Source organism: Perca fluviatilis, chromosome 5 (genome assembly GCF_010015445.1).
Source record: "Perca fluviatilis chromosome 5, GENO_Pfluv_1.0, whole genome shotgun sequence".
Lineage (NCBI taxonomy): Eukaryota > Metazoa > Chordata > Actinopteri > Perciformes > Percidae > Perca > Perca fluviatilis.
In genome coordinates, this window is record NC_053116.1 from 17,893,280 (window position 1) to 18,037,458 (window position 144,179).

General features: G+C 40.7%; 4 protein-coding genes across 14 annotated transcripts in view; all 4 read right to left on the reverse strand.

The window, feature by feature from the left end:
• Window positions 1–1,803, reverse strand: part of zbtb46 (zinc finger and BTB domain containing 46) — a 60,003-nt gene extending 58,200 nt beyond the window's left edge. For 2 of the 6 annotated variants that reach the window (XM_039800019.1, XM_039800020.1), the window contains exon 1: window positions 1,489–1,803. Coding sequence is in view for 1 of the 6 variants with exons in the window: in XM_039800017.1 (XP_039655951.1) it covers window positions 267–279 (13 nt within the window). In the remaining 5 variants the exon portion in view is untranslated. Of the gene's footprint in view, window positions 233–266; window positions 295–1,488 lie in introns of those variants that run through there. The other 4 variants (XM_039800022.1, XM_039800021.1, XM_039800018.1 and 1 more) reach the window with 3 other exon arrangements.
• A 20,173-nt stretch (window positions 1,804–21,976) lies between these two features.
• On the reverse strand, window positions 21,977–42,392 carry uckl1b (uridine-cytidine kinase 1-like 1b). 6 transcript variants are annotated; one of them, XM_039800321.1, is made up of 15 exons: window positions 42,285–42,392; window positions 34,074–34,267; window positions 33,383–33,489; window positions 30,354–30,524; window positions 29,715–29,786; window positions 28,199–28,388; window positions 27,945–28,006; window positions 25,956–25,975; window positions 25,108–25,206; window positions 24,886–24,979; window positions 24,330–24,392; window positions 24,086–24,208; window positions 22,987–23,094; window positions 22,735–22,891; window positions 21,977–22,112 (listed from the first exon to the last, which is right to left on the reverse strand). In XM_039800321.1, the coding sequence occupies exons 1-15, from the start codon at window positions 42,320–42,322 to the stop codon at window positions 22,033–22,035; spliced, it is 1,578 nt and encodes a 525-aa protein (XP_039656255.1). In that variant the 5' UTR covers window positions 42,323–42,392; the 3' UTR covers window positions 21,977–22,032. The 6 variants fall into 6 exon arrangements, with proteins under 6 accessions (XP_039656255.1, XP_039656252.1, XP_039656253.1 ...); XM_039800318.1 differs by lacking the exon at window positions 42,285–42,392 and adding an exon at window positions 39,375–39,823; XM_039800319.1 differs by lacking the exons at window positions 25,956–25,975; window positions 42,285–42,392 and adding exons at window positions 27,140–27,156; window positions 39,375–39,822.
• Window positions 42,393–43,214: 822 nt separating this feature from the next.
• On the reverse strand, window positions 43,215–77,634 carry znf512b (zinc finger protein 512B). The gene is given in 18 exon segments (XM_039800357.1): window positions 43,215–47,153; window positions 49,052–49,150; window positions 49,585–49,647; window positions 49,843–49,944; window positions 50,694–50,752; window positions 50,755–51,034; window positions 51,186–51,452; window positions 52,012–52,110; window positions 59,009–59,101; window positions 60,033–60,154; window positions 62,963–63,097; window positions 63,919–63,990; window positions 64,096–64,373; window positions 64,485–64,660; window positions 66,113–66,241; window positions 66,399–66,478; window positions 75,254–75,388; window positions 76,842–77,634. Coding segments are annotated over 17 exon segments (2,406 nt in total). The 5' UTR covers window positions 75,387–75,388; window positions 76,842–77,634; the 3' UTR covers window positions 43,215–46,934.
• Window positions 77,635–81,013: 3,379 nt separating this feature from the next.
• On the reverse strand, window positions 81,014–117,263 carry samd10b (sterile alpha motif domain containing 10b). Its single transcript, XM_039800428.1, has 6 exons — window positions 117,132–117,263; window positions 110,403–110,480; window positions 108,469–108,590; window positions 97,851–98,019; window positions 91,732–91,872; window positions 81,014–83,073 (listed from the first exon to the last, which is right to left on the reverse strand). The coding sequence occupies exons 1-6, from the start codon at window positions 117,190–117,192 to the stop codon at window positions 83,051–83,053; spliced, it is 594 nt and encodes a 197-aa protein (XP_039656362.1). The 5' UTR covers window positions 117,193–117,263; the 3' UTR covers window positions 81,014–83,050.
• Between the last annotated feature and the right edge of the window lie 26,916 nt (window positions 117,264–144,179).

A 144,179-nucleotide genomic window follows, 5' to 3' on the forward strand; every position in this document is an offset into this window, starting at 1 on the left:
TACATACAGAGCGTGAATGAAGTGGGGTTGTTCCCCTCTCTCACATGGTAAGCATGGTAGAAAATGGAGGAAGACGGAACTGACCGGTTTGAGAGGGCATACACAGACAGCAGACATATACACACACAGCACAGGAGACAGACAGGGAAGCAGCGAGACGCTTTCAGCTTCAGCCGCCAATAAACACTTGACGCCACACTTTTCAACTCTCAAAACGGATCAGATGATCAGCGGTAACTCAACAATTAGAAAGAAAAAAAAAATACCCAAGAGCACCATCTGCAAACACCCCCCACCGCCGCCTTGTCTTGTCTGGTACTCTAGGGTTGGGTGTTGACGCAGCAGAAATTTCCAGCTGGAGAAATCCCCCGTTTGGAGGTTATTCGAGGGGAGAAGGAGGAGGGTTTAAGCCCTTGTCTTCCAGGCTCTGAGCGCTTTCATTTTGAATCCCCTACAGACGGCTGCACGGAGCATCACCCTGTATTTTGTGTGGCACGATATCTGTGCACGACCATATATCATCCCATAGCCGATGTAGGCGATTAGGTTGTAATGCTGTTCAAAACTTTGCAAATTTCACCAGGTTCCGCTGGTTTCATCAAACTCGATCAGCTGGGATGAAACCCAACAGAGGATGATTTACAGTATTTGTCTGCAAGTGTCACACAGGCTCATATACCTGACCATATGTGGGATATTTCTTAAAAGTACAACCTGCAGAGAATTAATGTGTGCAGGTTGATGGCATTCATTCAAAATAATATTCTGCTAACTGGGGTTTCTTCCTGCGCGCTGTTAACGACACAGCTTATACAAGTATTTAGCCTACATTTAGTCCACTAAATGTCTTAACGTATTTCTATTTTATTGCATTTCAGTTATCCTATTAAAACACACATCCAGACACATTAAAAAGTAGCCCAGGTATCAATTGCATGTTTTCCATTGTAAAACAACTGTTTGTGTTCCATAATCGGCTACATAATGTGTCAAATGCACAATGTGCGAATCCCGTCAACGACTGACAGCTTCTCCAAATATCAACAAGCGCAATAGACAGCTGGCTGTCACGTATGGAACAGGTAGGCGTACTTTCAGACTGTCGCCTGCTCACTCGGCCGGGGTGTTTAGCTGTCAAAAAGCACTAACATGATGCCAATGGACTGGAATAAAAAAAAAAGCAACGGTAAAAACAGACATACAGGCCTCCATACAGTCGCTTTTCCGACGGCCAACTATAACAGTGCCACGATTGCGAAGAGTTGCATTGTGTCATGTCTCCAACCTGTGCGCCCACCAACTATACCAGCTGTAGAGACGCGATGGCTCCGTGAGGCAGAAAACTAATTGTTGACATGATTTAAAGGCATGGAAATCTTGCGATATCCTCCGCCGTCTGAATGAAACCTATAACCTGTTAGCAGGGGAGCGGAGCTCAGTGCTGGCAAAAGGGCTACTACTAATATAAGGAAGTCAGACATAGCCTACCTGTTACCCCATGGGGTCTGGAGTGGACGCGGTGTCGGTCCTTCGGAGTCCAATCTGGTGTGACAACCTGAGAGAAGAAAGGAGGGGATGTCCAAAGCACTAGGTACTGTCCTTGCTCTCTTCTGTATGCTTTCTTTAGGTGTTATTCCCCCTGTTTTCTCCCACTCCCCGCTCTTCTTCCTCCACCAGCCCCTTTTCTCTTTCTCTCTTCCCTCCCCTGCTTTTCCGTGTCTTGGTATCAGGAGCCTCCCCCTCCTCCTCTGTCTATGTCTTTCTCTATCTCACTCTCCCCTACACTCACTCTCTCACTATCTCTCCCTCCGTGTCCCTGTGTCTCCTCTCTATCTCCCTCTCTCTCTCTCTCGCTCTTTCTATTTCTCTCTCTCTCTCTCTCTCTCTCTCTCTTTCTCTCTGGGCAGATTCAGGAAATGAGACAACGTGAACGCACACACCGCGCGGATCCCTCTGATCTAAGACAAGTCCACTCTTATCAGATTCCCTCAGGCAAATGCTGTCATGTAATAATACATGACAAATTATTATTATTATTATTATTATTATTATTATTATTATTATTATTATTATTATTATTACTGTTGTTGTTGTTAATATTATCATGAGTCCTGTGTGGTTCATGGGGCTTTTGGCTTGTGTGTCTGTTGCCATAGGGCTCAGTGTAAGTACCAGGGGCTTACTGTAACTTACCCCCTCTTGTGGCACAAACAAGAAAACACCAGTCAGTCACATAAAAAAAACAAGAGTGACATTTACAGTTTGACACAGTTTGGCTGGAAAACACCTCTCAGAACCATGTGATGTGCAGCATGCATGGCCAATTTTTGGCAAAATGTCTGGGGTAATTCCACCACAGCCTGATCTCTCCTTTGGATTTTTATTACACTTTGTTTTCAATTCAAGGGGGAAATTATGAGTTGACAAACTGTGAGAAAGAGAAAGATGTGGAATGTAGTTACAAACAGCTACAAATAGTTTATGTATTGCAATAGACTTCCTGGTATTAGGCTATATGTAAATAGCCTGGTCCTACCAGACTCTTGTACATGAAAATTGAGCGTAAGTGGTGGAGCCAGGCTAATATGTAAAGGACTCTAGATGTAGAATCAGAATCAACTTAATTGGCCAAATACTCAAAGGTGGAAGTAGTACTCAGACCCTTTGCATATGTAAAAGTATCAATATAACAATTTAAAGATACTCTGTTACAAGTAAACGTCCCACAGACAAAACTTAAAAATACTCATTCTGCAGAAAATGGCCTGGTATATTATTATTTATGACATTATTAGATTGTTAATACGGATTGATCAATTTGTAAGCTGCATTTCACTGTTGTTGATTCCCAAGGGGTGTCTCGTTTTAAATACTTTACAGTTTGGTAGTTTAGTCCTGTGGTTCCCCAAGTAGGGCTAGGGCCCTAGTTTAATCTTTAACGATTTGTTGGATTTTTCATTATCATAAATTTTTTATGTACGTAATCTGAAAAGTAACAAGTAACCATAGCTGTCAAATATATGCAGTGGAGTAAAAAGTGCAATATGTACTTAATTACTTTCCACCACTGCAAGTACTGTATGTTAACATATACAAGGAATTTGACTCTGGTATATACTCAAATGTACAGTAATTCCTGAAGGTGAATGACAATGGTTCACAGTACAGAACCTGTCCATTTTTTTAAAGTGTGAAAAAAAAGTGAGAAGCAATGGTAATGAAAGTTATTTTGTGTGTGTGTGCATGTATCTCACTGTCCATATAGTCTACCATTGTGTGTGTGAATGTCTGTAGTAAAGAGGAACTGTGGAGGGGCTTGTTTCTTAGGAAATAAGAGTATACGTACATGCTGTCACCAGGAATCGTTATAGGTTTGAGGAAGTGGGAAAAGTTTATGGGGAAGAGAGCGGGTGACACAACAAAAACATGTAGTATATTTGTGTGTGTGTTGTGTGTGTGTGAAGAAAGGGATGCGTGGCATGACACAGCAGAGGGTAGAGCCGTGCCTCCATCAGTCTGGTTGGTTGACTGCCGAGGGCTGGATAAGGGAGAATGTCAGGCCATGTGGATTAAGGCTGTAGGTCTGTAATGCCCAGGCACAGCTATCTCTCTCTCTCTCTCTCTCTCTCTCTCTCTCCCTGAGTAGGGTCCACAAACACAATCCCTGCCTGAAACAAGCTGCTTTACTCAAAGCCGGGCTCCCTCACGCCAACATGGCCTTCCAATCCGCCTGACATGACAAGCATGACTCCGGCCTCCCCCTACACCACCTCCTCAACATCACCTCTCTCTCGCTCTCTCTCTCTCTCTCTCTCTCTCTCTCTCTCTCTCTCTCTCTCTGCTTATGGATGGGTTTAGGCATCATTAGGCCACTTACACATGTATTCAGTCAGGAACACTCATCAAGGCAATCCACTCAGGAGGGAGAGTAGTGGTGTGAGGGGGAAGCAAGAATTGTGGTTTTGTGCCTCCATGTGTGTGCACGTGTGGTACTTACAGTATGTTCACAAAGAGTCCTCGAAACACAAGTTGATGTATGTGTTGTGGCCTAGTGTGTGTCTGTTTGCATTTTGGACGAGAGGTTAGCGTGGCAGGCTAATCTGCTGCTTACCCAGTTAAGGGACAGTCACTCTTCTAATGTTTTCTTCCTTTCCCAACTCGAGTTTGACTTTAAAAAAAAAAGAAAAAGAAAAAGGAAAGCATGTTGTTTACACTGTAAAAGTTTGTCACTGAGGCCGGGGAGACAGCATTAAACAGCAGAACCATAGAAGAGAAGACACACACATCTTGAACAGCAACAAAGGTATGAGGTATGTAAACCAACTTTAGGAAAAGTTTTTGAAGTCAAGCATTAATTTACTCAACCAGCTTTCCCCCCTGCTGAGGAACGCAGCGGCGTAATTGGTCACATCAAATTAAACAGCAAAAACATCTACAACCGTCATAAAAATAGCACAAGACGCTTTCAAAGCCCCATCCACTACCCTTCACTATCAATTTACCAAGGGGAACAGCTGTGTGCTGCTTGTGCCATCCTAGCCCTGCTTGTATAGAAAGCAGAGCCTGCAGCTGAAAGAACACTATCTCTACCAGGTGCAGGCAGGGGATGGGGGAAGGCTTTACAAAGGAATATTTGGCACAAGGTGTGAGACAACAATATGTGTGAAGGTGCAGCTTAGTGATACTCACATCAGTATTGGGAAAGGACAAGGCTTTTATAAAGAGTCCTCCCACAGAGGGAAAGAGAAAATTAAAAGTATGGGAATCAAGTGCAATGATTGTAGGAAGGTAGAGGGGATGGAAAGGATTGAGGGGCAATAGGAAAAGAAGGAAGGAAGGAAGGAAGGAAAGATGGCATCAATTAAAGGTGTAAAGAAAGCCAAAGAATGAGCTGATTTCTCAAAGAAAGTGTAAATGAATGAATTGCAATGACGAATGACACCAGGAGAAGCAGAATGAATTGAGGTTATTGGATTTACAGGATATATAATCACCTGGAGGATACAGAGAATGTGTTTGTGCCCGCTGCCCACACATTTTGTTCCTGTGTGAAGGCAACATGCAGGGGGAAGGGGAGAGGGGGGGGGGGGGGTTGTTCTGTTCACACCACTGACGCTATTGCTGTCCTTGTGTCACCCATAGGACTTCCTGTCCTCCCTACAGCGGCCAGCCTTTGTGTCTATTGTATGTATATGATGGAAAGGTGCCTCTGGACAAGGATGCATATAGAGCGTTCGTCATCCCTCTAGTCTTGGTGTTCTTTGATAAGGACAACTCCTGGCTGACCTTACTGTGTCCATCTGCATGTGTGGAGAAACACATTTATTTCCCCCAGTTCAGAGCAGGAATAATCTTCCTCCCAAATGAAAAATAGGCTCGTATTCAGGCTTTTCATGCCCTGGATTTCTGAGGTTTCAGCCCCTGTCTTCATGCTAACCCTGCTAGCCACTTTACTGGCGGAATTCAGATCTTTTCCTGTTTATTATATCCTACCTCTCTGTGTAATGAATCCTACATTAAACTGCCCTCTCTCCCTTTGCATCGTGCTATCTCCGTCTCTCTTTCTGCATGTCTACCCTCTTGATCCCTTCCTCTATTATCCAACCCCCTCCAAATCTCATTTACTCCATTGGAAGTAGTAAGAGAGAGAGAGAGAGAGAGAGAGAGAGAGAGAGAGAGAGAGAGAGAGAGAGAAAAAGTGAGAGGAGTACAAAACGACCTTCTCTTCCCCGAAGCAAGAACATCTTATTGTGGAGGTCACCGTCTCAGTGCAGCCCCACTACTCTGCTTGTTTTAATGATGCACAGAGCGGAGGGAGGGAAAGAAATAAATAAAGAGGAGACTAACAGAGAAGGAGAGAGAGAGAAAGACAGAGAGAAAGAAGGGGGAGTGGATGGAGATGGGAAGATTAGGCTATTTTCTTTCTCTGTTCACCCCCACCCCCCTCTCCTACCTTCCCTCCCCCTATTCTGTGCAGAAAGTGCACCTCTCTTTCCACATCCATCTTGAAAGGTTCTTCTAAGCTGTGTAACCTCTCAGCAATATAATATATTATTGCTTGCCTCAACCCACACTGAAACCTGGGTTGCTATGCTACAATAACATGACCTCTCATCTCTTCTCCTCCACTACATTTCCTTTCTCATTGCTTCCTCTCATTTGTGCTGGGAGGCAGGAGAAAGGGTTAACAGCTCCCCCCTCCCACCCCTGTAACAGCTCCCCCCCCATCTGGCCTCTCTGTCTCTTTTATGACCTTCTTGGGCTCAGTGCCGCTGTTTAAATTGACCCCACTGATTGTGTGGGGTCACGACCCCATTCCACACCACAACAAATTATCTTTGACCCTTATGGAAGGGTTAGAATCATTTTTGTGCTAGTCAACATCTATCTATGTATTTATGTACAGTATGCGGCAGCTATCTATCTATCTATCTATCTATCTATCTATCTATCTATCTATCTATCTATCTATCTATCTATCTACCTGCGGGAAAGAAGTAGCCAAATAATTTTGTATGGCATCCACAAATTATTTTTTATAATATAATGTATCAAATGACAAGTTGAAAACAATATGGCAATCTAAAAAGGTGTTACTCATAGTGATGGACCTACAGGGAATTGTCACCTAAATTTGCAGCTCCTCTCGCCTTTACAGAATTTTATAGCGACTTTCAGCTCATTGTTTAGATGTCCGGAAAACAACTTTACTTTTTTACCGCGTATTTAGCAGCTACAGAGATTTCCCTCAGGAGTTGGTAGAGAATAAAAACAGAGCTAAGAGAGAGTGAATATTGGACATTAACAATTGGCCAGAAAGACGACTCCAAATGAGTGCTAGGGTTGCTCTATAACTTCTTTAGTAGTAAATAAGCAACTATCACTACTGCTAATACAGTAATTTTGCTGTGTCAACTTACTGTAAAATGTGATGATATGTCAATGTGGTGTTCACAAGTTGCCTCCAAGTGGCCAAAAAAATCTGTTACTGTAGGTTTAAGTAGCTTACACACAAGAAAAATGTCCACCACTGCTACCTACCTACCATGTCTGGCCTCTTTCTTTCTGCAAAAGATAATTGAAAAATGTTGTCTAGATAGAGCTATAGATAGATGTGGGCTGATATGAACTGCTGGTTCTGAGGCTCTCAACCCAAATCATAATGCACAGCCCGAATTCCTTGTTACATCATCCATCTCCAATCCCTTCCTCATCCTCCTCCTCCTCCTCCTCCTCGTTCTCTCCCTCTGCCATCCTCCTCTTTCTCTCTTATCTCTGCTGGCCCCTTCTCTTGGGGGTCGTTCGTTTTTGTCATAATCACCTTGGAGATTGGGGACCGGTGCCCATGGCAGAGCTGAGCTGAGCGGAGGAGTGGAGGAAAGAGGATGAGAGAGAGAGAGAGTGGAGGGGGGTTTCTTGAGATGCAGTGGAGGACAGTCTTGCGGGGGGGATGACGACTTGTCTGGCTCAGCCCCGGCTAATGTGAGGGGACAGCCTTGGCTTTGCCTTAACCACTCTTGCGCCATTGATGCCAGGCAGAGAGGGGAGGAGAGAATAGACGGATGAAACGCTCTCCTTTTCAGCGCTGCCTTCTCCCGCCCGCACTGACTGCATTTGGAGGCGCGTGGGGCCCCAATGTCACACCCTGTAGGTGTTTAAGCTGCTTACTTACACCAACAAGAGAAGGAGATGAGGCAATATAAGACAGGGAGACAGAAAGGGAGAAAGAGCTGCAGAAAGGATGAGAGAGGGAGAATGGGAGAGAGTTCGAAGACGATGGGGGCGGAGGTCACGGTTGTAGGAGGTTGTAATGTATGTATCCCAGTTTGACTATCTTCGCACCAAGTAAGAGTTGTTTTATGTGGAGGGATATTCATCACTCATTATGTCTCATCATCATTGCAGTTTGAGTGTCTGTCATACATCTGAGCGTGACGATGATATTGCATCAGACAAACCGAAAGAGCCAGAGTCTTCAGGAGGATAATGTGATAAAGTGTTTTCCTCCAGCCCCACCCTGCTGACTCCTCTCTGAGTTAAACATTTCCCAGACTTGTACACTCTTTCAGAAGGACAGGCTGACTGGGAAGGCGTGGGACGCACCAGTCAGTCACCGGAAGGGGGAGATGTGGTGGGATGGGGGCATGGGGGTTGTGTTCCTATCTTGCTCTCAGGCATATGTGTGTTCAGGCCTGTGTTTGTCTCACTGAGGTGTGAGGGGGTGATGATGACGCATGTTGGGGGTTCAGCATGGGGGCAGGGAGTGATAAGAGTGGACACAAGAAGGGCTTTTGTTGGGATCATTTGGGGCTACTATGTAAGAATAGACACTCATACAAGGGAGGGGTCAGAAGGTGACGACTCGACAAAGACGACTCACACCGACACACGAGTTCGACATTGTGCTCTCGCTCGTTTTCACTGTGAGCTGCTCTCACTGTTTTAACTCACATTTCTGTCCTCTCAGCAGCCTCCTTGTTGATGCATGCTGGGTAGGTTCTCAGACACTCCCTCCTCAGGTCACTGGCTGTGTTTGTCCTAGCCCTCCTTTCCTTCAACCCTCCGCTGTCCTCCCTCCCCTCCGACTCCTCTCTGCCTCTCCTCCTCGCCTGACCAGTTCCTCTAATTTGGTTTCAATTTTTTTTTTCTGTACCTCATCTCCTCTCTTCAGCTATGTGGGGGTAAAGTACAGCCCCTCCCCTGGCTGTGTTTGCTCTGCGTTTGTGTGTGTGTGTGTGTGTGTGTGTGTAACGCAGATCCCCTCAAGTTCGCAATGTTTGTAGCTGTGAGGTCTTTCTTCAAAATGATGATTTAACACCAGTTGCCTTTGGGAAAACAAGCCCCACATCCAAATCATTGTACACATGCGGAAAAACGTGTGAAACATGTCCTGTGCGTACACACACACACACACACACACACACACACACACACACACACACACACACACACAACACAAGAAAAAAGACAGATCGGACAAATGTGTTAAATGTGAGCCGCAAGTCAGACAGCAGTCCTATTTTGTTATACATCTGAGGCCTGAAGCATCAACCTGACAGTGTGTGTGTGAGTGAGTGAGCGTGTGTGTGTGTGTGTGTGTGTGTGTGTGTGTGTGTATGTGTGCGCTGCAGGGAGAGATAGAAATTGAGCGCAGCATGTTGGTAGAGCTTACAGTAAATGGAGACATTTAGGAGTAGATAGACAGACAAACACACAGATCAAAGAGGTTTGAGTATTACAGTACACGGGGAGAGAGAGAGAGAGAGAGAGAGAGAGAGAGAGAGAGAGAGAGAGAGAGAGAGAGAGAGGATGTGAGTGAAGGTGAATAGAAACCCCAATCAATACGCCATCCAAGAACAGCTTGAGCCAGCGAAGGAGCAGAGAAACTGAAAGAGGGAGATGGAGAAAAAGAGAGAGAGAGAGAGAGACAGAGACAGAGAACAAAAGTGTGTCCAATAATGAGATGAAAGGATGAGTGTTTGCACAGAGGAGATGGAGAGAAAGTGATAGAAGAAGAGCGGGGTCAGGAGAGAGAGGAAAGAGCATGAACAAGGGAGTCAAAAGCTCCCGACCCCTGCTGACCCCTCAGCCAGGAGAGCCTGAGCAGGGGAGGGGATGAGAAGGGGGAAGGTATTGGGGGAGGTTTGAAAAGGAAGGAGATAATATTGATGTGGCAAAGCGATGGGGGGGCTGGGACATGATGTGTTGAAGAGAAGTGAGGGTGAGGGTCAAAGGGACTGGGGGGTCAGCCGACCATCCAAGGATATTAAGCATTATCTCTTCTCTCCACGACCGAACTGAGCACATGTGGTACGGCACTGTTAACCATCAAATTTAATTCACCTTAATACTCACATCTGTCTCGTGCACTTGTTCATCTCTTTACACAAACCAATCTGATACCTGACTTAGCATCTTGTGTACATCACACATTTGGCTGGATAATGTGTCATTTTCCATTGAGAGCACTTTACACCAAACTCCATTTGAAGAGAAATCATTCACAAAGTGTTTGCCACTTTATAGTGTTGTCTGATTGTCCAGAGAGACTTAAATTACCCCACAATGCAACATAATATGTGGTGAGTAATTAGAAGGTTAGTCGTAATTAATCAAGTGCCAACAATCATTATCCACTGTTAAGGCTGCATTATCAACTATAGCAAAGCAGGCATCTGCCCTCGGTCCCCATAAATAACTGCAAGGCCCCTGAAGGCTCCTGTCTTGCTGTGTCAACTAGAGGACTAATTTTTGAAGTTTTAATATCTAATCACGTTGCCCTGCCTTGAAGAGGGTATTTGGCACAGTGACCACACAGTAAATATGGTTACACAGCTTTACACACACACACACACACACACACACACACACACACACACACACACACACACACACACACACACATGCACGCACGCACGCGTACACACACACAATGGAACAGAGGGTTGATAGGTGCCCCCCTCGCAGATTAAGTGGTCCTGTCCATAGGCACATGTCACAGTAGGAAAAGCACTGGTGTAAACAATATAAGTAGCCTAATGATGGGTAATTCCATTTAGCAGCTTCGGTTTCAGGGTCCTTGCATGGCTTACTGGCCACTTACTTGGCTACTGAGACACAGTAAATAAAAGTCATTGTCAGTGTTATTATTAACACCTGTGCTTTTTCTTTATGACGATTCAAAATGTCAGTGTGGCAGTGTGTGTTATTGTTTGTTTGTTGTTTTGCTGGAAATTGGAACGGAGTCACCTTGTAGTATGGTGCTGCACCCACAGGGCCCATTTCTTGCATCATTTAGCAACTACCATAGTTTTGGTGGAGAGTTTTGGGTTAATTTGTCGCCAAAACATCTGCCATGTTTTTTTCAGTCTGAGAGGCAAAGATCAACCAGCTGCCGCCACAGCTGAACAGAACAGATTTTTAAAATCAGGAAATCCATCTGAATATAGCCAACATGTTTAAAAAGAAATCCATTGTTGGTGTGGATCTGGGTCTACAACAAGATCCAGATCCAGGAAGGATTCTTTGTGAAGAGAAGTCAACAAGAGTTGTCTGGTGAATGCAAGACTGGGAACTGGTCAGGACAGTGAAATATATTAAAAAGAAGATGACTGATAGGCCTACTTATGGGTTTTGTAAATATGTGCATGGAGTCTTATGGACTTGTCTTTTTCCCTATTGATGATATTATGTTTTAATGTTGTTTGTACTACATCTTATCATCCTACATTATTCAAATGTTTAGCAAACTATAAATTTTATTGTAAAAGCTTATTGAATACAGGCCTACAGTATGTGTCCATTTCTTAGTAGCTCTTACCTTTAAATTGTCCTCTTTAAGCTGGGCCGTTGAGACATCTGAACATGTTTGGGACATATAGTCTTTATGATGTGTCTCTATTGAGAAAGACCAATTGTATTCGAAATATTGGAGCTTAGTTTGCGGTCATCTTCTCTTTAATAAGTGAAGAGACCTATCATTATCTATTGCATAAAAATTGCTTAAAATAAAGAATGTGTGAAGTTAATTAGTTACTTAATTAGTTAGTTTATTGACTTAAATATCACAATGCACTATACTTAACATAATGTCCAAACAGTTATCCGTGTGCAATACAATTCTGTCAGAAGAACATAAATAAAATGACTAAACAACACATGTTCCTTCAGGCAAGTATGCAACATAACCAAGACTCTCCTGTCTGTGCCTGTAAATAATTAATTATTTTAGTCAAGCTTAAATTTTACGTGTTTCTTTTGCTTCATGCTACACTACAGTGAACAGAGTAAAAGTCGTAGGATGGCTTTGGGCAGGCTGATGCTTTACAGAATATTCTTTAGCATAGAATTCCTCTTATACTGTACTGAGAATACTAAAGTGTGTTTTACAGTAACCGCAGCCGAGCTGGCGCATGCATATGTGACGTCATGAAATCGCCGTCATGAAAATACCTGCGCTGGTGGTCGCGACACTAGTTGCAGTCTTCTCCTGAACAGCGGTGGCGCTAATGAGCAAAGGCTACTGACGAAATGCAAAAGGTAAACAACGGCAGAACTGGCAGCAGCATTGCCGTCAATGCTTCGATTTGATTCAATGACCTACTTCATCGGATCGAGCCTTTCATTCACCATAAAATAACTCATCTTAACCCGGTAAGTTTACCAGACAGACTTGCTGTCACTCTGAGAGTCCTGGCATCCGGTTGTCGGCGAACTCATTCAGGCCTCCTGTTTCCGCTTTGTCGCGCGCCTCTGAAAAAAAAAAAGCCGTGCGCGACCTCGGCTCGCGCGCCATAAATCGGATGCGCCGGCCAGATATTACATAATTTTGACGTCACGATGTCGCGCGCCACCTTGGATGCGTCTAATATATAACGGTTTTAACTGAGTGAATGTGGAGGCTTTAAAGGAATACGCCACCGTTTGTTGAAATAGCGCTTAACACGGTCTCCCCTGGCTGTAGATAGGTGGGCCAACGCATTTTTTGTCTCAGTGCAAGTAATTAAGTTGTTTTTTTGTCTTTTGTTGGCTCACTTTTACTCACAACATGCTAACCGGCAACATAGGATTCCATTCACTACGCTAAGCTAGCTAGCGGCGGCGCTGCCGGTGTTGCACCGGACTAAAACAATGCATGCACAAAAAATGCATTGGCCCACCTATCTACAGCTAGGGGAGACCGTGATAAGCCCTATTTCAACAAACGGTGGCGTATCCCTTTAAAACACAAATGTATTTTCCTTATCCTATGCTCGCATCATACAGTCTATGGCTAGCATGCGCATTCACACATATTGTGTGTCTATCAAGTAAAATCAATTCATATTGCAGGATGTTAACTATGTTAAAATGTTTAGCGTAATGACCACAAGCAACATTCCTCCCGCTGTTGCTCTTCATGTACCTCCATCCTCTCTCCCACACCCTTAATTTCGGCTCTCTCTCCCTCCCTCTTTTTGTCTCTCCTCTCATTCCTACTCCCTCCTTCTTGCATTTTTTCTCTCTCTCTCTCTCTCTCTCACACACACACACACACACACACACACACACACACACACACACACACACACACACACACACACACACACACACACACACTCTCCCTTTCTTCAGCCTCCTCGCAGTCCAGATGGCCTAGCTGCCCCCACACTCACTCCCCCACATACACTCACTCGATACACTCCACCCCACTCCTCCTCTTCCCTACGGGAACAACTCTTCCTTTAAAGGAATAGCCCTTATCTCCCCCACCCCAAACACTACTATGCTCATATTCACAATGTATGCAACCCGCCCCCCCCCCAACCAAACACACAGACACACACACACACACACACTCTTCAATACATCTCTACTGTCCATCCACAGACCACAGGCTTATATACGCCCACTCAAATAAACGCTGATGCAAAATAATTCGTTCACAATTCTCCTTTTCTGCAGTACAGTGTCTGATGAGAGTATAGTAGGAGTGCTGGTATTGTAGGTGTGATATATGGCACAGTGAGCTGTGGCCAGAGCATGGCTGTTCTTCCCATGTTTGTGCTTTGTTTTTATTGTTTTATTCTTCTCATTCCATCACACAAAAAAATCATTTCATCTCCTCTGATAATCTGTTCACCGACACCTTTCCATGGTGACTCAGCTGTTGCTAAGCAAAGCCAGGATCTTCAGAATGTCTTTCAATGAGATGCACGTAGTTGATGGCATGGCGAGAAACTGGCATTGGGAGGACTGCCGAGAAACCTATCACAAGTGCAATCCTACCTGCGATCAGGCACGGAGCACCAGAGAGAAACTAAGGGATGGTTGTCAGAGCAGAGAGAGGTGGGACTACTACAGGACGAGGGAAGAGGACTATTGTTGTAGTGTGTACTTGTGTTGATTGGCCAGGGAATAAAGGAGAAAGAGGGGATAGTTGGTGTATGAACAGAGTGTTTTCTAGGGCTTGGTGTGTGGTGGTGGTGTAGGCCAGGGGAGGAGGGTGTGGTTAACGGTTATAGCATTCACAGGAAGTCGTGAGGCAGGGAAACGGGAAGTGAACCACCCCCACACTGTTCCAAGGCCGTGGCGGCGCTGTCCTCGGGGCTGGAACTAACTGACCTCAGCTCACAGCTCCCACCACACCTTGTAACCCCCCCCCCCCCACACACACACACACACACAGAAGATGATGCATGGTCACTTGCTCACATAAACAGAGATTGCCGAAGTAGACGTCAACCATGTGTGGTCATATACCCATATCATAGGTTACACACACACACTCGCACACACACAATCTGTCACCACACAACAATAACATATCGGTGACATACATTTAAAGATGAATAAGTATTTATTGTTATAGATTAACTATCGCAAGCTATTTTTATGTTTCTAGATATTGATTTCCATACAGCCACAGTTCCCGGCTGGTTGAAAATCAGTTAAAAAAATAAATGTAAAATTGAAATATGTGAGATTTGTAGAGAATAGGCTAAATATAGCATGTTTCTTTAAGTTATAAAAATCCTCCAAAACAAGACAGCTCCATAATAAGTGCTCTTAAAGCAACGACAAATGATCTGACAATGTGTTTAGCTTATAAACCGGCAATACTTTGAAAGAGATGTGATGAAATTGAAGTCTTTTACATCAAGCACCTTTCCTTTTCTTCCGTGACATAAGCTAACCTGAACTTCCTCACAGAGCCTCAGACTACGCGGTATGCCAGCCGCCTTCGCTCACACTTGGCCACCGTGATCTGGCTTTTCAGTCGACGCACATGTTTATTCAGTTCATTCATTACGAGCCATCTGACCCCAGGCAACGTGGCTCAAACCCTTCAACCTGGTCAGCTGACTTAACAAAGAGAATGCTGTGGGGCAACAAAGGTTAAAGCTAGGAGAGCTAGTGTGAAAAGACAAACACACACACACACACACACACACACACACACACATTGCAATAATTCAAACATTTATTATTAACTGAGTCAAACAGAGTAAAACATGAAGACAGATGATGAAAATAAACATGTTCCCATCTCCAGCAATAAGATAACAGTCAGTGTATGTAGTCAGTGACCAATGTGACCCTGGTCATCGTGGTTGCACATTATGTTACCTTGGTGACCGGGTTTAATCTCTCCACAGAGAGCTGCATCCCAATCTGACCCTTAACCCCGATGAAAGAAAGGTCACCAGGGTCACACACTCCTATGGTTCATTTTCTACACGACCATTTTCCTGGTGAAGGGTGTTTGTAATATCAGCTTTCATGGGCAACAGCAAAAAAGCTAAAGCCCCTGGTAATTTGTTAAATTGTAATGAAGTTGTCGTGATAGGACTACTGCAAACCAGACTAAAGATACTGCGAGTTTGTCTGTCTGTTTTATGTTTGAAACATAAATAGCAAAGATTGCAACACTCCGTTGTCCTTTGAGTTTTGGTAGTGGTGTAAGGGTGCACCTGTTTTTCATAAAGACCTAAAGCTAAAACAATGAAAACCAATATAGGCACAATAAAACCAGAAGCACATGTCATACAACGCTGTTATAGTTTACATCCAGTTAGTTTTTAAGGCCACATAAATATTTACATTTATTTACATTCTCTCTAAGAATCATGTGACCTTCATTTTCTAGTTTTTAATACAATCTTTGCAGAAAAAATTTATTAAGGTCTGTTAGACAAAAAAAAAGGCAAAATTGTCAGAAACGCCTCTAGTTTAACTCTAAGTCTTTTTTCTGTATGATTTTCTTGTGTCTGAATATGGGCCATACATACTCTCGGAGGAGTAGCATAATCTGGAAATAGGAAAGGGCTTTCTTATCTGTTGCAGGGAGAGTTAGTGAAAAATATATTGTACTAAATTTAAAAGCAACTTTGGAAAGATTTGTTTGAATACATCAAGGTCCCTCCATCTAATTTTGCACTTCATTTTATACATGTCATTTTTAGATTTCTATTATATATTAAGTGAGAGGTCAGAATGTAAAAAGATTTTGCATTATATTCTCCTGAAAGGGTGTGCACATGCCACTGTACAGATCTCACCAGAAATAAGTTTTTTAAAGCATTCTTTAAAAAAAAAAAAAAAAGTCCAGGGGTTGAATGCCATTTTGTTCAATTTTTGATTTTAATAAACAATTCAAAAGGCAAGGAGACAAAAAACATGAAATGTATCAAACGTTGAATCTTCCAGGCTGACAAAGCTGAGCGACCAGAAAAGTCTAGAAGGCGTCTTTCAGAGAACAAAAAAAGGAAACTGAAGTGCTACATCTGCTGCATCTGACGGTATTATCTCTGGATCGTTTTACAAATAAGAAGAATGTCTAAACAATTCTGTCCTTGAGCGGATCCGAATGCAATTATAATTATTTTATTTGATCTTCATTTAATTTTTTTTCTAAATAGTGTTTTTATACCCTTCCTGCTAAATTCTGTTTTATGCAAGATGCATCAGTAAATGTTGAATTACATTTGTGTTACAAACTGACAAAAAAAAGTAATTGAAAACTTGGACTTTAATTTCAAGATGTTTAGGATTTTGGGCACTTACCGTCTGCATAAGTAAATGATGATGTATGCCGTGATTTCTGTTACACACACAAAAATATAGAAACAAGTGAACAGTAAAATGTGTTTACCGAAACCATCTCAATTATAAAGATTATGTAGGTGCCCATTCAAAATACTAGTTTTGATTTATTTAAAAAGTTCCACAGAATTTGAAATACTTTAAAGTAACAAATTATAACGTGCATTCTGCCGTTGTATTGACCTACACGTCCCATATACAGTTTGCAAGTATGAATTTACATTATGTATAATATGTAAGTATATGAATACACTTTCGTATCCTGCACCTTGTAAATTTATTGGGCATATGAATAATGTGATTAATAAGAGAAATGGCTTCTACAGACATCAAATAAGAACAGCAGAACTGATTGAACGGCTTTACACTAAGATGGGATCAAACAACACTCTCAGTGTCTTAGGGTAAATACATCATCACAAATAGTACTTTGTCTCAGTATTTTAAAATAATATCACGTGAAAGCAGCATGTGAGGTGACGTTCAACAAGTCTGTTTTCTATCATTTTCAGTAAGGAAGTAGCCATTCTTGAAGACATTTAAACAAAATCATTGAATGGGTGATTTAGCTTTGAGATAAAAATAATAATAATAATAAAAAAAAAATCTAAATTATCAAAGTAATTTCCACAAGCGGCAACAGCCTCTGCTCCCTGGTTAGTGTGTACACTGCTCCCTCTACTGGTAAATAGGCAGCGTTATGTTGCTCTCTGTTTTAAAGCAAAACTGCAGAGCTCTGTGTGAGGACAAGAGACTGCCATATGTCATTTATTTTGAATATTGCCTTTTATAATAAGTGAAATAAGTTTATTTTACTCCGTTGTGCTGATTTTTAATATTCAACTTGATTAAATATATCACAGAGAAACCGGAAATGTATATTTTGACAATAAAGTCTGGCAAATCTTAGCCATGAAATGAAATATTCCTTATTTACACATTAAATATGAAAAAGGAGAGTTGTCTATCTGGTGAGCAGATAATTCAAAACCTTGCTTTCTGAATATCCAAACATATTCCAGCACAGTCCAGGCAGGATTTTTTGTTTTGTTTTTGGTGTTCCTCCTTATAATCTGCTGAGGTGAGTTAGCTTTTCATGGGCTGACGAACCTGAGATTGAGCCTGAAATCACCATTCTCAGGTTGGACAGTCCTAGAAAGAACCACTCAAGAGTTAAAGCAGGACTTGGCGTGCTGCTTCAGGCTGCTCCGCGAGCCTCAGCACGCAACAGTGTCCACACTGAGTGCAAGTCCTTTGACAAAAACAAAATCACTTGATTAGAAAGATGCAATAAATGTCTATTTGTATGTATCTATAAAACATTTATTTTTTTTACTATTTGAGGATAATTCTGGTCCGTTCACACATCTGAAAATGTGCACATTCTGGGTGATACGCTGGTGGGTGTTACTGTTTTCTGCATACTATAAATGTTCAGATGCACAACTGTCCACTTTATGGAAAAGAATAATACTGAATGAATACTGTTGGTCACCAGCATTGCTAATCACCATCATCCAAAGGCTGTGCTTTTTTAACTCATTACACAAAATGTAATAACAGTGTCTGCTCAAATAACCTGTACTATAGGGTTTTGATTTTTGTGACCAAAGGAGGCTATTTTGTTGTTGCTGTGTTGTAAAGTCATTAAACAAATAAAACTATAAATTAAGATAATTCAGCATCCATAACGTGACACAATGTAGATTGACAGTTTGAATTTTGGCGCCAGAAACAACCTTCATTGAGAATAAAAAATGAGAAAATACACCTAAAAAAGCCATCGATTAAAGTAACTTTTGTTCATTCTGGTTATATATATATATGTCACTCAGTCTTTACGTTTATAGGAGGATACAGATGCTGTCCTCATTGTAAAATTTCATAGCTCATTTCAATAACATGTAGCTTTTACAATGACAAACTCCAAATAGCCACAATTAAATGCATTTACACAACATATCTGGCTCATATTCGTGCAAATGTTCTCATTCAGAAAACTCAGAGCACAATATAAGAAGTTTAACACCACAACTGGCTCTCTGTTGTTAGCTAACCTGCGCTGAAATCACTCAGAGAGCAATTAAACACTCCAACAACAGAGCCTAATGCACAAACTGCATCTCATACTAAAAACATCTAAATCACCCTGGCCTGACTTTATGAGGATAGTCCAATCTCTTACAAATGTTACTCTTGTGATTAACTATGCAGATGGAGAGCATGTACGCACGCACACGCGCGCGCACACACACACACACACACACACACACACACTGAAAGAGTGAAAGGAGAAAGAGGGAGAGAAAGGGAAAGACAATACTTTACCCTCTTCAACAGACTAATCCAAACCCTCTTCTCATGATTCAGAAAATACTTCACCATCTGAATAATTCATCCTCAACTATTTGCATTAAGCCACTGTGCTGTGTTGGCCTACTCATACCATCACTTCAACATTTACAGACACACTCACTGCCAGATAGCACATTAACCAAACAAAAAACAGCCATAAATACATAGCTAATTTCCATGTTTCCTCCCTTTCATCTCGCAACAATCATTACAATAATGGAGGATTGTGGAAAGTTTGTGTTGAGTCTCCTTCTCTCTAAGAGCTTTCAAAGTCTCCTCTGCGTACTTCTTACCCACATGGCAGACCCTCTGACTCCTCAGACCCAGTCAAGGCAGACAGGGAAACAGTCTTCGTCATTGTAAAGTCAAGACCAAAAGAAGGCACACAGGAAGAGAGCAGAGCAACCTGGAGCCAAGCAAGTGACATGAGGATGAAAAAGAAACACAGGTCGCTTAGTTAGAAAAGGCCACTCCTGCTGTCTCTACTGAGCTGTGACCTCATCATGCTCTGTACTACCAATGGGGATGCAACAGACACACACACACATGCACACACTCTCTCTCTCACACACACACACACACACACACACACACACACACACACACACACACACACACACACACACACACACACACACACACACACTACCTTCCTGTTTGTCAGTGCTGGTGGTAAACTTTCCACTGACATCTCCATTCAAAGGACGAATATGAAGTTTTAATGCATTTTGACATTCAAAATAATAATGAAAAAAACATCTGCATTAAATTAAAATACTTTTCAGGAAAATGTCATCATGCAATGGAAGATATAACTCATTTGTGTGTGTGTGTGTGTGTGTGTAGAGGGGCAATATTGCAAAATGTTGTGACTTAAAAAAGGAATAGCAGGTAAACACGTCTTTACATTTATGGGAATTTAACAAATGAACTCATAACATTTTAATTACAAGTCAGCAGTTTTAAATGTCTTAGAATACAAAAAAAGCTTTCAAATGTATGACAGTATTTTGCGTATTTAACTCTAGATAAACTAGAGCAGTAAAGGAAGAAAAATGCTGCTGCTTAGCTTCGTGATATTCTTAGCTCTTGCACGTCTTTTGACTTGTCCTCACACCCCCTCCCTCTGGAAAGAGATGCCTCTCGTGGGTCAATATCTAACAGGCTGCCAGTTTGTAATTGTCCATCAGCCTCATCAAATGTGTGTCAATCATACTTTACCATGGCTGCCGTCTTGACAGCTGTCGAGGGTGATAATTATGGAAAGTGATGGAGAGTATCACGGTTCCTTTCCATGAGAAGAGGACAACCACAATATCCTTCCTGTTCATTTTATGTGTAAGTAATGTCTTTCTGTCTTAAAATGTTTGATAAAGGAAAAAAAGATATGCAGGTAATGGTGACAGGTTTACGTTATGCGCTGAGAGGTGTGTTTCACTATAATAACCCTTGACAATATATACAAATAAGACTAAGATATGACCTCTGTTTAACTGGTGTGAGCTTGCGGAACACTAGAAAGCAATTCACATTTGACATGAATGAAATTATACACTGTGAGCCATTTAAAAGCTCTACAGCACTTTTATTAATCAGCAGCAGCAGTGGTAAACACAAAACAGCACACAGTCAAACACAGAGGCTGAAAACACAATCAATGAATTTTCAGTACAGAGTGACTAACATTTGTATTCAGCAGAAAGCACATACCGCACACAGTACAGGCGAGTAAATGGAAAATCAATGGTGTGCCAACAGTAGTAACAGTGCTTGTAGCTAATGTGGCTACAAGTTGTATTCAGTTCTTGTTTTTCCCACATGTGAAAAAAATGCAAGACAAAAAATAAATTACTTTTTTCTTTTTTTTACAAATGATCCATTTATTATAGTTATTTTGAACTTGTTAAAGCGAAAATCCTATTAATGAATATGCAACACTTCTCCCCTTTAGATATGGATGAACACTTTGTAGTATGACCAAACGTCTGGCAAGCTTTCAACATTCTTTTAAAAACAAGGCAATATTAAAAAGGCAACCTTAACAGTCAGATCTCATTCATTTCAATACTAATACCAAGTATAAAAATAATTTACTAGCAGGGCTTTGCGAACACCGCACTTTTTGAAATATAGATGTTCTGAGTCTATATGCATCCTTAACTCAGCAGCCCTTTTATTTTATTATATATATTTTTTTATTAAAACCAACAAAACCATCTAGTGCATGAAAAATGGAGGCATAAAGCAGTAAGCGTGAGACTAAAATAAACGTTTAATCCGTGTTTGTTAAATGCAGATGACCCATTTTAAGAGCACCAAAAACATGCATGCCTAGCCTGCTGACTGGTCAGGTCTATCCATAGGAAAGACTATGTAATTGAAGGACATGCTGAATAAATATACACCACAAGTGCATACTTTTGGCTGTATAATGAAAAAACGTTTTTAACACCCGTTTCCACTGGTTAGGTCAGCATCCACGAAAAGAAAAAGGGTGAACCAGAGAGCTAAAAAAAACAAAACCGATACACCCACACATTTTCCGATTGCAAGGTCCTTCAGAAAGTGCTCATGGCGATGGAAGTTGAGAAACACAAGTTCATGTTCCGATTTTACATATGTGAAAGTTGTGAGAAAAGTATGTGGTAAAAAATAAACTTAAAAGCTTGAGGTCTTCTTTTTTTTTTAACGGAAATCCACATTCAGTTGTGTCGTCCACAGTACACGGCTTAAGGCTAGATCTTTTTAAAGCAACATGCCTGCAAATTTCAGAGATTGTCACAATTTAAACACTAAAATGAAATATTTGTACTTAATAACATACTGTACATATAAAAACATTTCATACTTCATTACCCAACTTTTCACAACAGCATTTACATAAGATAAAATTATATACTTTACAATTCCAACAAGGTTTACTGTACACTTGCAGTGTTTTGTCCTGTTTTCAGATGATTTCTCAGGGCACCTTGTTTGGCCCTTGAAGGATGCACGTTATGGCCCAACAGAGGCAAAGAATATGTCCTCACAATGTCCTCTGTCGGGCACAGCCCTGAATCACACGATAAGTTGTATAAAATAATAATTCAATCAGTAACTGGGCTCATCCATTTCTTCGTCGCTCCAGTCGGGGGGTGCATCTGTTCCAAAGTACCGATCCCCAAAGTTTCCTGCAAAGACGAAAAACTAAAAGTAAATACAATGCAATAAACCACGGTTGTTGCTGGGTTTTTGGAGCACTTAGGTGCAAATGACGTCATACGCACCTAAGAGCATTTGCATATTGGTGAGGTAATCGCACAATTTATTTGCATTAAGCTTAGTGGTTGTTGGCTGCAGCGAGGGAGAGATCAATACAGCAAAACTTGGAGTAGCATGAGCCTGTGCTGAAGTTGTCGCTAGCTCTGTGGCTATCCCCCTTCACTTTCTTTAACCAGCAGGTAGCAAGCAAGAGACTGGAACTTGGCTTGGGTCTTAAGGAGTCACCGACAGATCAACTGTACACACTCTGCACTGCTACGTTCATAGCTATAATGTTACTGCTAACTTCATACTCACTGACACACACCTCCCTCTCTCTTTTCCCCTCTCAGCTATGTGCTGGGCGGACGCCCGTCCTGTGTGTCGGATCGTCATCCAGATGCTCTTCACATGGTTTTTACGTTCAAAGCATTATATACAGTCTATGGTACATGCGCTTAGGCGGTGTGCAAAAACGCTTAGCAATGCGCCTAAGCCGTATAATGGCAGGGTAACCCATAAATAGAATATCTTCTTTTTACCAATACTCACCTATGCCAGGTATGATGTGGAAGAGATCATTGACTTTCTTGTCAACAGCTGTGGTGATGATTTTGACCTGTGGGAACGCGTAAGCCACTGAATGGACTCCCATTTCTGCCATTAGCAAAGACACCAGCAGGATCTTGTCCTCCTGAACATCATGGTCCTAAAAATGAAAACACACACACGTGAATACAGGCTACATGAGGGATGCAATTTATTGCAGGCAACGTGGACTTGTGAACAATCAGGCGCACCCACCAGTAGGACTCGAACAGCCATCATGGCAGCAGCTCCAGTGGACACAGTACAGTCCATCAGGATCACATGATCTTCACTGATGTCTTTCGGTAGACGCAGGTAATGAAGCTGTAAAGGTTTACAGACAGCATGTGGGTTAATACCAATCCCAATAAACAAGACCAGTACCATCCCGTAGCTACATCATGGGTGGCATTATGCAGAAATTGCCCAACCTGACAATATCCTAGAAAGGACACGTAGATAAGCAAAAAGTATGATGAAACCACAAGTCCAAGCTGCAGCAAACTCAATGTCAGATATTACTAAAGAATGTGTTCATATGTGAATAAGCTCATGTTTATTTGAAAGTTTCCATATTTAAAAAAGGACAATAAAAATATTTATAGGACAATAATCGCAAAACGTTTTACACAACTGTGGGTTTAGATCAAATGTTGATAAAATGCATGAAAGCCTCTCATGGTTTAAAGTTAAAAATAGATTTGTGTAGTCACTAATGTTTTTTTTACATAATGTTACAACAAACAAAACACCTTTTACTTTACATACAAAACTATCTTTTAGTACTGATACACATCATTATCCAACGAGGCATGCAGTAGAAGGTAGTTTTATTTTACCTACAGTGAAAACCAAATCAATTCAACGTTCAGTTAGGTACAGAGCAATGTGTGAATGGAACTCTCTCCCAAATACTATCAAACAACAAAATACTCAGTATGGTTTTAAAAAATCACTTAAGAAATATTACCTTCAAAGATATTTCAATATTTAATATAAATTTAGAGAGATTCTGTTATAGGGCTTTTCGTTATATTTTATTTTTTTAAATAGATCTAATCGGAGTAGTTTGTTTTTTTGGTGTGCGATTAATTGCGTTAACTGTAAAATATGATTTGTATTTTCAAATGTGTAATGTGAAGTAATGTCTTTGTGCGTATGGTGTGTAATGTGATGTTGTAAATTGTATTGTCACATGATAGATTGTAGGACCCCAGGAAGAATAGCTTTTAGCTTATGCTGAAGCTAATGGGGATCAAAATAAAACAAACAAAAACAACTTCTATAACCTATAAGCCACATTTTAAATCTGTACCTCTGGTTCTCCCGTGTCCTGGTTGGTCTGGATGAGGATCTTGCCGATGCGGACGTCTTTGCAGACGGCCCTCAAAGCCGGCTCCATGGTCTCCCCGGCTCGCAGTATAGACACGCCTGTGATCTAAAAAAAAAAGAATGAAATGAAAAAGAGGTTAGTTGCATCAGTTTAGGTAGAGACAAAACTCTTTTGAATGGTCTTTAAAATAAAATAAAATAAAAGGAAGTAAAAGGAGTTCAGTCACCATCTTCCCGTGGAAAGTCCTGCCTTCATAATCCTCTCCCTGCGGGGTCTGGACTACGCGGACCTGAGATAATATCAAAAATCATAACAGTGTCAGTACAGTGCTGAACCCAGCGCTATAGTGTACTATAGGAGTCAATACTTTCATTTTCAAATTTCAGTTGTGTGTATGTCTGTGTCATGCAAACCTGTATCTTCTGATTAAGGTATTGAAACTTTCCATTGTGGTGACTCGATAAGTTTCCATGCTCATGCTGCAGCCAATTATGTGTATGTCTACCTGATTCTCCTTTTAGCAAAAACAGGCACTTACTCTTTTTCCATTCACCTTTATCTTTCCCCATTTCAAGGCCACCAAATGTATTCTATCTCACTTCTGTTGCTGTGTCTTGTCAGCTTCTATCCATTGGTTAGCTCATGCTTTCGTTCTCCTACACGTGTCTCCCATCTATGCCCAGGTATCAGGTTCAGAGTCAATGCCCTACTTAATACAAAGAATTCCAGAACAGTGATGCAGTGCTAGGAATTAATTAACACTGTATCTCAGTGTTTGGCACCTGCGAGGGGAGGAAGGAAAGCGCTCGCTCGATCAACAGACGCATCAACCTCTTGGAGTAGAAGATGAACTCGTCGCGGCTGGTTTCCTTGTTTCTAAAAGTGGTGATTAGGAAAAGAAAGATGCCAGATTTATAATGAGGGTAGCTGCTGTATACTGTATTTTTTTTTTCTTCCTACATGGATAGAGATGTACATGTTAATGTGGGTTTCTTGGCTCATACCTGATGATGGTGTGCATGCCCCTGACCTGGGGTGTGCTCTCAAGAACACTGAGGGTCTGGGGGAGGGGTTGGGCCTGGTGTGCAGAAGCTAGGGCTGCCCTGTAACCATGGCAACAAATAGTAGCGCGTGGGTGGTGTGGGGTGAGAAGAGTGGAAAGAGGGAAGATGGACAGACACATGAATACAACACACATTTATACGAGTACAATTGACACCTTTCTGCACGGGTATATACCTGTATATGCAGGTTTACACACAAGCGTGCACACACAAACTGTATGCACATTCAGAAAACAAACGCACACAAGACACACAAGACAAAACACACCCACCCACACATACGTGTAAGTACATGCAAAAAACTAATTACATCACAAATAATTTTTCAGTAGCAGTTTGAGCAAAGTTGATAATGGTAGTGTGCAACCACTGTAGTAGGATTGCTTGGGAAAAAGCAGACACAAAATTGCAAAGCACACAGTACCAGTGTTGAGTATTTTAGTGGAAAATTACAACAGCACGGAGACCATGATAATGGAAAATACATTCAAAATGATCAGTTTTAAGATTAACATAATACTATTAAATTTCACTATGACATATAAATAGATGCATGATGGTTATTTTCCATGATAGGTCTCTACTACTTGCAATAATTCCCTAGGACTCCACACATACACATTAGGATATCTTGTTAGCTTAGGTCTACCCTGGGCTCTAGAGGAAAAGACACACTGTTACACATCACACAGTGATGCAGTCATGTTGACACTACAGTATCCACGATGTCACCGAGAGACACATTAGCCAGATGCAAATAAAAGAGAAATCATAGCAAGTCTGCTCACATATCCCAGCGAAGTTTCCTCTATAGGGAGAGTTTTTCGACAAAACAACAATCACAACAGAGGGGACACAGAAAGACGAAAAACAACAGATAAGAGGAGGAAAAAAAAATGAGAAGAGACAACATCAGGTGGATGAATAGATGAAGGGATTAACACACACACATACACACATACACACAGTGAAAAGTGTGACAGCCGAGACTTGAAAATGTCAAATATCTTGGAAATGAGCTTACCACCGAGGTAGACTGCCATTTTCAGCTAAATAATATCTCTTTGTTATTATTCATGAGTCAGGGAAGAAATTAGTAACAGGCCATGCTTTAAAAGATCTTTACAGACACTAGGGTAAAAGAGAGACGTCTTTTGGATCAGATTTTTTATATCTATACACGTGCATCTATTGTGTGTACGCGTGGGAGGTGCACAAGCTGTTGTGCGGCTGTCACTCTTTCACCCTGTAGAACAGTAGAGGTTGGTATTTCAGCTCACAGGCCACAGCACATCCTGTGTCTAAAGACAGGCACCACGCTCACTTCCTCTCTCTCTGTCTCAGATACTGTGGCCGACATTCAATGGAAAAACTCAGCGCTTTGTAGTAGGGTATTGGAAACTTTCTCTGTGGCTGAGGTATGCGATAGTCAACAATAGCTGTAGCAAGAGCTTCCTCTCTCTCTCTTTCTGTTGTAGTCACTCTCTCTCCTATTCTTGCTGATGCTGAAAGGAGGGGTCAGTGACTTGACTCATTGGTGTATTTTTAGACACAGAAGGCAGGAAGAGTGTAAGATGTCATTTCTCTACAAGATATAGAGAAGGAAAACCAACGTCTCTACATTAAATGCTGGCTGCACTACACCGCATTCATACTTTTGATCTTAGTTTGACTTTTAAATGTTGACAGAGGCATTCATGCATTTTTTATATTTATATAAAACCATGCTGGTTTCTTTACAATATTTTAGCACAGTCTCATAATCTTATGATTGATCACTAATTAGCCATATTTTCTCTACAGATACAACAGTGCTGCCTAATGATGTGCCATGGCAGCCAGCAGATCAGTGGAAGGTAAATGTTGGTTTTGCTGGCCTCTTTTCATCTCTCTCCCAGTAAGAAGCTGAAGCAGTCGGGGAACTGGACAGATGGTGAGAAGAGAATGATAGACAGGATAAAGGCCACTCTACCTGACGCTGAGCTCGCGCTGTGAGCCATGGAGGGATTTGGGGTGAAGGGGAAGTGGGGAGAGAGAGGGTGAGAAAGCAGTCCATCAGCAGCGTGTGTGTTAATGTGTGTGTATGGTGGGGAGAAAACAAGGCAAACTGCATTGTGGCACAAAGTGCTCCCCACGAGCAAAAATTTGCCTTTGGTGACAATTAGTGCATGTTGCACAACAAATCCAAAAGTCAAAACAGCACACTGGTTCAGTATTGAAAGGCTTATTCTGAAGAGGAAGCAGAATGTATTCCTAAATGTGTAATGTCCTTAGGGCTGTAACTCAGCAGTAGTAAAGTACTAACTTACAAATGTCAGACCTCAATAAGACAGACAGTAAGAGTGAAGACTTAATAGTTGTTAGTTTGCACCAAATAAGTGACTACAATTAATAACGGCTTTCACAATACTTATCTAATTATTCTGTTCACACTCACTGAACAAGCCTGAAACAATCATGCACATTCATCCTCCCCAATAATCTGTGTAGTGCATTTTGTTTCTATCCACCAGAGGGAGTGATCGAGCTTGTAATTACTGTCAAAAAAAATTTGAGGGCTGGTTGCAGCTACACCCTTTCTGAGTGCCAATCATCCCAACAGTATAGTAAAAATTGCTTTCAGCTTTAACACCAACCAACAATAATAATACCACCACCAGGAAGGATGAATAAAGGGACATAATGCTCCACTAATACGTCATATACACTGGCATGGCACATTCTCTGTGTGAAGAGTGTATGTATTTAGGTCTGTATATAGGTGAGACCTCTCCTACCTCCTCCAGCTGACTGTGGACATGCTGCACGATCAAATCGATGGCCACCATGTTGCCCCCACCTGATGGGATGACAAACAGAAACACAAAGTGGCATTGGGGTTTACTTCAAAATTATAGGAGGGAATAAACAGTGACTTATCTCATTTCACACCAGTTAATGAGTTTATTCCTTTTTATATCACTGGTATCATAGTAGTAGTTAAGTACGGTAATGTTGAACCTATTAACATATATGTGGAGAATGCACGCACCACGTGGGACCACAATATCAGCCAGGCGCATGGTGGGTTCAATGTACTGCTCAAACGCTGGCTTGACAAATTTGTTGTACTGTTTGATGACACCCTCAATGTCTCGGCCCCTCTCTGTAATGTCCCTCCGCAACCGACGCACCAGCCGGATGTCAGAGTCTGTGTCGACAAAAATCTTCATGTCCAGCAACTGACAGGAGAACATGAAACATTAAAAATGTTAAAATGAACATGAAGCTTTGTATCACTTTCACACAAAGATTATGTGGGGAAAAAAATGGCAAGATGGAAATACCTTCTTACTATGTATTTTTTTTAGCTTCTTTGTGGTTTTTTAGGTCAAACCATAGGAGCATAATTTGGCCTACAGTTGTGTCATGATATATCAATTATGTCAAGACATTTGCTTAAAAGTTGAAGGTTACTGCACTTAAAATTAATATTTCTTTTCTCTTGACAACCACTGTGTTCAGAAACAAATGGGTCTTGAAATAAGTCTGATATTGGTGAACAGGGTTTTTCCTGCATAGAGGCATTTTTGGCGCCCCTCAAATAGGTTTTAGCCATCCCCAAAGGAAAATCACCAGCACAAAATGATAAGAATTGAGAATAAAAATAGCAATTTAAATCCTCTCTAAATGTTTTTAGCAGCAATTGACCAAACAACGTTGAACAAGCAAACATCATCGTCCCCCAAAAGCCCATTCTGAGCCAGGAAAAACCCTGGTGAATACAAAAATGAACCCTGATAAGGACAATTTAGCGGTTGAAACATTGCTTTTTAAATAAATTATCAAATTGGAGCTGCAAGTGTGCAGTGACTCTTGAATAATCTTTATAATTTAATCTGTTTACTTTTGTCAGCCAGCACCCACCAGGTATGTGTTAAACCTACTTCTGTACAATTAAGTACGATTGAAGGGCCAATGTGTTTGAATTACATAAAATGCAGCTATATTCCCGTTGTTAAAGTACAGTACTGTATTTTATTGAACAGATTTGATTTCTAGACTAGAAATAACAGCATTTTGTTTTCCAACTCATTATAGTTTAATGCTTTATAATCACATCCCATATAATAAATCTTTAACACCTGAAAACATTGACTTGTATTAATCTGTGTATGAAAATACCTGTCAATCAATTTGGAACTAATAGGTAAGGATAAAGGATAATTCTGTTAAATAAGTGACATCTTACAGCTGAATAATAAACTTGTCATTGCTCTCTGGTAGACAAAGTATCTTTCTTCACTTCAAACATATCTGACATTTCTGTGCTGCAATGTCTTGGCACTTATCAGCCAACATAAATGCAGATGCATACAAATATATCTGTGATATCGGCTGATATACTAGTTCCAATCCAGTGCTTTAAAAATACAATTGAAAATCGTTCCCTCCCATATTATGCACAGAAAAACAAGTTTGACGACATGCACAGATAAAAATAAATTTGACACCAGCACATTCAACTGACAAGCTGAACAAGTTAGAGGACAATAACCTTGCCCTACCTGCAAGAGCTTTTTATCTGCAAAGGACATGATTCCCTCAAAGATGATAACACTGGCTCCATATACGGTTTTCTGTGGTGGACACACGTGCATGTATTATTACAGTACAAAGTTTATACACAGTACATGGACATACAGACAGCATAAGTTATTGCAACAATCATCATGCTCAATCCTAATTTGACAGGTGCTACTGATGAGAGAATATCTAACTGTAGTTAAAGAGATATTTTGCTGATTTAAATCCAGCTCTGTGTCATGCCCCGCGGAACAGAGAAGCGGAGGTCTGCCGAGATATGCCGTTGTTTCACGTCATCTGGCGGATCTCAGCAAACCTCCGCTGCTCCGCTCCTCCGTGTGCTGACACCACGGAAGGAAGCCAAACATCGTTCATTTGCACACACTTCCCACACAAAGATGACACAGAGCTGGTTTAAAATGGGCAAAGTATCCTTTTAATGGATATGAAAGTATAAACACAAGAAATCACAATAATGTAAGCCAGTAACCACCTGGAGTAGCAGATTTGCAATGTGAATCTGAACCTCTGGCGAGGGAGATTCAAAACCTCTTAGGTGGCATGCCAATAAACTCACAAAGTGCATTGCAATGTGTTTGGGTGTGTGCTTTCATCCTTACCCACTCCTTCTGTCTCCCATGAGTTGTAAAGTCATAGACAGGGATTTTTACACTCTTGCCCTGTTTGAGTTTGTGCAGGGTGTGTGTCAACAAATCAAAGTCAAAGGCATCAGGGTGGTCAAAGTTATAGTCATTACTGGCAGCCCGAGTCTGCTGTTCCGGGGACAGGACCTGAGGATTGCAACAATGCTAGAATTACTTTACAGCAAACTTGCCAAAACAATAATGCTTTCAAAAATGAAAAAAATATTATTTCCTGATCAAAATACTTTCTCTGTCTCACAGTTTCTGGCTTTTGCTAAGACACAAAAAAGTGTTTGCAAATCAACAATAGAAATGCATTCCAATAAAACAGGCACACTTGCTCAAATAATGGATTGCCACATAATTTACATAAGCTTATGCAAAAACACTTAGACACGGATCAAGTTAGGGGACCTAAATTTAGGAGAACATCATGCGACACTGTGACGTCTGTACCAGGTGGTGTGTGTGTGTGTGTGCGCCCTCAGGGTGGTTGAGCATTGAAAGCCCAGACCTGGTATTTGGCAGTTTTAGAACAGCAACACTCCCATCTCAAGTTAACTCAAGTCAGTACCACTGGCTAGTGGTAAATCCCTCCTACTCTGCACAGCCTGAACCGCTGCTGTCAGATTGTGACAGGATTACATAACCAGAGAGTGGGTGGAGGTATTGAGGGGCAAGAATGATGGCTCTTGCTTGATTGCTCTCCAACACTCTTTTTCTCTCCCCAATTCGCTCACCAGTGTAGGGCTGAAACGATTCCTCGAATAACTCAAATAATTCGATTACAAAAAATCCTCGATGCAAAATGACTGCCTCGAAGCTTCATTAAATCAATGTTACCAACGTTGTATCGCCGACGGACAGTGTTTCCACACAGAGCATTACTACTGTCGCACAGACGCGGCTCTAGTATGCTGCTGGCGACACATGCTAGAGCGTAAATAGGGAGGGGCTAATAGAAGAGACAGAAAACGACAGAAAGTGTCCAAAGTTTGGAATCAGTTCAAACGTAATTAAAACTAAAACTCTGTACTGTATGTCTACTGTAGGGCTTTGACTTTTGCCCAAAAATCATATTCGAAGTTCGTTTGTATATTAATATTCGAATATATTCAAATATTTATTAATAATATTTTGACCATTAAATGCCTTCAGTTTAAAAAAAAAATTAAGTCAGACCCCGGATTAAACACAAACGGTGTGCTTTCGACAGGAAGTTCGGAGCTTTCACCGTAGCCTACGTAAGTGGTCTGATGTTTATATTCGTGTGCTGGTGTGTGCGGTGTTGCCAATTTAGCGACTTTTTTTCACAAAAGCGACTAGCGACAAATCTGGCGACTTTCTGTAAAATAAAAAAGAGTCGCCAGTATTGTCCAGCGAGCACGCAATGTATTTCTCTCCTGTGGCCGCCGAAACAGTCACCTTTCTCTTCTGTTGAGTGACTGAGGAGCAGCCCCGCCCTCCCCTCTGTGCTCTCTCCTCATGTGCAGCAGCACTGAGCAGGCAGGTAGGAAGGGGAGAAGGGACAGGGTGCGGCGCCGGTGTAGGTAGGAGAGACAGCGGAACGCGACGGGAGAAAGACGCCACTAAGCTGGCCTGGCCCTGGGCAAGCCTGCCTTCTTTGAGAATTAGGGGGGAATGCAACGCTACCGAGCCACGGCCGAGAGACGTGCGTCGCCGCGACGAGTAGTCACATTTTGAAATGCGTGAAAAAGCCTTGGAATCTGAACTGAAAACAACGTTTACAAACAAAAGCATTTACAAAAAACAATGCCCATAACAGGTTCGAATATTAAGGGCTGGCTAATATTCGTTCGAATATCATTATTTTTTTTTATATTCGAATGATATTCGAATAACGAAGTTCGAAGTCAAAGCCCTAGTCTACTGCAAAATCAAACTAGCTTACCACGATAATAGCACGACGTCTAACTTAATCATCCATTCCACGAAGAGGACCGACTAAAGTAAATCAGAGTCGTATGGATGATGAAACTACACCAAACACAACAACTACCAAAATCAAAGACAAGAAAATACGTAGTGGTGACCACGATCTGATGAGCTGACGCGTTGACTATCCCTTCGGAAAAACAGCTGATTGTTGCGCATCTCTCTCTCTCTCTCTCTCTCTGGAGAAACAGCTGATCAACGATCTAATAGCATAAGTGTAACAGAGCTGTGTGACATTATAATCAAATATATAAATGAAAATAGGTTGAGTATGACTAATACTTACATATAGGCCTACTGTATATACAGATCAGTCTCAGGTTGAAACTTGTAGTTCTGAAAGTTAAGTTGCACAACTTAATGTAATGTTTGTGTATGTTTAGCCGAATGTATGCCTTAGTTTGAGGTTGATATCATTTGAAAAAAAAATCTTTAAAAACAATGTAATATGGCACTTAAATGCACTTAATGTGTATTTTTTTTAGAGATTATATTGTAAGCAATGTAGGCAATACAAATGTTGCTTTTTCTGAAAATATTGCTTTTTTCCCTAGTTTGGGTTGTTTAAAAAACGAAAAAAAAAAATTATCCCATTAATTGATTAATCGATCGATAAAGTGCTAGATTAATCGATTACAAAAAGAATCGATAGCTGCAGCCCTACACCAGTGTGCTTCTCTTTTAACTCATCCCCCCTTTAATATTGTATCCTTTCTGTCTGTCTTACTCTCATTTCCCCTCTGGGATCCAAAGGCAATCCTATTCTGTCTTTCACGCAGTCTCATTCTTTCCTTCCTTCTGGCTGCTGAAGGGTTAGAGGCCATTCAAGATTAGTGATTTATTGGACTTATCTGATGATCTCAAGAATCTGAAAGCATTTGAATTGATGTCAAAACATGAACAAACATGTCAAAATTCAGGTAAGCTACATTTTAAGTAATAGGCATCCAGGATCTTAATCTCACATGACAACATTCATAAACTGGTGCGTGGCTGCATGCAAATAGACACACACTATACAAACTACACATACTGCACCACATGCACACCTTGTAAAACGAGTCCATTGAAAGTAGTACAACCCATGGAACATCTAGATCTTCAATAATTTTCCTGGCTACGGTTGTCTTTCCTGAAGCGCTGCCGCCACACAGACCTGTGACAGAATATCGACACAGACATTAGGTAATATTTGCATACACATAATTGCAAAAGTAATTTTAAAATACCTTTGCCTGGTGGGAATGTAGTGTACTAGTGCTAGCTTGACAGGGCACCCCATTACTTGCACATTGAGATTGCTTTATGCTATTACTTGCATGTAGACAGGCAGGCAGAAACAGTGCTTCAAATGAAATACCCCCAATAATTGCTATTGCCAATTGCCAATAATGACTCTGAAAGAGCTTGTCAATACACATTAGCAGTAAATATAGTGACCGTTTATTTCTGCAAAGGGCACTTCTTATCAGGGTATCAGTTAACTTACTTTCTAACACATATATATTCCTGTGTCAAATATGTAATAGTAAGGTACCCAAATCTTTAGATTTAGACTCTGGACTCAATTCGTGATCTAGTCTAGGGCTGCTTTTTCTTCTTTTGAGAACTCACTCTTAAAAATATGTACAGTATGTGTTTAGATGTATGATATTGCAAATGTATGGTAGAATATACTTGAAATGAAACAAAGATTTGAAAGAAAGAAAACACCAGTGTTTTTACATTGCGGTGTCCTACCAATGACGAAGGCATCTTTGGACTGTGCTCCATGTTCGTTGTACCAGGGTGGGCGGCCAGCGGTGTAGATGGTTCGTTTGGAGGTGCGTAGGAGAGGAGGCTCAGACTTGCACTGACTGGTAGTCCTTTTCCTGGGTGAAAGTCCTGTGCTTACCGAGGGGAGAAGCCGGTCCAGTGATCCCTCCCCACCTCCACTGTAAAGCAACAAACACACAACAAAGCATGCTATCAGCTTTTTTTTTGGCATTTTATATTTGTAGTAGTAGTGCTATATACTGCAATAAAATGGCTTGTGGTCACAGTATGAAATGGATTTTTATTTAACTTACTGTAATAAACTACACACTAAAACATACGATAGTACAACCACTGTTCACCAGTGCCATACGTTGCATTTGAACAGTGGTAAAAGCTGGCAATAAGGCTGTCGAAAACAAGAAAGCCATGATGACACAAATGTAATTAGCTCCTTCCTGTTCCTCTCCAGTGATAAAACACACACACACTGACAGACAGAGACAGTTTGAGTGTGCAACTGTGGGATAGAAATGCAGATGGACTTCAAAAAGTGACCCAGTTAACTAAAAATAAACAAGACTGAGCTGGTGTTGTGCTGTCTCCTGTCGTGGGTTAATGTTTAGTAGTATCTCTTCAACGGGTGAGCTTTGTCCAACTTGTACTGTATAACTGCTGCAAGTACGCTACAGGCCTCGGATTAGTCGTGCAACTGAATGGTGTGTTCATGCAATACACTAACAGTGGTGGTAAGAGACTAGGATCTTCTGCAATAATATGTTTTGACAGATACCAAGATAAAAAAGGTCCTCATAAACAAATGACAAGAAGCTCATTCAAAACAGGTATGAGACTCTAATGGGAGCCAGGTAGAGTGAATTTGTATGGACAATTCAAACCGCACACGTTGGCCAAACACATCTTCTATGCAACACAATAACAATACTGATGATCAAATTCCCACTAAGAGAACTTTATGTAATAGCTAGTTAAAGTGTCTTGCATTTCAACACCAAAACAATGCATCTGCTGACCTTTGTAACAGTATCTGGCCAAAAAGGTTACTAATTGTTCCACCCAGTAAACAAGAGTTTTCACAAAAGGAAATTAAAGAAGAATAAGCATTAGCATTCAGTTGAGGGTTGTGACTAATACAAAGAACTGGCCCAACCCTTTGTTGAGTAACCGGCTTCTCAAACTCAACTTCCCTTGGAAAAACTTGCTTCACCTGTCTTACAAATGTTTAGTCTGTCAAAGTCTGCGGCATCTGTGGTGCATTATCTTTCCAAAAAACTACTTGTACATCGTAAGTGAAGCTATCACTTTTAATTCACTAAAGTCATAAATAATAAATAGCACAAGAAATATCACCAAGAAGCATCACCAAAAACAAGTGCGGACTACCTTAGTTGTTTTACAAACACAAGTTTCTTAGAGCGCTAAGTCTCACCAGGTAACAGTTGCTAACAACACTTACTGTAGTATTCGAGACATCCACACTCCACCTAATGAGGATTGTAAAAAGCCAGATGCCATAACTTGAGTAAGCTGTGCAAGAGAGCAATCCTGGGTATCCCTCTGTCTATTTCTCTGTTATTCAGTCAACTCTCAGCTTCCACTTATTTATAGACCATACACCTACCCAGGTGGAGTGTCAAGAGGTCAGATGTGAGCTTGGATGGAGCCAGGAAGCAAGCTTTGACTGAGATAACACTTAGACTATGAGGCATAGCACACTCGTCCACTATCAGTTAAAGCCAAACCAGGGTGCAATAAAAGATTAGTCTAGTTGACTGCTGAATCATACCCTTCTGGAGTGGGTACAGTCACAGTACTCATAAACACACACACACACACACACACACACACACACACACACACACACACACACACACACACACACACACACACACACACACACACACACACACACACACACACACACACACACACACACACACACACACACAAACCTTTGAATGCAATATTGTTAAACGAAAAGGTTGTCAAGAGGTCTAAGTGCAGGGGACCTGTGAGAAAAGCAGACGTGGACAATTTAAGGCCCAATGTTCAGCAGTGGTCAATGATAATAGTAGCAGTAAAAAGGGCAGAGGGTCATGGGCCAGGCTAGGGTTGCAAAATTCCAGGAATATTTAAGGTTGAATATTTCAATGGGAATTAATAGGAATTGATGGGAATACATGGAAATAATCAAAATCAATTTATTTGTATAGCACTTTAAAAAACGGTTTACAAAGTCCTTTGAAAGACCAAGCCAGGCAAAAACAGGATATCCAGAGGTCAATATAACAACAGAGAGCTAAACAGTGTGGCCAAAAAATAACTAGACAGAATTTAGGTAAATAAAAACAAACAGACAAAAAAGCAAAACATAGAAGACAAAATAAAAAAATACAAAATATGTTTTAAGCCTTCCCCAATATTTCTTTCCTAAACCCAACTGTTTATTGTTTTCCTAAGCGTGTGATGTTGGTCACAGTCGTGTTTATGTCGTTTTTTTGTATGTTACTAAAGCCTTTCCCAATGTTCTTTTCCTAAACCCAACCTTTTTTACATGCGTGTGACGTTGTTTAGGGCTGGGCGATATGGTTGAAAACTGTATCACGATATAAGTTTTTCATATGGGTCGATATCGATAATTATTGATATTTTTTATGACCTATTTAAAATAAGGACCAGGAGAAAAATATATTAAATTTAAACATTTTTATTTTAAACTTAACCCTGCTCTGATTATAATCCCCTCAGTTATAAAAGCAGAAATGTCAACACAACCATGGAAAACACTCAAATAATTAAAATGTAAACCGGTCTAAAATCACAATGAACACTTAACAATTATCTCTTAACATTAAGGTGCAAAATTAAAGAATAAGTAAGAAATGCTTAATAAAGTGTCATAAAAGTGTTAGCTAAATATAAGAAACCTGAGAAGGAACTATTTTCTGCAGGTTTAGTGCTAGGTTGGTAACCTGGCTTCTGGACAGTGCTCAGCATGTCCGTTATTTCTTTGTAGCGTTTAGTAAGGCGCTGATGCAGAGTACCTCTCCATGGCGGTCTGCTGCTTGTGCCGTGTTGCAGCTGCAGATGCTGTTGGACGTTGATGGCGAATACGGCTGTGCTCCAAAGTGTGAGCGCGGCTAAGGTGGTAAAACAAGTTTATGGTGTTACCAGTGTTGGTGGGGACGACGGTCTGACGACATTGGTCTGACTACGGTCCTCAAAACTGCCATACTGACTTTTCCTGTTTTATCAACAATTTCCTCGCTCGCTGCGGCACTCACTTTCCACTCAACGCCGGTTCTGTTATTGAAGAACACGAGACAGCGATGTGGCGCAACCAAACATGATACTGTTACATGATTGGCTGTTAGAGTGTCACTCCCCACGTTGCTAGGTTGCCAGAGAGTGAGGGCCTTTGTTCATGCAACCAAACTTGATTCACAACCTCTGGTTTATTCTGATGAAGAAAAACAAGTTATCGAACGTTTTATCGGCCGCATTTTCTATTGATATTGATTATGTGTCTATCGCGATACATATCGTTATCGTTTTATCGCCCAGCCCTAACGTTGTTCTCGCGATAGCACGGCACGTTTTCGCGATGTGATGTGTGTGGTGTGTATGTTTACATCCGCTGTATACAGCATAAACATAGACGTGGCTAGCTGAAAATGAGTACAGATACCATGCCATTTGGCTTTAGGAAAGTGGCGTGTATGTTTACGCAAAGTCATGATGCCCTGTTGGGCAGGTCCTTCCAAAGTTGAGGGGCCCTGGCAAAAGCACGGTCACCTTTAGATTTGAGCCTCAACTTTGAAGGGCCCCACCTGAGGATCTAAGGCTGGGACCTAGCTCATTCTGGGTCAATATCCCCACTATATAGCTTGGAGCCAGACCCAGACAAGCTTTAAAAGTGATCAGTAAAAACTTTAAATCAAATTCAAAGTGAACAGGGAGCCAATGGAGAGAAGCCAGGATTATGGTGATGTGACGTTGTCGGTTAAAACCATGTATGTGGGTTAAAACCAGTGAGACGCCTAGCTGCTGCATTCTGAACGAGTTGGTGGCGAGAAACATAGGAATTATCTGCTCAGGCTGTATTTACCATGTCATATGCCGATAGAAATAAACCTTTTACCATATCATAATCAAGCGTAATCCAATAATTGGCCAAAAAATCCATTAATGTGGTGAGTTAGCTAGCTACCAAGTTTATTTTAGTAAGTTTAGTTATAAAAATAAATGTTTTACAATAAAGAATAAATGGAGATAGATGAATAATCAGAACTTTCCTGAAAGCATTTAGATGCACATGTGACGGGAGAATGCATTGTGCATGCAGAGGGCTGTAATTTGACTGAATTCCTTTTTTATGGAATGCTGGGAAATGATGTGCTGGAAGAGCTGTTGAATGTAGTGCATGGCTACAATTAAATTAAACGGGCACGCTTTTAACCCAAAAATGCATTTCATGTGCATTTCCCCCCCAATAAGTTAACTGTTAAAAGCTACACTATTCAAATTGTGCAAATATTTCAAAATTCCCATGCTTAACTTCCTTTGGAAATGTTTTGACTCTGCAAGCCTAGTCATGGCTTACAATACACGTTTTTTCCTTTTTCCCTCCAACCCAGGACTCTTGGCTTTGTGGAAGGTCTTCATTCAAGATTCCTTTTATTGTCATTTAGCAAAATACAGAAATATGTAAAGCATTAACGAAATTACGAGCATGGCTCCATTAAAAACACAGATAAAAAACGGGGTGACAAAATAGAGCTCTACAACAAACAACAAAGATGGATTAAAGGCAACACATGGCATTCATTTGACAAAACACAACCTTAAATCTATGGAGACTACAACTTCCTAGTTCAGTTGCGGTTTCTGAAAAACGAAACGTAACATCATTTGGTTCATGTAAATGAACTGTATACTACTGTTTGCATCTGACAAAACTCCTCACACACCCAACATAAAACTTAACCAACTCTTTACTTTTTTCATGACAATGTCAGCACAAAAGCACTGTTACAGTCACTCGCACAGAATTTGTGTTACCACGTATGTAAACTTTCCCAAAGCATGTCAACAAAAACCTGAGGGCTATATCAAAGATAGCTATAGACTGCAATTGTTTCTCCTGTTTATCCACTTCTTGAAGAGAGAAGCTAGGGAGATGTAAGTAAACCTCTCTCAGGGTGGAAGAGCAAAAACACCTGAGGACACTAAAGTCCAAAAAATAAATAAATAAAATGCACTTACCTGCCATCAGATCTTAGAGTCCAACAGCCAGATATTCGAGCTCCTGAATAAGATGGTAGAGAGTTCATAACTGGAGAACAATTAATGGAGGCTCCCACTGTGTGTACTCCGTAAGTTGTGTTTTAATCCTATATTACTGCCAACAGGTATACTCAGTATATATACACACACTCGCGCACAATAAAGCACTTAACAGCACTGCCCTCTGGTACAACACATCCAGAGAGAGAGAGAGAGAGAGAGCGAGAGAGAGAGAGAGGGTGGGCAATATAGAGGGGAATCAAATTGGATGATAAACGAAACTTTACACATCTGTTTAGCTTTCTGTTTCTTCCATTCAGTGGAGCAATATAGGGAGAGAGAAGGCACTGCAGCTTGGTAGAAAGAACACACTCAGTGTGGAACTACAGCACAACTTTTCCCTCCTCTCTCACTTACTCTCTACTCCTCCCCTCAGTCGTCCAACCAACAAATGTAAGAGGATAACCTACCCTACAGATTATGCTCATTAGGTGGTATTAATAGCACCAGGTTAGAGCCAGACCTTCCCACTCTTGGCACACACACACACACAAACACACACGAACACACACACACACACACGAACACACACGAACACACACGAACACACACGAACACACACACACACACACACACACACACACACACACACACACACACACACACACACACACACACACACACACACACACACACACACACACACACACGCCAAGCTTTGGTCATCTGTTTTTGACAGTCAGTTTCACAATATGTGGCTAGAAGAAAGCGACAGAGACACTGATAAACAACTAGGAAAAACTGAAAAACAACCGTCCTCCTCTGTTTCAGGCTGCTGGGGAGGTGAAGAGAGGGAGGAATGGAGAGACAGAACATGACCGAAGGGAAGGGCAGAAAGGAGGCAACGTGCATTTTCCCCTGCAGGGACTTGCCGTCTCCATGAGCCTTACACCAGAGTCTGGAGACGTCAGCCCTAACTTTACTCACAGTGAAGGGTTGGGAATAAAAAGCATGATGAAACCCAACACTACCTGACTGCTCTATCAGCTGACAAAGGAACAGCCCATAGGCAATGCACACATAAACACACACATGCACGCACTTACACTCCTCCTACAACTTGCACAGACAAACAAATCATTATTCTCAGAGATCAGAGGTGACGGACTAATTGTTTCCCAGTACAGCAAAAACAAACCAAAGAACTGAGCAAGCCACAGCTCAATAACCACATCGCTCAGAAAACCTACTAGATTAGATTTGAACCAACATTTAAAGTGTTTCCAAATATTTGGATTTTGGACTTCTGACAAGACCACATTCCGGTTTACTTGCTTGTTAAGACCACAGGGGAGACAGACACACAGGAATTCAGTGTTTTTATCGATTCTTCACTGTAGTTTTGGGACTGTTGCGGTTACTTTAAACTGCAGTCAGATGACAGCTGCAAAGGAAACAAGAAGCCTAAAGTGGTTGCCATGCCAAACATTCAGCTGTCTCTCTATGACTACAGACATTCAGAAGGGTCACAGGCCCGAGCTTAAGTGAAATTCACTGTGTAATATTATAAGTGCAGTGATATAAATGTTAGACTATTGATTACAAGCAGTATCCAATGTGGAATAAATCCATCTGCCTCTTATAGCTCATTTTAACATTCATAATTTAATCATTAAAGAAACTGAACGTCTTAAATGAAAAATGGAAGTCACATTTTAAGAGGTCAAAAAGGTACAAGATATTTCAACATGATACAAATTCCAAATGCTTATTCTTATCTATTTTAGTAAAGACGTATGTAGATGTATATAGGGTGGACAAAATAATTAACCATAGCCATGCAGCTAAATAAAGACTTTGCAAAGCGTTGGATTTCATTATATTGACCCACTTAAAGCCCTATATGTAAGTTGTGTGCACATTTTTGCCAATTTCACATCATCAAAATATACACTAGCTTGTGTGTAAAGTCACAGCTCCACCTTATCTCTTTGAGTTTGCAGCTATACTAATGTCAACAAATGTACATGTTTAATGTAATCATTTTAGTATAACTTTAATGCTTGTGAAACCGGTTTAGTGAATTTACCAAAACAGGAAATTACCCTCATTGGCTAGGATTGGCTAGACCAATGCAGCAACACCCTCTTGTGGCCCAGTAGTAGGGTGGTACCAAGTTTAAGGCTAGTTTTTACTGTAGGTTGTTACAGAGAGCGGACTAACTGGGTCAATATTACAGTATGACATCCTGTTTACTCAGCTACAGTATTAGTCACCTGAATCAAATGTTATCCTTTTCTGTAGCCTTGTATTTTCCCAGATAGGGGGCATTTGTTTGTCACAAATGAGCATTTTACTCATGCTGCGCTGCCTGCAGAAAAGACCATGTCATGCTTTCCCCCCTCTGCTCAATCACTGGTGTCTTTTACGGCTTTATTCAGCTCTCTCTAGCTACACCCGCTACTTACGTTAGCATGTTTGAGGGGACGTAGTGTTTTTAAATACGCTTGTGATTTCCTGGTTTGAGAAGATGAAAGTGAAGTTATGTCAGGAGGGCACCACGTGCAAAATATGACAATTGTTATAACCAAGTGAAAGAGTGGACACAACGACGGACTAAAAGTACTCTGCGTTAATATGACATCTGTAATAAACTAACAATTACACTGTAACTTCCTGGCTGCCATTACAGCGACATGTTGCTTTTCTATAAAGTAGCATAGCTGTTCCAGTGAATGTAGGACTGTACCCATGCAGGCACACAGGGTGACTGCTCGTGTTTCCGTAAAGATGCTTAAACCAACTGACAGTGGACATTTTTAGAAAAGGTAGGCCGAAAATCGAAAGTCAATGGTTTCCAAAAAACACCAAACATTTTAACCGTTTTACCTGTTCGACACAGAGGAAGTTCTCTCTTCGTTCTCCATCTTTGAGAGCCTTTCTTCCCTGCTAACGGCGCTACTCTGTTGACAATCACACGTTGAGAGTAGAGTTAGCATCGAGGCATCATGGGGCTTGTAGGCGTATCGTATTTGATTTCACCATTGCGTCCCAGGCATTACAAGCATTGGTCCTCCAGATGGACTCCAAGACCCAGAATGCACCTTTTCTGTTCTTTCGATCTACAGCGAATAGCATTTCCAGAATCATATCACACAGCAACAGCAGGGCCTTTCCCAAAACTGAAACGGGTGAGGTGAAACAGGCCACGTGTGGGATTTTAGATCTGAATAGTGACTTTAATCATTTTATTGGTATTTTATTACAAACATAAACATGTTATTACATTTTTTTGTGTGGCATTTCATAAAAAAAAACATGTCTATGACTTTATGATACAGTTACAACTAAAGTAGGCCAATACATAGATGCAAAAACTACTGCTGTTAGACACTGCATCTGTAGAATGCAATGTCTGCAATATTGCAATAAATCTTACATTAGAATGATAAAAGCCAACATGAAATTGTGAAATACCTCACACACTCTTAACACTGGGAAACCCTTGTGTAACTATGAAAGCCAGGTTATTAATTTATGTAACTACATTTGAGTAAAAAACATTTTTCACATTTGGCAGTGGGGCATGTCATAGAAGAAATGTCATGTGTTATTTAGTCAATGATGGCTCCCTTCCATTTAGGTGTGGGAGGGAGCCAGCATGCACAAAACAGTTTTCCTAAAACTGGCCCAAAGGAGTTCTGCCTTTAATAATCTTGCACACCTGTGTTTGACAAGTCAAAATGTCCACTTTGAGAAATTACATTACCATTGTAACAGTTATCAAAACTTTGTTAAACGTTGACACAGTTGACACAATTTTAGTCAACAAACTTTTATTAATTAGTTGAGGGATACTAATGCACAGGTAATACAACAAGTTTGGGAGAAAAATTGTAACAGTTCTCTAAGGATATGTTGATGTCTCCTAGGTTCTATACAGCTTAATTTCAGATATGGAAATCTTTAATACATTATTAGTCTCATTTCACCTGTTACCTATATATCATAACCAGTTATGAGCTACAACATTATCTCTTAAAACTCTCCACAGTTTCATCACAATGGCCCAGACGACAGAGGTGGATGCCATTTCCTGCTTTTGAAGCAGGTAGCATACAAAACGAACCACTGTTGTCCAAATAAAAGGGTAAAAGTCTCAGGCTGGATTTCTAAGGATTAACCTTGGTTTTGGAAATAACATTGCTGACAAAGGGAAGACGCTTGAGCCTGCTGTTTCCCCAGGTACAAAAGTCACACCACACACAGTCAGGGTAACTAGAAAGCTCCAATAACACGCCTATTTCAAGCCTATTTCATGGTATAGTAAGTGCACTAAATACTGAAACAAACACACATACATTATGCCTTGTTGTCCCTTATTGAATAGATAATAATAAAGGACTCTCTCAATGTGTTTGCCATTGTGTACTGAAAAAGCTCAATTTATGTGCATCATCAAAATGGATAAAATAACAGTGTATGCCGACACACAGGCTTACAATGTTCTTTGTGGTCTACAAATTTTTTCAACCTTTTTTTTTTAATTCATTTTTTTTTAGATTTCATAATATGTAAAAAGCATTTTCAAAGCAAACTAATAAAAGTAGGGGAGTGAAAAAAGCCATACAATTTTGAGAAGACACATCAATATCAAAATATCAGCAAGCCAACAAAACCAGCTAATTATGGTGTATTGCTGTACTCTAAAGATGTTGCAGTTAGCTCACACTGCGGGATAGATATGTGTTTTCCACATCATAGGAAGACAGATAGTAAAGGGTGTGATAAAATATAAAATACCCACTGTCAAAAGCAGTGCCTAACCATCATATTGCAACACCAAAGCTTGTCAGGTAAACACAGTCAATGTGACGTTATTAATGAAACGTGTAACAAGCAGCTGATGAACTGATTCTGTGCCACAGCATAACACTCAACGAAAAGTGTTACCATTTTTGACATCCAGTCATTACAAAGGTGCTAACTGTTTTGTACACACACACACACACACACACACACACACACACACACACACACACACACACACACACACACACACACACACACACACACACACACACACACACACATACACATACACACATAAAGGTCTGGACAACTCATATTGAAAAGGTCCAAGGACCAATCAGTGCTTGTCTAACTCTTATCCTCTCCATCGGTTGAACCTGGATAGAAGATAAAGGTCCATCCCACTAATAGGGATAGACACATGCATAATCATTCCCACTTGAATAACCACCATCAGTTGATTAAAAATGGAGGAATTCAGATCAAATCTTTGCTTCACAATATTAAAGGTCACAGCGTAGGGATGACACCACCTGGGACACATATTTCTTGAACATGTTCTGCTGACATCAGTCCTTGATTTGAATAATGACAACGATTTGTTGGTGCAAAAAATTCAGAGGACTTGCCAGTAAGGAGAAAGTGGCAGGATGGATTAGTGGACTTAACTGAGTTCAGGTCCTTAAGGTAGAGTGACAAGTAAAGCACTCTTATTACCTCACCAGAATATCCCCACATCACAACTGTATTCAAAGCTATCAGATTGCTATATGGGTAATACACACAAGAGAATATAAAATAGATTTATGATCTGTCGTTTTCTTTTTAAGCAAGGAAGTCATTATTTTTATGGACATAGACTCCAAATATAAATCAAATATTTATGGAGTTTTCATTTGCTCAAATCTTTAATATAACTGTGAATTCAAGTATCTACTTTAAACATGTTAAAGTGAAAATATTCTCTAAATTGCACACATTTCAGACTTGAAAAGTAATTTAATAATAATGGATTATTATTATTTTTAATCTGCAGCTAAACTAACTTCAAGTGGGATAGAGCAGCCTTAAAATTCAACAAGACCTGTTATGGCTTTGTGTGGTGAGTCATAATCATACGGTCATGTTTGATTACAGATACTATTTAGAAAGAGTTAACCAGGCTGCTCATTACCCATGTAAAGACAAATTTAGTTTTTCTCTAGTTAAAATTTTTCATCAGAGTAAAATATTCCTACTTCTGTGCCTGACAGCCACTAGGTTAGGTTGAATACTCCTGGAGTGCAAAAATACAAGAGACAAGCGAGAGGGGTTAAGGGTTAAAGTGCAAGGCAATAACTTTGAGCATCCAGGAATTAATTCATATACATCATTATAATTGAATCTTCGTTTGCAATTTTATTTATTTAATAAAAGATTATTTCCCTCACCCTCTCTATAAAAGATATTTGTATTCTCTCCTCAGCTCTTTGATTCAAGCTAAAGCAGTAGCCAAAATATGGCCTCCTTAAAAATCGTATCACATCATTTGATTGTGCTGCAATGGTGCAACAAGCTTCACACAAAATTCATCCCTCTGTCCAACATTTAGCTTTGCCAGTCTTATTTTAGACAGAATGCTTCAAGTTTTTTGTTTAAAATCAATTAAACAATGCCATATTAAGTATTAACTTATACCCTACAGATGGAAATCTCAAACAATCACTTTTTGGGTATTCTGCTTTTTAACTTCAGTGTAAAAGAACTGTGGAAACAATCTTTTGACACTTGTTCATGGTCGTCAAAGCAGATACCTTTCACTGTCATGTGATGCAGATCAAATAAAAATAAATATCACTGAAGTGAGCCACATGGCTGTAGGAAAAACAGAGTGGAATATGATTAACAACTGACCAACATTTTAGCTTATATGAGAATTTCTTACTTAAAACCTGAAAAGTAAAAAACAAGAAAATTATACCAGAAAAAGAAATCAAGTTCAAAGCATAATTGCACTACAGCACACACTGCAAAAAATTCTGACTGCTCATGATCCAGTTGGACGTGTCAGGCTTTAAAATGACAGCTGGCATCATTGCTTTGAGTATATAGATATATAGATATAGATATTATTTATGTACACAGTACAGTATATCTGTGGAAAAAAATGTGAAAACACTAGCTATCAATAAATGACTTCACTATGCTAATAGAATATCCTTTTTAAAACCTCATGAATAAAACACAACATGAATATTGTAGAGAGAATTACTCTGCATTTGTTTGGAATACTACCTCTGTTTAGAAAATGCTATCTATGTTGAAGTCAGGATTTTATTTTTGATTACTATTGACACCTCTGCTGTGAGTACAGAAACTGAAATGTGTGCATTAAAAAGGAGACAAAAGTGGAATGGAGAAATAAAACACTACTGTTACATGAGTATTTTTATAACAGTAGACACATTAACTCTGGGATTTCAAAAAGTCTGTACTAAACGTTTTACTTCTTAAGGGTTGATTTAGCTTTCTTCTCAGTGCCAAGTCCTTGTGGAGTTAGAAAGGTCATTTAGCTTCCTGGCACAACATTTACAGTAAGCATCCTCCCTGGCTCCTGGGTCAACAAAAGCAGAGCTACTCTGACAATGACAGCCTCCTGGGTTTGCTTCGTCTGGCGGAGGAGGGGATGGGTTGTCTGTTTTGGCCTGAATTAGCACTGTCCGTTGGGTTGGGGATCAGGGTGGGGGACTATGAAGGGGTCACGGCAGGGGTTGAGTTTTGAGTAGTGGTTGGTGCTTCAGTTTGTGTTTGGTGAGGCGCAACCACAGAGGGCCGCTCTTTGGGCTTGCGGCCCCTCTTCTTACCAGTGGTGGCACCGTTCCTCACCTCAGCTTTGATCCCATTGTTCTCCGGCGCTTTACTCTTGGTACTGGAGACCACTTCACTGGCTGCTGCACGGAACCAGTTCTAAGGCGATAAAAAACACTGTCAGGAGCATGTATAGAGCGGCATAACTTTTCTACTGTAATTAGTAGGGTTGGGTCCCATTCACAATTTTACTGGTACTGTCCTGAAATTCGGTGCCGGTACCCAACGGTACCGTTTTTTGTTACTTTCCCTCTGTAATAACAAAAAATGTATTTCAGTTGTAAAAGTAATTCCAAACCTATTTATCCTAATGACCAAAATGTTCCAAGTATAACATTATTTATTTAGAACATTTTACACACCACACAAAATAAAACCCCTCCCAAACCCACCCCTACAACCTATTTAATCAAATAATTACTTATTTCATGACTGTTTTTAATTGTTCTTTAAAGCTATAGTGCATAGTTTTTTTTTAAAGATAATTTTTTGGGCATTTGTAGGCCTTTATTTGGATAGGACAGCTTAGACTTGAAAGGAGAGAGAGAAGGGGAATGACCTGCAGCAAAGGGCCGCAGGTTGAGTCGAATCTGCGGCCGCTGCATTGAGGAGTAAACCCCTATAAATCGGTGCCCGCTCTACCAGGTGAGCTAACCAGGGGCCCATAGTGCGTAGTTTCTGTCGCCCCCATGAGGAATTCTAAGTAATGACAACAACACTGTTGGCACAGCCACATGACACAAGCCTTCAGTGATCGCGCACCACCCCCACCCCTCCTCCACGCAGTTGCTAAGAGCGTTTATCCCGTCAAGTCAAGGAGGACACAGAGGATTCAAAAAACATGACAGACTCTTCAGAAGAGGTAATTATCTTGTAATTGTTATGTCCTCTTCGTCTCCAAAGCTGAATGCTGCTGTTAGTGATGTAAAATACATCACACAAGCTTCTGCGCGCAAAAGTCGCCGGACTACACTATTTTGTAAACATAGCCATACTGAGCAATACAGAGAGAGTTTTGTGGCGCTGATGGGCTTAATTAGCTTTGTATCAACTCTTTTGGCAATGGCTTGAATGTAACAGACGTTCATTAATATAGTATAGTTGCGCACTATAGCTTTAATGTGTTATGTAAAGAGTTTTGATTTGCCTTGTTGCTGAAATTTGCTATAGAAATAAAGTTGCCTTGCCTTGTCCTACAACCTCCAGCCTGTCAATCCATCACCAGGGCATAGAGAACACAGTGCCTGCCTATCTCAGAGGAAATGTAACCGCACCGCGACAGCTTTCTGCTCTACATTATATTGCAGCGAACGCTGTCTGCGTGGCGTTTTGAAAAGTGTAACCACACTTGCGACCGCTTTATGGGCAATGCCGTCACTCACTGTGTATTGAACAAGCTGCAGAGGCGACATAGTTTTGCTCTGTCAGCTCTGCACGCTTGAGTATCGGAGCTTAGCCCCGCTCTCTGTCAAACGTGGAGAGGACAGAGAAGCTCTCAGGTACAGCAATTTGACACCAATTGATTTAAAGCGAAACGGTAATCGGTTGTACCGACGTAATCCGGTCAGTACCCTAAAAAGTACAGAGTTCGGTACCCCACCCTAATAATTAGTGGGGCAAACCACCTGACTTCATACAGTAATATGGAGCCCCAGAAGTCCCTTAAGATAGTATTCATTTAAGATTTTAACCTTGTGGGACCACACTATTATTATGTGGGAAAAACATATTTTGTGGGAACAAAATGTATTTATTAATCACACAAAATGATTGTGTTGCACTGTATTTGAGGGGAAAAGATCAGTATCATCTAGCGACAAGCTACGAATAAACGTAGTGCTTGACGTAACTGTCAAGCACTTGTTTGCCCAACATAGGTATAAAACCTTGTTATTACGAGAGCTTCCAACTTCTGCGACTCAGCAGGTTTTTACTGTGTTAACAAAAAAGTAATGCTTAATAATATAGAGGTTTGTGAAGTTGTGAGAATGACCCACCTGTGAGTGTGTCTTGCTGATGTGGTACTTCACACCGCTCTCTGAGCTAAACTCCTTCTGACAGATGAGACAAGTGTACTTTCCCAGTTCTCCACCACCCTGCAACACACCAGATTACAGTCTGTAGGTATCAGTCAACACCAGAAGTTAGAAATAAATATATGCATTTGTGTGGATAGCATTTTTCTCATACCTTTTGGTTTGCATTGCCTTAATGTGTTGGTGTAAGAATAACAACACATTTTCCAACATATTGTTTTTTTCAAATCAGGTTAGCAAAGTCTGTAACAACCCTTGAAACACTTTCTTTGAAATGTCTTTTTTGCTGTTCATATTTATGGTTGTGCTGTATTGCATTAAGCTTAGTTATAATAAGAGCATTAACAATCCTGACCTGGCCATGAACTCAAGTATAAATCTGTTACAATTCTGTGGAAATTCCATGTGTGTGTGTATGTATTCTTATTTTTAATACAGTATCTACAGAGACACATGTAATCAGGTTGGTGGCTTTGCTCGGTGAGTGTTTGTACCTGACTGCAGTTGGCAAGGTGGGCTTTTAGTCCTGATACACTGGAATAGACAGCTTCACAGTTCTAAGACAAAACAAAAATAAACACAGAGTGAACAAACTCACTCAATCCATATTCTTGTGAAATCAACCGCCTAATTATTATAAACCTAGTGCTCAATATTAAGACAAATCTCTGAATCAATGTTTTGTTTATTTCAAATATGGAAAGTCATTTTCTCTTTATATGGTGACACATTAAACCAGTCAATGATCTTACTTCATTGGTGCAGCAGATGAAGCCCTTCTCCTTGACTTGGTTCTTCCAGGTCTCTAATAGCTCTTGGCTGAAGTTAGGGAGGCCAGGACGGGTGTAGTTTAACTACACACAAAAGGACATTTATATCAGTATTTCTGGTAGTGTTACAATTTTAAAGTATGTGTTTAAAAAGAGAGACTGGTGGACATATTTATCTGCTGTCTAACCACTTTTTGTGCCTTTACATTAGAAATGTCGGCATTGATGTGTTTCAGTGTGTTATAGAGTGTGGATTGGGTCGCATTTTTCTGTCCTAGCCCGGCCCGCGTCCGACAGAGCTGTAACCGAGCCCGGCAGCCATTAAGATATTTATGTCCGAGCCCGACACAGTTAAAATGTCATTATTTTTCTCATACTAATGACACATGTACGTTTGTAGGAAGGAATTAGGACATGTCAACAGATGAGCGCATCAGTGCACACGGTGCAACAACCGCACGTTAACACAGGCGCGCACCTACATTATAAGCTTTTTTAAATTTAAAATGTTCAATGCCTTATCGCGCTGATGTGACCGAGCCGACCCGAACCCCAACATAATTTCTAAATATCTGTCCGAACCCGGCCCGGCCCGTCGAGTACCGCCGGGTCCCGACGGGCTTGGTTCGGGTATCCATCCTCTAGTGTGTTACCCTGTTTATGCTTCTGTGTGTGTATGTGTGTTGATAGTTGTGGAGATGTCTTCTTGCAGTACACATTGCTCTCCTGTGTCCGTGCCTGTGCATATGTGTGAGTTGAGTATGCATGTGTTTATGTCAACTATGTTCGTGTGTACATGTCAGGTCATTGACGTATCCACTCTCTGTCCTCACCCTCTTGCTATCAGGCACCAGGTCATCCTTGATGCGGCGCTTGGTGCCCCAGTCTTTGCCAGCTCATCCTCTGCTATCTCCTGCAGGTGGAACACTGCCACCTGAGCTGACCGGCGCCTCACTCTGCCACTGGGGGTCCGTTCAAAGTCATCCCCCTGGCTCACAGTTTGTGCTGCTTTTTCTTTGACTCGCTCCCTCTCCTTTTCCTTTTCCCTGTCCTTGTCCCTCACTTCTATTTCCTTCTCCTTAGGCTGGCTGGATGGTGCTTTCTCCTGCCAATCCTTCTTCTCAGGCTGGCTTTGCTCTTTTATGCGTAATGATGGAGACTCCTCAGAGACCACCTGGGGGAGCAGAAGGGCACTTCTCTGAGTGGAAAATGTGGGTAAACTCTGGCTAATTAAAGTACAATCTAGTAGAAAATGCTTTCAAACAGTGGGAAACAGAAAGAGGCCTGTATCATATGATACTGACTGTCTTCCAATCTCATCTTACCCTCTCTTTGCCGGTGTTGTTGTTGGTGTCAGTGATAATGTCCTTGTTGTTGTTGGTGGTAGTGGTGGTGGTGGTGGCTGTCATGGTGGTGGTGATAGTTGAGGAGTGTTCGGTACGCACATGGTAGTCTCTGCCAGCTTTGGAGTGGTAGGTTTTTCCACAGTGCTGGCACAGAAACACAGGCTTCTCATCATCAGAGAACTCTCTTCCACAACGTTTCTGGTGGTACTGGTAGCCCATCAGGCTGGAAAAGTGGGCTGAACAGCCCTGTATATATGTGTGTTTGCACACATAATGTTTGTGTCATCATGTGAGGCCAGTGACAGAAATGAGACAAAATGAAAACACACATTAAGCAGGAAACTAGGTAAGTGGAACAACATGTAGGTTTAACGGAACAATATTTTAGCAATTGGTCAATATTTTGTGGTTAGTTAAAAATACAGAGAAAACAGGAAGAAACTGCAAACTTTTCACAGTCACAGTAGATAGTCTATTTTTGCAGCTCTTTCTCTTCCTCTCTCTGCCTTTTGCACTCTAGTGTGAGTAATGGGAAGCAGAGTGTTGGTGTGGTTTTGGGCAACATGTCAAGAACAAGGCGTAAAGAAAAGGAGGGAGAGAGGTAAGAGGAGGCAGACACAAAATGAAGAGCCTGAGGAAAAGGGAGATACAAAATCAAAACTGGCAGATGAGGAGAGAGGAAAATGTGACATGAAAGACTGAAAAGTTAGAGACATGGAAATGAAGAACACAAGAAAGCAAGAGTAGCAAAAAATAAGAGATAGGGAAAGAGAAAGGAACACAAGAGGAAAGACGGAGTGCATACCTCACTAGGACACTTGATTCGTCCCATCTGTTTGAGCACTCTGCGCAGCCGTTCTCTCTCCTCGTGCTTGTCGCCCGTCTGGCCTTCGCTCCCCGAGGGCTGAGGGGGAAGAAACACAAAATCGCATAAGCATGTCCCACCACACCCCCCCCCCCTCCCCCCCACTCCTGATTTTAAAAAAATGGTGATGAAAATGTGTTTTCCATCCCGCGTGTTCACACTGTGCCAGGATCATTAAATGGTTTCATGGTGAGGCTGTTACTCAAGGCATGTTTATGACAACTGTCAAACTCGTGTTTTCACTCGAGTGTTGGCTGGTGACAAACCCCAGCCAAGACCAGAACAACAGATGGCAGAGCTGCCAGGGAGAAGAAAGCAGGGAAGTGCAGGGGACTGGAGAGAGTCTGGACTTAGTGAGGAGTCCCAGTGGAGCGAATTGCATGTGTTTTCTCATGTGTTAACACACAGAGAAAAAATGGAGATGACTGTGACACAACCTAAGCTTCCCGGAAAGGTAGGAAGGCGATGAGATACCGCCAGAGTACTTCACTACTTTGGGCAAATAAAGCTCAAGCCTGCAGGTATAAGAACAGACACCAGCTCAGCCACTGATTTACACTGGCAAGAGAAGAAACCATGAAACTACATCCCCGCCAAAAAAGAAAGAAAGAAACACACAGACACACAGACACACACAGACAGAGAGAGAGAGAGAGAGAGAGAGAAAGAGAGAGAGCAAGAGAGAGCAACAGAACAAGCAGGGGAGAAAAGAGGATTGAGAGAAGAGGCGGCAGTATCACAGCAGCAACATCAAGGTCAAACTCAGTAGGTGACCCCTGTCCTTCTGTCAGCCCTCTGTGTTTTCCCACACTGCACTGGGGCTGTGCCACATGACCGCACTGACAACACACGGGACCCAGGGTTTGTGCAAACGCCAAATCAAATCAAACTTCATAGCATCACTTAAGTACAAGCTGCTTTACACAGAAATTATTACAAAAACTCCATAAGAGGTTCAACAGAAATGGTAATACAAGCAGCAACAACGAACAGAGATGAAACTAAAAACAATAGTAGTAGAAAAAGGAGCAAAATTAATCAGTTAATTTGTTTGCATTTCCCAGTATATAAAACTCTTCTCTAGCTACAGTATATTAAGATACTGTACCAAATGATTGGAACACTTGACAATAGTGTATTTCCAGAAACAACAACTCTGTGTATATAATATGTCCTCAGGTGACCAGGCCTATCAGTACTGTGTACTGTGGCCACAAAAGCCTCTATACCATTTGAATGACACTGCATTATGTACTTTATAATACTACTACTAGCCCTACTTGCTTATGAAATGACCCCAAACAACAATGAATGACATAAACAATAACTAATAACATGATTGCTACTGGTAACTAGATAAACAGGCATCATAGTAGAAAAGCACACTACTTACTGCAAAACAAGCAAAGATTTCTACCTAAATGCTAAAAGGGGTAATGGTATGACTTAAAGTGGCCATATTATGCTCATTTTCAGGTTCATAATTGTAATTTGAGAATGTATCAGAATAGGTTTACATGGTTTCATTTTCAAAAAACACCATATTTTTGTAGTACTGCACATTGCTGCATATCCTCTTTTCCCCCGTGTCAGGTCACTGTTTTAGCTACAGAGTGAGATCTCTCAACTTCTGTAAGGTGAGGATTATATGAGCTAGCTATAGCTGTTTTCTTCAACTTCAGTTAGTACAAGGCAGGATTTGCGAGGATTCTAAACTACGGCGCATTTCCAACTTTGTGTGGAATACCTGCAGAACAGGGACATGTAAGTAGTTCTATACAACTTATTTTGTAGATTAGGGTGAATTTGTGTGTGTTGTAGCAGTGTATTGCCGTTGAGAACGAGCTAGCGTTAGCATGCTAAAGGTTAGCCCCCTAGGCCCCTCGTTTCGGCTAGTGACGTGGAAAGCCGTGCAGATTTTGAACAGCTCATCCGGAGACTGAAGGCAGGAAACATTCAGAAACCCGTATCTCACTCAAAACAGCATGGATGTTTTTTTTTCAAAGTTTTTATTTGTGTGGAAGCACCAGAAACACAAAATAACACCCCAAATCCCAGAAAAAGTGATTTTTTTCATAATATGGGCACTTTAAGATTTTGTGATTCTGAGTAGTGTCCTATCTCCTTCTGGTCTTTATTTCTGAATTCACTGCTGTTTAAAGCTTTCTTGGAGATAGATAATAGAAAAAAATAGTATGACCGAAGTCAAACCTGCAAATGATGAAAGCCTTCTTTAATCAGCAGCTCTAATCTAGAACACAATCACAGATGGCACAGCTTGTCACAAAGGTTTTAATTATCTAATGTGAAAAATGTTGCAGAAAAGTTTAGTAGTTTGCTAACGAAGAGTAGTGAAACCTTTAAACATCTTTTACACCCACATAGTGCTTCCCTTTTGCTCTGCTGAACTGGAATGCCGCCAATAAGGTCAAAGCACAACAGGTACAGACTGAAGACAAATGGCGGTATCAAACAGTTTAACTTGGCTGACACAGATGGCACAGTCATCTATCATCCCTATTAAACTGACAAATATACACACCCAAAGCCCCTCACATACACACATACTGTACATGCATGTGTGCATACAATATATATGTATATATATATATATATATATATATATATATATATATATATATATATATATATATATATATATATATATATATATATATATGCAGGGCTCTAGAGTGCGACCAATTTGGTCGCACATGCGACCAGAATTTGTAAGGGTGCGCCTAAGATTTTTCCTAGGTCGCACCGGTGCACCTAACGTCCTCGCATCCGCTGCCTCTCCACGAACGAAGTGATGTCGTTTATATCGATATGGTTTAATGTTGCGTTACATGACCCATTCCTTCTGTAAAACTGTGCCTGTATTTGGATCCCTCCTCCGCGCAGCCCCGCCCCCATTCACACACACACGGCTCCACTCCATTGCTGACATTTGTCTACAGTTTTAATTGTTATCAACACAGCTGTATTTTGTTAAGTATGAGAGGGAAACCTGTATTGGTACCAGTGTTTCCGCTGGTAACTCTCTGTTATTGCGGCCGCCACGGCGAAAAACACATTAGAAGTTATTAAATGCAACTAACTTCAGTTCGTTGAGTAATAGCGTGTGAGACGGAGCCTGCTGGACCTGGGCGAGAGATGTGACCCATGGCCACATTATCATAGTTCATAAAAATGCGGCACAGTGACGATACAGACATTTCATAGCCTACACAAGACGTGTGTAACGCCGCTGACCCGCCAAAGTGCATTCGATCCGTGCTGGACCCATTCATAATGAGTCAGCCGGAAAGGGCCGCAGGTCGGAGTCAAACCTCTATATATACCAACTGAGCTATCCGGGCGTCCTCTTTCTCTTTTAATCAGTCTGTTATTGTTGTTGAAAACAAGTGAAGGAGCTTTCTCAGATATATATATATATATATCCTAAGCTATTTATTTAGATAACTTTCATTTACATGTGTTGCAGCTGTATATTTTCAAACTGGTAAAGGAAACCCTGTCTTTGCATTTTATTTTAATCACAATCTGTTTTAATAAAAGAGCTTGTGAAAAGTGGCTTTGACTTAAAACTGAACATTTAGCCCACTTTGTAAAAAAATACAGAGCTATATATAAGAGATGGTACGGTTCATGAAAAAACATCCGAACCGCTCGGTCTGCTTGTCTCGGTTCGACGCATGCGCAATGTGGCCTCGTGCCCGCCAGGTTCCCCGTATGTGACCTCAGACAGCTGTGTTTCCCTTTCGCGCAAAAAGAAGAGGTGTGGACAAGTTACCAACAAAACGTACAGCGAAAGACATGTGCAAAACATTTCAGGCCGTCATGCCAACCTGTATACATTTTAACATCAATGTACTGTAACGTTTTTTCACTTGCTGAAGCGGCTTCAGTTTAGATCCTGGCAGGTCTCTGCAGCGGGTGGGGCTGCTCAGTTCTCCCGGCGACTGACGCACGCACGCACGCACGCACACAAACAAACACACACACACACACACACACACACACAAACACACAAGGTGGATGCAGGAAAAAATGGAGATGAGACGTATACAGGAAGGCCTGACAGCTACGGTCATTATTGTAAGTACAATGATAAGTCCAATAAGTACTTTATCAAACCGTATGACTGTGTGTCCCAGCCCAGGATAGGAAATTAACTAACAATGTAAACTTTTTTATGTTTAACGTATTCTGACTTATTCAAAAGACGGAGAGTTCCTCTCTTTTTCTTTTAAAGGATACATTTTTGTAAGAGCTACACTGAAGTTGGCAGTTTGATAAATGCAAGTTATTTCAATTGATATTCTGTAATATTTCATGTGCTAAAATGGCACATAAGTTCCTGTAGATGGCAATACACATTCTCCTTTTTTTTGCCAAATAAATGAAAAGCTTGTTGAAATCATCAATGTCTTCCCTCTTGCTGTAACAAAATCTCAGCTAGCTTTCCTCAGAGATGGTCTTAATAATGTGCTTAAAGTCAAGTCAAATTCAGTTTGTGCATGATTAGGCTACATGATATAACTATATAATGATTTAATACTGTGTCCTACATTGTGGATAATGAAGCTATATACCATATGCTGAAGTATATTTCTGGAGTGTTAAAGATTAAAAGAAAAAATAACAAGAACCGTACAGAACCGAAAACCGTGACCCTAAAATTGTGATACGAACCGAACCGTGGGATTTGTGAACCGTACCACCCCTACTATATATTGTGTATCGCCATTCAGCATTAACGGCAACGCGAGGAAAGATTTGGGTGCACCTAAATTTTGTGCTGGTGCACCTAAATAAAAAAGTTAGGAGCACCAGTGCAACCAAGGCAAAACGTTAGTCAGGAGCCCTGCATATATATATATATATATATATATATATATATATATATATATATATATACACACACACACACACACACACACACACAATTGTGCTCACACAAAAACACAAACACACATGCTACAGGGTTTGGTGCACGTACATTCATTAATCTTTCATGATACTTTTTGAAACAGGGTGTTGAATTATTCAGCAGACATCATAGCAGTACCATTTCTCTAATGCAGGAGTGTCATGATAATATCTTAATGAAGCTCTCTGCTGTCAGAGTTAAGACAGCTGCAGAAGGAAATGTGAGCACTTCAAGGACAAGAATACCAATCACCATCACCAGTTCAGATGTGTGATCGTTTACAAACCCGGAGATCAGATTTTAGATAGGGGCATAGCAGCTGACAATATATAATATAAATATAATGCAGTGTAGGAGGCATACCTATGTACATGCAGGACACCCCTAACCAAACACAGTGAAAGCTGACACTAGCAGTAGCGATTAGTGGATTTCCATACATAGAGTCACAAGTGTAAGTAATATATAACTGCCTACTGAATGGGTGAAGTGCTTTGGTGTGGTGTCTGATAACTAACTACCCTGTTCGGTGGGTCAATGTGACAGTGGTGAAACATTAGCTATCTGATTCCCCAAAGTATCCTCATTTGGACTACTGAGTGATGGATTAGGGGGCAAAGATCAGTAAAAAAGTCTAAAGCGGGCATCACCAAATTCTGGATCGAGTGGCGGTTCGATCAGGCCCTGTGACCAATTTGTTAAAAAATTAATGAGAATAAATACTTATCTTCACGGGCGTTGTTTTTTCCGACGGCCGCAGCTATAGACTGCGAGCGCAGCTAATCCAGTTAATACGACAATCGCTTCACTAAATTGAGCCAATCAAATTGATTGTTTACCGTGCATAGACAGTTCACTAGAGAGAACAAGAGCTAAGAGAGATGTGAGAGAAATAACAGCATAGAGAGGAACTGACTGTGCTACTTTCTGTTTCTGTGTTGTGTTTTCCCTGTTCTTACCGAAGTAGCATTACACACCTTGACCACGTTTGGATCGACTTACAGCTGTGAGTCAGCTTTCTCCACTATGAACAATATCAAAAGCAAGTATCATTCCAGGCTCACGAATAAGCACCTACACATGAGAATGACACTAACTCCATTCAAGCCAAGATTCCAACTATTGGCAAGGTAGTCACAGGCCAATTTCTCTCCCTAGGAAATTAGACAAATATGTAAAACAATAAAGAGAAAATGGGCTGCTCAAATCACATGCACATTGTCTAAAAGAGGTACTTTTTATTTATTTTATTCAGAGGATTCTGTATTGCTTTCTTTTACTTTAAATGCAGGGCCTACGTTCATTGTGCTACCATAGGACACATTTTATTAATGGTAAAGATAGCCATTTGTTTTCTATAAAAGTTCAACGTGTCTGTGTGTTAAAACTATCTTAATTTGAAAAGTGACAATACATGTGGGTATGATATGGAACATGTATATTGTTGACTTTATTTGATAGACCAGAGATCTTCAACAGGGGGTCCGCGACCCTTAGGGGGTCCTCAGAGTTACTCCAGGGGGGCCGCCAAATTATTGTTTGCAAATTATTGTTTGCAAATTATTGTTTGCAAATTATTGTTTGCTAATTATTTAATTTATTATTAAAAAAAATAAATTATTTATCTAAAATTGAAATGTCTGAGAACACACATTAATATGAAACCGTGTGCCTTCCACGTGTATGTTTAACATAAAAAAATTATGTATACAAAATGTATAAATATCCATCCACCCAGTTTAATATGCAGCTCAGTTTTATACAATACATGTAGTAGGGGGTCCCTGCTCTGTCTCTCTTTCAGTTAAGGGGTGCTTGGTCTAAAAAACTTTGAAGACCCCTGTGATAAACATTGGGGCAGTCTATAGGATGCACTTTAGACAACATGAGGTTCATACCTTAGCTGGGAGAACATTTTACTAACTGGACTGGTCTTAAGCAAGTATCAGGAATTACAAGATCACATTTGTGCATGTGTGTGCCTCTGTGGATGTACAGTACCTTGGTGCTGTGTTCAGCCATGGTGTGGTAGTTGAGGCCGGCCTTGGACCTGAACTGTTTGTGGCACTGCTGGCACTTCAGGGCATCCTGGAGCTGCAGGGGTTAAAGGCCAAACAGAGGATCAAATAACATTTCTATGAAAGGAAACTAACAAGTAACCTGCTATTGCTGGCTATGCTCTTTATTGGATCTATCAATATAGCAACATTTCATCTGTAACTTAATAGAGATTGTTATTAATGTGCTTTTCGTTGTCAAAACAGAGGACAAAGGGCACATCTTTGGGAACCAGAAAAGCCAATTTAACACAAAGTGTTCTTTTCGTAGATTACTCTCCTTGCCTCAGTATTGATTTGGAGACAGATGTGTTTGGATGGTTAGTGACCCAGTGGTAATGTGGTGATTCTGTCATTACTTTACGGCAAACTGTTACTTTAATAGAGTCACACGGGCCACTGGGCCAAGGAGCCATTAAAATGGCCGTAGAAACACGTCTCTCTGAAGGCCTCGAGGCTACTGCACGTTCCCAGCTGATTTGCCCTCAGGAAAGCTCAATATAATGTACTTGGATGAACCTCTTCTGTGCTTCACCCCTACCTCGTTTATACTGCTCATATATATAACTATTGACCACAATTGTGGGCAATGCAAACAAACCACAGGAGTGCACAGTGTCCTTTCCCTTTATCCATTTTAACTGATATTAGCTTTCATATCAAAGCAGATGAGTAAAGAATATTACATGAGAAAACTGGTGGAGATTACTGTACTGAGATACTGCCTGGTGTAATTTCCACAGCCTTCCAATCAATAGCATCACTGTAAAGGCTCCCTAGACTCTGCACACTGGAGTCCATAGGGAGAGGTATCTAATAACTTTTCAGTTAAAGTTATAGTTCAATATAGAAATAACAGCCCTGGGTTGAGAGAGCTTTATTCCATACTCAGGAAGAAAAAAATGTTTAATAACAATTGACAATATGACACATCACCCACCCCGCTCCCAGTCTGAGCGCCTACTGACCTTCTGGCAAATCTCCATGTGTTTCTTGAGGCCGTGGATTGTTTTCCTGGTGACGATGGAGCAGGTGGGACACACTACTTCACCTCGCTCATGGATTGCTCGCTGCCACTGGGTGTCAGCACCTTAGAAACATGGAAACAGTATTACTATGTCAGATCGATGATCAAATATTTCTGGTACGGTAACACATTCACACCTTCACATACGGACCATGTGCAATAACTAGTACCTTTAGTTATTTCTTTCTATTTCTTTCTATTTTTGTGTGTATATTTCTTACTAAGACAAGAAATAAATAGTAAAAAAATGTTTTTACTATTTATTTCTTGTCTTTTAGATTTCTAATACTGGGTGAACTGCTGCTAAAAATGTTGTTCATTTTGTACAATGACAATAAATCTTCTGATTCTAATTATGATTCTTATGTGTATTTTCATTTGTGTACTTAGTATTCATGTTTCCTTGCCTTACAGTTTAACTATATGTGCGTGTAAGCAAGTGATAATGTGTAGTGATGTAAAATAATCCCTGACCAATCCCAAACCAATATACAGTTGTCTGATTATGCATATGAAATAAATGCACTTCGTGTTGTAGCATTTTGGATGTATTGTGTTGTTATTAATTGTGGCTGCATGGGCGCTGTCCGGTGCTGAAGTCTTTTATCTTAGCATGTAAAAAAACGTTTTTGTCATTGCTTTGTTGTCACCTGTATTAGGCTTATGGCTATTTTGTTAAATATTCTTTGGCCAAATTTATTCAATAAAAAAAATTACATTTATATTGAATGTGCTGTGTGCCATATCTGCTTTTATTAAAAAAACAAGATTACTTTGGTCTCCAGGAAATTGTGGGGACCTTTTCTGACCATATATTAAACGATTGATTGATTGATTGATTGATTGATTGATTGATTGATTGATTGATTGATTGGTTATTAATGATAAAATTAATCATTAGTTGAAGCACTAAATCACTATTTTCTGATGTTTAATATGTATCTTACTTAGGCTTAAGAAAAGGAAGTAAACAACATTCATAATTGACGGATTTGCGAAGTTGAGCTTTTGTTGAGTTAAAAATTAGGTATTTTAGTCAAGTCAAGTCAAGTATCACATTTACACTGTTAACATTTTAAATTGACACCAAGAACTAGGGGCCATCCACAGTGAGAGGCTTTTTGATGCAAATGCACATGTTTTGCATCGTTTGGGCCGACCGTCCAAACGAATTCTGTAAATGTACTGCCTGAAAACTTTTTTGAAACCTGGTCTCAGGGTGAAAAGATTCGAAAACGGCTCTCGTTTGGCTTCGTTTGGATGGCGAATATGAATACATCCGTATCGATGATGTCATCGTCACACCCCTCGACCTCTAGTGCACGGCCACACACGACTTCACTCACTGCGGTGAAGCTAAGCGAGCATATCCCATCTCCATGGTCAAACCAGCTCACTTCATCTAGCTAAATAGTTTGTCTCTGCTCCCTGACACTTCCCTCTGCTCTGCCGGTCCTGGATTCTACACAAGATATATTGCTAACGTTATGTAGCTAACGTTAAACATCGCTAAAGTAGCTGACCGTGAAAGTAGCTGACCGCTACAGCAACGACATAACGTTAACGTTGTTAACTGTTATGGTTAGCTGTTTATAAAGTGGAAGTAGACAACTTATCAACTAGCTAGCTAATCTGTCTGCTTATCAACTCCTTGAACGGATTATAGTAACTTTTACCACGGCTTATTGTAGAAAGGCTACAGCAAGAAAAACGTGTAGATTATCAAAAAGACATTGGATCACTGATGTTTGTTTGACTGCCGATGTTAGCTAGCAGAGCTGCAGTAACGTTAGCGCGCTAATGTTAGCTCTGCTAGCTAGCGCGCTGCAATCATGTCTGATGGCAGACAGAATTGCAAAATAAAAAGCAATCCAATAGCACATTATACAATGTAAACAAAGATACGTTTTCTTGCGGCGGCCTTTATAAAATGAGCAGTTTTCATAGTCCATGGATGTATTAACAGAACGTTAGTCTAGCTAGTCATGTAATGATCATAGACAGTATATAATGGACCAATAGACCCCGTTGCTCTGGACGGAGACCAGTGAAGGCTATTAGAAGCACTTTTCCGGTGATGGCCAGCTTTACTGCGCAGCCTCCAACTGACAGAGACAACGTAAATGTGACGTGAGCAATGTGTCTGAAAGTTGTAAGTCTTCTGGTAGCTGTGCCAAGAGAAATCTCAATCATTCCCAATCTTACAGAGACGGAGAGTGTAGGTATATGTAAGGAAAAAACACGGGCACAGGCTAAGTATTGCTAACTAAAATGCTAGTTAACATTTGTAATTAAACCTAAACAGCTCATGTAAGTCGAAACTGCCTGCAAGCTTATCCTGTATTATACGGTAATTCCTCTACTATGTGACACAATCGTTAGCCTATTTTTACAAAAACGTCTGCTACGGAGCCATAACGTGAGATACAAGGTAATGGAGCCTTTTATACATTGTCGTGTTTCTTTAGAACTAAACAATGGACAAATAGAGTCTTTAAACGCTTCAGATGTAAAGTTATTCACTGTCAAGTGACGTCAAAATGAATGCTAGTCAGTGGAATGCTAACGGGAGGTGATGGCTAGGTAGCATCAAAATGGCGCCATAGTAGGTTCAAGTTCTGAAGCGGAGCTTACCCCCTTGGTAATGATGGGAAGTGGAAGTTAACTATGCTCTTCTTCTCTGTTTTTTGGTGAATTTCTGTAGTAGAAACAGCGCCGCCTATAGGCCTGGAATATGAAGTAGCGTGTTGAGTCATTTACAAATGGTTTCCTTTGGACGCAACTATTCTTGAAAGGAATCCAGGGAAGAAGGGTAAAAAAAAAGATTGTTTTTGACGTGATAATAAATAATAAATTGATCTAAGTGTTCACCAGAGCTGCTTGTAGCTGGATCTTTCTTGGAGGACTGACTTGAAGTCGGTCTTCTCTGGGGCTCCTCACTGAACCCAGTCCCCTCTGATCTCTTCGCACGGCCAGCCTTCAGCTTCTCCTCCACCTTAGTCATACCTACAACACACAAACATAGACACACAGTCGTGGTAGTAATTAATACTCCCATTGAACATATTCAAAGTAAAGTGAGAGATACAAGCAGAGAGGGACAGGTGGAGGACAATGCTGAAGAGAAATGCTAATAAAAGGAAAGTTGATACTGGATATAAAAAATAAAAAGAGGTAGAAACTGAGAAGAGGATGTTGTTTTGAGTTTTACTGAATCACTGACAGGCAGACTGAAAGAGAGCAAGAGAGAGCAGTGAGTCCTGCAAACTGTGGATGGATAGTTTGATAAGTGGTGATGAGTAGTTTACAGCCTAGTGTATGCTGTATGAGTCATGAGACATTTTCAGCATATGAATGAGACAGAAAAAGAGAGATACTAGAAAAGCTGTGTGTATGTGATGTGTGCTCGGTGTGTGAGTCACTGATTCATTTAGTCGGATATGAAACACCTCTACAGCTGCCACGTTAGCACTGTTAAAAGACCAGCACCATTGATCAGCAGCAGTAGGGAGCATTCATAATCACTCACAGAGCCAATCACACAATGTTGTTAAGTTCTTTCTCAAGCAGTGGTACATGTCCTCCCATGGTTTCCATTATTCAGTGAATCTTCAACATGTGTCCTGCTGTACTGTCAGTGATCAAGGATAATTCACCCAGTTCCTAGTAACAATCTTTTCTTCGCAACTTAATTTATTCACTTATTAATATCACGCCCACAGGAGATAACTGATCAAGGCTGTTTGACTGTTATGGGCAAGTGTTCATTAGACAACATCATTTATTGTCAACAACAGGGTGAAGTCAGAGCATTTTTTTGTATTTACCCTTCAATCCAAATGTTCCAGATATTGAAGGCTGCTCTCCAGTGAATTTCTTAGGTGTTTTCTGCTTACGTCCTGGCTCAAGAGAAAAACACAGAGCAGGAAACGGTCAAACACATACACATACAAGCATTTAATTAGAACTTGTGGTCCATTACAAAAGATTTGTTGTAATCTTACTGTGCCTCATTCGCTCTGGGTCTTCGTCAGGGAAAGAAGGGGGAAGGCTGTCCCATTCACTTTCACTGCCCTCCGCATCAGACGACGTGCTGTGAGACTCCTGGGACTGAGGCTGGACTGGCTGGGACTGGTGAATCTGCTGTGAAGGCTGAGTGTGGCTGTGCTGTTTCCTCTCACTCTTCCCGTGGGCCAGCTCCCCGTTCTGAGAGGGCATGGACACCTCCTGGGTCTTTTTCACTTTGAAGAACATCGTAGAGGGGGGACTGTTCTCTATGGGCCTGAATTCACAGACCAAGGGAGGAAAGTTTTGGGCAGTCAGCATTATGATGTTACTAACCACATTATGTGGGTCAGTGTGGGTGGGAATTTGAGATCTAAATCCTAGTCACCTTTTCTTGGTGTTGGACTTGACAGTGGTCTTTTGAAGCTTAGGCTGCTCGTCCTTGGGCTCCATATTAACCCTGTCTGGGTGGTTCCACAACTTGTGCTTTTGCAGGCGCACCTTTGTGGCAAACACTGCCTCACAGTAGGGACAGCCATGACTCAGCTTCTCAGCTACGGTGGCCTGGTACAGACACAAACACAGACATGAGGAGAGGGGATTTAGAGTGGGCTCCCTCTCTACGCAAAATAAAATGACAGTGGGTAGCTGTTACTGGAAGCATATTACTTCAGTTGAATAATCACAGGTTCTTGAAACAGCCATATACGGTAATTAATCACTAAATATTTGAGGTGTGAGCACTATAAATTATCTGGAAGTTTAAACTCTGATTTTTACGGAGCCCCCCTGGTCCCACTTTGTAAAAATAATTAATTATAACTATCTCGTGGCCACAAGATACTATCTGGAGGCCTCAAGATACTATCTCGTGGCCACAAGATACTATCTCGAGGCCACAAGATACTATCTTGAGGCCTCAAGATACTATCTCGTTGCAACAAGATAGTATCTTGAGGCCTCAAAATAGTAAAGTGACACATGGACCCTTTGTTATTAAACTGGACCCTGTAGTGTAGTGCAATACTTCACATTCTGTGCAATATTCTCTGTTTTAATATTTAGTGTGCAATATAGTTTGCTGCAGTTCTGCTTCTATTTATTTACTAGTACTGTTCATCAAAATTCTGTTAATACAGTAATGTAAATCTTGTAGGCTGCATATCCATAGTCCTTTATAATTCTTCTTCATATTTTATAGCCTATATTTGTACTTTTTACATGTATATATGTCACAAAGTGGAGCCAGGCAGCCAGAGTTTTCTTAAGTTGTATATAGTGTGGTGTTTCGGGTGTTTTATTTTGTATATAGTGTGGTGTTTTGGTTTGCCTGGCACAGAACGGAAGACTCCTCCCAGCGCACCTGAGGCAGATCTCATCAGGAGAGATGCTGGAGCACAGATAGATGGGCAGGACAGCAGAGCCGGAGCCGGAGGACAGCTGTGGATGTTTGGCGGATCGGCACATTGGCGTTGTGCGAGTGCGATTTGGGCAAAAATAGAAAATCTGATTTCAACCAGTCTATAGAGAAAAGGACTACAGTCTTTACCCTTTTCTGTTTGAGGGAGGGGGGAAGAGGGCCAGCAGCACGCAACGTCCACTCTGCTTTTCCCGGCGCCAACGCGCCGATCCGCCAAACATCCACAGCTGTCCTCCGGCTCCGGCTCCGCTGTCCTGCCCGTCTATCTGTGGTCCGTCCTGAACTCCTGTAGCGTCCCCAACGTTTCTTTTTCGCTCAAGATCGTATCTCGTGGCCACAACATCGTATCTCGAGGCCTCGAGATCGTATCTCGTGGCCACGAGATAGTTATAATTAATTTTTTTTGACAAAGTGGGACCAGGGGGGCTCCGTAGATTTTAACTAACTTAACAGGTAATTTATCACAGACTGTGATGGTCCTTCAATTGTTGCTTTTAAAATATCATTACTGTGATCCCCTGTTAAAGACTACTCATACTCACAGCATAAAGTAGAAATAGCCGCATAACAGGAAAGAACAGAGGTTAGTGACTCACCCCCTGGCAGCGTTGATAGTGGTACTTGACGCCATAGATGCTGGGAAACTCTAACCAGCAGCCTGAACACGGACACTTAACCCTGGAGCGGCGCTTAAACTCTTCCTTCCATTGTACTATCATATGGGCCTGCTCAGGGGTGAGGAAGAGAGAATTCAATACATGCAAGGATTATCGCTATACTGTATTGTTGTATATCGTGCATATTCATGGGGAGCTGACTACTCTGTGCAGGAAAAATAAAGCCCACTTCAAACACCTACTCAGTTCAAAGAGAGATACTCACAGGGATGCTTCTCAGTTCTTGCACTTCTGCTTTAGGGCGACCTTTCCTCTTCACCTCTGCTGGCTCATCACACACCGGACCTGTCAAAATGGGCAAGAAAAACATTTCTAAATTACTGCAAGTAGTACTGCAAGTGCTTCATATTCATGGCAAAGAAATATAAACTATTATATCTGTATATAAGCACTTCTAGATATGTTCTTGACATGTCATGGAGCTACATAAATACCCAACTTCAGTAAAAAAAAACTTTTTCAAACCTCCAAAATCCCTGAATCCGCTCATATATTTAAACTAAATACGGACATGAATGAAAACCAATATGTTCAGCTATGGTGATGGGTTTGAAAACTGATAAGTGTTAAGATGTAGGATTTGATTGTCAGATAAACAGAGGAAGAATGTGCATGTGGGAATGTGTGTGTGTGTGTGTGTGTGTGTGTGTGTGTGTGTGTGTGTGTGTGTGTGTGTGTGTGTGTGTGTGTGTGTGTGTGTGTGTGTGTGTGTGTGTGTGGCAGAGAGTGGAAGAGAGGGCAGTGTGGGTAGAGGCCTTCTGTTGAGCCAAATAGATCAGCTATAAATCGCTAGCGACTGTGTGAACCTCTGACACAGCACACTCAGCTCTCTCTCTGCTCCCCATTACTCCCTCCCTACATCTCTCATACTGCCGCTTCCCTCTTTTCTCACCTCATGTCTAGCTTTCTCACTTTCCCTTCCTTTCCCTCCACACACCCTTCCCGATCTTTCTCCATGTAAATTTGGAGGACAGGCGGTGCACTGGCTCATTACTGCTCTCTTCTCTGCTACAATTAGACCTCTGCACTCTATTTTCTCTAAACAGCGCTACTTAAGAGAGGGAGCGAAAATGGAGTGAGCGGAGGATGAGTGTATGTATGTGAAAGGAGAGGAGGGAGGGAAGGGGCGTGACAAAGGGAGGAGAGGGAAGCAGAGGATGCTCAGGGAGAGAGGAGAGAATTGCAGAGGCAGATGATTTCTTCTTCTGACCAAGCAGAATACTGAATGACAGTGCTGCAGGTAGGAGCTGAGGCTAGACTCAGCTCTTCAGAATGATATATCATTACATGTGCTCTCAACTCCCCCGCATTGATCTGGCAAGACCGGATAGCGGCAGCAGAAACAAGGCAAGCAGGAGACAGAGGTGCTGCTCGAGCTTATTCAGTCATATCAGATCTAGAAAATGCCAAAGGGAAACTACTTGAAGCAGAGATGATAGTCCTTAGCTGTGAAGTGGAATGCAGCAGTGGTCTTGCATAGACTCCCTTTTGAATCTGTTTCACTTCTCCGTGCTGGAAAACATGATTTTCTTCTACTGCAAACTCATTGACAGCGACAGGATGCACATTTGCCTAGTGCGGCTCATTTGTGGCAGATCCCAAACTAGATCAGTGCACTCTGTGTGCCTACCAGGGTTATGAAAATTGTATTTTTTATCAAATAAATGAATTGACTTCCCGCTATTGTTGCTCATACAAAAACAGCCTTCAACAACCCCCCAAAAAAACATCTCTCTATGTCAGTGATGTTAATGTGTATAAAAACAAAATACGGGCCTAACCTGTCATGACGTCCCGTTCCCTCATTTCCCTCTGTTTTATTACACAGTATCAACTTTCCCTTTTTCCCTCATTTGTCTTCTTTTTGTTTCTCACCCAAGCACAGACACAAACACAGGCTGACGGATTATATGTAATCTTTTACTTCAGACTCACAATAATAAGGTAGAAAGAAAATAAGGCAAGGCTGTATGAGATTGAAGTAGCACAGCATAGCTGGCTGTATTTGGGAATAGTTCATGACACAAGGTGCAAACACACCCATAAACATGCACACTGATACACATAAACAAGCACACAAAACCATTACCAGTGTGTGTAAGTGGGATGTGTGTGCATAGATTTTAGTGTATTAATATTCTCCAGGCGACAGAGCATTTCTCTATTAGCTGTCTGGGTAGCAGCTGGGGAGGTGATGCAGTCGGCAGTGCAGCTCTTGTGCTGAGGAGGAAATTGAGCATGCATTCTAATTCCTGTCTTAGAAAATAAAGGTCTTGTGAAAGAAAGGCATAATTAATGAATTCTGCTCTTGGGAAAGATATGTTCTGGTTGCTATGGGAATAAGATCCACTTGTCTTAGTTACCACTATCAGAGGCCTCTTTCCAGCAAGCAGAACAATTAGGCCCACATACAGAAGGCTACAATGCAAATAGGCATGTATACACACAAGCCAAGGAAGCGCTGGTGCGAGTGCAAACTTAACTGTAAAAATAAAAAATACAACAGCAGACTTATCTTTCCTGGGGTGAACTATGCAAAACACAATACAATGTGTTTAGTATCTCTTACTTTGCTTTGCTTGCTTGAGTATGGGTAGCACACTCTGTGGCGCTCAGAAATCACAACCATTGTCTTGGTATGAAACAAAGCAGGCCCATTGTGTCATATCTAAACCCTGGTTCTCAGGCACAGGCCACTGGGATAAAACAGCTGTTCAACTAATGTCAGAGTATGACTCGCTCCCAGCTGTCTGCAACTGTTGCTCCACACTGGTTAACCCTGACAGCAGAGCAGAGAAGAAAAGAGAAGAGAGCTGCTGCCTAATGATCTCAAATAACCTCTCCTAGCTACGCCTGCAACTGCTCCCCCTGAGTGCAAGGGTGCACACATTACCCACAAACACATACACACACACAGGCGCGCACACAGAACAGTCATTTGTTTTCCTCGACAAACACTCACACAGGAGCCTTTGTCTGTGTCTGCACAGTAGGGTTTAGACATACTGTACATTGGTTTGGAGAAAAACAACACACATACACACACACAAACAAACAAACACTACTCACCACTGACACAACTCCATGGAAAGAAGACACAGTATTACTACTTCCTCAATCTCAACAGACAATAGATAGAGAAACTGATACACCTGGACACAGTGAAGGGTAAACACACTGACAAAGTACAACCGTCTCCTTAATGTGTAAGCTATCCTGGTCCTACAGTCAATGCAACCACTGGACCTTTACTTCTTCACAACTTTCCCCTCTCTCACAAACTCTCAGTTAAGTGTCATGTCAGCACACACACACACACACACACAAACACACACACACACACACACACACACACACACACACACACACACACACACACACACACACACACACACACACACACACACACACACAGTACAAGCCTTTCCATCATATACACACCTCTCTTTGAAGACGTCCCCATAATTCCCTCCCAGTCAGGCTTGATTCCAGACAGTGAGTAAGAAGAAGTAGAGAGGTGTAGCAGCACCAGAACAGTCTTGCGACCCAGACACTGACTAACTGAAAGAAAACCAGACTCTCAGTGCGTCTGGCTCTCACTCTGTCTTTGTTTTTCTCTCTCTCTCTCTCTCTCTCTCTCTCTCTCTCTCTCTCTCTCTCTCTCTCTCCCTTGCTGTCTTAGTGTATCTGCTAATCCCTTACACAGATACACTTGTTGACAACATGGCTAGACTAATTTAATATATTTTTTGTATTTTTTCTGAAAACACTGCAATTACTTTTTTGCCATTAAACTTGCTCTGATAGTAAAACTAAATCACTCTGCAAGTGTTACAGGGTGGCCCAAGTAAACATAGCTTAGTTTTTGAGGGGTTCATATGCAAAGGCTGAATACAATCGGCTGGGATCTGATTGTGAAAAAGAAAATGTGAGCTAATTCCATTACTGTATATTACTCTGGTTCTGTAAGTTAGATAATAACACAATGGGTTCAACTTCAGGGCCAGAAATAATGGACAACAAATGTCCTAGGTATGAACAGTCTTTCATAGATATATTTCCTCATTTAAAGTCCAATTGACATCACATAAACAAATCAAGTCAATATATTTTTCAAATGTTCAGGAGATCAACAGAGGAGACGTGCAATAGATACCATGTGTACAGAATAGACCAGCATTGCAAAATTACAATGTTAACAATCAGGGTGACAAAATTCTAGATAGATTGTAACACGAATGAAGCATAAAACCATCATGCATTGTGAATTTTTTGATTCTACTATAATTGGGAGTATCAAAGTTGTTAATTTTAAAATTCCACATGTGGTGGCTTTGATAGATATATTTGTTCAGGGCATCATTTATACATAGGTCAACTGATTTCAGGGTTTGTCCTACTCTATGACTTAATGATAAGCAGAGCATCTTCTTTCTAAATAACCAGTAATTAGTGCCCAGTCAGAAGTGTGAATGTCCTAAGCAAAAACAATTTTCAGTGCCCTCAGCGGTTTGAACTCCTGTATAGGGGATCATTTTGTGTAGATCCCAGGAATCACCACAAAGACCTGTGGTATGTTTACTAACACCACTAAACCACACTTACAGTAAAGCAGCCAAATCAAAAAAAAAAAAAAGCTTGGGCTTGAGATCCTACATAATCTGGTGACTCACACTACCTTGACAGCCTCTTCAGAATTATTTACAGCCTTTCACATCAGCTGCATGCTTCATATTATTGGAAACCTCATCTATCGCCTAATGCCCATTTGGCCCATGGCCAATAGTATATTTAGTGACATCCCAAAAAAAAAAGCCTCTGATTCGTGAGGGATGATGCACACAGGTAAACTGACTGAACAAATAAAACATTTTTAAATGTAAGACTGACTGGACAGAAAATTAAAAAATATACAAGGATCATGGTGGAATTCGCTTTTTATGCACTGAGGCAAGTTGTGGTATACAGTATGCAGTGCATAGACCAGCACCCATGAAAAAGGCAAGTGTTTATGCAACAGCATATATATACGAGCCAGACAGACAATGCCTGCTCCAGACTGTTTGCAGTGCCCTCCTTATGGAGAGTGACTCACCAACTCAATCTCTCTCCTATCCCATTGCCCTGTACTCCTTCTCATCTGCCATCCTCAAGCCTGCCAAATAAAGGTGTGACAAAGATGACTAAAGACTCTCCTCAATACGAGATGTAGCATCAGGCTGAGAAAAGATCCAGAATTCAATTGCATCCCAAAACAAACATTCTCCAATCTATGGCTTTTTATCGATTTTATCTTGTGGTATTCCACCAATTTCAAAGACTCAAGCAGGCGAGGGCTACAAAATATAAGAAATATAAAGGTGAGAAGAGTGAGATGGGGAGTGCGGCTGGTGGGTGGGAGTAGGGTGAAGAAGATTGCGGGGATAGAATGAAAGGTGACATGGATAGTGAGGCTGGAGGCCTGGGGATTCACTGCTGCTGATGATACAGCATATATAAGTGGGACTGGAGAAGAGGGGATTGGAGGCAGTAATGGAAAGATATATGTTATAATATGAAATCGTGTTGGTATCGAGCGAGAGAAAATGTGAGAAAGCAATAGGTGGAGAGGAAGAGTGAGAGATTGCTGCTGGGAAAAATATGCAGGGTCAGCAGATGGCGTCTGCGGGCCAGAAATGAAGGTCCTACAGTCAGCGTAGTGGACGGTCATGTGAGAACACTCTTGGCTGTGCAGTGTGCACACACACGCGCTGTCATGTAAACACAAACAAAAACAGCACAAGCTAGCACATTTAACAGTCAAACAAAGCCACAACCATATAAACCAATGCAGACCTTCCTCATAGTGATAGAGACAGCTCCTCCCAACTCTGGAGCACCCACCTCCCCTTACACACAGCGTTCCCGGGGTCCCGTGCCTGGGATCAGGTAGGGTACTGCACCTCTCTCAATCAAAGATGGAGGATGGTCACGCACGCACACACGCACACACACACACACACACACACACACACACACACACACGCACACACACGCCTAGACTCCACTCATTTATGCTTACATTAATGTTTGCAGAAAGAAAGGAGCCTAATTTCAGGGCTTGCCTAAAGCATTTGGCAGAACAGCATTAGGACTGTCCAAATACTTTTACCGTAGGTTGTATAACAGCCTAGAAGGCTGTTGGAGGAAAAAAAATGACAAAACTGAGGCTCTAATAAGATGTTAATGTGAGAAAATGTAAGAGCAAGAAAGAAAAGAGAGAGACAGATAGAGAGCAAGTCACCCTCAGGGACCACATCCTTTCCTGCAAGTTGTCTGGTGTGGCAAGGTGACAGCTCAACCGCACCACTCTAGGAAAGCACACAAACCCGATTTGCAGTCTTTCTTTCCGTGCATAAAAGCACAGAGGGATTTCAGGAAACCACTAGTACAAAAAAAACTCTCCAGCGAGGACAGGGTTTCTTCATAATTACATCATGCAAAGTTTCCAACAAGGACATTTATCGATCAGCATGAGAACTAATAATACCACGAGGTGGAAAAGTCTTACCTTTTAATGAACATGGAATGAAAAATGATTCGTTATTAATGAAAAAAGATGACCAGTGGGAAGACGGCATATAATGTGGTACCTGGTTATCTGAAGAGCACACTGTGTACACTGGACATAGTATGAGCACGGAAAAACATACACGGGGAGCTGTAGATATTGATGGCTTTGTTTCACCAAAGCAAGACTCAGTCCCCCAGGCATAGACAAGCTAGCGCCAGGCTCATTATAATTAGCATTGTAGCATTTCTTCTCCTCGCTAGCTCCATACAGTAAAGCTCAAACCAGGCACTGATGAGTAATAGGAAAAGGAGTCCAGTGGAGGATTTGAGTAGATGGCTTGTCGTTTGAAAAGGTAATGCATTTTGATATAGGCAGAGTGTTTTGCTGGAGGTAATACAGAAAGTCCAATCAAAGTCAATGAATAGCTTATTTGCTTTAGTATCAACTACATCTGAGTGAATCATAACATGCTGCAGTTATGGTGTGGTGGTTAGGGATTAAAAATGCCACTGTAATCGTGTGCCCAGATGAAATGAAAATGTAAAATTCCTCATGCATTTCTCATGCTCTGCTTTGTGTCTAAATGAATTCCTACTGTTACACAAGGATGTGCACGTGTTTCAGTAGCCTTGTGGTTCCCCTGTAGGTTGCTGGATGCTCTTAGAGAATCTTCAAACCTCATAATCACATAAAACTCAATCCACTGGCAATGTTACCAACTGAGCCCCTCTAAAGTCTAGGGAAACCCCTGATGTAATGTTCCAGATAAGAGCAACTTTCCAGCCAAACAAGACGATTCTTCAACTACAAGTGGAATGCAGATTTGTATCTTGTGCAATCAAAATGTGCTGGAAGCTGTCCTTAGCACAGACTTGTACTATCAAAAACACTGATATGATTACTATTTTGAGAAGCTCTATTTTAATGAAAGTCAAAGCAGATCAACTGTGGGAAAAGAAAATGAAACTGACAAGCAGAAACGGTAGTCTTAAGTTACCACAAAAAGTCCCGAAAAGACCAGGACCATTACCTGTGAAAGCATTTCTCACACACACACACACACACACACACACACACACACACACACACACACACACACACACACACACACACACACACACACACACACACACACACAAACACACACACACACACACACACACACACACACACACACACACACACACACACACACACACACACACACGCCGGTACTTATTACTGAACCTCAGCCAAGTGTGCTTCTCTCAATTCTAGCCTTTAGTCTCAAAACAATCAGCCCAGACCCCACTACCATCTTTGCAGTGATTGATCTATAAACACATCTTGTTTACTGAGTTATAAAGTGTAAAAACAAATCTATAAAACATGACACTTTGAGAGGCTGCAGAGAAAAACATGTCATTCAAATACACTGTGTTCTGCTACAATACATTCTTTAAGAGCAAAAGCAGCACATCAGTCGGCAGCCTGTGAGTTGGAAACCATACTGTGAGCCTGTGTTACCCTGCTAACTATAGAAAGATTAAGCAGATAAAGACATACAATTAAAACAATTTAGTAAATGGTTTCACCACTTAAATCGCCACAAAAAAAACTGTCCAAAGCTTACTGCACTCTGAGTTCTGTCTTGCAAAATATGCTTTGTATTACTGTCCACAGCAAGCAAGCACACACACACATGCACGCACCCACACAGGCATGCTAATCCAGCCTACAGGGCTGATATTAACATGGGAAAAAAACTAATTGAAGCATCTAGTCTAATGCTGGTGCTGTGTGTGTCTGGGAATGAGGGGCTATTTTGTAGCAACCAAAACAACTGGGTCATATTAGAACAGCTCCAGTTTTCCAAGTCTGCCCCACTCTATTAACAATGTCTTGATGATCTGCTGGTTATTGGATTGAAACATAATTCCCCAGCCCGGCTCTCTCTTTCCAAAATCTTCCATCTCCATCCAGATGGCTTAGGGTTTCACTAATGTCAGTGCTTGGCAATACTTGTTTGTTTGGTTTTCTCACTGTAAGGCACTCTGAGGGAAAATGTAGTTTCCAGGCCCTTCTGTGGTGAGAGGGGTAAAATTACCTTGAGGCTGGGGAACCATTGATTCTAAGTAAAATATAATCCATTCAAAAAAGCAACAGAGACAGTTACAGTATATGCGTTAAGTGATCAAATGCTCGAGAAACAACACCAAAGCTCTGAACAGCCTGCCTAGTGCTATCATAAGCTACTAAATAATTTAAAAAAAGTCCAGCCAGTCTAAAGCCATTGGAATATAAAGACAAATTGGCAAGAATACTATTGCAACCATCACATACGGTATGTGTTAGTATGTCATTTTGTATGCAAATGAGAGCTATAACTCTTTCAGGCCAAGAAAAAAACTTGGGTCATACAAACAAAAGCTTTCTTAGTTCCCACATTTAAAACAATCTGTGAAGAAACGCTGCAAACTGTGATCTAAAGTGTGTGCATAGAATACTGTTTGTGGCTCGTCACTCACTGTGTTTGTTGTTGTTTTCCGGGCCTGGCGTGGTTCTGACAGGCTCCTGGGGATGTCCATGCTTGGGGGTCCGGCCCCTTGGCAGCCCTGATGAGGACAGCTTCCCAAGCCTGGGGCCACTTGGGCTCTCCATGCCTGCAGTGGTAGTTGTGGGGGTACAAAATCATACAGGAGAGATTGGTAGCTAGAGGCGATATTGGGATACTTTCTGATGCTCATTAATCCCGTTCCATTGCTTGTCAAAACATTATTAGCAATGTCCGCTGTGACGATGCGGTCCCTTTGTTCTACAATGCACTTCACGTCGGCCATCGGTGCTACTGGACTGAACGTTATCTGAGTGGAGGCACACACATCATCTGCAGTTGTAATGAGGGTGTGACCTTCCATGTTTCATTTCAAAATCAATATTCTCACTTACACACTAACTCCATGCTCTGCCCATTAGACAAAAGGTGAGTCAAAGAGGGAGAGAGGGGAGTCCAAAGCTACTTTCCTGCCTTCTTTCTTTATTATTAAAACTTGTAGTTGGCAGCAGCAACATGTTTTTTGCTTTAAGTGAGAGCTAATCTCTTATTTGTTGACTGCTACGGTAGATAGATTACACAGCATAGTCCACCAATCTATTATAAACATCATGCCACCATCATCCATAGTAAGCCCAGTTTTGGGCTCTGTACTGAACCCTCATTTCCTACCAGCATGGGACAGTCTAATGGATGAAGGCTGACAATTGCTAATTATGCTAAGTGGGACTGATTACAATCCAGCATGCTTTCTCTTAGTATACATTCATGTCACTCTCCTAATGAATTACAACAGCACACAAAGGGTCACTCGGTTGGGGCCACTCGGTGTCCATTTACACGACATGCTACTCACTGTACATTGAGCGATGATGGCTCATCCGTCAAAGTGACAATACGCTCACAGTTTGTTATAAGTTGTTAATACATTTGACTTTAAAAAGCACAGTGAGCTCGCTGCACAATGCAAGTTGCAGAAATATGCACACACTCACACTAGACACCTTCCTGTTCCTGCATGATGTGTCAAGAGTGTAAATAAACAGATGTGGTGGTTAGAGAGATAAAGACACATTAATATGCTCAATTATCAGTGGTGAAATGAATGCTGCTTGTAATATTTCATTGGGAGTTTCAATAGTGACATATGTACTTTTTTTGTACACAATGCATTTTTGTTTCCCATGTCTTGCCTTGGCATTTGTTCAGCAATGTTTTTAAAATAACATTGCAGCTGGTGTTTTCATAAAAGATTTCTATAAGTAAACCTCAGTCCTACATTACCATACATTTAGCTAGACACAACAAAACATGGTGACACCCACTCACATCTCCCTCTGCAATCCGCTGACAAACCAACCTGGAAATAAGTATTTTAGCTACACACGTGGCACACTGCCATGCTGTGTGTGTGTGTGTGTGTGTGTGTGTGTGTGTGTGTGTGTGTGTGTGTGTGTGTGTGTGTGTGTGTGTGAGAGAGAGAGAACTACAACAAGGTTACAGAGTTGCCTATTTATGTGGTTAAGAAAAAAAAGAGTGCTCCTCTGGTCGGCCACACCTACCTGAACTCTCGGGCAATCACCCAGCACTAGGGGCCGGGTGGCCCCGGGTCACCCACGTGAGGGAGGAGGGGGTCAGGAGACAGACACCGAAGTGGGCGTTTTTCCACCAATGTTATGTTACATGGCAATCACACCTGCTGTGCGTCAAGGACCGGTCAGACTGGGGTTGGGGATCTGAAAGGAAGTGGACAGTCGTCACTGTCGTCCTGTACCCCCACTCTGCGGACCACGACGATGTGGGAGGAAAAAAAGAGCAGGGCAGGAGAAGAGAAATGACAATTTCGTCTGTACATGAAAATAAATCCTGGATACTTTCACCTTATTCCCAGTTTCCAATTGCCTTGCCCCCCTCCTTTCCTGCATTAATATGTACACCACGAGGCACTTCTTCAACCTCTGTCTTCTCGTTAAACAATCCAGAAATATAAGGAATAGCCAGGAAAATATAGGTAGGTCCTCGACTCCTTGAGGAAAATATTAGAATACGGGATGGTTTATAGGCAGTGAAGCAAAATGGCGACTTTATTACGAAGGAGGAGTAAAAAAAAAATCCTTGCGCTGGCTGGAGCTAAAGGGAGGCACACAAATATATTTAGTGCAGTAATTTCGACGGCGGCGAAACACTTGGTTAGAGTAAAAGAAAACGAAGCGAAGGAAAATGAGCAGAAACGCCAAACCTCGGTCGGTTTTGGTTCACTCCTCGGTTCCTTACCTCGGGATTATTTCGCTTTTTTATACGGATATTATCTCGGCGGCCGTGTACAGTATTACAGTAATGTGTGTTGGGTCATGCGCGTATCCACTCCACCTTTGACAGTTGCAACTACAGTCTTGAGGCAACTTGCAAACTCTCGCGTTATTATTATCTATTATCGAACAGATTAATTGGGGTTTCTGTCTAATAAAGTCGCCGCAATACCGGCTCGTGCTGCTCTTCCGACGTAACGGCGCTCGTTCCTGACGAAAAAGGGTCAGCGCTTAAATTCTTTAAATCAACCTTCGCCAAGTATTTTAATCTGGTTGCTGCCAAATGTTCTCACCATGCGCCCTCCAGCCAAATCAGGCAGGGAAAATGATTATAGTCCAGTCTGCAGGAGGCTATTCTTTGTCATTAGGCTACCTTACCGGAGGCAAGTGCTTATGCAGTCAATGCAAGTATCCCTCTCCAAAAACCACTGGAACAACAATGTTTGCTAAACCTAATGGGTAAAAAAAAAGCCCCACTAATGAATGAATTTTTTTTTAACAATATACAAATCCGACGTTTATAATGATCGATCATACAATCCCCAAATCCAAGGTCAATATTAAGGAATGATGTATTAATCCTATTATATGTTACCAGTTCAACAGCACATAGGCCTACAGTCAATATTGGATTTTTAATTGGTGTAAGTTGACTACAGGCTATGTGCACACTCCTAGCATTTCCCCATAAATCAGCTAATAATACATGTTTAACATTTGGTGTGAAGCCACATATCTTCCTTGTATCACAGCTCACTTAATGAATTATTAATGGCATCATTGCCACCTCACTCGGTTTCAGTAAAATAACAGAGGGTCTCTCTTATTTGATTGGTGCCAGTCGTCATAACCTAATAATTCATATTAGTGGAAATCATCTGAAACCATGATGTAATGTAGGCTATGTGTAAAAAAAAAAAGTTTTCAGCATTGCCAGTGGAGGGCAGGAGAGCCTCATTTTTGTACCAAGTTTACTGTGATGTATCAACCAAAGAATCACGTGTGTTTAAATAAATTGCATTTTTATTTTGTTTAATGAATATCACTTAAATCAAAGAGGCTTTCACACTTTGTAACACAATGACACTAAGACACACACGGACAAGAGTAGGCCTATACAATACTTTTAAATATTAATAAAAAAAAAAAATACACAAATCAGGAAGATGAAAGAACAAAGCATTAATGAATTAAACTTGAAGGTGTTAACCACTTACATTTTAGTTGAAGTTATGTTTTTGCTAATATGCTATGTCTTTTGTATACTGTCTAAATGTACACTACCGGTCAAAAGTTTGGGGTCACTTAGAAATTTCCATTCCACTCCATTACAGACAGAATACCAGCTGAGATCAGTTGCATTGTTTTTTTAATCAGGGCAGTAGTTTTCAGATTACATTATGTGCTTACATAATTGCAAAAGGGTTCTCAACTGTTGTAGAAAGAAGTGACTGATGTTTAATGGAATTTCTACATTGCCCATTATCAGCAACCATTCATCCAATGTTCCAAAGGCACATTCTGTTTACCAATTTTTTTAAAAGGCTAACTGAGAAAACATTGGAGAACCCTTTTGCAATTATGTAAGCATATAATGTAATCAGAAAACTGCTGCCCTGGTTAAAAAAACAATGCAACTGATCTCAGCTGGTATTCTGTCTATAATGGAGTGGAATAGAAATTTCTAAGTGACCCCAAACTTTTGTCCGTTTTAAAAAAAATGTTATTTATATATAAACAAGTTAGTTTTATTGTTGCAAATGACAAAAGATTTCAAACACTTCCAGATTTTTAATGTCCAGTCAAGGTTTGTCTGCATCAGTCTTCCACTAGAGGGAAGTGCTTTCCTGTGATTTGTCAGAAGCAGCTCAAAAACTATGTGGAAACATGGGCCCCTGTTGCATCTTTAACACTTTTAAATGTGTAGTTGATTTTCATGGCAATGTTATGTGTGTTACTTTGATCTCAGGAGACGTGAGCTGATGATCAGCTGGTTAATGACACACTGAGCCTGATGGGTGTTTCACTCTCGACTGAGTGACAACTGCCATTTTCCTGCACAGTCTGCCTCCTGCTCTCTTTAATGGCCACTGATGAATAGTTCAAGCGAGGCCTTGTTTGACCTGTGATTAATCCTTTTACTGTGGCAGTGATATATGTTCCCTCTTCTCTTCTGCTGAGTGAGCAAAAGGCTACTTAATGGTTTTTAAAACTGGCCAGGTGGAGTGGTCTGTGCCCTTAAAGGCTCTTGAAGAGTCCATCCAACAGTTGATTGTATTATTTATCTTTTGACCTTTCCAGTGCGAGTTCATTGAGCACACATGCACTTTTTTTCCATATACTGATTTGCTTAGTAGTGGTATCCTAAATATTAAACTCTTGGGCGCTGGCCAGAAAAATTACAGTCTTCAGCTGTTTGTGCCACAGAGCAACTCCATTGGAGCAGCTGCTTAAGGGCTGCTCAACATTAGTTGATGAGAAAGGACAGATTGTTTCTCATTCTATTGCAATGCTGTCAGAGCACTGAGATCCAGCTGATCAAAGCCACAAGCAGATAACGATAAACAAGCTGGATGCAGAGCCTCCGCATTCGGGTGTTTAAGAGAATGATGACGAAAGACAAGCTTTCAAAAAGAAGAGACATTTAATAGTAAACAGTAACCAATTAACTGCACCATCCAACCATCTGCTCCACGGATTTATTCTCTGTGTTGAGAAGGCCACTTTTCACTGAATCTGTTTATCATACATGTGCCTTGTTATCAACTGGTGAGATGCTTCATGTCTCTCAGTAATTGGATCCCAGTGTGTGTGCGTGAGGCTAGAGACAGAGTAATAGGAGTGTGTCTCTTTAGGCAAGCAGCACTGTTTTGCATTCACAGAGTCGGAGTCATGACTCGAGGACCCAAAATGACATGTCAGAGTACCAATGCAAGTTTGAGACATGCTCACTTTGTAACAAATATAATGTTCAATTACTGTAATTGAGACTTATATATTCATCTTTGGATTAGCTGCACTTTCTCTTTAAACTGTTTTTCTTTCTTTGTGTAGGACATTTTATTCTTACTGATATTTAAGGTAATAATTTATGAATGAATTAATAGTAATAGTAATAATAATAATGAATTAAAAAGCAAAAGGAAGGAGGAAAGGAAAGCAAGAATAGGAGAAAGTAGCAAACAAAGCAAGGAACAAGCAGCAGAAGGAAGTTGGCAAAGTGCGAGTAAGACAGATAAAGAGAAACAAGAGCTGTTCAGCATTTCTTGGATATGGCTAGAATAGGATATCTAGGAAAACCTTTGGGATTTGAAGAGAGGGCAACTGAGGTGAATATCACTTTTGTGCTACTTAAATATAAGCAGTTGGGTTTCTGTGTGTGTACATATGTGCGTAGGTTTAAATAAGAGAAATAAAAACAGGAGGACATTCACTTCTCTTTTATATACAATCAGTTTTGATGATGGGAACACTGCCAAAAGAATTGCCTCAAAGACTGGAAGACACCAATTCCATCTTGTTTCCAGCAATGATTACAAGAAATGATATCTGTCATACATAACAAACATGTTGTTTTAACAACTTGAAATGTCTCCATATGGGAGAGATCTTGCCCACCTCTTCTACAATATCTCGAGACAAGATGAATGAGGGTTGACTTTTGGTTTTTGATACCTGCCTTAAGTTGAGCAAAGATTAATGTCAATTTATTATATCTGGTGAGGGTATATATTTTGATGCTTCAATGCTACTTGTCCCAGTGTTTCAGTGTCTGCTGACATTGCTATATACTAATAAATCAAGAATAAAAACAATTAAAAATAATTATATTAATACAATGTGAAAACAAGACCAACACTGAATCTCAATTAGTTTATTCTAAAAAGACAGCTTTCATCATGTTCAATACCATATGTCTTCATATCTGTAAAGCAGATACATATTTTTCCTTTTTTGCATTTTAAACAGCTCATCAGTCATCTGACAAAGGAAACCAAAAGTGTTCATATTTACAGTACATCCGGTTATCCAAAAATAATAGTGTATTTTCTACTTTTTAACAGTCAATTACTTACATTACCCAAAGACTCCTCGTCAAAGGACGGATGGAGGGATGCTAGAAGGGGAGGTTTTGTTTATTTAAGTATTGAAATTATTTATGTATGTGACTTAAACATCTTCGTCATACACAGCTGTCTGCTTCTGTCTAGAGTTAAATCAAAGGTGCTTGCTTCAGTCGCGCTGGGAATCTTGTATCTGGGTAGCTTTCATAGTATTTTTGATTTCTGAGCATTTTAAATCACAGTGTCACACCAGGGAAAGAAATTGTGTGCGAGAGATGACATACAGTATACAGTAGCACACACAAAGGACAGAAGCTATGAGGCTGGCAAATGATGCTGCTGTAACAGGCAAAACATACATTTCCCTCAGCAGACATCCCTCATTCTTGCAACTCAAATTTCTCCCATACAGTGCTCCTCCTCTTCACCTTTAATCATTAAAATTATTGCTTTATCAAGCATAGACAGTCAGTGACTATCACATTAACACTGTGTCCTAAGGATCCATTGCATTAATAAAAGACTAAGGAACAGTATACGTAGATTTAAACTGTATTATATTCTACAACGCTCATACTTTATATATATCTATATATATAATTTCTGGCTCAAATACTGCAGATCAATAGAAAAAGACTGATTGTTGGAATGACATTCGGCTTAAAGTGTTTTTGATGACCTCCAAACCTACAAAACTATCCAAAACTAAAGTCCTGAGAGGAAAACGTGAGTGTGACATGTTGGTGAGGAATTGATAAGAATTGTATTGGCATTAGTCAAGACCAGCTAATTCCTTGTAAACAGGCACCTGTCATAGCTTAAAAGGGACATGGAGCTTGAATGGAGGTTTCCTTAACTTTCGATCCAGTGGCCGAATGGTAGCGCTGCATGTACGTAAATCTATGTTTAAACTACGATACAAACCGTCCTCCACATGGTTTTAGCGTTACTGGGCTCAAAGGTTCAGAGAGTTATTCATTCACCTTAACCAGAATAGAGAGGAAAATCCATAAATACTGGTTGTGCACATGTAAAGCATTAAAATCAGTCTGATCAAAATGACACCAGGAAACCAAAAGGAGATTTGCTGCGATCAAGCATATACCAGTGACAGGCCTACATCATCACTAGGGCTGTGAATCTTACATCTTATCACTATGTTACAGTGGGTACCCCTGCCTTGAGCCGGGCTTTGTCTCTCTGTCTCAGTGTCTGTAAACCAGATTGGCCGTGTTGAATGAGAATCCTCCAGACCGGTTGGCATGTAGTCTATAGGCTTGTCCTCTCCCCTTTCACCATTCGCTCACATATCTGAAGACAGCAGCTCTTCAATGGCTCCTAGAGATGTATTGTGACAGGGGATGAGGGAAAGGGCTGCCAAATGGATCCAGGGGTGAGCTAAGAGAAGTTTCCAAAGGAGGCTGCAGAGAGAGGGGAGATAAAGGAGTGGGGGAGGATGCATTATTATAATTAACATGGATAGAAAAAGCAGAGTTTAAAGTGCAGAAATGCTATCCTCTCACATCATGGCCTATTGATGCCATGGTCAAAAATGCATTTCTCTCACTCTGTTATCGCAACATGAAGCTGCTGAAACACACCCTGCCTTGAAAACACATCAGTCTCATCTAAGACCCTTTTCAGAGTATAAGTATACATAACCTTCCTGAATTTGTATGTGACACCTTACTCCCCCAAACTCTGGTTACTGAATAATCAAGCAACCAGTGTGGCAGGCTTCTCTTCGTGTAACACGCCGCACTCAATCACAGAGCAACAACCAATAATTTACTATAAAACACTGGCGGACTGAATAAGTAAGAGAGTAATGGTAGTGCATGACGATTGCTGCAATGTTGCTAAAGAGAAAGATACTAACATAATGAAATACAAAAAAGGAGAAAAATGGAAATCTCTTCAAAATAAAGGTGTTTCATAATCAAATGCAGAGATTTCATTCATGAAAGGTCTAAAGCTACAGCACAGGTGTACAGCTAGACTTATAACATGTACAGTACACATGTTTCTACTATAGCATTCTACTGTACTGCGTCGATATACACTATATAATAAAGCTTTTACGACAAAGGGCAGAAATGACATTAAGCTAATCAGCATGCAATAAAAAGGCTTTTTTTCCTCATTGTCATTATCTCTCAGTTGAAACAACAGATGTGACCAGGTGGTTTCCCTGACAACTAGCCAGTTCGTTCCATCCTGAAATGACACCAAGAGTCAGTGGGAAGACAGACTTTACTCTCCCAGACAGTTGGCATTTCAGCTCCAAGCTCCCCTCTCCTGATAGCCGAGGAAGACACGCCACCTGTCTCTCGACACAGACAGATGTAACACGGCACTGGAGTGAACCTGATCCAGGAAACGATGGAGAGAGACAGAAGGGTGGAGAGGCATTGATATGACTAGAGGCTTGTACAGACACAGAGAAAACCACTTCTCTGACAGAAACCCTTTTTAAATGAGCTCCCGATGGAGTTGTCACAGCGTAGGTGCAGCAGAGGAGAAGAGGCGGTATGGTAAAGAGGGGTATGAACAGCAACCGGGCAAAATTTGAGCTGAGGAGAAATTATGTGTTCCTTCTTTTTCTTTGTCTGTCAAGTCATTCATATTCTAATTCTGAGCTACATTTCAGCTGGCAGACGCCACATACTGTAGAGCTCTGAGTAAAGCCCTGCAAGGATGGGTAACATCACAGGAGCGTTAGACAATTTCCCATGACAGCCAAGGTGCTGCCGACAACATATCTTTTGATTTGGGGTAGGGGGGTCAATGGTTGGTCATCCTGTTTCAGCTCAATTACCACTGAGAGTCTGAAGCATGGCAGATGGCTACATAAACTGAGTTTGATGAAAATTTTATGTTGTGTTGTGAAGGTAGGAGGGACTGACAGTGACAACCAGAGGCTGAGAAGAAGTAGGATGGCACATCCCCCACTGGGCTCTGATCTGAATCCTTCTTCCCAAAGCTTTCCAGATGTTACAACAAACCCTGCATGGTTCACCCTGTCCTGAGAGAGGTATGGCTCTGGGCTGTGGAAAACATCATCCTTACCTTTCACAGCCTAGCCTGCTGAAAGTACATGAAATACGGAAAGTGAGGTGTCTATAAAATACAAACATTATGCACAAAAAGGGAATAGCTTTTAAATGAAAGGGTAACGTACAAGAGGAAACATAAACAACATACTGTGAAATAATGCAATGCAAACAATAGCAGTGAAAATGGAAGTGGGGCATGTATCTCTCTCTATGTACATTTGCATTCAACTTTGATGCTCTGATTTGAACTTTCACCAACTGTTAGCGATTTTAGAATTTGAGTAAGTTTTGTTATTTATCCATGACCTGAAACTTTTCCCTAAGTTTAAAGTGATACTAACATAAAAATCTATGTTTTGAGTTTCAAACACTCACCTTCTGTAGACTTGAAAGGTTGCTGTAGTGAAGGTTAAAAAAGGGGATGAGTATTTGACATTCAAAATATATTGAGTGCAGTATGAGTTTAACCATTTAAAAAAAAAATCTAATTTGTATTTTTGTAGCCTAAACTTTATTCTTCGCTCACCATCCCAAATGTCCAATTTATGATCGTCGGATGTGGAAGAACTTGATTTCCTCTTATAGCGTCTACTTTAAAAGGGATGTGATTCCGAGTGTGGGCTCATTTCAGAAAGTGTTTGCTGTACACACAAATAATAACATTTCAAAAAACATGGTTCCATTCATGCATTCTTTTTTAGAGAAATACAAAGCAGACAACATTCTCAGAAGTGATCTGATAAAATATACATACGAAATGTTTCTGTTCACTGGGAAAGGAAAGAAATGAGTTTGTGTGCTCTTGTGTTGTGAGCCTGAGGACACTTAGCTTCTTTTACAGAGAACAAAACACCTAACCTTAGAAGTCACCACAGTTAACCTTAAAAGGGGAACTCCAGAAATTGAGTATTGTAATTCCATAAAGTGGGGGGGGACTTGTGAGAGACAGATTAAAAAAAGAATGGTTAAATTTGGTATATTTTGTGACGAAAAGAGAGCTGAGCCAGAAGGCAAAGCTCTCGATCTACCGGTCAGTTTTCGTTCCTACCCTCACCTATGGTCATGAAGGATGGGTCATGCCCGAAAGAACGAGATCCAGGGTACAAGCGGCCAAAATGGGTTTCCTCAGGAGGGTGGCTGGCGTCTCCCTTAGAGATAGGGTGAGAAGCTCAGTCATCCGTGAGGAGCTCGGAGTAGAGCCGCTGCTCCTTCGCGTTGAAAGGAGCCAGTTGAGGTGGTTCAGGCATCTGGTAAGGATGCCCCCTGGACGCCTCCCTAGGGAGGTGTTCCAGGCACGTCCAGCTGGGAGGAGGCCTCGGGGAAGACCCAGGACTAGGTGGAGGGATTATATCTCCAACCTGGCCTGGGAATGCCTCGGGATCCCACAGTCAGAGCTGGTTAATGTGGCTCGGGAAAGGGAAGTTTGGGGTCCCCTGCTGGAGCTGCTCCCCCCGCGACCCGACACCGGATAAGTGGAAGAAGATGGATGGATGGATAAATTTGGTGCAGTGAAGGCCATGATAGTCTCTCGTATGGGTCAAGTTCCGAAAACTCCCTACTATTCCCATAATGCAACTCAATAGTATCTTTCCATCTCCACTACTCCAGTTTGCAATGCAGGTTTTCTGTCAAATATGATAAGTCTCAAGCCTAACTCAAGACAACCTTGAGGACATCATCATGTAAGACATTACATTTTTTTTGACAGGCTGAGTAGTCTTTGCCATGACTATTAAGTTTACCTGCATGTGTGAAATTGGTGAAGTGCCCCTTTAATACAAATGTAACGATGTTGTTAAACACTTCTCTTAATAATAATTCCATTTACTAATCAAAACTTCAGTAAAACATGGAGTTAATCTACAAATACACCTTTCCACATTTTCTATGGCCTCCATGAAACAAAAAAGAAATAGAAATCTCTTTCAGTCACAGACATATGCATTTTTTGGAATTGATACTCCAATTTCTTCCTTTTGGTTATTGTGTGGAGAACAACATTTTCAACAATAATTTGCAACAGAAGTAATGCGATTCCATGTTAAGTGTGAAATGCTATTACAGTGCTTTGAGCAAGTGAGCCTGACAGATTAGTATGGAGTGGAAAGTATAGGGCCCTGCAGCAAGGGAATGAAAGTGCTATAAGACCAAGCTTGCTTTAACTATCCATGCTCCATCATTAACCTCTTAACCCATCTCATTTATTTATCTTTGTGATCTGCGATCTCACCCTGTGGTTTACCTCTATCCGTTAAACAGCTCACCTCCAATCGCAGCTCCTGTTTTTTTTGCCGCTCGCTTTTCTTCCTTTTCTTCCCTCTACGTATTCAAATCTTATCCCTTAGGTATTTCTGAGCTCTTTTCTATGATTTTTCCTTTTAATTTTGTTTCACATATTTTATTTTCAAAAGAATTTGGAGAGACACTGAGAGAGCACTTATTGCTTTAAGAAATCACTTAAGAGTGCATTTTACAAAGCTGCTGATGTGAATAATATGAGACTCTTGTAAGGGTCATGGTAAATTGTGCTATTGTGGCTCAGATCAGAGACAATTCAGGCTTATTTGTATTTTCATCCTCTTTTCAACAGTTATTTTGAGATCAATATTTAATCTTTGGTAAATCCATTGCAGATGAATCAGACCTGACAGGCGGTATAGACACAAGGCTCCACTAAATCACACCAGAATTTTAAATTTATTGGGAGAATCTTTCAGGGAGTATAGATGGAAGTGTGTGTGGGTCGTGTGCAGTGCAGTTTGAACCAAAACAGCCTGCAGATACATTACAAGTCCAGCCCTCACCCTTATACTTCACCATCACCATTACTACTCCACACATGTCACAATTTGCTAGTCAAAACATCAGCATCGTTTTCCTCCTACCCATATTTCTTTCTCAACCTTAGAGTGTACAAGAGTCTGTGTCACACGGTGGTGTGAGGTCCTGTTTTACCAGCAAAAAAAGTATTTCCATTGTTAAAAAATGTAAGTTCTACACAATGACTCATTTACTCATTTAATTTTACTAATTTATTTAAAATTAAACAGGTTACTACTGCACAGCAAAAAAAGTACTAAAAACTAAATTTTCCTCCAGTCGGTCACACCCACGATTCCTTTCCTTTGTCCTCCTTGCTCCCTGCATCTGTCTCACATCAACCTTTAGCAAGCACAGAACACTATCCTGTGGCCAATCTTGAGCTGTGGAGGGGGTGTGGTCCAGTCAGTCACAGTTGCTGGTCATCACCTTGATTCCCAGTCCAACATACAATGAACAAAACACAGCAAATCCAGAAAACCATGCAAATTACGACTGTTAAAACCTGCAACACATCTAACAATAAAACCAAATGCAAACTAGACAAAGACTAATACAACTCAAACTGACCAATTAACCAAAACATGCAATGTTTGGATCAAAATCAAAAGCTGCTTAAAGTCACATTCTGACATCTGCATCCATGCTACTAGGGCTGGGCGATATGGAGAAAATCAGATATCACGATATTTTTGATCAAATACCTCGGCGATATTTATAATACCTCGATCGGTTGACAGTTGGTGCTTTAACAAAATATCTTCACACTTAGATTTTAGATAATCATCAGTAATGTGGACATAATGTCTAAGTGGGGAAAAGACAAAAAATAATAGAACAGCTAGAACAGTCTGGTAAGTTCAGAAGAGTACATCACTTTACTGTAATGCAGCCTTTAAAACCAGTAAAAGACAACACTTATGTCATATCACAATATTACGATATCCAAAATTGAAGACGATATCTAATCCCATATCACGATATCGATATAATATTGATATATTGCCCAGCCCTACATGCTACTATCTATGCTGCACTCATGCACAGCAGTGTGCTTAGCTTAATGCTAACATCTACATGCTAACTTACTCACAAAGACAATGTTAACATGGTGATATTTTTCCATGTTTACCATGTCCACCATCTCAGTTGAGCGCGTTAGCAAAACAACATTTTCTTATCTGCACTAAACACAAATAACAGCTGGGGCTGATGGGACTTCCTTTAGTTTTGTAGGGATTTGTTCAAAAACTAATTATCGGACAAATTTAAACCTTGACCTGATAATGGTTATTACAATTCATCCTGTGGGGAACATGGATGTTTGTACTAAATATCATGGCAACCCATGCAATAGTTGTTTTAACATTTCACTCAAAACCACAAATTTCAACCTCATGTTGGCGCTAGATGAAAAGTCTAGGGAACACATAGGTCAGTAGGCTTCATCATCTGGCGACAATGAATGTCTGTACAAAATTTCATTGCAATCAATCAGTAGTTGTTAAGATATTTCAGTCTGGGCCAAAGTGGTGGACCAAATAACATTGGCTTCCCTGAAACCACTACTTTGTCATACTGCATGAGTTGTTTCAAGAAACTTGATGACTGAACTTTTTTTTTTATACACCTCATTCATTTAATTAGTTTGCAGGCTGAGATGCACAGACATGGGTTAGCTTGCTGGTTGCATGAACTTTGCTGAAGGGTCAGTTGTCGACCCGTAGATAATGACAGCACAGGTAATTTTATGGTAAACTGCTTTTTTAATGTTCCAGTCCACACTGAGACCTTTATCACCTCTGCCCTCATTTACCACTTTATCACTACGTCATCACACTCAGCACTCAGAAACAACCCCCATTATCACCCCTTCAACCGTGGGAAGCTGTTGAAGGGGTGCTGTCCTACTTTTATCACCTCTGAATACCCTCCAACCCTGTGAACCTAAGGTGTTTTATAAGGCCACCAAATTAGCTTGCCCTTATAGCTTAGAGTCAGAGCCTGCTGAACTGGCAAATTACATTTGCATTGCTCTATTAATATAAGTGTCAAACAGCAATTTCATTCTTTCCCCTTACTTGCCAGCCAATTGTATTCCATCTCTCAATTTAATTTAGTTTGATTCAATTCAACATGCTTGATTGGCATGGATGTCATTAAAAAAACATTTGCCACTAAGTGTCTAAGAGGAATGAGCTTAAATGACAAGAGATGAAACAATAAATCAGCACAAAACTGATTTGTGGCTGATCCACTGGTATAAGGCACATGCGCTGGGTTAGAGTCTGGCCAGGGACCTTTGTTGCATAGCGTCCTCATTTCTCTCTTGTTATGTTTCCTGTCACTCTCTCGTGAAACTTCAAAGCCAAAAAGCTAAAGATAATCTAACAAGTCAGTTCAAGCTGAGATATTAAGTGTTTTTAAGCAGTGCTGATCTTTCATATCATCACCAGCTCAAAAAAAAGGGTTGTTTAGTTTGTATATGCATGCATTTAGAATGAGATTGAATTAATGTATTATAATTGGATAGCAGACCAATTTATTCTGGCATACATTGACTGGTCTTCTTCTGTGACTGGTTCTCTTGTTCTTTAATTGCAATTGGAGAGTGGTTCTGGATCACTTTTCTTTGTTAATTGAAGAATCAATCATTTGTCTTTTATCTGTTTTTGTTCATGATTCAGACAGATAAGGTTTGTTATTTGATTTTAGTTTGATATTTCCCTGAATAGCTTTTGGCAATGTTTTGTTATAACTATTTCATATTGGGCTATTCAATGACTTCAGATTAATTGATTACATTTGATTTACATAAAAAGGCATCTCACAGTCATTTGTATGACTTGTTTAGTCTCTATAGATCACTTGGTTACAGCACAATGTTCCTTATCTTTGATATTACATTTTGTATCTACCACACACACTTTTCATATTGCTGTGGGGATCTAGAGCTCTTACAAAATCTCTCTCAGGTCCCAAAGGTGGGTCATGGAAAGATTAAAATGGGCGTTAAACCCAGAGTTATTTATATAATTTGTGTCAAGCTCTTACCTCAAAGCAGACTTTAGAGTTGAGAAAAAAACAGTAGCAGCATGAGCAGTATGAGCAGCATGAATAATCAGAAAGTGAGAGGGAGCTTGACAGATTGCAAAGACCACTTTACTTGTTTGAATGTAGATGGTGATTATAAGAGCCCTTGCCCAAGTATCAGTTCATAATGATCAGTTGGTGGCAATAAAAAACTTAATTGCTTTGCCTGAATTAACACAATACTCTATTTAAGTCAGAAGCACTTAGGTCAAGGGAGATTGGACCATTCAGAGAAAATAGTGAATATGCAGTTATTTTTTGCAGAAAAGGTTTTGCTCTTTACTGTGTTCCATGAATAAGAAGTCAAACAAACAGCCAAAACCTCCAGACATATTTTGTTTGTTGTAATACTGAATTACTCTTAGAACATTGGAAACAAGTAAAGAACAGCATGCTGCTGCTGCTGCTGCTGCTGCTGCTGTTGCTGCTGCTGAATATAGGCCTTGATCTTGAAGATTATGGTGGAAAACTTAAATGAAATAGCTGGAAGGTGCTCTGAACATGAAACATGAAAAACTATGGCACTTCTCATCTATCACAACTTAGGGTGTAATGCAATAGAAGAGTTAAAAAATATATATATTTGCGCTTAAACTTAAGTGAATTTTCTTCCGATAGATAGGTATCTGTAGTATCTATCAAGGGACCTACGGGGAACATGTGGCAAAACTTTAAGAAAAAAGTCTCCAGGAAACATTTGAAATCCAGTTCTACAGACAGGAAATCATGTCTCTTTAATGACTCATAGCCATCAATGAACACAAAACAACAACCAACAAGCACAGCAACAGCCTTGTAAGAAGCAAGCAACATGAACTTTATTGATGGCTGGATAATAAAAGTGTTTACCGAAGCCATCATTCAGAGGCAGCGCAGCAGATCAAGAGCTCCCATCAATTAAACCACACACAGCCACAAACAATTGCACTTGAACGTCCAACTCCATGTATGTCACAGCAGGCATGCATGGTCTCAGACTGCTTCCTTCTAATTTAGCCAAACCCAACTGCTCTCCACTTTCTTTTTTCTTTTTCTCTCTCACACAAAAACACTATTATTCACAGAGATACACAGAAACATGATTACTGCAGACACCATCTTGTTACTTACTTCTACTAAGGAGCTGCAGGTTGCGGACCTCTTCTCTGACTTGCAGCTGGAGGACTTGTTGAAGGACCTCCTGCCTCAACGTCTCCTGGATGATTCCCATCCTCTCTAGCTTCTCCCCATTTAAACGCAGTAACGCCCGTCCTGCCAGGAGGAGTATATGGATTAAGTTTTTCCACTAATAACACACAATTATTATAACCATAAGGGCTAAGTAATTTCACTTCTCCAATGTATATTTGTCATTCAGTCAACCAGATGGTAAGATAATTTCATAAAGAATTACATACTAATAAAGTTGCAATAAAGATGGAAGATAATTTCCAATCATCCCCTTTATTTATACTTATTATGTATCTCAGCGTTAGGTGTCCCTCCCCACAAAAAAAGTATCCAGGTTCAAAACAAGGGGTTTACACACATCCTATGTGCATGTAGGGTTTCTCGCACACTTTAAGCACATGCATATGCATGCATATGCATTCATGTTTAACTGTAGAGTAAGAGGCTGGTATGACTGTAACGCTAGTTATTGTTAGCGTTAACTATTAACTCGTCGTTATTACATACAAGTACTTTCAGGACGTGGATAGAGTAAGAGCACAGTGACAGCTTCGACTGTGTAACTTGGTCTACTTTAATGACACTTTTCAAGCGTAGGACAACTCAAGACTCATAACAAAACGTGCTTCATCATCTCAACATCATATCCCGCCGCCAACCTAACTGTTACTGATGTTAGATAGCTCCCTTGTTAACTCAACGAACATAATACACTATAAAGCTAAAATTAATGGAAATATGTGACTGTCACGTCTTGTCCCTGTCAAGTTTCTGTGTTTAGTTGGTTTCACGTTTTCTGTTGGTTTTCCATTTCCTGTTTTATTTTGAAGGTTCTCTGTTCTCCCTTGTGCTGTCTTGTTTCCTACTTCCTGTCTTGTGTTTCCCTCCTGTTTGATTGTTGTGCCCCGCCCTAATTTGTTCCACCTGTCCCTTGTTAGTGTTCATTACCCTGTGTATTTAGTCTCTCTGTTTCTTTTGTCTGTTGTCAGATTCTACTTTCTGTTAGTGTACCTTGTGTTAGTGTGGTGTTTCCTGTTGTGTATTTCCCTATTGTGTGAAATAAATCTCTTGTTAAACTGTATTTGGGTCCAAGCCTCATCTACACTGTGACAGTGACTTATTTCAGTAACCCTAAAAAGGTCATCTGTTTATTAAATATTCTTACATTCTTCCCTTTCTTCAGATGAAATGTCCCCATTTCAATAAATCTAATTTTACGTGAGGATTGCCTAGGCATGGCTGGACTACACTACTGGCTTTACTACAGAGTTTGGAAGTTAACCCTAGGGACACACACATTTAACATACCATTACCCACAGTAAACAGATTTTACAACCAAGCAGCACTCAAACAAATGTTCAATACTTAATTACCCTACATATTCTCTCTCTCTCTCTCTCTCTCTCTCACACACACACACCTACACACAGACTCAAAATGTAGATAACGGTACACAATCATTAAAGTGTGTTTCTTGTTCCTTTATTTACAGCATCTAATAAGCATGTCTGTGGAAGGAGTGCATGAGATACGAAGAAAAAACAGAACAAAAGAGAAAAAGACAAGAGAACGTAAATGAAAGGAGAATATCGTCTTAAGACCTTTGTCCCTTATCTGAGCCCATGAAATATACATATCCTTACTGTAAAAGAGTCAGAAGTCATAATTCATAAAAACAGGCTGGAGAGTGGAGAACAGATTTATGTATGTAAATATAGTGTGATAGACTGAGACAGGTCTGTTGTGACCCTTTGTGTACCCAGGACTGGGCTAAGTGCCTCTTTAACCAGCTGTAAAAACTAACGCCACATGCCCCAAGCCATAGTGTTCACAACAACTTGACCTCAGCAACATAGAAAAGTTGTATAGTAATAGTTACAGTAGTAATCAGCCCTTTGCCCATGATATAATACAACACAACAATACTGTCACGAAAAAAATATTTGGGTTTGTGTAATGTCCGTTGTCCGTATGAGCCTAAGGGCCTGGGTTATGCTCTAAAATAATTTTACACTGAAGCATTGAGCATTGAACGTTTAGAAAGATCTGTATTGAACTCAATCTCTCAGAGTGGTTCTGAAGTGGGAGTCAAATGTTGGTTATCATGACAGTACTTTTCTGTACCAGTTTCCTCTGTGTACAGGGATTAAGGCTAAAGCTTTGTTAAAGTAAAGTGATTGGTACTTTGTAGGCAGCAGACAGACTACTGAACATTGTCAGTAAGCAGCAGTAATTATGATTTTCTTTTCTTTACATCCCAACTCTTTGAGATATTACTCTCACTGGAGCTAGGCAAGCCAAATGCGGACAGAACTCTCAGCCAGTCAATGCCTTACAACCAGATAGGCTAAACAGAACAGTACTACCTGAAATGTAAGCTTTTTTTTTTTTTTTTTTTTTTTTATGTTCTACGGTGAGCAAATCCATTCCATTCCGTTTGTTACATACCATTTTAACATTTATTTTGTGTATTTTTTACACACACACACACACACACACACACACACACAACAAAAAAAAAAAAAAAAAACACACACAAACACACACACACAAAAAACACACACACACACACACACACACACACACACACACACTGTTCAATCCACAAACTTCAAACCCCTCTCCCCAACTGCCCTCTGGTGTGTGCTTGCCAACAGCAGTACTAGTATGTCCTAGAAAAAACATTGCCCTTGGTCTGTGTTTGTGTGTGTGTGTGCGTGTGTATGTGTGTGTGCGTGTGTGCGTGTGTGAGTACAAATAAGACAGAGCAGATGAATGGAGCTCAAATCAATTCCCCTCAGACAGACTTAATACAGCTCCAAATAATTGCTTGCAGATAGGAAAACCTAGTGCTGTCAAAGGGAGAAAAGAGACACAAAAACAAAAACTGTTTCAATGGCTTCTCTCAATTTGGTTTCACTATAAATTGCTTATTAACGATGTCTGTGGAAAAGTGGGAAGCAGTTCTGGCTCGGCTATAGGACAATAATGACACTTAAAACCGTCTGAAAAGCAATCAGAGAGGGAGGAAGGTATAGACTTCCTTATAAAAGAACAGCCTTTAGATTAAACCTTTGATAGCTGAGCAATTCAGTCCATGCTGTCCCCAAAGCCCTATACTGTATTACATGTCTTTCAGCTTGTATATACAAGAGCACCAAGGTAATTGTGTAGCCCATAGTCACATTTGTCCATCATTCACTTTATTTCACTTTCAGTATATATTCTATATAGGCCCTACTGTATGTTCCTTCTATGTCTACATCCTAAATCTGCCTCAACTGCAATTCTAGTATAACATTGTGACTTGCAAACCGTAAAGTAGAAAATAGAATATTACTGCAAGGTGTAAATTCATACAGCAGCAGCTGGAATGCAATCCATACTGCAAGACCACATCTGTAAATGCAATCTATACAGCTTGCAGTTATGAGAAATGATTTATATATGAGCTGAGGACAGCAGGTGACAGTTTAGTGACTGTCTGACACCCGAAGACTTCGACCCTGCTGACCTACAATACGCTTGAGATTTCTCATCACAGTGAGGCCAGAATGTCAACAACAGAAAATGCATACAATAAACACCTGGTGTGAATACAAAGCCGGTGATCAGGTGTCATTATTCTGAGAACTCATCTAGTTACAGATCACAATATTTATACCAAACAGGGTCTTTAAATCACATACCGTCATGCCACCATTTTCACTGCCAAAAAAAGTGTAAGAGTGTAATCTAATGCATTAGATTTTGAATGAAGAAATAGGGCATTCATTATTTAACAAATATAAAGTTAAGGTCATAAGTAATTCAATACAATCAGGAGTTTTTGCTGCTAAATCCTTACTTCGTCTAGTAGGTTACTAGTATGTAGTTTATGATGGCTAATGTTAGCAAACTATTGATGTATGTTAGTTTCTGTGTAATTCCATTAGTGCTGTGTAACATCATTGAGCTAGTTCACTGACTTTATTGATCTTCTTTCCATGTGCGACTGTTACACTACATGTTAGCATTTACCATTATCCTGTAATTGTTACTTCTGGCCACAGTGGCCACTGTTTAGCAAAAGTTACGCAGGATCACTTTTAGAAAAAGTAATAAGGCCAGTGTGAAGATACACCTTTACAAATAAAAGTCCTGCATTCAAAATGTTTTGTAAAAGTTTCTTCAGGTTTTAAGTAGGTTTTAACTTTCCGGTACAAACTACTGCACCTATGATATACATTTAGGTAGAGTAGCGTAAATAATAATCAATTGTAGTTTATCCTTCATTTAGCATGCAAAACCTGCAAAATAACTAGTAACTGTACAACATTTCTCTCTGAAATGTATTAGTAGTAGTAGTAGTAGAAGTAGTATTAGTTGCACAAACCACAATATTCAAATAAAGTACAAATAACTAAACATTGTCAAACATAGAAGAACTGGTTTCCCACAAAACCAAAACAAATTCAACTTAAAACGTCTTTATTCAAACATTTTATGCAAGTGGGTAAGAAGGCAACTTGTTTCCAGTTTGCTTCATCAAACTTGCTTGTGTAGAAAAAGCAACCAGTGGTGTGATGGGAACTCAATTCATCACAACAAGTACATTACTGTGTGTTGTAACAGAATTATAATCACATTGCACACATAGTCTGACAGCCTATGTCATGCTTTTGACAACTGTATCTAAATCTTGTCTACTACTACTACCAACAATATTAGTAATAAAAACAGACAACAATAAAACAATAAAAGCATAGATAAAAATGTGATAAAATGAATATTTTACAACAAAAAATTATAGCATGAATCTTTACACATATTAAATATAAAAGCTTCAGAGACACTGAAGAAGCTACACTGATCTCCTCAGGCAGTTTGTTCCATTGTAATGGGGCCCTTACTGAGAGACTGAGAGACATACAATTACTTTTAGGTCACTGAACTAAGATGATACAGACACAGAATCCATTTCTCGGCTGTTGGTGAGATCCAACATCCTTCTGTTTAGTATTGCGATTCTTTGATCCTGTCCATATGCATGAACAACAAAAAGACATATTCACCCAACATTTGCACAAGAAAACACAGGAGCTAATAACCCAGGCAAAATGAAATCCAGCTGGACATCAGCAAGTGAATGCATAACGTATAATTGGATCTACAGTAAGCCTCTGTCTCTCTCTCTCTCCCTCTCTCAGTTTGAGAATACATAAATAATATGATCAGATCAGAGCTGCTGTAACTATGACGGTAGCCGCATTGTTAACCCTGAAGCCAGTGTGTATGTATTTGGCAGTGTGTGTGTGTGTGTGTGTGTGTGTGTGTGTGTGTGTGTGTGCATGCAAATGTAAGCGAGTGGTGGCTGACCCTACGGCGCAGAACGGCAATCTGGTCTCTGTGAGATGCTAAAAAAGAAACTGCTCAACCGTCTGGTCTGTCAGTGTGTGTGAATTAATGTGTATTTGTGTGTTTGTGTACACATTTGTATGTACCTGCTCATGTGTGTCTATTGGGTTTGTGTCTATATGCACTTGCATGCATTTGTGTGGGCTTGTTAACAAATACATGTGTGGGTGTATGGGGCAGCGTGTTTTTTTTTAACTCAAAAAACGACAACCCACCATTTTTTCCGCGGCTTTCCCTTTCTTCTCCAAAAATAGGCTGCACTCCTTTCGTTACCTCACACGAATGCCTTTCAAATCTCCTTTGGAGAGATTTGGGTGTGAACCTGTTTCCAGTTGAAAAAGCTAAGCTTTGGAAAAAATAAAACTTGTGTGACATTTGGTAAGCCTTTTATGGCATTTGGTTTGCAATGTCTTACAGAAGCATCGCTACTGTGCTTATTAAAAGGAGCATAGGTCAATGGACAAGGTTTTGGAGATATCGCCGTCAAGCAACAACATCTACAAGAGCACTCCTAGGTAATATTTATTGTTTCTGCACTATTAATATAGTTGCAAAGATTAAAATTAGTAATAATTAATCATTACAACAAAAGAATCACAATCAGACACATATGGTTTCAGCAATGCTTTGTGTGCCTGCATCTTCATGTGTTGTACAGTACCTGTGATGGCGTGATGGGAGAAGGCCTCTACATAGGTCAGGTAGTTGTGAGGACAGTGTTTCTTAAGCCACTTGCAGACATCCTGCTGAGTCCACAGCACCACAGGCTTGGAAAGACTGGACAGGGTAGGACTGGTGTGATACACAGTGAAGGCTTCGCCCGGATGCAACTGAAACACACGAGAAGCAGAGAACCTTATATTATCTGATGCACTGTACTGTACTGTAGAGTGTGTGTGTGTGTGTGTGTGTGTGTGTGTGTGTGTGTGTGTGTGTGTGTGTGTACAAAGTATTAGCAAGAGACAGAGTCAGTAGGTGTATTTGTGTTTTAATTTCCTGAAGTACAATGTGACGCAAGTTGGAACATTTTTATTGTTGTTATTTTCTTTTAGGTAATCACCTTGTAATTGCTCTATCTTACTTAAATATGCAACATACTGGATTTTCTAATTAATGTGAAATTAGCTGGGATGATGTGTGCTAATACAGTTTGCAACAAAATCCCTTCTAGTAATTCACACATAGGAAGTGCGCAGATTGCACATAAAGCAACGGAATGGAAAGTAGCTTATTAAGGGTTTATATTGTGCAGCCTGCAGTGTTATATCTCACTTATCACAGATACAAGCCAAAGACATTTACACGTTAACTATAAACACTTAAAAGAACAAACACTTTACAATAAGGTAGACAAAAATGTAGATAGTTACTGAGGAACGAATGAGGAATGAATGAGGAATGAATGGTTAGTTAATGATTAGTTACTGATGTTACAGTGTGTGTGAATTTTTGTGTACCTTATTGTAAAGTGTTAACCTTAAAAGTTTGAAATGGTTATAGTCTTCCCTTCGCATGCTCAAAAGCACATAATGAGCTCAAATGTAACCCAAATTAACAGCATATATAAATTGTAAAAGATTATAGGCATAGAAGGGCAAACAGATGTTCTTTTGATTAAAAGGAGCACTCTGTTTTTTCACCTTTCAACTCTAATATAGAGAGACAAATGTAAATCTGCTATCACCATATTTTCTCACACATTGCATTATTCCAATTCTGAACAATGTGGCACTTTGCCCCTCTGCCAACAACATATCTTGATACAGTAATTTAATTCTACCGTATATATTATTTGTATCAGTATGTGCTGTGTAGTATTGAGGCTGTTGTGGTTGTTTTTTGCAGGTCATTTTTTCTGACAGCCCCACCTCATTATGTGGCCAATGCCACATTAGTGTCATTCTGTCATATTAATCTTTTTTTATTCCTCTCACACTCCATTTTTCTCTCTCTCTCTCTCTCTCTCTCTCTCTCTCTCTCTCTCTCTCTCTTCGTCTTCATACACCTTCCTCTGACTCCAAAAATATGTCAGACTTTTCTTTGTGTGTCATGTACAGGGAATTAATATGGACATTAATAAAGTCACAACCAGTATGGGCAGGAAACACACTCCTTGTCCGCTCAGCTCTCTCTCTCTCTCTCTCTCTCTCTCTCTCTTGTGTGACTTAGTCTCATATCTAATCCATTCATTCATGCTCTGACTGTGCCAACTCCACAACAAAGGCTTTGGCTGATTTTCAACAGAAAAAACGCAGAACTGCTGCCAAACGTTCCACTCCATAACTGACTGCATTTAATAGGATTACGTATGCTGAAATGTCATACACACAAACGCAACTCGCACACACTCTTGCTGCTAAATATGCAATGTTCCTGCCACTTTCTTATTAATGACACAAAGACCAGCTCCCAGAACCCCTTCACATCACAATAAGTGATAGACACAGGTTCATATTTACATCTTTGCCTGCTGTTGTAATGAGATCTCCTCCTGTCACCAATCAGCCCTATCAAGTTCTGGCTGGTCCAGCAGCTAAGTGTGTTCTGCTTTGTAGGCCTTAATTGAAAACAACTCCATTTCTCTGCTCCAGTGTGTTTGCTCGTTTCCTAATTACACACATACCTCTAACCCGACTCAATGGACTGCTGAAGCCATTTTAATAACCCAAATTTACTACTCGCCTCCCATCATTAATTGAGATTGAGTTGGGAGAGGTGTGGAAATGCTCTCTCTTGTGGATGATTGAGTGTGGACTGGGGGCTGGGGGTGCATGCTGATTTAGTCCATGTCATTTCTACAATCCTCACATTGACATAGCTGAGTAAATATTGGAGTGAGTGGGGGCTGCAAATGCCTGGATAATCATTAAGTATGGCCAATTTAACAAGACAAATATATGTTAGTCAAGATCAAGTCAAAGGCAACAAGACCTGCTGTTTGCACTTTAAGGAGCAATCAGAAAGGTCATAATCCTGTGACCTGTGGCGCAGTCTTCACAGACGGAAGTTAATTTTGGTGCTGAGTTTACAGCATTTTGAGCAGGACACAGCAAGTTAAAATGGACTGCAAGTGAACTAAAGGCCATCTCACTTTCAAATATTGTTTCTGTAATATATCTTCTTGAAGTGATAGTTTGACATTTTGGGAAATACGCTTAATTCCTTTAATTGCTGAAAGTTAGATGAGAAGATCGATACCACTCTCATGTTTGTACGGTAAATATGCTGCTACAGCCAGCAGCCGCTTGTTTTAGCATAAAGACTGGGATATTGTTGCCAAGAGATTTTAAAAGGGTCCAGGTAATATGTTAGAACTGTGGGTGTTGGTGATAAAGATAAGGGTACTTTAGTTTGTGCTTCTCTTGTTGTTTATGTAGTTTAACAAGAATTATACATACAAAACACAAGCATAAGAAGCAGAGACTGAAAGTGTTTAATTGAAGAGGATTTTGTTTCATAACAAAAGAAAGAAAATTGTGTTCAAATGATGTGACTGGATATATGTCAACAGGATACGCAGTGATAGACAACACACACCGGTGGCGTCATGATGAGCGTCATCCAGAGTTGATGCTTGTCAGTATTTTAGGATAAGCCACCGTACTTTCCCCCCAACACTGATGCTCCTGAACTCAGTTTTACCATAGTCACTACTACCATGACTACTTCTATTATCTGCATAGCACGCTCGGTCTGTGCTATGGGTGTCAGTTGACAACTGTGCTGCCTATGTGACGCTGCCCATGTAAGTTTCACAGATTTCCCAGTTGCCTCCACAACCCATAACATTAAAGCATACAGTAACTCAACACTATCACAGATAGTGCAGTTAAAATTTCAGGAGGCAGATTCATTATAATCCAGGGACCTATGAGAAAATACATTTTAATAGTCTATATATGCTTCCCAAAAGATGACCCGCCCAATCTGTAATAACTTATCTTAATAGGGACTGAGCTCCATGGCATTGCATCATCACAGAAGAAATAAAATAAAGTAGTTTATATTCACTGTGGCATCATTTAGTACCTGTAACAAATCTGGGAAACAGATAAAGTTCTTTGTGTATCAGTTGCAATGATTGATTTTTCAAATTTGTTGACACTTATTTAACTGTACTGTTTATGTCATGACAGGCAGATAGGGAGAGTGAACACAGAACGGACAAAAAGAAAGAGCACAGTGTGCAGGGGAGTGGGTACTCTTTGCGTGAGTAATGGCTTTCATCATCAAGAAGCCAGACAGAAGAGAAATGGAATGATAGCTCCCCATCATCCCTCCTTCTCTTCTTCCTCCCTCGCTTTCCTTCCACCACACTTCGGCCATCCATCAGACCGTATCTCCTCTGGCCAGTTCTGTGTCATCCCCTCTCACCCTTTACTACCTCCCCCACTCCTCCCGAGACCTACTTCTGTCCAGTGGGAGAAGCTCCCCCATTCATTATGTACAGGAGAGGAGGGGGAGAGATGGAGCGGGAGGGGAGGGTGTGCATATATAGGCAAAGTGAAGGCTGCATACGGAGCGGAAGTCTAATGAGAGATGGAGGACAGAGAGGAAGGAGAGAAATAGGGGCAAGGTAATAGATATACTGTGATATGATGTAGTCAGCACCAAAATGGCTGGGACAGTAAGCCAAAGTCAAATATTTGTAACTGTTCAGTTCAATTTGGTTCAACATTTAGGGAAAGCTGCTATTCACAATCTTGCTGGGAGTTAAATGAGAAGATTGATACCATTATGTACAGCAGTGCATATGAAGCTACTGGACAGCCAGTTAGCTTAGCTTAGCAAAAAGACTGGAAACAGGGGGAAACAACTAGCCTGGTCTGTCAGAAGGTAATACAATCTGCCTACCAACAACTCTAAAGCTCATTCATTTACTTGTTATAGTGTTACAAGATATGTTTATTAGTGAGCTTTAGAGGTGCTGCTAAGAGGAATATTTTGTACCTTGCGGCCACAACCAGGCTAGCTGTTTCCTGCTCTTTATGCTCAGCTATGAGCTAATTGGCTGCTAGCTGTAGCTTCATATAGTGTACAGATATGACAATGGTATCAATCTTGTCATATAACATTCTTATTGACCCAAATTGGCAGATTCGTCTTAAGGGAAATTGAAAGACAGCTGACACATTATAAATTCGAATTAACTAATTTTATAATATAAGAGCTACTTTAATGCTCTCAATACTGTATATTCAACAAGATGAGTTTGGTCCGTGATATCGCCTACCCGTATTCCTGCTTCCTCAGATCCTTTTTCTCTTCCTCATCCACATACTCTCTCTACTCATTGATCATTGTGTTTGTATCCTCAAACAGCTTATTTGTCCTTCCCTGCGTGCGTTGTTCTATTATGTCTCTTAACCCCCCACCCCTCTCTACCTGCTCCTCATAAATTGTATCCTTTGCCTCTCCCTCCCTGTCCTCTCTCTTGTTTCCTCCCTTCGATCTTTCTTCTGGCTTGATGTTTGTGCTAGGAGCAATTTTTTGCCCAATTATGTGCCTGTGTTTCTCTCTGTGTGTGAGTGTGTGTGTGTGTGTGTGTGTGTGTGTGTTTGTGATTGTGTGTGCATGCCCTGCCTCTCAGTGTAACTGAATTGGGGATTAAAAGAAAGTCAGGGGAGCGTGGGGAATCCTTAATCGTTGTGACCGATAATGCCTTTCTTCCGATGACTCTGTCTCTGCACGTCCACACCCTGCCTGAGACTGATCAATGATGCTATGCCAATTAGCAGAGTGTGTGTGTGTGTGTATTTGAGTGAGTGAATCTATGTTTTATAATCTGCACATCATGTACTGTAGTTAACAACTGACTTTCCCTCTCTGCTCTGCATCTTTTCTTGCTATCACTTCTTTTTTCCACAGGTTACTAAACACTCTCTATCTTCTCTGCATGCTCTGCTGTCTAACCTGACAACTCTCTTTTTATCTCCCCATCTACAGTACCGCTCTATGTCTTGCTGGGCTGTTGTTATAGAATCAGATCTGTCTCCCCAATCCCAGAGACCCTGACAGATCCTGACACATGATTCTTCATATCTCCTTCTCACCTCTCTCCCCCACTTTTCATATCATCCTTCATTCAAGTAACACCGAATCCTCCCCTTTGTCCCTGGCAGTTTCTGTTGCATCATTTAGCACCTCTGTGTCTCCCACTGCTCAGACTAGCCTTGTGCATATGTGTGTTTAAGTGTGTCACTGTGATTCTGAAAATGTTTATGTGCAAGCTTTTCTGAGTGTGCATGAGGGTGTGTGCACGAGTGTGTTAACTGTCAGCCTTCATTAGCGCCGCACAGCTCTGCCTTTGGTTGTCCTCGGGACTTGCAGTTTGTAAATGTCTTGCACTCATGCGAATGTGAGCAGGCTCTCAGTGGGAGGACAAAGGGCCAGATGGGATTTTCACAAAGCTCTCTATTTAGCATGAGTCAAACATGTGTCTCGGCCAGAGCAACACATCACTGAGTGGAAGGACAAGGACAATACAGGCTAAAGCATTTCTGCCTCACTGCCCAGCAACTCTCTTATTTTTCTCTCTGTGTCTCTCTACTGTGTCTTTCAAACCTCTGTTCTTCGCTGCATCATACTCCAACGCAGCCATCAGCCACCAAGGTAATGCTTCCATAAAGTGTTGCTGGCACATTAGGATGACAAAAAGCAAGTAACATAGTTTCAAAAACAATTCATGTGAGGGTTGTATGATCTGCCAACTGTATGGTTTAAGTTTGGTCAAATTTAGGCAAATAAAAATACTTGCAGGTTAGGCTTACAGATAGTCAGGGTTATGCAGGATGTTAAGCAGATATAATGTTTACCATGCTCACTATCGTTTAAGTAATTTTGCTTGCTAGCACTAAACACAAAGGAAAGAGGAAGGTGAACATTACTTTTGCAGGTGTTTGGTCCTAAACCAAAGTATTGGACAAATTGTACTTTTGACCTGGTGATGACATGAAAAATTGGGGGATCATAAAAGTGATTAGAATTCCTCCTGAGGGGGGCATGGATTGCCTGACCCAAATTTCATGGCAATCTATCCAATAGGCTAGCTGTTGAGACATTTCACTGAAAACCACAAATGTCAACTTCATGGTGGCGCTACAGGAAAAGTCAGCGGATTAACAAAGCAAGACAATCATAATAACAGTAACTAATGGTGGATTCCATACACTACTGGTCAAAAGTTTTAGAACACCCCAATTTTTCCAGGTTTTTATTGAAATTCATGCAGTTCAATGTCTTATTGTACTCTGAAATTAAAGAATAGAACAAATGTACAATTTAAGTTAAAAAAGAAATCATGGAATAAATATATAAACCAAAATGTATTCTACATTTTTGACTCATCAAAGTAGCCCCCTTTGGCAGATATAACAGCTGAACACACTCGTGGCATTCTTTCTACAATGGAAATCAAATATTCTTCAGAAAGTTCTTCCCAACTCTGTTGCAGAAGTTCCCATAAATGCGTGGCACTTGTAGGTTGCTTTGCTTTCGCTTTTCTGTCCAGTTCATCCCAAACCAGCTCAATGGGGTTTTAGTCTGGTGACTGTGCTGGCCACTCCATGTTTTTAAGCTTACCATCTTGTTCTTTTTTCCTAAGGTAGGTTCTGGCATAGCTTGGACTTATGTTTTGGGTCATTATCTTGCTGTAGGATGAACCCCTGACCAACTAGGCGCATATGAGAGGGTACTGCATGGCGCTGCAAAATGCTGTGGTAGCCATTTTGGTTCAGGGTGCCTTTCACTCTGTACAAATCACCGACCCTGGATCCAGCAAAACAGCCCCAGACCATCACGCTTCCTCCTCCATGTTCAAACATGGAGGTTGATGTTACACACTGAGGAACCATCCTTTCGCCTACTCGACGGCGTACAAAAATCCTGCGTGATGAACCGAAGATTTCAAATTTTGATTCATCAGTCCATAGCACCTTCTTCCAGTCTTGAGTAGTCCATTGACGATGTTTCTTGGCCCAGGCAAGCCTCTTTTTCTTATTCTGACATCTTAGCAATGGCTTTCTTGCTGCAACTCAACCTATCAAACCTGCAGCTCCAAGTCTTCTCTTTACAGTTGAAACTGAGACTTGCTTATTACGACCACTATTAAGCTGTGCTTGAAGCTGTTGTCCTGTGAGCCGCCTATCACGCAAGCTGTTGACTCTCAGAAACTTGTCTTCTGATTCTGTTGTGGCTTTGTGTCTGCCAGACCTCTTCCTGTCAGAGTTTCCCCCAGTTTCTAAGTGCCTTTTGATGGTGAAGAATACTGTATTCAGGGGTTAAATCGGGCTGAGGCTCTCCGGGGCTCAGCCCTGGCATATAAGCCTGCTCGTTTGTCCGGAGGTGCCCGCTAGCAGTCTAAATATGTCACATACAATATGATGAAAGTGATGCTTTTGAAAACATGATATTTCTGACAATATTGAAAGATGTTTGAAATGGCATGCCCATTTTGTCTCGGTGGATCAAGCTAAGATGAGAACAATCATAACCCACGCAGCACTGCAATTCACCACTGCGGGTCAACAACATAACGCCGAATTGTCTACATCGGTAGGATTAACAGATAAAATGCCTTCTCTCAAAGCTAAAAAACCCCGTTCGCAGCGGTGGAAGCCTGGTGCTCGGAAGCTCCACCGGCCGCTACGAGTTCATGTCGTTGACCAAGCCGTTGAACCGGTTCTCGCTGTCGCATCTCCTCCAGCAGCAGGGCTCCGAGCCGGCCTCCGAGCCTCCGAGCATCCAATCTTCTCAGCTGTTGCTATTGTCATATGCTGCACTGTCTCTAAATGTGGCACATTTTGTTTGGCACATTATATGGATCACTTCAATTACAAGGTAATACAATGTGTATCATCACGTGATGACTGATTAACAGTAATGTAAATGCGTAATGACCTAATACTTGTTGATACAGGCATGAACAATGCAAAGTATAGGCTTTTAACCTTGCAGTTTTGCACACATAATGTAAGACTCGATTTCTCCATTTCTTTGCACAAAACTCTCCAGAAAGTGCCATTTAATGGTTTATTTTTCAATTTTTTTTTCCCGGGGGGGCATATCCCCAGGCCCCCCTAGGGAGAGCCCCCCCCACATAACAAATCCCAATTTAACCCCTGACTGTACTCACTGACACCTTGACTTTCTTCACAATTTCTCTGGAGGAAAGACCAACATTCTTAAGTGTTATGATGGTCTGTCTCTCTTCCATTGTTAATTGCCTTTTTCCGGCCATTTTTTATGGAAACACACTACTTTCTGCAGTACAATACTGTTCATATAATGCTCACGAGGGTATGGTACCACAGTGTGTTCCAACAATACTTTTATACAAACAGAGGGGGGTTGTAAGTAATGCAGACAAGTTGAAACACCTTTGGGAATTGGTAGCACCAACTTTCAAAGCTTGATCAACCTCCATTGCTGCAGAACAGCTTTATGTTGTTTACCCATTTCTTGTTCCCTGAAAAAGGCCTTTTTGTAAAATTCTGAAATGTACATTATTTTTCAGTTTTGGGTAACCTTACTTCTTTTTTTAACCTCAGGCAGTTCACCACTTACCTTTGTACCATTTCAAGCTATTCATTGGACTTGAACTGCTAAAATGTCAATAAAAAATTATAAAAATTGGGGTGTTCTAAAACTTTTGACCAGTAGTGTATATTAATCCAGTTGGTGGCTAAAATAATGAGCTCAACTAGAGAGCACCAGCCTAAAAATCTAGGAAGAAGTAGGCAAAGTAAGAGATCTGTGTATTTGTGTTTTCTCTCCAGTAGTTCACAGTTTTGTGAAGGTCAGCCACTGTGTTCTGTAATGAGAAAGGAAAAATAATCACAGACTGGTCTTTCTCCTTCACCCACACAGCAATGCAAATTAGTGAATAAGGTCCTCACTTCCTGCAACAGGCTTGGTTCGGATATAAGAAGGCACAGTGGCTGCTGATATTTCCTAAATTGTGTCTCTGTTATTCCACCTATTCCCCAGTCTCATCTAAAGGTTCAACCACAAGCTGTGTGTCAGACAGCAAAATGAGCCACCCACAAACACCTCCCCTCACCCCATCTGGCTACCCAAAAAACAGCCAATTCAAGGATGCCACAGACAGTGTGCCAAGTACACATTGAGTCATTATTTGGAAATATCCTATTTGGGGTGGTGATGGCGCAGTGGTGATGGCACAGAGGATATAACACATGCCTTTGGTGCGGGAGATCCGGCTTCAATTCCCACTGCGATACATCAATCAATGTGTCCCTGAGCAAGACATGTAACCCCTAGTTGCTCCAGAGGTGTGTGACCTCTGACATATATAGCAATTGTAAGTTGCTTTGGATGAGAGCATCAGCTAAAAGACATGTAATGTAATATTAGCGGAGAGGTCTGCTAAAAAAGCAATCACAGTATAGGGAATAAATAGAATTGTCTCACCGCTGTATTTTTTCTTTCTTGTTTCACATGATAAATGCTGAATATTCCATTGTGAATAAGACAAAAACACATATTGTTGCATGTACTTTGGAAACAGGTCCATCTGCCTATTTGGTCAGCACTGCAAGAAACGAGCTGGGAGCGTCTTTGGTAATGACAGCCATGTTGGTGCATGCATGAACAGCAATATATAGCTAAGATTTCTGTCCTTTCTGCTTCTTACTATTTCTTATTTCTCTATATCTGTGTGTGTGTGTGTGTGTGTGTGTGTGTGTGTGAGACACGTGTACGTACAGGAGTTTGCATAGGAGTACATAATGTGTTATATTAGCGTTGTTAAACAGATGAGGAAGATTCCCCAGGTCCCACCTTATATACAAAAGCTGAGCTGTGTTTCAATTAACTGGCTCCCTCATTACAGCTGATGTGTGCACAGCCAGTGTAATGGAGAATAATCTAATCATCACTCCTGAGAGAACTTAAAGCATGGTCGCCTATCCACACAAGTCGCACATACGCGTGCAGACCCATAAACACATGTTCTTAAGCTAGAGGTGCACAAATGGACACTGCCAATTTTGCTGGATGCAAGAGACACACAGAGACATCAGAGAGAGCTGGACTGCTCCCCCAGTTGTTGAATAATGCATAAAGAGGCTTGTTGCCACAAGGAAATGATAAGCCTTACTTCTCATGGTATAGAGGAGGTTTAATTATCCATTCTCTGTGTAATCACATGGAAACAGCTTCCCACTCGTCTTTTATTAAGCCTTTTATAGCTGTTATAGCTGAGGGGGCACTCTTTTATGAATTATTGAACAATCTTGCAGTGCATTTGTACATCTTACAGCCTCACAGTAGCAAACTTTCTTGAAGGCAGTGGGAACACTAAACAAATGACCTCCACTGGACTTTCTGCCCTCTTTCGTGTGAGCAGTAGGAGCCAGGAAGGAGGCTGTTGTGTCATGTGCTGTTTTAGGTCAAACACAGGCAGAATGCCCTAAAATAGATTTTTTTTTCTCTTTGTTTTGCCTCTCTCTGGTGCTGCACAGATGGGATTTCATTTTGCACAAGAGCAATGTGTGAAAGTAAATGATGCTCTGGCTGCTGTGCTTACATTATACTGCTGAGACATTGAGCCACCAAGCAGACATTCCTCACCAGCCATTCAGCACTGCAAAGACTTTCATATCCCGTGTTTATACCAGTTTCTGTGGAATAAATGAGATCTTTTAGACACATGGCTCAGACAGTATTACCTGTATATTTCTGAGTCCATTTTCTATGCAGTATGTGTTCCCTTGTACAAGCACTGTTACATCACAAGTAGTGAGGTAACGGTTCTCGTAGCACTCCTACGTTACATAACCAGTTTCTTTTTGGTGGTATCCAGCACCGGCTAAGGTGAGACCAGCCAAAATCATGTACAAGATAAAACAATTAGACCTCCTGGTACTACTGAGATTTGAAAACTAGAAATGCAGTACTGACGCTGATTGATTAATGCTCTCTGTTGTCTGCTAACAGATTATCCGACACAGTGAACGTATAGCTTTTTTTCCACCCAAGTCTGTGCAGCTTCATTACAGCACTCTTTCTCTTATATAGTTAAAGAGACTGCTTTGAAAATGAGCTACCAGTTAATACACACAGGACGATAATAAATTACGGCAAAGCTGCCATCATGGGAAATAATGTTTTCTTAAATAAGCTACTTAAAAAAGTTCTAATATTAAATATTTATATTTCATCTACCACTGTGATGTAATTCAATACATCATTCAAGTGAACCGTAATATTAATTATAACTTATGTCACAACAACAGCAATAATTGAAATAAAAATAATTTAGATTTTATTTTATCATATCTTTTTTATTTCCTTTGCGATTTCCAAGGAGCATTATCAATGGCCGTAGTTAACTGTAAACTACAGCGTGCAGCGATGAGCTGTCATGGTGTAGCATCAATATGTCTGTGTACGAGTGTTGCTGTTTTTGCCATCAGAATTTTTAAATAGTACTTCAACAGGGTTCCACATTAGGTGCAGCCATCTTGTTTTTTGTTTTCAAAAATGCCTCACTGGCACTCCTATTTATTAAGATTAAGGTTTATGCTCGATAAGTGTCCCCTGTGCGAGGGTGTGTGAGACAAAATGGGGTTAATCACGTATTTTGCATAGAGCATGATGGCACCGCAGGTTGTCAGTCATTGTCTGAAATCCGCCCAGTTGTGATTTGCCCCACTAGGGCCTGGCCGGCTGGAAACATAAGCTCATAGATTTGTCTGGTTCCCAGGCTAGAAATCTTCCTTTTTAGATTATATAATAATTTTTTTTTTTTTTTTTTTTTTTTTTTTTTTTTGTTTGGTTGTTTTTTTTTTTTTTTTTTTTTTTTTTTTTTATTTTAAAAAAATAAAATTATTTTTTCTTTTTTTTTTCTTTTTTTTTTTACCATTTTTTCTTATTTTTCCCCCCCCCCCCTTTTTTTTTTTTTTTTTTTTTTTTTTTTTTTTTTTTTTTTTTTTTTTTTGCTTTTTTTTTTTTTTTTTTTTTTTTTTTTTTTTTTTTTTTTTTTTTTTTTTTTTTTTTTTTTTTTTTTTTAAATTTTAAAACATTTCCAAAATTCCCCTTCCTCCTTTTTTTTTTTTTTTTTTTTTTTTTTTTTTTTTTTTTTTTTTCCCCTCGGGGGGGGGGGGGGGGGGGGGGGGGGGGGGGGGTGTGTTTTTCGTTTTCTGGGGGGGGGGGGGGGGGCGGGGGGGGCGTCTCTCTTTTGGGCCGCCACGCGGCAGCTGGTAGCTCAGCTCCTCAGCAGACACCGTGTGCTCCAGGGAGGCACGGCAAAAACTGAAGCTGGACGCCGCTGAGGGGAGAGAAAGAAAGAAGAAGAGGAGAGGAAAAACAGGCAGAGGGAAAAGAACAAACACTGATAAGTTTATATTGTCTTTGTTTAAGGGGCTTGCATACCACTGTCAATGAATTGAGCAAAGAGAACACCTAAAAAAAACAAAATAAATAATTGATAATCCTCTAAGAGCTTAACAGGTTGCATTCACTCCAGATTACATTCTTTGTGGACTGACTCTTATAAAGCTACAAACAGATGGTGATTTGGTGATGGTGGTGGGCAGCAGTGCTACTCCCCTGTGATCTTTAATTATGCTGAGTGCATATTCACAGAGGTTGCGCATGATTTTTTGGATTGTGTCTCCCTTGCTAGATTAGTCCTTGATTATTTAAATCCTACATCATGAATATTTTTTATTTTTCCCTCTCTTTGTCTGTCTATCCTCCCCTCCTTTTCTCCCGGGACTGAGTGTTAGCTGTGAGACAAGTTGTCAATGCAGGGTCAGAGTACAGCTCTGGAAGAGCCACAGGGCATCTTCTGCAGTTCACATCAAGTTGAACAGGCTACTGTACTGTGGTTGGCCGTCTGTGGCAGTGGGTTTATTTTAAAGGAGACATACAATGCTCCCCTTACCTAGACATAAATGTATTAGTCATATGAAAGATAAAAGAGGATTTGACTGCACATCAGCCAGACACAACAGAGAGGAGACAGTGGAAGGGAGCAGAAATGGGCAATAGAATGCACGACCGACAGTGAAATAGAGATAGAGATACTTAAGAATCCAGATTATTGTCAGCTTTCTATATATATATATATATATATATATATAATGAAAGCTGACAATAATCTGAATATATATATATATATATATATATAAACACTTTGGATTTTTTAATACATGGTATGTTACGTTATATAAAGTCTTTCAAATGTTTTTGTCCATTTGTCTCTATGTTATTTTACTTTCTTGGGGTGGTTTTTGTTTTTGATTTTGGTCATGCTTTTTTTCCATATCTGGTGAAGAGGCGTGAAGACATAACTAAACCAAAAATTGTTTGCCTTTCCTTTAACCAACAAGGGAAAACAAGCCTTCCTGGACTATTTCTACTTTAGAATTACACAACAGACCACTGTATGACAGCTGAGGCTGTGGGAAACTCCTGGCTGCTGAGAGGAGGGGGGGGAAATCTGTTCAAGTAAGCAATGGTGAATAAAGAGTTTACACAGCCATGATGGAGGAATAAAAAAAGAGGGTAGAGATGAAAAATAAGAAAGACCTGTCAGGAATCACTGATGTGTATCCTTTTCTGCCTCTTTCCCTTCTCTCTCTGCGCTCCCACATTTCTATACGCTGCTACTTAGGTATCTTCTTATGCAGCAATATCATTCTTGTTCCCCTTCTTTTCTTACTCTCTCTCTCTCTCTCTCTCTCTCTCTCTCTCTCTCTCTCTCTCTCTCTCTCTCTCTCTCTCTCTCTCATTGTGATTGTCAGATCTTTGGGCTCGTCGGGACAAACCGTGCCCAGCCCTGATGTAATTACTGACAGTCAGGCTGAGGGGGAGGAGACAGGAGGAAGGAACTTGGGAAGCTAAGCGCCTTGCAACCCTAAAGACCTGCCAATCTCACAGAAAGAGACAAGAGAAAGCGCAAAAGCAAGAGCAAGCCAGACAAGAAGAAAGAGAGGGAGAGCGGTACTGAAAATTAGCATTGGGTCCATGCAAAGTGGCAGTAAACTGATCAAACTACAGCAAGTAAAAGAGCTCAGAGAGGAGGCAGGGAGACGCGTTAAAAGACCACAAAACAACTTTGTTTCCCGTAAAAGACAGGGCTTTACAATTATGAGACAGAGACCACCCTACACCTTATAGACATCACTTTGTAGATGAGGAAATTGCAGCATCATGACTGCAGTTCCACTGAAATCTCAATCTCTGACACATCGTCAAACCTTGCCAACTCAAGCAGTCATAAAATGAAGACAGAGAGCTCATTCTGCAAGCTTCAATGGACTCGGTCAACTTAACCTCCTGGCACAGGATATGGCTGAGAATTTAGAATCACCCAAAAGTGATAAAATATCTATAACTTCCAATTCACGTCTCTTTTAAAATGACATTGCAATGTATTCTTCTGTGTATTCTTCTGCCAGTTGCTTACAGTCACAAAGCTTTAAAAAAATGCAATATATTCTAAATGAGGCTGAATGAGAGGATGGTGATAAAGCTCAGTGTTTTTAAATGGATATTTGCACTCGGGAGTGATAACCATCATTACCATTTAGCAGGAGGGGTTATCTGTCACCTTTCTTAATCTGACTCAAGATGCTTTTGATCAACCTGTACAACTATCAAATCTCCTCTGTGCTATTTGTCACTAACTGGTGTTGTATTATCTCTTGCTGCCCTTGACTTTGACTTTTATCACCTCTAGTCGCGGGAGGGGAGAGAAGATGAAGGATGATGAAAGGTGGATGGAGGGAGGCAGGGTGAAAAGCGAAAAAAGCATGATACGTGTATTCTGAGTCAGTAATAATAAAAAATAAATAAATAAGAAGATATGATGCAGTGCAATTTTAAAAGCTCAGGAATCTGTAACTTTGGCCTCACATACAGATAAAAAAAGGAGGGAGAGAGAGAGAGTGCTGCTGGTGGTAGAGGTGCCAAAACCAAGGACCAGACAGGTGTTTATGTGTGTGTCAGTGTGTGTGCAGAGTATAGGTAGGTCAACACGACTCAGCCCAGTGAAGTGTAACCTCATATCACCTCCTCTTGACTGAGCAGCATATCTGCCATGCAGAGTGGCTGTTAAAGCTCAGAGGTATTCTCTTTTGAAAAGGTAATTAAGCTACGGCAGGGACGGCACCCCGGGAGGTCGTTCCAAGCCAAATCCCACAGTAGATTAACATGGCATTGCTGGACATTACTCATTTGACTCCAAAAGCGAGCTTCTAAATTAGTCCATGTGGACTTATTTTTGCTGTGTGGGCTTTTTGTAGAAGTTTGATTTTTGCATAACCTTGGCATTAACTTCTAGAAGCATGTGTATCCCCTTGCATGGAGGATGAGGCAAGTGGTCTGGCTAATCCACCTTATTCCAGGCATCACAGAGAGGATGCCATCATTGTGTATTTCAGCAACATGATATTGGCATCAATTCCCTCCCTACCTAGCACCCCTTATTCAACTCAAAGATAAAATGTCTATTTGCAGTCCAGGTTTTATATAAAAAAATCCCAGTCTTCCTCATTCCTATGTAATCTGTATAGGAGTAAAACTTCATCATGCAGTGATTTCATGCCTGTGAAACCTATTTAACCTCAAGTCCTAAATATAGCATTGAACAGACCGAGGCTGCCAACTCCCAATATGTCTAAGTCTACCAATGAAACAGATTTGTTGGTCCTATAGTATGTTGGGGGTAAAGCGAGAGGCCATTTACAACTCTTCCACTCCACCAGACCCGGTCTTAACCCCAGGAATGAGCCATGAAATTACTCCATTTTGAAAGAGCGAGGAAGAAGAATTCTTGTTGCAGCTTTAAACATAAATATAAATCCCAGGACCCCAGCAGCTTTTCCCATGATGCATTGCAGTCTATTACCCACTCTGACATGAGACACTGTTGCACAGGCTGGGGCTGAGTTTTACCTCTCACAAACCATCAGTGTCACGGGAACACGCACATAGGGAAATGGGAGTAAACAATGGACATCCACGACGCAGGCAGATCGAAGATAACAACACACCAACTCTCATCAGAACACAAATGAGGGAGACGCCAGTTAAATCTGTGTGTGTGTGATTGTGTGTTTCAGCGAATGCCGGCATGCTCATGCATACGTGAATGTGACTCACGATGCCAGCATGAAGATTCGCATATCCACACATCTGTATAATCCCTGTCTGCTTTCGTTTAGGCCAGCGGATTGGAATAAAGCTGCAGAGAGTCTGTACATGCAGCCATGTGGACAGAGGCTGAATTCTGGATTTAAACTGTGGGGCAATAATGGTTCACAATTCACAGTGTAGCCCAGAACACAGGTGGAGCTGGCATTTCTGCTAGTCGCTGTAGAAGTCCAGCTGCACCCTGAGAGTACAGAGAACAACAAAAGCTTGTGAAAAATGCTGAGAAATGCCAGAAATACCAGGCCGACCTTGGCTTCCTCTTTTTACTGCTAGGAACAAAAAAACTGGAGGGTCCAGCACTGAGGACAGCATGACTTTTATTCTCTAACTTTCCACTCTGGCCCCCACCACACTTCCCACCGAGACAGACAGAACTATTGATTACACATCACTTTCTCAGAGAACATACAATTACAGATCACTTTAGATAAAACACACACATACGCAGACAGGCACACACATAAACACATTCCACCAAACTCCTCCCCCCGAGGACACTGGCTGTCATATCCCCTCCCGCTCAAAGGAACTCACTTCATGTTTCGCACAAGAAGTGGAGAAGCAAGAATGACACAGAAGAGGAGATGAGTACAGGGGTCTGACATGGTCGTGCCCTCTTAAGAGGACGAAGGAATGAAGCCCAGGGTAAAAATATGAACAGAAAGCCAGGAAAATGGGGAAGATGACATGTCACAGAGGAGCGAATAGATGGAAAATGAAGCTTCAGAGCAGAACATTAATATTAATTGCATCAGGAAATGAAGGAGGACAAGGAAGGGAATGATGAGCAGATGAGATCATGTGATTGTCCGTTGTTTTCTCCCCTTCTCAGCCCTCATATGATTACACGGGAGGACAGATTAGATCTCACTGACAATCGATAATTCAGAGTGAATGTCAGAGGAGGAGGGAGGATGAGGTCGAGTAATAGGATGTGAGGTGTGATCAGGCTTGATCAAACTGCGGGACTGACAAGACCACGAGTGCCTTTACATGTGCACTAGTGTCCCAGTTATCTGGTGTTCTTGTTCGTGGAGTATCTCAGTTATCCTGGTTTTGAGAATATGCTGGCCAAAACACAAAACGAAACCAGAATATTTAAAGCACCTTGTCCACCTGGAAATTGAAATTAAAAAATCTTCGTTATAATAGAAATTGGATATTAATTTCCATTACAGATGGAGAAGCTATATGTGGTGAAAGCATCAGAGTTCAGGCAGCTGGAAGCCAAACTGTGTTCATGCTGAGCTGTTAAGGTAACTCACTAGGAAGGAGTGGCCGAATAATCAAAGATACCTAAACTCAGAGACATTGATGATCATATATAAAGGCATATGAATAACCCAATGTCTCATGTCCCATTTAAATTTCCCCTGAATAAGATCAAAGCTAGTACAAGACTTACACTGTACAAATGTGCATGCAAATGTAGTCAATGATGTTTCTATTAACAAGACTAACAAGAATCTTAAAGCAGCTATTAAGTGATATTTCTCTCCACATGTACTGAAACCAAAACCCCTTTTGCGAATTTGGGATTCACCAACTACTGCACGCATATGTTGTAATTCAGCTACTTTGACCCTGACACTGTCCACATACAGAAGAGCAATGCAAGTTCCAGTTAGCTGTATTTGCATAATGAATCCATAGTATAATCATCACAGTGCATCTAGTAAAAAAAATAAAAAAAAGAAGCCTGAAGTGCCAGAGCTCTTCAAGGGCACACACTATCTGTGTGTATTTACATGATGTTGTTTATGAGATATTGATTTATTATTCGACAAGCTGGCCTAACTGGCAACGTAATCAGATGAGCAGCTACTACACTGATATCATTCACGGCTCATGAAAACCTTTGACAAATCCATCCAAATTAGCCTGGTTAGGACTTTAAAATGGATCGTTGCATCAGATGGGACAGAGCACAAAATGAAGAAAATTACATTAAAAGGTCAAGCAGGCGGAGCACAACTTAATGCATGTTTAAACAGTTTTAAATTCACATGGCGGTTGTATCCACAAGCAAGCATTATAAAGGTTAAGCTAAATTGTATTCCATCTGATTGGTTGAATAATTTAGTATTGCGAAAGGTCAAATGTAAAAAGTAACTGGTCGAACACACTTTGACTTGCAGATTCACAAGATCTCAGATGTTTTAATGCAGTGAAAGTAAGAGAAAGACCAGCATCATGTTCTTCTCTATATCTTGAATTACAGTCATTTCACTTGTAATATAAGAATCACACATTATTCCTCAGCTTTCAAATCTCAAAACATGCTGTGATCTGAACTGTCTTCACAGTTTCTCTGTCAAAAAGATCGTCCTCCTTTTTAAACATTTAGTGTTTGTTTACAGCTGTTCCTTTGAGTGGCAAAATGTTCTGCCTGAGTGGATTAACGGATGTTTGGTACAAAATTTTTTTTTTTAATTACTCCATTTCCATCTTAACTTGGTACCCTGGTCTCGATAAAAGGCACACACTGAACTGACAGCAGGAAATAAGTGATTTAACAAGTTACCAGAAAAACATTGTCGGCATGCATTTCAATATCAAAATATAATCTTTTGATTTCAAGTGCAATTTAAGCTGATCATTCGGAAACCAAGAGCTATAAGGCAGATGGTCTACTAATGAACTCTAAAGTGATTCAAGCAATCATAATTGCCATTATCTCTTTTTTACTACACTGGAATTAGAGAAGCAATTTATCCAAGCAAAACGTAGCATGCTAGTTCCTTGAGTTCACAAATACCTTCAGAGATTGCCTGCATGGCAGTCCGACAGGGATCCACCACACTCTGTCTGCTGAGCATAGAGAAATCAGCTCCTTATACTCCATGTGCAGAGGTTAAGCTTGCTGGAGAAAACCAAGTGGAGTCTGGAGCCTGAATGGACTACAGTTCATTGTGATTGTCACATGTGGTCTGTAGATCGATGTGGTGCACTCACGCTGTGGCATGGTGAGCGACTGGGATGTGGAGGGGTTCAGCACTCAATACTTTATTGAATGTCCTTAAGCTGACTATCACACAAGTAGCCTACTTTGTATGTCACTGCTCACAGACTTCTGTGACATACTGTATATTAGAGAAGAAATGTCTGAGCAATGTAGCGGGGCAAAAATAACAACCTGTCAACGGCACAAAATGTACATGTACACACTTGCACAAACAAACACAAAGGTTATTGAGCACCGAGGGGTTTGCAAACAATGAAGTGAATAAATGACCGTTAGTGAGAGTTAGCTGATAATCTGCTCTACACCATCACTGCGTCCACACAAAGCAAAGAGGATGAGGGGATGAAAGATAATAAAAAAGGAATGAAAAAGAGGGGGAAATAGGCTTATAGAATGGGCGGGGGGCTGGTGGAGAAAAAAAGATTAAAGTTAATGCTCCACAGAAGCTGAGAGGTAAACAGAGACAGAGAGAGAGAGAAAAGAGCGCAGGGGAGAGAGAAGGGAAATGTGCCAATGAATTTGAAGCTAAGATAGACGGGGAGAGAATGAAAATAGCAGACAGGGAGTTAGTTTGTAGATCCATAAGCAGCATGAATGATTAGAAAAAGCCACTCGGCAGCAGCAGCGGTGGTGGGGGTTGTGGAGGTAGCGTGGTAGTGGTGGTGGTGGTACTTCTTCTTTCAGCCAACTGAAAGCTTTGAAGTTTCTAAAAGTTTGTTGTGCTCCCGTGTGATGTGATCCAGGAGGCTGCCTCTAATCTTTCCCGGAGGGGAGGGAAAGGGGAGAGGGAAAGGGGAGACAGAAAGAAAGACGAAAGGTGGGTAGAAGATGCAAAGGTTGTGGCAGGGGGCCACACAGAGAAGCTGAGGCAATACTACACTAATACAATACTGAGTGGAGAATTGCAGCACCGCCACTGGCAAAAACTATCAAACGGAGACATAAAATAACTCTGCTCTGTTTCCTCCACACCTTATTTCAACAAGCAACAGAAGATGTAAACCTGAAACTTTGCCAGCCCTATACTTCCTTTTAAAGTGCGCAGTTTGGAGTTTGAAAAAGATGCTACAAAACCAAGATTTTCAAAGCAGCTGTAGCAGCAGCAGCAGTGTCTTCAGTGGGATAGTGAATGGTATGTGTGCACAATACAGTCAGTCGTGTTTGGAACAGGCCCTTCAGAAGCTTCCTTGTTTTCAGTCTAACAGCGAGACAAATTAGCTTACACCTGGGGGCACTCGCCCATTCTCCCTGTCTCTGCATCCACTCCTGCAGCCCCACCTGTCTCCGTGGGTCTCTGCAGCATGCTGTGCTGATTGCGGGTCTGTGTCTCTCAGCTTAATTGCCATGTTATCAGCTCCACTCCTGCACTGCCACTTCGCCCAGGCCTTTCAGTCAGATGGACATGCCAATTTACCCCTCCTCCACACACACACACACACACACACTTGTTCTTCACTCACACGGTTTCCCTCAGCTGCGCTGTCAGGTAACACAGCAGACAGCAGCTGGTACAAAGCATACAGTTTGGGATGAAACAGGAAAGAGAATTGAAGCTCTTTGTGTAGCCCTTATGCACACATGCAGACAAATACACACATCAATACACATCAAGTCCCAGCAGGAGCTTCTTCTCCAGGCCGAAAGATCCCAAGGGAACCTTTCCACTCCCCCTTTCCCCCTAATCCTTTACTCTAAACAAACTAAGGCCACGTCCACACGTACCAAAACGATCTTTTTTTTACCCGTCTTCCCTGGATTCGTTTCAAGAATAGTTGCGTCCAAACGAATCCATTTGTAAATGACTCAATACGCTACTTCATATGCCAGGCCTATAGGTGGCGCTGTTTCTGCTACAGAAATTCACCAAAAAACGGAGAAGAAGAGCATAGTCACTTCCACTTCCCATCATAACATGACCAGATTTAAACGTTCTCTTAATATATCCATGGACTATAAGAACTTTCACCACTGCTCATTTTAAAACCAAAAGACGCCCAAGAAAAACGTGTATTTGTTTATTTTTATATTGTATAATGTGCTGTTGGATTGCTTTTTATTTTGCAATTCTCTGCCATCAGACATGATTGCAGCACGCTAGATGGCAGCATGAAGCGTTAGCTCTGCTAGCTAACATCGGCAGTCAAAAAACATCAATGATCCATGAATGATGTCTTTTTGATAATCTACGGTTTTCTGGCTGTAGCCTTTCTACAATAAGCCGTGGTGAAAGTTACTATAATCCGCGTTCAAGGAGTTGATAAGCAGACAGATTAGCTAGCTAGTTGCTAAGTTGTCTACTTCCACTTTATAACCAACCATAGCGCTAACGCGTACGCTACGTCGGCAGCTGTAGCGGTCAGCTACTTTAGCAATGTTTAACGTTGGCTACATAACGTTAGCAATATATCTTGTGTAGAATCCAGAACCGGCAGGGCAGAGGGAAGTGTCAGGAAGCAGAGACAAAGTATTTAGATGAAGTGAGCTGGTTTGACCATGGAGATAGGATATGCTCGCGGCTACTCCGGCGTGCACCAGTACGCGCTAAGAGTGGAAGGTGTGGTGTGGTGATGACATCATTGATACGGGGTTGTATTTGTATTCACCATCCATACGAAGCCAAACGAGAGCCGTTTTCGAATTTTTTCACCCTGAGACCAGGTTTCAAAAAAGTGCGTTTTCAGGCAGTGAGTTTACAGGATTCGTCTGGACGGTCGGCCCAAACGATGCAAAACATGTGCGTTTGCACAAAAAAACGTTTCCATGTGGACGGCCCCTAACCCTGTCTTCCATTCATATCTCCTCTTTTTCTTACCCCTTTCTCTATTAATTTCCTTATGGTTTTCAGACCGTTCAACATTTTGGGAAATAGCCTCGGTTTATCTAAAGCCAGCAGCTAATTAGCTTAGCTCATGATAACGTGTTAATTATTACTTTTTAGGTGGTTTTAGGATAGGCCCAGGCAACTTCTTCCCCATGCTTTACAGTCTTTATGCAAAGCTAAGCTAAGCTAACTAACCTCTGGTTGCAGCCACATTATCATCATCATAAGACATGAGAGTGTTATCAATCTTCTACTCAAACTCAGAGCAAGAAAGCAAATGGATGTATTTTCCCAAAATGTTGAAATGTTCCTTTAATAATAGTGAACATGACACTACTGTAGTTCTAGCAAAACTAAATGTTTCTTTAACTTCCTTGTGAGTCCCCACTCAACTTAGAATAAATCTTTCTAATTGAATACACAGTATTTGCTGGGTTTTTTGTGCAAAACCACAGAAATTTAAATGTGGGGTTGTGAGAAATTGTTCTATTTTTTACTATCTCACATTTTATACACTCATTGCTTTAAAACTGTCAAACATGAATCAATAATGAAAAAAGTCGTTAGTTGTGGTCCTTTCTGCAGATTGACTTAAAACACAGAATACAGATAACATTCATATCATATTTTATATAGAACCAGCATTCAATGTTGTTATGCCTATTTTACCTAACAATCTGACTTATTGGTGTGATTGAACTGGCTATCATCCACAGCTACAATAGTACATTTCTTTAAAAATCACTACAGTAATAATCAATGTAATTAGGTGATTTAGAAACTGTTGTGGTAAATACATCACAGCGGACCATTAATGCCAGGTTTTTAAACACTATTAGCACTCTATTGATAATTTCCTGAATGTTGACTTTTAATGACGCCAGATGTTTCATAGGCGGCACAGTGAAGTAAAGACTGCTTTGGGCTCCTCTTAGAGACCCACCAATTAATCAACTTCTGTGTGTGTACCTGTCAATGCGTGTGTGCACTTGCTTGTTAATGCTGACACTGCCACTTTTCATGGTGTGTGTCACAGTCATTTCAGTAACTCTGTTCCAACATAGCAGTGCCAAACCAGCTCTCGTTCCTACTCTCTCTTCCACTCGGCTGAACCATCTCCTTGTTATCAACTACTCAGATGTCACAGACAATTGCACACGCACCAGCACACGCACACGCACACGCACACGCAACGCACACACACACACACACACACAAACTTAAACACACTCCAATTATCCTTCAGACACATCATGTTATTAACAATGGGGCATTAATAGCACATGCGTGAGCAACCCCGTTTATTCACACACACACACACACACACACACACACACACACACACACACACACATACACACCTATCTGTGCCATTAAATCATATTACACTGCCTGATTGTTTCGCCATTTTCAGTTTAGATGAGAGGACAAGAGCTTTATTATCCAACCTAAATTATTTAACTTTCAGCCATAGTAGATGCACCTTGTCTGACCCGATATCCTTCAGTACAGCAACTACACTTTCCTCTGCTGTCACCCATTACAGAGGCCTCTAAACCAATTTGAAAAGATCTGTCTCATCTCTGGTGATCTTTTCTGAAAAGCTTTAATTCCATCTTTTGACGACGCAGACATTCTTGCAAATTTAATACTCAACTTGTGTCAGTTTTTATTCCCAGTGGAAAATCTTTCTCTGTGCCACAGTTGGTGTCCTAAAGTGTAAATATATGCGCGCGTACACGTGAGTGCGTAACTGTATGTATGAAGCTTGAGTTATGTGTGTAGAAGTATGTGTGTCGGCTTGTGTTTTTTTCCTCTGCCAAGACCCAAAGCCTGCAGAGCACCAGTGAACTGATATGTAGGGCGAGACCGAAACGCCGGGATGACAGCTTAGAGCCCGCCCCCACTAACTCTGACTGACAGCCCTGTAACCTCGGCTGCCTCCTGCGACAATGGTTTGGTCCTGCTCCCACTTTAGCGTCTGTCATTCCAAGCTCAATATAACAACTATTTCTGGGACAAAGTTCTAAAAAAAGACATTGCAACAGGACTGGAGGACAAGACCAAACGAGATGAAGTGGAATGAGAAGAAATAACTGCTTTATGGGTGATATATTGGAACGCAAACTGATGGCTTTTTATTCCTTAAAGCGACTGTCAAGATCTGCAAAAGTCTTACATTGCCCCGAGTGCTTGTACAGAGTCAAAATGGCTTTACATGTATCGCTACAGGATTTTTCTGTCTTTCAGTCCTACAGCTTTTGTGACCAAGGCAGCACTTAGGCAATCACATCCCACTGCTTCAATCTCCCACTTTTATGGGACAAATCCCTCCTAATCTTTGGATAAGATACAACAGCCACATGTCTCAGTGGATTTCAACAAAATCAGGTCAAAAGGGTGCAGACACTCTAAAGAGCATTATTGTACACAAATAGTGCACAGCCAGTTTTCCCACCACAAGAAGCAAGAGACCAAAGTAAAGGATTAAAACAACCACAACTCCAAAGAAAACTGGGGTCCAAATAAAAACAATGGCATCAAGAAAGAATAATTATAGCTTCGGATAGAGATCTGGGCTATTAAGGAACAGTTTTAGTTATATAGTATTATTTCTTTTTGTAAAATATGATTTGTAGATGTTGTATAAGAGACTGGCATTGCAGTCCCAATCTCTTCTGAGAATGAATCATTTAATAGTCAGCCAGGAGGGGGTACATGAGGTAGTGGGTTACATTTAGGCTAAAAGGGATCTCTTCTGTTCAGCCTCCCTGACATCTTCTGGGCTGACATTAAGCAAATCAGAGTCAATTCTAATTTGTGGCTGAAAGACAGAAAATCAGATTATATGTACTTGCAATCAGAACCCTGAAAGTCACATTACAGTAAACTACTTAACTATCCATGTAGCTTGAGCATGTTATAAATCTCTGCAATATATATTTGACATGGCGTGAGGCATTTCTTTAGAGTGCCATATGGCTTTTATTTATCTCATGTGAGCTTAGTGAGTTGGGGAGGGAAAAATTGAAAAGTTTGTCAAGTGAAAATCTCACATTGCCAATGAGCATGCAACGGATTGCGGGATTGATGTGATTGGAGTGGGTCTTTTTTTATTTATTTTTTTAAATGTAACTCCAGAGAGATACCATGGGGGATGACAAGAGAAAGAAAGATGAGAGAGATGAGTGTTGCAGAAAAATAAGAGGATGAGTTGAGAGGAAACATGGAAAACAGACAACAAATGCCGCAAAAGTGTGAGAAAAAAAAGATGTAATGTGGAAAGAATGTTAGTTCCAGAAGTTAAAGAGAGTCAGAGAGTTGAGTTGATTTTACATGTAAACAACTCTTTCTCTCCACCCCAGCTGTGGAACTGACACGCTGCCTATTGACATGGTAAATTGAGGGTCCATTCGAGCAGCACTGTGACAGCCAGAGGAGGCCATAGACCCTGTCAGAGCTGTATATATTCACATGGCAATACAACACACATCACGGAACACAGCAAGAGAGAAGAGAGAGAGACAGCGGAATATGCACAAAGAAGTATGCAACAGAAGTTGAACTGTATGGAGGTAAGACAATTAAAAAAAGAAATACAGGCTGGAGCAGCAAGAGGAGGAGCAGAGACAAAGGGAACAGCTAAAAGGCTGATATGAGGAGAAGACAGAAAGCAAAATTGACTTCTATTTTTGGAAGAGGTATGACCGATAGGTAGATTGAGTCTAAAACATGTTCACTTTCAAAGTCACACACACACTCACACACATACTTTTTGTATATGCATATAAAGTATCTCACATTCCGATCAAACCTGCAACAGATCATGCTACAAGATTGCAAGCAGCAATATAATTGCTTTTGCGGCGGATTAATGTGACCCGTGCTTCTGAGTGTCGGCCTTGTTATGGTGTAGGTGGGGCCATTAGCCATTTGGTTTAATGGGCAATCTGCACCACAGGCTCCACTGACCCCCGGCACTTGGTAGGAGGAGCAGGCCAATCTATTAACAAAGAGTGAAAAGCTCCAAGCTTACCCTATCACACAAGGCCACACTTAATTAGACTGTTTGTTTAGCTGACTCTAATGGGACGGATAGCGAGTGGGGGGGGAAGGTTGACTGCTCTCCTTGAAACTGCAGACGGAAAGACATCTGGCCAAGGATGAGACAGTCGACACGTGGATATATTCAAACGTGGACTCATAAGCGTTTGGTGGAGAGCAACAATGGACAATATTCATAAATGGTAAATTGAGTCATTACAATTTATAATAGTTATAGCTTAAAATAAAAGTACACAAATGCTTTGAAAATTGACAAATTGTTTGACAAATGTCTGAAAGGCCAAACACACTTTGATTAAATGAATTAAGCATGTGCTGGAAGGGAAAATACAACGAGAAGGAGATGGAGAAACAGACAGTGATTGAGTTTATGTGTATTTAGTCAGCAAGTAACAACAGTGTGGCACATGAGGGATACAACCCCTACGAAATTATACCTAATTAGTGCAATCCTTCAGAAAAATTACATTTCTCTTTATCATCTATCCCTGTACCCTTTCAGCCCCTCTCTCTTGATCCCTCTCCCTGTGCAGAAGGCTAATTAAAGGAGAGAAATTGGATATGGGTCTGTGCACACTCTAATTCAAGGAGAGAAAGGAAAGAAGGAGGGGGGAGGTGAGGGAGAAGTCAGACCCTGGACAAGGGCACTGGATCAGAACGGTGAAGCCTTGTCATTTCTGTGAGTATTAAAGGGATGGCAAGGTTAGCGGTGAGGCCATACTAGATAAAGCAGTTGAAGTGTGATGCCCCAGAACAGAATCCAAAAATCCACCACACTCTGCCCCTGTTAATTCACTGCTGATATATGCCGAAGCAGACGCTCCTCTTTTACACCTTCATCAATCTCTGAGAGGCCTGTAGGACCAGAGCGTAAATGTTTATGTACTGAATCATCCTCCATCCATCCCACCCCTACACACCGGGTCAGAGGTCAAAACGGTTGGCGAATGGGTCTGTAAGAACCACTTCACAAATTCAGTAGATCAATAACTCATTGGAAAATGTTCTCCATTAACACCAACTCTCTAATAAATGTCTGAGTTTGAATGGAATTGATTAGGCGTCTTAAGTGTCAGAGATATGGTATTACCCATGGGTTCCTTTCAGGATAATTCCTGTTTATTGCAACTTTGGTCTTATTTCCATTGTTTTTGCCACAGTAATAATCTTGTACTCACCAACTGAATTGATGAGTTACTACATCAATATCACTTTAAACAAGTCAGAAAGGGTGAAACACTTGAAGGGTAACTCCACCAAAACTGTCCATCGTGAGTGTGATCATGTCATAGGAGTGCAATGCTAAATCAGTGGAGAACTATTTTAAGCTGTAACATGATCATACAGGTTTCAAACAAACTCCCAGTTTTGCCAAATTTATTTGGAAGAGAAAACAAAGACAAACTGTAAAATTATCATCATCACATTTTATAGACTGATTTATTTGGTAAACTTTGCATAGTTGTGGGGGCAAACAATTTTCCCATGCAATGAGTGATTGCATTTTTGTTTTACATCCAAATAAAGCGGTTCAGACAATCTGGCTAAACTGTTGGCTTGTTTCCATTCTGTCTGGTCATCTGGAAACTTGTGGTTCTTATAGCACTGTTAACTGTGTTCCCAGATCTTAGCAATTACACTTATTGTGTTCATGCTATCAGAGAAAATGATGGACAAAACTGCAACTATAACCCCCCAGGTTGTAATAAAAATCCCATATTATCTTTTAAGATGTCACTCTGAGGGAACAATTTATGAGCACTTTTACAGTCAATCTTCATTGTCAAGACATTTAGAAAATTTCAGACACTGAACCAGTTTATACAAACACATTCCTCTCTGTCTCCTCTCTCCCTCTGTCCACTTTGTCTTTATTGCTCTCTCTGAGATTCTAAAATCCACAGGCTCAAGCCAGGTGCAGTTGTAGGGCTGTGGTGGATCAGAGAGTTGATGATGGATGACAGGAGTGTGTGTGTGTGTGTGTGTGTGTGTGTGTGTGTGTGTGTGTGTGTGTGTGTGTGTGTGTGTGTGTGTGTGTGTGTGTGTGTGTGTGTGTGTGTGTGTGTGTGTGTGTGTGTGTGTGTGCTCAAGAGGATTCTCCATGCATTATATTGAGTGACACACTCCCTGCTGTGGGGAGGAAGGGGATGACGATGGACAGGGGAAAGAGGTCAACAGCTTGCATGCTCTCTCACATGCACACATAAAAATCGCTTTATAACAACACTGTGCCACTGTAACTGAGAGGGTTAACACACAATTACCATATAACTTTACTACAGAGGCCAGAAACACATTTGGCTCCAACACCAATTGCGCCAAATGGACTCCAGCAGGCAACGTAACGCATGCCAGGAAAACAACAAAGGGTGTATTTGTCTGTGTAAAGCTAACAATCCACAATCCCGCCTCCTCCATCGTCCCACCCACTGAGGTGCTGGCTTCCCTTCTGCTTCATCTGCATGTTCACACACACAAACATAAACACACCCTAAACCAAAACACATGCAAGAACCCACATGCACACAGATTGGAATCCTTGGGCATAGCAGGAGCGCCCCACTGGAAAAGGCTGATTATTCCACAGTTGAATGAGCAAACAACTTTGTGACCCGATCTGCAGAAAGAGTGTGTTTGTGTTCTGTGGGGGTTTTAAGGAAAGGGTTAACAACAGTCTAGACGGTTGATAGTTCCTCGGAGAGCACAACCATAAAAAAGATCAATGGTCGACACTGTAGATGTAATTATTTCTACATAAGAAAAGAGGATAGACAGCTGTGCATGTTTTCAATCATTTTGTGATGAAAGTGTGGTTTCTAAGAAGACTACAAGCAAATGACAGTAATGCGTTTCTCAGAAAAGCATAAATGTTTTTCATTTATGTCATTTTACTGTCCTTTAAGAAAAAAAAATCCTCTTTGTTTGGGAGACATATACTGTCTTTCATTTCTTCACCATCCATCTGTTAGCTACCTTCCTACTCACATGTTCATCATGTAGACATCGAAAAAACAACATCGATCTTTGTGCAGCAGACTGTATACCAACATGTTTAGAGAGACATGGGGCTTGAGATAAATAAATAGGTTGTTTTTGGATTCGGATCCAGCTGTGTGCTCGTCTCTATGTGAGCCTGTCAGGTTGATGGTGAGCATATATGTCGAGCAGTGTACGGATGGATGGAAGCCACCCTGGCATTCTCTGCAGCGACCCAGATCTTTGGATATCTTGCATGCTGAGCTTAGCCAGGCCTGCCTCTTGGAGTAGACATACACACAAGCACACACAGACAAACACAATGTGTTGCCTATTTTTTGTTATGTGATTAAGGGATGGACCATGCCACCGTCTGAAAAAAAATACCTGCTCCTGTATGACGTGCACGGGACAATACACTGGCCCAGTAGCATAATTTGTATGTCTGCTTATCTGAAATATGACAATACAGCCAGATGTCCTGGGCGATTTAAGCAAACGTGGAGGGGGCATAATTGTATAGCGTGACTCGTGCAGCGGGCAGCAAGATTGAAAATGTAATTCTTTCAGCAATTTCCATGAGACAAATATTGTCCATTATACCATTTAAAATGTAGATCACCCCTTGTTATTGATAGAGTCACAGGCTTGAAGGTCACCTAATAATGAGCAAACAACCTCCTGACCAATATAAATCAATGCAAAGATTAACAATCAACTCAGCTATTATGGTGTACATACACCACCTACATATCCAGTTCTGTATCAAATGCCATAAACATTTTGAAAATTTCAAAATATCAGACAAAATCCTCTCAAATAAGAATCTGTGCTCTAACAAGCATGAGGACAATCTGTTGTTTCCCCTGGTTGTATATCAAACCCAGTGTATGTCCTCAAAACAGTGCTACACTCTTCAAAGTTTAAGTGGCACAGCACAGTGTCAGGGTGGCGTCAACGCCCATGGCGCTGAGTAAATTAATGATGCTTAAGTAAACTATGGATTAATTATAGATAGCCCAATGTGTCACTAGGCATATATCATATATAACATATCTGACTGAGTGTCCTACCTGCAGCCATGCTAATGAAGAGCTAACCTGCTTCAGTAGACAGAGGACAGATGGAAAACACACTTGGCATTGGCACTACACTGATGCTCTCACACACGTTATGCCCTTGAGCAGAGAGAGCCTCTGATTAGGCTTCACTTAAGTTAGTCAGCCCGGAGCAAACACCGGCCAGCCAAACACAGGAATGATAAGGGGATCGAACAACAACAACAACAACAACAAGGATACAAACAATCCAAAAATACTGAAAAGCCCTTTATGCATAGTATATTAAAGGCTATTCAGCTTTGTCCCTGACGCTGGAAAAGCGGGCAAGATATCTCAGAGGTCTAAAAAGAGACATTTGTTTTAAGCTGAGGCTGCATGATTCTGACCTCGTAAGGACGTTTGATCAATTTGAACATATTCACTCAGAAATGTGATGTTTGTAACATGGTTAATAATGCTTCCACTTGCCATTTACTAGAAGTGTATATTTGTGTACTTTGATTTAGCGTTCTGTCAGGTGGAATGACGCATCTTACATTCTTCCCAGTTAAACTTGCCCATATAAGCGGTAATGCATGTTGTTTATAACACTGTGCAGATTATTTTAAGAGATTGTTGATTTTTGTTCATTATATTGATGTATATTGTATTTACTTAGAAGAGTTTAAATGTGGACAAAGACAAAGTGCAACTGTTGATTTGCATAATCATTTCTGGTCTAAGAACAGCAGCATGTAGGCTATGTTGCTAGCTAAATTAGCTAACTACTAAGCTGTGTGTGTGTGTGTGTGTGTGTGTGTGTGTGTGTGTGTGTGTGTGTGTGTGTGTGTGTGTGTGTGTGTGTGTGTGTGTGTGTGTGTGTGTGTGTGTGTGTGTGTGTGTGTGTGTGGTAACAATAGTTTCCATATATCTAGTGTCATCATTGCCGAGGATGAACAAGAACAGTGCAGTGACCGCACTATTTGTCTTTTACCAGAACAAAGCAACTCAACAGTGATGTCTTTTCATAACACAACGCGAGATCACACCTGTTAATCAGTCGACAGAAGATTAATCAGCAACTATTTTCTATAATGTAAATAGTTTCAGATTTTTTCAAAACTACCAAACATTTGCTGTTTCCAGCTCATGAAATGAAGCAACAAATGTGAATTTGCTGATTTTCTCTGTTTAAATTCATAATAAATTGATAATCCTTGTGTTTTGGTCTGTTAGTCGGACAAAACAAGCAATTTCAAAATGTCGTCTTGAGCTTTAGAAAATGTCGATGGGCATTTTTCATTATTTTCTGACGTGCAATTGAACAAAGAAATGGCTTGATTAATTGAGAAAATACTCATCAGAGTAATCAATAATCAAAATAATTGTTTTCCGATTCCAAACACACAAAAGAAGAAAAAAAAACATTTTCCCAGTCTCCACTAAACAAATTGTACTGTATATGCATGTGTTCAGATACAGTAAGAAAAGTTATATTTTTTTTGCATTTCAGTTGAGATTGGGTTTTAAATTGGTTTGGATGATGGTTAGGAGTTTGGTTTTTGTTTTGCTAACATCACTGTAAAAACAACAACAACAAAACCACTTGGTCAAGTCCTGGGGCTCCATGCCTTTGATTTCACACATCAGAAGAACATATTTATTTTTGTATAAAAAAGCACATCTGTTTACAACAGTTTGTCTCCATCTTAGTCAAACAAATGAATGAAGAACAAAGTATGCTGCCTCATTGTTATATCCCTGAGCTGTAATTTATCCAGGTGAGGCGGATGCTGGCCTAGTTGAAATATACCATTATAGACATTGAACCTCCAATATAGGCTAGTTCTCTTTCCAAAATAATTTGTAGGCTACTTAACTGCAATGAATATTAAAATATTCTAAAACATCTGCATCAATGAAACGATACTTTGTGACTGCATGGGTGATTCATAAGTTTCAGAGTGGATTATGTTAAATTCAAACTTAACCTGACAGAAGATCAGTGGAGTCACACTTTGTCTTGACAGCATCTGATATCCTGTCAGATGATTTATTTTGGTCAGGAAAATAATGGAGATCCAGAAGGTTATTACAAAATCAAGGGAACTACAAGTCCCTATACATAAATGTACTGTGGATTACATAAGTTTTTTTTAAACAAACAATATTACATTTCAGAATAAGCACATGTCCCTATGGAAATGTTCTAATGTGGTCTAATGTGCGATAAAAAAAAAAAATCAAAGTACTGTAGGGTCACTAGGAACTGTGTTTTTGAACGATGGGGCTTGTTACATGCTTTTAGTAGAAGGAATAGTAAGCGCTCTTACCGTCCACAGCCATAGTCGGTCTCAGCGTGTATCTCTCCGTGGTGTCAACAGGACTCTCCCATTCTTCTGCCGGATGGATAAAATGTTCTGAACGTAAAGGATAAAGAGCGCTTCTTGCCCTCTCTAACCTACTATGTGAGCATGGAGACGGCTTGCACTGTAGTCGTACACAGAAAAAAGAGAAACCTGGATTATCACAGTCTCATCTCTGTCGGTTCACGGCCATTTGTTGTGCGGGACGCCGGGACAAGTCCGATGTGAAGCGGCTCCTTCTGAATCTCCGCCCCCCTCTCCGTACCTGACCGCCGGGAGACAAAAGGTCATTACGCCAGCTGTTACTGGATACAGACTAGATCCCTCTCTCTCTCTCTCTCTCTCTCTCTCTCTCTCTCTCTCTCTCTCTCTCTCTCTCTCTCTCTCTCTCCCTCTCTCTCTCTCTCTCTCTCCCTCACGCAGAGGCACTATAGGCTACCATAGGAATATTAGGCTTTTATTATTATTATTACTTTTTCCCTGTGAATACATTCCAGAAAAGTATATTTTGATGTAACTCCAAATATGATTATTTTTATAAAGTGACACAAAGCTGACAAGAACCATAATGTCACTTAAAAGTTGCAGCACCATACACTTTGCCCTATACAACAAGGATTGAAATTAAGATATTATAGATATTACTGCAGCATTTATAGAGATATGTCCAGTGCGTCCAGTGTAAAACTGAGCTACAAAGAAGGCAAATCAGTATATCAATAATTGTGTCTGCTTCTCCAGTCCACAAAACTTTACTCAACTCTGTTCTACAGATTTGAGGAATGCCAGCTGTGGTAAGGGCAAGATCACAAGCCTCCTAGTTTTTCCAAAAAACTTTAATTTAACAGAGATCTTATGAAATACTTGCATTTGTGTCTCACTGAGAGTAAAAACAGAAAGTAGTCACCTAGGCTGTATGGTGGAAGCAAAGACAACTGCACAGTGGGAACCTTATCATTTTATTTGTGCAGGTTGCAAACTTGCAGACAAGACTACTGCTTATACAAGCTAAATCAAAAGTGAGCCCCCGCCTCTGACATAAACAACCCTGAACGAATTCATGAACAGTCAGCCGGCATGCTGACAATATGGATCAGCTATATGCTATGGAGCTCTTTGTGTTTACTTTCAGTGCTTACTGTAGATGATTTCTGTTTTGTTTTTTTTGAGAGCTGAATACTTACAAAAGTTTCCAATTCCTCTACAATTGAGGTGGTGAGTAAAACATTAAAAAAATATGAAAATAAGGTCCAGGTTGTCACATACTGGAGCTTATTATTGCACTTCCATAAAGTTGGGGGACACACAAGAGATACAAAAAAAGAATGATTAACAGCAAAACAGCTGATGTTAAGATATCAACTGTAGTCGAGCTTCAAAACCTTTGGATCCTATAATTCAAAAATGTCCTCTCAAGCGTTACCTTTCAGCAAGTGGCCTAAAACAACATACAGTGATATTATGTTCAAGTGACAAAGCCTGCTAGTATGTGTAGTAATTATGAGGGGAGCAAAGAAAGAAGTTAGGTGATGTTTTTATATACCATGTGATTATCAGATGACATCAAAGGACCCCTACCTTAATGAAATAGTAATTTTGACCCAAACCCAATGTTTTCCTAAACCTAACCAAGTCGTTTTGTGCCTAACCAAACCTTAAAGGTCCAGTGTGTAACGTGTTTAGTTGTTCGTTATCAAAATCTGTGTTGCCCGTTCACAAACTTGTAATTTTTCATGAATATTTACCACCACCATCAATTCCAAGTATTCCTTTTGGCTTGAAATTTTACATTTGCATTCGCATGAACTGGGGTAGACGCTCCATATTCATGCGCCATGTTGAAATACGTTAGCCGGTAAGAGACATACAGGACATACTGCTCCGCCTTTCGCGTTTTCGCTGTCACATGATAAACTCACAGGTGCTGCTAATGTTGCTAATGGGTATCGTAGCTTCCCAGCACCGGCAAGTTTGAAGAAGGAAACATGGAGGACCACACATATTCAAAATCCAAATTTCAGGAACAGGAGTCTTCTTCTTCTCCCAGAAAAAGAAGAAAGATATTGAACAGAGCAAGAGACTGGCTTTTTGAAGTGTAAAGGCTACCGTAGCTGTAATACGTACTTTGAACTGTGTGGTGCAAGAGATTTGATTGCGATATATGATCTCAACGCTGCATGGGAGAAATTCCTACACATTGGACCTTTAACCATAGTGCCACATTGATCCATTCGCCTCCATCTTCGTGATACGGTTGTAGTTCAGTAGAAAGAAAATAGTTACCACTCACAACAAGGTCAGTGGATTATCTTGAGTAAGTGGGTCATGATTTCTGGAAAGCCACCTTGCTGTAGAGTGTTTCAAATGTATTTGTTTAGCGCTTTGAGCACCACAAGATGAGTGCTATCTAGTTCCATTGTATTCGAGAAAAAGCAGACATCTCTGTCGCTGATATCTCCCACACTGGGCAACTCACACCAAAACAATCTAGATTTATAAATAGCACTACCGGTAAGAGGAAAAATATGTTTTTTGATTTTGGGGTGAACTGTCCCTTTAATGCTGGCTGAAACAGTAGAAAGGTCTGCATGTGTTGGCTGCTATCTATGCAAACACATGATCTTTGCACAAACCAAGAAACAGACACAAGAAGGATGCTTGCCGAAAAGCCTAAAAACAGCCATCCGTCAGTAGACACCCACGTCAGCTGCTATTTGCCCATCAAACAGCCAAACTTCACTTCAAAGCGGAGAATGTGGGAGCAATTTGTGAACGCATCTTTGTCAATGTAATCCCACAACATACCCAGCTAATTGATTCTGCTGCCGTTCAGATGCACGCAGACGGCTCAGTGCTGGTGAATTTTGTAATGCAGTGAAACGATAAGTCCCTGAAAGACTTCAAGACAGTCCATCAGTCTGTCTAGGGAGATGAGGGATTTTCACAGAGTCCAGGCACTGGATCATCAAAGGGTGAACAACCAAGAACAAAGGACTAGCTGGTCCATCAGGGCTTCACTAGAACACATGGTGACTGGGAGTGAAAGCACTATACTCACTCGCCGTTACATGCACACACATACACACTCATGCAGATTAATGTATCAGACGTAAAAAGATGGATGGGTCTGCTGTTGATTGCTGATAAAACAGCTAACAGTAGTAAGACCAGCCAAACATGGTCACTTGTTTAAGAATCTGTGTATTAATATTAATGGTTGTATTATCTCTGAAAGCTTGAGCATCAAAAATGTTGGAGTGACTTTTGATCCTCACCTGACATTCCAGTCTCACATCAAGGCTATTACCAAGACAGCATTTTCCACATTGCAAAAATTCGACCCATCTCATCATTTTGTGATGCTGTATATATATACTGTAATCCATGCATTTGTGTCTTCCCAACTTAATTATTGCAATGTCCTTTTATCTGGTCTTCCAAACTGTGCCACTAGAGGCCTTCAACTTGCTCAGAACACTGCAGTCAGAATCCTGACAAAAACTAGAAAATATGATCACATAACACCCGTTCTGGCTTCTCTTCACTGGCTCTCAGTGCAAGTTAAAGCTGATTTTAAGGTTCTTCTTGAAACATATAAGGCCCTGCATGGACTAGCACCACCTTATTTATTTTAGCTTATTACACACCATGACACACTGAGCTGCTCTCTCATCTCTGTTTTCATTTGTTTCCTTTTCTGTGCATCCTTGTCCCAGAAATGCTTGTTACTAACCTAGCTCTTGGGAGTTTACTCCCCGGAGTCCTTATGTTTCTTCTACTTTGCAGTTGTTGCAGTAGATTCCCTGCAATGTCCTGCTGCGTCCTGCTGCGTCCTGCTGCGTCCACTCCATCCACCCATGCTCTGCTGTGCCACGTTACATCCCGCAACGCCCTCCTGTGCCCTGTAATGACATGAACTACAACGACTACCAGTCACTGTTCCATTATCTTTATTATGACTATTATTGCCACTGTTCATCACCCCCAACCGGCCCCGTCAGACACCGCCTATCAAGAGTCTGGGTCTGCTGAGGTTTCTTCCTAAAAGGGAGTTTTTCCTCGCCACTGTCGCAATAGCCACTACTAATGCTTGCTCTTGAGGGAATTACTGGAATTGTTGAGGCTTTGTAAATTTTAGAGTGTGGTCTAGACCTACTCTATCTGTAAAGTGTCTCGAGATAACTCTTGTTATGATTTGATACTATAAATAAAATTGAATTGAATTACACCATATACATGCACTCTCCGCTCCCTTGATGCTGGTCTTCTGGTCATTCCCCTAGTAAACAAAAAATCAGTTGGTTATATAGCATTCTCCTACTGTGCCCCTCATCTGTGGAATGGCCTCCCACTACATGTTAAAGAAGCTCACTCAGCTGACATTTTTAAATCTAGATTGAAAACCTACCTTTACTTATTATACTACAGCCAAGCATAACACACAATCCTTATGCGTCCTTCACAAAGACTTATTCCCTTATGTTGCTGGTTTTCTATTGTTTATTATTACTACTTTAATGACGTTCAATTGTTTTGTTGCTGTCTGTTATTTCTGTGTTCTTTTAATTGTAAAGTGCACTGAGACCATGTTTAATGGTGATTTTACAGTTTAAATTTGATTGATTGATTGATTGATTAACCACAGTGCACTTACTGTCTTTCTCTTTCTCAACACACACACACACACACACACACACACACACACACACACACACACACACACACACACACACACACACACACACACATATGCAGGAACACACACATTTGTACGTGCTCATTCGTGCTCTCAAAGACAGAGCTTAATTTAGATGTGTGCCTGTAAGGACGTTTTGTCCTGTAAAAAATGAGCAGTCAAAGCGTGTATCTTTAATTCAGAGGATGGTCAGTGCAGTGAATCATAAAAAGACCGGGACCTGCAGAGATCAAGGGGTTAGATTTGCTGAGCACCGGTCCTTTGGGTGACAGTTGGTAGAAAAACATAAGCAACTCTTGTGGAAATAAATGTTTGTACAGTGTTGTCTGGAACAACACCGATAAAGATGACGAAATGATGAGCTCAAGGGAATAGAAAATGTTCATCTTTATATTCATTCTTTACTCTGGAGTCTGGAGTTTCCACTGAGAGTTTGGTTAAAGCATCTTTTCTTGGTGATAAGCAGTTGTGAAAGACTGAAAGAACTCAGTGAGGGTTGGTGTCTCCATACAGCCTACAGTGCCTGAAAAAAGTCTTGTCGCTTATCTAAGTTGTAGGAACAACAAATAATAACTTGGCTTGTATTTGATCAATTGGAATCAGAAATGGCTTATGAAAGGCAAAGGCTTCTGGATTATGCATATTATACCAAAAACTAAAGTATTGTATCATTCATTGAGTTTTATAATTGAATTAGGACAGAAATGTCAGATTTGGCTTGGACAAAAGTCTTGTCGCATACAAAAATACAGTAATGTACGGTAGAAATTATATTTTATTTTGAATACACAAACATGCTACAATAACATCAGAGCATATGTAAAGTCATGGTGCCTTGGGAAAAAGAAAATGAGCTTGGAGGACTACATCCATATGTCTCGGCAATGACTCAAATAACTTATTGATGAAGTCATCTGGAATAGCAAAGAAAGCAGTCTTGCAGGACTCCCAGAGTTCATAAAGATTCTTTGGTTTAATCTTCCAAGCCTCGTCCTTCATCTTACCCCAGACATGCTCAATAATGTTCATGTCTGGTTACTGGGTTGGCCAATCCTGAAGCACCTTGACCTTCTTTGCTTTCAGGAACTTTGATGTGGAGGTAGTATGACAAGGAGTGCCATCCTGCTGAAGAATTTGCCCTCTCTTGTGGTTTGGAATGTAATGGGCAGCAAGAATTTGTTGATACTTCAGGCTGTTGATGTTGCCATCCACTCTGCAGATCTCTCGCACATCCCCATACTGGATGTAACCCCAAACCATGATTTTTCCTCCACCAAACTTGACTGTTTTCTGGGTGAATCTTGGGTCCATGCGGGTTCCAACAGGTCTTCTGCAGTACTTGCGGCAATTGGGATGCAGTTCAATGGATGATTCATCAGAAAAATCAACCTTCTGCCACTTTTCCACTGTCCATCCTTCCACCAAGCTGTGGGCCTTTGCAAATGCAACACAATTTTTTTAGTTGTCTTCTGTTTAATGCTAGTTTATGAGCACTAATTCGGCAATGGAGACCACTGTGTGAGAGAATTCGACAAACTGTTCTTATAGATACAACGGTTTCTGGTGGCCAGCCCAGAAAAAGGGCTGGCCCTGGACTGTCGGAGCCACAAACTGTCCTCTCGAACAGTTGTCTTACGGGGTCTGCCTGACCTGGGCTTGTCATGAACTTCACCAGTTTCTTTAAATCTTTTTCTTATCCTTTCCACTTGACGTTTGGATACATTGAAGATGTCTGCCACCTCAGCAGCAGACTTGGTCTTCAGGCTCTTGATGAGCACTTTGGTCAGGTTGCTCTTCACATGAAGGTCTGGTGTGCTGGAGTTCTTTTTATACACACCCGGGAATGTGTTAATTACAGTATTTGTCACAGGTGAAGCTCTAATCTGTGATTGGTTGAATCATTTAAAGACACGACAAGACTTTTGTCCAAGCCAAATCTGACCTTTCTGTCCTAATTCAATGATAAAACTCAATGAATGATACAAGACTTTATTTTGGTATAATAAGCATAATCCAGAAGACTTTGCCTTTCATATATGCCATTTCTGATTCCGATTGATCAACTACAAGTCAAGTTATTATTTGTTGTTCCTACAACTTAGATAAGCGACAAGACTTTTGTCAGGGGCTGTATACATTACATCGTGTAACTAACAGATGATGCCATTAATCTTTTATTGACAGTGTTATACCATCACATGTGGCCTGTTCTCCTTGTGCCAAGATACCTTTATTCTTTTGCTGTGACAGTGCCACACAAATGCATAAAAATGCACATACACACAATCACACATACAGTACATACACCACAAAACTGATTAACATTGTGTAAAACAGTAAGTTTAAACATAAACATCATAACATGATAAAAAAACAAGTGTCTCTTGTCTGTGCTAGTGAGAGAGATAGAGAGAGAGAGGGAGAGACAAGACAAGCTATTGATTCTGGAGTGGTTTCATGGTGAATGGCTGTCCCTAAGTTGGAAGTTAGAAATAATGGTGCCAAATATAGGACAGAAATTTGGAAAGAAAAGAGCAGTTGAAGAAAGACCAGACTAATCTTGGGTGCATCTAAATTTTCAGAAAGAGAAAAGATTCAAAGAGGTTGGATTTCAATAGAACATAAGCGTTCTCGTCTGCCTGTCCTTAATCTGATCTGAAAGGGAGGGCTCTTTGAGGTGGAAGTGAAAGCAATCTAATGAATTCCCACAGGAAGCTATTTACTCCACTGAGATGAGTGCAGATGGTAGAGAGGAATCCACTTTATAGTGTTAAGTTGTGGCCCTGAGCTGTTTTCATAATCAGAGACCTGGGAGAGTTTTCCGTAATTCTGTGGCCATATTGTGGAGAGGTCTCCTTTGAAAAGCTGTGTCCCCTCTCTGGATTTATTCAGGATGTGGAGCAGAAGATGACAGAACCTATTTAAGAGATATATTCCCTGTGCCACTCCCTGATCATCACCTCTTGTCTCCTGCTCTGCACCCTTTGTGTATGCCTTTGTGTGTGTGTGTGTGTGTAATGTATGGGTACTTCTTCTGTGTGTGTGTGTGTGCATGTGTGTGTGCGTGTGTGTGTGTGCGTGTGTGTGTAGGCACATATGTGCAGGGAGGGAGGGATGGGAAAGGAAGGCGATTCAAATTCCGCTCACTCACTTGATGGTGACCTCACTGTTATGCAAATGACCACAGTGTAACAGACAGTGTCTGAAGCTGAGCTGTGCTGCAAACACAAACTGTCTCTTTAACTCACGATTTGCTTGTGGGTACAGACACATATATCTACAGTATTTATCTTTGTTACTTACATAGTGCCTGTTTCCTCCCCTATAAAGCGAAGTCCTAACTGAATAAGGAAGAATGCCATCCTGAGCCTGTGGCTGAATGTCATTGATTCTTGTAAAAGTGTGGCACAGAAACAAAAATGCTCTATATGTGTGTTCATGTGTGTCACACAGTGAGAGAAAGAAGGTAAGAGAGATAGAGACAGGAATGTTCCCTTTACAGATGGGGACGAATTAAAAGGAACAATCTGAATAAGTGAATGGAGAAACATAACAAATGCAGATGCAAACTGGAAGGGCACTCGGAGAACGCAGACCTCCGCCAATGCCATGCCCTATCTAGTAATGCTAACAAAAGTGAACAAAAATGTGTGCATCAGCCCCGTGATTCTGATCAATAAGGTAATAAGGCATTCACATCATATCGTGGTCTGTGTCTGTGACATGCAAAAACATGCTTAGCATGCCCAGTTGATTTTGATTTTGGATCTAAATGACAGGAAGGAAGAGATCCAAGTGACAAGGTGAGTTCAAATTTAAGAGCTTGTGATACAAAGCCATGGCTTTGGTGTACAAATATGTGCGAGTACAGTGAGGGGTCTGGTTGCTCTGTTATGCTGTGGGTAAACTCGCTTTGCCAGACCCTCTTCCAAAGCGCGCTGAAGGAGAGTCTGGCTACTCCACATAGCATTCAGGGATGGGAGGAAAACATGCTCTGGTTTAATGGCATTTCTTTAAACCAATCAGAATTGTCTTGGGCGGTGCTAAACTCTGCACAGAGCTGGACAGATAGTCTAGCTAGCTGTCTCAATTTACCCTGCAGAGATCTGAGGAGCAGTCAACAATAGTCCTCATAAAACCACCGAATTTAACATTCCGACACAAAGAAAGCGGAAGAAAACGGAAAATACATGCATTGGGTGGAATTTCCTGCAGCACCGGAGCAATCCCGGAAGTGGAACGCAAAGGATATAGACTATGCTGTGGGGGGCATTTTCCTGCTATGGTTGGGGTCCGCTCAGAGGTAAATGTTGCTGCAAATCAATACAAATGTATTCTGAGTGATTATCTTCATTCTGCGATGAAACATTTCTACCCTGATGAGAGTGATCTCTTTCAGGAAAACAATGCATCCATCCACAGCACACGACGGGAATGGTTTGATGAGTATGAAAACTATGTGAATAATATGCTAAGAGCTTTGTAGTCAGATCTCAACACAACTGAATATATATGGGAGATCTCGGGCCATTGCTGTCCATCAACAAGATCAAATCAAATCATGGAATATCTTTTGTAATAACATGCTGTTTCAACCCTCCAATCGAGTTTAAGAGACTTGTAGTAATCTATGTTATTGAAGATGTTCTGGCAGCATGTCATGTTACATGTTACATGTTATTTAGCTGACGCTTTTATCCAAAGCGACTTACAGTTAAGGTGCAAACTCCAGACAACAAGTAGTAAGTGCAAGTACGTTAGCTTTAAATAGGTAATGCTACAAAGAGCCATATCAAAGTGCAGCATCAAGAAATATATGTATATATATATATATATATATATATTTATTTATTTTTCCCATTCTTTATCCGAGGTGTAGTCGGAAGAGATGTGTTTTTAGCCTTTGGCAGAAGATGCACAGGTTTTTGGCCATCCTGATGTCAATAGGGAGCTCATTCCACCATTTAGGAGCCAGGACAGCAAACAGGTTGGCTGATGCAGAGCGGAGTGGGGGTGTAGGGTTTGACCATGTCCTGGATGTATGCTGGACCTGATCTGTTCGTGGCCCTGTATGAGAGTAGTAGTGTCTTGAAGTGGATGCGGGCAGCAACTGGTAACCAGTAAAGAGAGCGGAGGAGCAGTGTGGTGTGAGAGAACTTGGGGAGGTTGAAGACAAGTCGAGTTGCTGCGTTCTGAATGAGCTGCAGGGGCCGGGCGGCACATGCAGGCAGACCAATCAGCAGGGAGTTGCAGTAGTCTAGATGTGAGATGACTAGTGCCTGAATCAGAACCTGAGCCACCTTCTGCGTTAGAAGGGGACGTATCCTTCTGATGTTATGCAGCATATATCTACATGATCGGGTGGTTGCAGTGATGTTGGCAGTGAAGGAGAGTTGGTCGTCAAGTGTCACACCCAGGTTTCTAGCAGTCTGGGTGGGGACTACCACAGAGTTATGAATTGTTATAGTCAGTTCCTGGGTAGGAGAGCCCTTCCCTGGAAGGAAAAGGAGCTCAGTCTTGTCAAGGTTGAGTTTCAGATGGTGTGTGGACATCCAAGAAGAAACATCAGTCAGACAGGCAGAGATACGTGCTGCTACTTCAGTTTCAGACTCCGGAAAGGAGAGAATAAGTTGGGTGTCATCTGCGTAGCTAACACCTTACTATGGCAATTTATGTTGGTTGTTCCTTTGATGTAGCTAATTGAAATTTTGTCAATTTGGATAAAGTTGGAAGCCGGACTGGATAAGCATTTCCGGCTTTGCAATCAAACAGTAATTACTTCTTTCTAGTAGTAGTAGTCGGAGTCAGCACTGGCCCAACCTAAAAATAAAGACGCTGTAAAAACCACAGCTAATGAAAATAGCAGACTCTGCAAGTAAAAAACTGAGAAAGGCAACAATTGCACCATCACTCATCATCCCTTCTCATCTCCAGTCTCATCTTTGAAAGTCAGTGTCACTCTTGTCTTTCTCCAGAGATGATTTCTTTTTTAGCATGATTGCTTTATTTGAGTTGATTTATCTTTCTTTTCCCAGGATTTTCACTAAATAAAGTTTCTGTAGATGGGACTCTTGGCGACTTAAACTATGCCTATATCTGTGTTTTTTATTGCAATAATTGCTTTTGATTCCTTTAAAAATAGACCATATCAACATAAGAACACATAAATAATTCGTAAAACTGTATGTAATTTATTTAAGTGCACCAAATTACCCCCAAAACACAAGCTACATAACAATTGGCTTATTAGCACAACTTAAAAGCACTAAGTACAACAGAAATAGTCTCCATTTATGCAACACAACTAGTTCTACTTCTAAATTCATAAATACTTTTTGTTTCGTATTGCTTAATACATTTTGTTTTTATAATTGCCATACGAATAGATTTATATATTGATATAAACCCATCCTATTGTGTTAATGTACATATAACTGTTTATTGGGTTTTGTCTGATGCTTTGGTAACATTGTTATTGAAACTTTCATGCCAATAAAGCCCCTTGAATTGAATTGAATTGAACATACAAGTCCTGAATATACCTTTTACAACTGGAGCACAACTTTTTGTTTTAATCCTCTCTGTCAATAATATAATCAACTCGTCTTGCCCTTCACTTATTATCTTTCCACACACATGTCTTTTTTATCTTCACAAAAAGAATTTTTTAATGCAAGCAGTAAAATGTGATCTTACAATAAAAATTGTTATTAATATAAAGATAAATGTTCTGGCATTCAACTACCACATCAATAACTTCCCACTTTCATCTATTCTAAAAAAAAAAAGACCTCTTTGTGTCCAGTCTCCAGGGACGATTATGATTGGAGAGGATCCAGGTTTATTCAAGCTTCATACTTCTGAGTAATGGCAGGGTTGTTCAGTCTCTCTCGCGCTCTCTCTCTCTCTCTGTCAGTCCCTCCGTTCTTTGTAAATCCAACACATCTCTTGTCTCTCTTTCTGTCTCTTTCACTCAGTGGATTTCTGTTTTGCTGTCCATACCTGTCTAAAAAACTCAAGCAGTCTCCTCTTGTCTCAGAAAAGACAGGGTCAGAAAAAACAGGGAATGCATCATGGTCTGATCCACTGTGTCTAAATAACCCAGCTAAATACCAGTCTTGCTGAAACAACAGGTCAGGTCAGGAGAACAGCTTCAGTCAATAATCTCATTTGTCTACTCATCCATTTCGGAAACAAATCAGCATTACCTTGGATCATGTTAGCTGTCAGACTTTTAATGTGGAAAATATGAAAACCTCTTACTGAACCAGTGTGAGTGTCATTGTGTGACTTGCCATCCTTTCTTCTCCCACACTGAGTAAAGTGAGTGCTTACATGGGGGAAATGTAACATGGCAGCAGGGGGATGACATCAAGTAAAAAGTAAGTATGCTTTGAAATTGGGGAATATGTCAAGCATTTCTCATCACTGTGAGTTTAATGCTGTTGTATGTGTGTCTGTAAGTATCTGCCGTGCAAGTGTTCTCCCTCAGACTCAAGGTGAACCTATTACTGCTTAAGGAGAGGATTGGAAGGGGTCCTTTATTTTGCACGGCATTTGGCCTAATGAATCATTTTCAATATGATTAACCCACAATGTATATATATGTCACGTTTGTCAATGTATTAGTATTCACAGCACACCATCTTTTTTCTCTTTTGTACAGTGCCTCAGATCCTGCCCTAGACTAATTACCAGACTGTCCTCATTCAAAGCTTTTGTTGTCGCACTAAGCTCAGCGGATCAATGGAATTCCAATTGAGCATCTGTTGCCCAAGATGACTCTTGTTGGCCATTCCTAAAAGAAGGCCCTAATAGCAATTTACTGTTGTCCTTTCTCAAGGACACCACTCTTTGTTTCAGAATAATACACAGTCAGTAATAAGCTAAATAAACCATTAATCCTCTCAGGATTCTTCTATATACCAAATAATGCTTTGTGCACATAGACTGCTTTCAACTAAGAGATGGTAATTGAGTTGAGCATGTGTGTGTAATAGTGAAAAATGATGATGTCCATGTCCTATTTTGCAATTTTTTGCTTCCTTCGCCCACATTGTATTGTTGAATATAATGAGCTAAAATTAACTCAATATGCAGCTCAGGCATTATGATTGATGTGTCTGTGTTTCTTTGTGTGAGTAGGTGTGTGTTTGTAGGAGTGCACGTACTGTATATCAATAAACCTGTCATCCCCACACATCTCCTCCTGTGCTTCTTTTCTTCCAAACAGCAACTCTGTCAATCAGTGGACCATAAATGGGACATGGTGTTATTTGCCATTTCATCTTTAATTCTTGGTATCTTCTTGTAGACTGCTTCTGCTGCATCCATGCAGCCCCACCTACATACCACAGTACATCTACAATTATCATCACACTATGCTGGGACAGATAGGACGGATAGTCCAGTGGTCCTCCCCTCCATCTCGTGTCATATGCACTGAATAAACAGATTAAATGGAGTCATGCGTCCACGCAAAGTGGCACACATGAATGGATAAACATGCAGATTATTTTATGCTTGCACGTAAATAGACACACTATCCTATGCACAGAATGCCAGCTATAATTTGCCTTGTTATAGCACCGTGTAATTTACATATTACTAATTTTCTCATGCATAAGTTTATCACCATATCGCAAATTAAAGTATTTATTCGCAAAATGAGGAATATTATTTTGTGAAACTCTCTCATTGAAAATGCAATTGTATCCGAATGAAGAGATTAGTCTTCGTTAAAATTAGTTAAATTAGTCTCTTTCAGCAAACCACACTAATGGCTTACTCTTAGACAAGGAAAGTCTTCATATTTTTTGCCTTCAGCATAATAAAAATCTTCAAATGGACTGTCAGTCACAAACCCAATATTAATAA

Coding starts and splice junctions, on each gene's coding strand:
- uckl1b (XM_039800318.1), bottom strand. CDS start 39,442: ATGAACTCTCTACCATCTTATTCAGGAGCTCGAATATCTGGCTGTTGG. Junction 22,892..22,986: donor TGGCTGTTCGAGTCCTACTG/GTGGGTGCGCCT, acceptor TTTCATTTTTAG/GACCATGATGTTCAGGAGGA. Junction 22,113..22,734: donor CCACATCATACCTGGCATAG/GTGAGTATTGGT, acceptor TCGTCTTTGCAG/GAAACTTTGGGGATCGGTAC.
- samd10b (XM_039800428.1), bottom strand. CDS start 117,192: ATGCTCAGCAGACAGAGTGTGGTGGATCCCTGTCGGACTGCCATGCAG. Junction 110,481..117,131: donor CATGCAGGCAATCTCTGAAG/GTATTTGTGAAC, acceptor CTCTCCCCTCAG/CGGCGTCCAGCTTCAGTTTT. Junction 91,873..97,850: donor CTCCCATCACGCCATCACAG/GTACTGTACAAC, acceptor TCCTCCTGGCAG/GACGGGCGTTACTGCGTTTA.